Consider the following 131,904-nt stretch of genomic DNA (forward strand, 5'->3'; position numbering starts at 1 on the left):
GCACCCTTGGGACACCCACGGGGAGGTCTATGGAAAAGGGCTGCAGCCCCTCCTGGTCCTTCACCCCATCACCAATGAGCAGAGCCTGGGAGCGAGGAAGGTTGAGCTTGAACTGCCTGCATCAGCAAGCCCAGAGCTGGCGCCAACTCTGCAGAGCCCGGAGAGCCACCTTAGAAAGAGCAGGCTCAATGAGCATGAAGGAGCATCAATGAGCATGAAGGAGCTACAGCAGCCCAGGGATGCTCTGGGGACGCGTGGAGGTGACGTCCAGGTGCAAGCGCCCGTGGGCACGGAGGGGTTAAACCTTCCCCTGGCTGTGGGCAGGGCTGGCTGGGTGAGGACCACGCTGCTGTGCAGGAGCCGTGATCCTGGTGCCAGCTGCTGTGCCGGAGCCCGAGGTCCCCATGCCACCCGAGGTCTCGGTGCCACCCGAGGTCCCGGTGCCGCCCGTGGTCCCGGTGCCCCCCAAGGTCCGGGCGCAGGCTGCCCCCGGCGCCGGGAAGGGTTAAGCGAAGATGAGCGGTGCCGGTGCCAGGCGCGGTGTCCAGGCTCTCCCTGGCGGAGGTCAGCGGTGGTTCATGGGAAAGGAAAAATTGGCAGCTGGGCCGGATGTCCCTGCGTTTCCCCTTTTCCTGCAGCCGCCTGAGCGACGTTCCTTATTTAGCTTTCCTGACGGACAGGAGGAATCCGATGGCGGAAACTGTCACTGCCTGATAACAGCTCAGGGACCCCTTTATGACGGGCGGCACGGCAGGGCCCGAGGCAGCCCGGGCTCTCCGGGAGGGGACACGTCGGGCCGGGCCGCCGGGGCCGCCCTTGGCACCGCAAAATCCGTCACGGTAGGGAGGGAAGGGCCCTTCCCTGTGTGCCCTGCAGGCTGCGGCCCCCTCTGGGCACTAGCACTGGGAAAATGTCCCATCCGGGGCCCAGCTCCCACCCAAGGAAGCTCCAGCCCCGCTGGACCTCGCACAGGGGACATTAGCGCCTGTTTTATTGCCCCCAGCTTTCTCCCCAGAGGTCGGCTCGGAGGTTGGTAAGATGCATCCTCACGTGTGCCCGTGCTGATCAGCCCTGGAACCACAGAAGGTCCAAGAACACAGCCATGTATTTTCATTCATCCACTGATTTTTATCTCGCATCTGTGGAGGCCACAGGGCAGCTCTCGTACCATCGAGAACATTGTTTCCATGGTAATTAATGTGTTTTAAAAAGGCGGAAGCCCCAAGTGAAGCAGCCGGTGCCGTTGCACTGGGCGGCCGCTGGTGCCCTTGGCTGTGCTGGCCCTGCAGCTCAGAGGGTTTCTCGTGCACCAGGGCGATTGAACCACGTGCTCCAAGGCGTGTGATTGACCACGCTGATTTTAGCTCAGCAATATTGATAAACCTCCCTGCGAGGTGAAAGGCGTGGGCAGCATCTTGCAGGGGTTGCTTCTGTGCTCTGAGCAATCCCCTATTGCCAGCAGGTCATCTGCCCAAGCATGTAGCGTTGCAGGACCAAGGTTGAGGTCACCAAGCTCTTCGTTCCCCTCATACCACCGCTCCAAATGCTTCTCGCTTCAGCTAAGTTCAAACTCCGCTTGTATTTGCTCTCCCTGATAGGTGGCACGGAGAATTCCTGCAGAGGGAATTGCTATCGCCAAGGGTGTCCAGGGAAGGCTGGGCTGCAAGTCTGCAGGAATGCACTGACTTGGTGACCTGGGGGGAAGGTGGGGACCTCAGATGGCCATGCTGGAGATGGGGGCTCTGGTCAGCCCTTGGTGCATGGGGCTTTGCATCCCCCTCCGGGCACTCTGAGGCAGAAAAGGAAGCAAAATTCATAGCACAGGTTATTTGTTTAGGACTGTTCATGCACGCTTATGTGGTGACTTCCTGGAGCGAGGCACAGTCACCACGTCGGCGAGATGAGGGGCTTCCTGCGGCACCTTCCTGGTGCAGGAGTCATCTCACCTGACCTTGGCCACCTGGAAGTGCAGCCCTTGGCCCAAGCCGTCTTCCTCCGCAGCCAGCAGAGAGAGGGGCTTATCCAGAGTGGGTCCATCCCATCTTTAATGAGGCCCATGGGGGTCAGCATCAACCCTGTGCGGGCAGCAGATCCGTAGTGATCCATCCTGCTCCTCCTCAGCATCTGCATGAGGGAGTGGACACAGGGTGAGCCAAAATCAGGGCTGCAAGAACCAAAACAAGAGGTGGCCCCGGTCTCAGGAGACACGGCCTCATGGAGCGAGGAGCAGACAAAGGAAGGAAGTTTTTATTGCTGGGCCAAATCCTGAAATCCTTTCATTTTATTTAGGCAGATGCCTCAATGATTTCAGTGGAGCCTGGGCTGAGGATAGTGAGGAAAAGGGCTGCAGGCTCCACTCCCTGGGCAAGAGCATCACGTGGGGGTTCTGGAGCTCCACGAGCTCCTGAGGACTCTCCTCCGGCCTGGGTCGCTGTCACCTTCCTTTCAGGAAGGCAACACTTGTTCTCCCGCTCCTGCAGCCCAGACTCCTGCTGAGGTGGATGTGCGTGGTGACTTCAGAATGTGGCTACCGGCAAAAGTGAGGGCAGAGGCAACAGTTTCCATGGACAACAGTGACTCTGGATATTTACCAAGGCAAGAAGGTCGGCACTGAGTGAGGTTTATATCCACGTTTGGGAACCGACAGCACGTGTGTGTGGCCCTCACCTGGTCGCAGTCCCCAGCAAGGGCAAGTTTGGGGCAAGCATCGTTGTCCCTTCTTGGGGACTCATTCACACCACAAAGGCCCCCCAGACACCGGGCGAGCAGCACAGGGCCCTGGTGCTGGGACAAAGCCTGGAGAAGGCTGATGGCCCATCTACACATGGGTTTGTCCAGTGAGATATTTATAAGGGAATTTAGGTGATGTGGTGTGAACCTGAGGCTGATCACATCTAATGGGACGTGGCAGCTGTTGCTGGACCGTAGGATCCTGCAGCATGCCTGCGGTGCCGGGACAGGGTCCTTCCTCCCGTGTCTCGGCATTGTGGCAGTGTCACGAGTCACCTCGGAGTCAAGAGCTGCGGATGGGTGTTGGTTTTTCCAACCACCGTCCAGCAAAAGCAGTCGTTGCAGACAGCTCTCATGCGTGCACTGCTCACCGGGTGGTGCCCACCTGGCACAGTCCGTCCCTCCAGACGGACCAACCCTCCTGCGGCTCCGTGTCCACCCCGAGGCAGTTCAGACGCGTGCGGATGGGTCGTGATGGCACCTGGACCTCCCAGGCTGAGGAAGGAAGAGGAATCTGCTCGGTGACATCGAACACCCCAGTGTGACGCCCAGCGCCGGGTGCTGCACAGTGGCAGGCCGAGCTCTGCGCTCACCACGCTCGGCGTTTCACCGTGTTTATCACCCCACCTCGCCCTTAGCTGCTTAAACTAATAAAGCCTAATGCTCCCGGAGGCAGTTAATCCCTGCCTCTCCAGCCTCTTAGCAATAACAGGACCTGGGTGGCATTTTGAGGAGCGTGTTATGGGAGAGGGGGAGCACCGGCATCTATCTGTCATCCCGCAGTGGAAACGCAAGCCTGGCCTTGCTGCAGATAAGCGGGGCTGGCCGGGCTCAGCTCCCACGCGGGGTTACAGCTGCGGCGGAGGGCAGGGGGCTCCGTGCGGCACTGGCCCCGCCGTAACCTTTGCTGAAAGAAAAACACCTCCTAGCACAATGGTAGGGTTAAAATAAATAAGAAAATAAACAGGGCCCCATCTGAACTTGGGAAGCCTGTGTGGTCACCCCCGGTGGCGGCGGCCTGCAGCTCTGAGCACCAAGGGTCTTGCCGTAACCGAAAGGGACGGCCAGGGAAGCAGGGCAGCGATTAAACCGCTGCCTTTTTGTGCCTCGAGCCTGATTTGGCAGGGGGACTTCTCCGCAGGAGCATTTCCCCTGCTGCCACCCACCGTTCTCGACAAGGACACCACGGTCCACGGCGTGGAGACACCAGTCACCAAAGCCCGGTGTGTCCTGGGGGACTGTCCCTAGGGAGCAGCCTCCCTGTCCTGCCCCATGGGTCTGGCCGATCCTCTGGCCCCCTGTGGCACCCCAGCGCTCCTCGGCCACCCTTTTGGGCTGGCACCAGCCTGCAAACCACATTTATCTCCCGTGCTTCAGCTCTGGCCATGCAGGGCAGCATCCCCACGTGCCGAGCCGGCCACGCTGCCGCTGCTCGCGGGCTGGTCCTCGCGGCGCTGCTGAAGCCCCGTGTTGTCTCCAAAGCGCCCTTTCCCGCGTGCTCCCAAGGTGGGAGTCATCAGCCTACGTGAACGCTTCCTTCCCCCCGCGTCTGCTTGCGTGCCCCTGGCCGCGCCGCGCCGCAAGGGAAGCGCCTTGCAACGGGAAAACAACAGTCGGCTGCTGAGCATTTGCAGGAAAGTTGCTGCGTGTTTATGAGACTCTGCAGCTCTCTTACAAGCTCTTAAAAAAATAAATTAAAAAAATTAGATGTACGGCTGAGGGGGGGACCTGATCAGTGTCTATAAATACCTCAAGGGAGAGAGTGAGGAGGAGGCGAAGCCTAGCCTCTTTTCAGCGATAGGACTAGAGGAAATGACTACARACTGAAGCAGTGGAAGTTCCACAGGAACTTRAGAAAAARTTTCTTGACAGTGAGGGTGACAGAGCCCTGGAACAGGCTGCCCAGGGAGGTTGTGGAGTCTCCTTCTTTGGAGATCTTTAAAACCCACTTGGATGCAGCCCTGTGCCATATGCTCTAGGTGACCCTGTGTGTGTAGGAAGGTTGGACTAGATGACCTCTGAGGTCCCTTCCAACCTTAAGCATTCTGTGATTCTGTGATTTTAGCTTGCTAGCCTCCAAATAGCGGCAAAGTTCAGTGTTAGAGCTTAGGCTGCATGTTTCACGGTAGGAATCCTGTTGTGATATACAAAGTGTGACATTTCCAGCTCAGTGTTGCGTGGAAGAGAAATAAATGAGTTTCATATCTGCACAAGGGGTGTTATGAGGAGGTGGGGAGAGATATCCATGCAGATGTTGCACAGCCAGCTAATCTCAAACGCTGTGAATGCCTCGGTGGTGCTCTGCGGCTCTTGGAGCTCAGGATCATCTCCGAATGCAGCGGGTCTGGCCCGCGGTCCCCGCTCGGAGCCAAGAGAAACGGCGCCCACCGCTCGCCCCCGGCGCCCCGGGGCCGTCCCGGAGCCTCGTGGCCACGGGGAGCAGGCGGGACGGCTGCCCCGGGGCGAGGAGCGGCGCGCGGGAGGAGCGCCTGGCTGCGCTCCTATCTGGAGCGCGTTCCTCGCGGGGATCCCACGGAGAGCCGACTGCGATGTTTATTAACCACGTGAGCCGAAGCGCCAGGCTTGGCCGGCTCCAGCTGCTTTTAAGGATGGCAAAGAGCCGAGCGGTGCTGTGTTTTCCAAGAGGGCTGAGATTTCCTGCATGCACGTAGGCTGCCGTAGCCGTGCTGGCCCCGGGGAGCTGTGCCGCCCGTCCCGCTCGCGCAGATGCCAGGAGGGCTCTGGGATCTGCAGCGGGCGCCCAGAGCTCTTCCAGCCGCCCGCTTCGCTCGTGCTCGCCTGACCTCTTACCTGAGGTTTCCTTCCTCTGCCGCTACATCTGATGACTAACGGGGCTTTGAAGAGCAGCGCCTGTGATCTTCCTGCCTGCCCTTGCCGCCCGCCGCAGTCGGCAGGAGAGGTCGTGCAGATGGGAGCTGTGCACGTGCGGGCGGGCACGCGAGGAGCGGGGCCGGGAGGAGGCTCCGTCTGCTCCAGCTCCCCAGGCAGCAGTTCCCTCTCGTGCCTCTGGCCACGCTTCCCTTTAGGTTTTTATTTTCAGGTCGGACGTGATGCCTGGAAACCCTGTTTTGCTGATCAGGGAGGTAAAATCCCCCCCCATTCTTTGCTTGCACATCCTACCCTTTGGCTCCTTCCTCACTCTTCTTTGTTCCCTGTTATCTTTTGTTATAAGCAATCAGGATCCCTCCTTTCTTAGTCGAGTTTATTCTGGATTTTTTTTCCCCAAATCTCTTCACCCCAAGGTGTCCAGTTGCTCCTGCTTACCCTGCAAGGCTCAGCAGGGAATGGAGGTGCAGAGAGGCTCTCAGGGAGCCTGCCACAGATGCAGAGCTGGGTCCAGCCTTCCTATGGCCATGATAACCATCTAATTGCAAGGCTCTTTTTCCACTCATCCTCTTGATCAACCTCTCTCCCACCCAGCAGTTGGAGATCAGCTTGAGGACGGGCTATGCTGCAGAGGGGAGCAGGCATTGCCAACTCCAGCTGTTGGTTTGAGGGCTTGGCATTGATTTTAACTTATAGCTGAGCAGCAAATATCTGGATACAAGCTCTAGCACAGAGGAACAGGTCTTTCCCGCTTGGCACGGTGCCTCCCCGTTGGGCTGCAGGGCTCCCAGGCCCTGGGGAAGGAGGACAACGTGGGCAGCCAGGCAGGAGGCAGCAGGTTCTGCCTCTGCATCTCTCACCAAGTTGGATGCCAAGGCCTCGCTTGACCTCAGTATCCGCTGGCAAATCTGCCGTTCATCTCAAAGGGAGTCCAAGAAAGACTACACGAACCAGGTTGTCATTGGGTGGAGCTGGTGATGGCCAACCTGGGATGTGCAGATGCTTTGATCTCCTCTCCATCGTATCTCTGGTCTTCTCTTCCTTTGTGTCCATGTGGAGGGGCCCCAGCACTACCAGCTGGGAATTCCTGCCCTGGATTTTATTTCCAGCTCAAGGCTAGACCGCGTCCTGCCTCAGCAGGGGCACTTAGGGACTCTGGAAGCAGGACGAGGTACAGACAGGCACAGAGGGCCCCTGCCCGCGTGCACCCTCCCTCCTTTGGCAGTGGGTGTTTTGGCGGCTCTAGGTCTGCATGTGTCACCTGCATCCTTGTGTACAGGAGCAGGTGGTGGAGTTGTCCTCCAGGAGCTCATCCCACCCCTTTACGAAACTCTCACTACTTCTTTTTGGCACCCCATCGTGTTGATACCACAGCTTAGAGGAGATGCCATGGAAATGGATGTTGTCAGCTGCCTCATAACTTCATCAGGAACACTGTGCGAGTAAGAAGCAGTGAATATATAATTTCCTTTAGCATTTCACCTTTTGCCATTTTATAAGTTATCATTTCTTGTCAATGTTTGAAGAACTCCAGTTTATTGGTCTTTCCTCCACTTTACCATAATCCTTATTTCATTCACTATGTGTAGCGGCCCAGGGGAGGAGAAACCAGAATGGCAAGTGCTATTGGAAATGATGGCACATCCTGAACCCACACGATAGCACAGTGATAGCAAAGGAGGGGACGACAGAATGGAAATACCAGCCCCACTTCCACCACTGGTGAGCTGGTATTCACAGAGACTCCAGCTCTTCCTGGGCAGATGAAGCCTGTGCAGAGCTTGGCCTAACTTCAATGTCTGAAGTTGGGGTTATTTTCCCCCCACTTTCACTAAGCAGCAGTGTTTCCTTGCTTCACTTTTACTGCTCAATCCCACTTCCTCACCAAGTCCATCCTTTTGTATCTACCTTGTTGTGTTCTTCACTCTCAACCTCTTTGTGCACCCAGCTCACTCTTGCCTTGTCATCTCCAATGGGCCCATGGAAGAAAACCCTGTTCCTAAGTCCTGCCCATCCCTCTGCCAGTCTTCTCCAGCCTGGGGCAATGATACTTCTTCAGCATCCTGCAGGGCTGTATCCATGCTGGCGCATGTACGTCGGCCTGGTAGAGTCCCTAGGGTTATACCTGGGTGGGTAATGGCCAAGGTTGAGCTCTGTATCCTGCAATGTTCACACAACTTCTGTGCAGTCACACATCGGTCAGTCAGAGGATGGTGATGCCTGTCTGCCAGGTATCAGCTTTGGGCCAACACTTGTCCCACATGAACTGTGCACTGTCCCTTGCACCCCTTCAGGTTAGAGCTATGATGATCACTGCTAATTTCTATTACCATTCCCGTGAAGCCATCTGATCCCTCAGCTCTTTACACGCTACGTTAATCACATCCTGCGGGGGCAGAAAATATAAGCAGGGTAAGATTATGACAGGAGTAAATTAAAAGAGGCAGAGAAGCACACTGACGGGTCTTAAGATGTGGGAGGATAACTTTAATTGAGTTTTGCAAGGCTTTAGCCATGCAGTTAACAGGGGCCGCTGGTGGCCGTGCATGCTGCTCCGGGGAGCTCTGCCCTGGGCTCCCATGGGTTGGGATGCCGGTGGGTTGGGAGCTGCCACGGGTGCTTTGGCAGACTTGAGGATTTCTGACCCTTGAGGAGTGAAGAAAACAGATCTTGTTCTTGTGTGAAGGCGCTGGGCTACCCCTGCCCTGCGCGAGCGTCCCACGGAGCCGGCGCTGCGCTCCGAAATGTCCGCAGGGGGAAGCAATCCTTGGCCTGTTAGTTTCTACGGGGAAATAAAGCACACAGATGGCTGGAGCATCCTCTATCTCAAAGGCAGGAAAAGGATTCTCCAGGCGGGAGCGGGTGGCCAACAAATGCCCGGCGATTCAGGGAATGGGGGCGCGAACAAAGCGGCATCTGGCCTGGAGCAGCAAGGCCAGGCCAGCCGGGCGGGAAGCTCGCTCGGATGCGCGGGGAGCATCCCCAAAGAGCGGCTCCCGCGGGGCCCGCCGAGGCTGCTGACAGCACAGATCCTGGAGGAGGTCTGCAGGGTGGCCCCGGCTGACCCGCTGCGCCCGGCCGGACATGCGGCTACCTGACCAGAGCTAACTTTGGCTCAGGACGCAGCCGCTCCGGGAGGATGGAGCAGGGAGCGAGCGGCCCGGGGGGGAGGGAGAGGAAAGACAGCAGGAGACAGAAATGCAAACACGGCCCCACAGCCCTCGGGCAGGGGGAGGGGAGGAGGAAAAAGCAGGGTAAACCTGGCAGGATGGAGCAGGAAACCAGGCTGGAGCAAGGCAGGGCCGCGATGAGATAGTGCTTCCTGCCACAGGGCGGGAGGAGGGCAGGCACCCGAGCCCCCCGGGCTGGCGCTCACGGACGGAGCCCGCGCGGCTCTGCAGGGCCTCGCGCCTGCTCCGCCGCCGGCCCCTGCGCCTCGCTCAGCACGGCCACTGCAGGCCACGGTCCCCAGAGGGGCACGGTGACATCCGTGCAGCAGCGCGCACTGCAGGGTGGGCACAGCTCTCCACCGGCCCCTGCGGCTCACTCAGCACAGCCGCTGCAGGCAATAGTCCCCAGAGGGGCACGGTGACATCTGTGCAGCAGCGCGCACTGCAGAGAGGGCACAGCTCTCCACCGGCCCCTGCGGCTCGCTCAGCACGACCACTGCAGGCCATGGTCCCCAGAGGGGCACGGTGACATCTGTGCAGCAGCACACGCTGCAGGGTGGGCACAGCTCCCCGCTGGCCCTTGCAGCTCACTCAGCATGGCCACTGCAGGCAATAGTCCCCAGAAGGGCACGGTGACATCTGTGCAGCAGCACACGCTGCAGGGTGGGCACAGCTCCCCGCTGGCCCTTGCAGCTCACTCAGCATGGCCACTGCAGGCAATAGTCCCCAGAGGGGCACGGTGACATCCGTGTAGCAGCGCACGCTGCAGGGAGGGCACAGCTCTGTCCCTGCACGGACGGCTCTGTGCACGGTTCTGTCTCTCCAGGCACTGCCTGCTGCCACCTCCGTGTGCGGGAGCGGGCAGCACCGCTCCGCCTTGGCAGGGCACCCGGCGCTGCCGCGTCTGCTCCTCGCGGAGAGCGCGTCGGCGCGCGGCCGACAGCGGATGCCAGGCTTGGCTCCGGCTGCGCGGTGCCGGCACCAGGGCTGGCCGCGCTCCACCGCTTCCAGGCAGCTGCTTGCGCAACGCTCTCATTTAAATCCCTGCCTGGAGGCACCGAGGAGGTACCTGAAGGACACGAGCATGACTTTGCTGCACAGCACAGCTGGGCTTGGCAGCTGGGAAGGCATCGTATGGGCAGAGATCCGCCGTCCTGGCACCGGCTCTCGCGCTGGGCTGTGGTTCTGCCATGGGGATGTGGGACAAACCCACCAACACTGTGGTCAAAAGCAGCCACTGCTTTCATGCTCATCTGCTTCTGCCTGCTTGATGAGGCCACAGGAGTGAAAGGCCAAACGCTAAAGCAGCCCAAAGGGTTGTTCCCCATCAGTGCAGAGCGTTATGAGATTGTTGAACTTTGCTGGGGAGGAACAATTAATTAAAGTCTATGGGAGGCGAGACAGAGCTGCACGGTGCATGGATGGAGATTGGAACAGCCTTCAGCCTTTTGGGCTGAAATCATGTGGCTCTTGGTCCAGGTCAGTGGCTGCTGTGCTGTGTATTGCCCTGGGCCACAGGGAGCTGAGGGCACAGCCAGGGCAGAGCAGAAAGCCCAGCCTGCGGGGCTGCCCAGGGATTTCTGAGGCAGGTCCTAAGAAAACGGCATTTCTAACAGCCCTTGCTGCCCTTTACGCCTCCCTCATACGGGTTTTCTCAGTGGTGCACAACTGGGGCTTCTGTCCTCCATGTGTTGAATTTTCCACGGGTGTCTCAGTTGAAGCTGATGTACTGACCTGTTACAATTTTGGTGTTGGACATTAGGGGCAAGATACCCAATAGTGATGGTTCCTTTTAGGTTTCCTGTGTCTTGGCTGATAATTGCTGATCCCTTGTTCATCCCGAAAGAGGACAGCCCACCCCATTTGAAGCAAGGTGAAGGCTGATGCCTTGGGATTATCTTCACAAAACCATGACAGCAGAGAATCACTTGATTTGATGGCATTTAAGTGCCGAGATCATGGATGGAGATCTCAAGGTCCATAGGAGTAGTGTCTCTCTGTTGACTTTGTCTGCTTTCATCGAGGTCTCAGATAGTGTGTGTGTATAAACAGGACCGGCATCTGTTGGGTTTTTGATGGCCTAGGTTGGCAGAAATCATCCCCTTCTTAACCATCATGCCCCTCTTGACCTCCTGCCTCCACCCTTCCCTTTGCCTAGTCTGGTGGCTTTCACCGGACACAGTGCCCAGGAGGGACAGAAGACCAGGGCTGAGCCCCTGCCATGGGATGTGGGTGGGACAGAGGTGCCAGCTCCTCTCTGCAGACTTCCCTGGGGGACAGGGCACAGCGGGGCTGATTCTGTGCCGGGGAGCAGAGCCCCTATGATTAACCCCTTCTGGGATGGCGGGTGCCTCAAGCTGATGGACCCTGGGGAGCAGGACAGGGACCATCTCTAATGAGCCTCATAAAAGCTGCAGAAGAGACCTGCTTCCTTTGCACCTTATGCAAGTGCATAGTTTTTTTTTCCCTGGGATTTCCTGTTTTCTATTATTGTTAGTAATTTAACCATTCCTTGTTATTCCTTTACTCATTCCACTGCAGTTGCATCTCAGCCTGCTTCCCCCTGCCCGCAGAGCCCATTAGCACAGAGCCTGTCTCCCCCAGCCCCACGGGGAACGCAGGCTGCTCCCACCGCTGCCCTCGCAGCACCCCATGGCACAGGCTGCCAGGCAGATCCTGCTCCATTCCGGTGCAGATTCCCAGCGCGGTCCAGGGCTCACCCTGCCTGCTGTCAGGCTGGAGAGAAAACACCTGGCAGTTCATCCCCGTGACGGCAGCAGCCTGCCAGTCGCCCCGCAGCCTCGTGCCCTGCCAGCTCCCCCAGCCCTCGCGTGACGCTGGCGCCCTGCGCTCTGACCCAAGGCGGGATGCTGTGACGAGGAGGAGTCGCTCCGCGTGGGAACTGCAGCCCAGTACGTGGGAAGCTGGCCCAGCTTCGCCTCTGTCACGCGGACTTCCCGTACGTGCATGGGCTGCTGCCGACCGCGGGTTCCCCCGTGTCCGACCCCTGGGCAGTTATTTATTGCTGCTGCAGGGCAGGTGGGTAAGAGGCAGCTGGAACGGAGGGGGAAAGACTCACCCGTGTGCCCTGGGGCAGGGTGGAGCGGGCACGGGGGCCTTGCTGCAAAATGCCACTGGGCGGACAAGGCAGAGCAAGATGCCCTTCCCGTTGCCCCCATGCCAGCTATTCCCCTCCTCTGCAAGGAGAGAGTCACTCAGTTCCTGTCTCCCCTCTCCCTGGCAGGGAGGATTTTGGGGGTTCCTTCCTAGAGCTTGGGTCTGGGCAATGGGGACTCGGCGGTGAACCTGCCAGAAATCCTGTTTTCACAAAGCATTGTCCACATCTGGAGCTCCCGCCTCAGTTTATAGGCATGCTGGTCAACTAGGGGCTTTTGCCTGAGCTCAGCCTAGCAGAGACAGGGCTGTGGCAGGGTGAGGGCAGCTCTTTACTGGGGAATGAGGGTGCTCTTTCCTCCCTCCAGCCTGCTGTTTGCTGCAGCGCAGCACAGAGATGGACAGAGCAGGTCGTAGGCAGTGCTGGGAGCGCACAGCCTCATCCGAGACCACCCGTGGTAGCACCCACTGTGCAAAGGGGACATGAGGAGCTTTGCAGGGGGACAGGGACAGGCAGGGGAGATAGGGAAGAGGAGCCAGGCCAGCAGGGAGAGCTGGGACAACCAAGGCTGTGGGGTCACGCAGAGCGTGTCCTGGGCAGCAACGCTGGGGCTCAGGAACATATTGCCCCATGCACGTTACTGCATCTCCATCAGCCATTTGGGGGGCAGAATCAGGGCAGGATGGAGCGAGGAAGGCTGGAGAAAAGGGATCAGTCACGGGCAATGAGGAGGAGATCTGCAGCGGTGAGACGAGAGAACCAGACTAGGAAAAGGCCTAGGGGGAAACCTGGAATCCAGCTTCCGCTCCCTCATCCCATCCATCCCGCTCTGTTTATTTTAATATCCCACCCAACTGTTTATTTTAATATCCCACCAGACCCTCTGGAAAGCCACCTTGAGAAACCCCAGTGCAACGAGGTTGCCACATGCCTATGTCATTACAGCAATGCGCTGTCCGTGTGCACACGATTTGGGGCACATAGGGATGTTTGTGCTGCCGTGGCCAACCTTCCTCCTCCTTGGACATTCCTCATGCCCGTGGGAATGCGCTCAGGAAAGCTGGCTCTGCTCAGAGGGCCAAGGAGATAAAGCATCGCCTCAGGTGATGGAGGAGGGACTCAGGGTGCCTCGGAGCTCTTGAGACGTCTCCCTCACACTGAGGTTTGCCGGAGACGCAGATTGTCTGCGTGTTGGTTAGTGGAAATATGAGAGCCACATCCAGCTTCAAGGCTGGAGCAATGGGGCCGGGCCCGGAGTCCACTCACCCTCATACCCGCACAGAGAGGGAGTAAAGGGTTGGCTCCATGGAGCGGGAAGATGGGGGCTGCGTTCCGGCATGCCGGCTGGCTCCGCGGCGGGCACAGGCACGGGCAGGAGCGCACGGGCGTCCCCAGCTCCGCGCCGCCCTTCGGCAGGAGCGCTCGTCCCTCTTCCTGTTGCGCCGGCGGAGGCCGGGGACAGGATGCATCTGCAGGATCCCACAACCTGCATGGCCGGGCTCGCTCTTTCTTCCCCTCCGTGCCCCCACCAGCACTGATGGTGAGCGGCACATGCAGGGAGGCCGGGGGCACTTCTGCAGCCATCCTGGGCCTCCCATTTTTTTTCTAATAAGCACTGCAGCATTTGGGGGGGATTTTACTAAAAACTCATCAGGTTTATTTCCTCAGCCACCAAGTATGGATTTCATGGGACACACACACACCAGTGGCTCTCTCCCGGTGGCTCCAGGAAGCCGGGGTGCTCCTGCTCCCCTCATCCCGTTCCCGCTCCCCCTTTTCCGCCCGCCCGGCGCCACCATCCTTGCGCGCCCGGCGGCTCCGCGCGGGGCTGCGGGCCTGGAGCAGATGACGAAGACCTGTTTGTTTAATTACAGCCCGCTCTATTGTTGTTGACTCATTGTTTACGAGTGGGTGGAAGCGGCCCCGTCTCCAGGAGGGGCCCGCGGCGGCGGCACGACATGGCCGCCATGGCGGCGTGCGGCCTGCACGCCCACACTGGGGCGGCCCCACGGCACCAGCACAAGGGTGGCCACAGTGAGGAAAACCTGGCCGGCAGGGAGAGGAAAAGGGTGGTGGGATGTGAAGGATGTCAGCGGGACAGGGCCACAAGCGGGGAAGGTCTCCCTGGCATGGCTACACTCTGGGAAGGCTCGGAGACCCGCTGCTTTCCAGCCACTGCTGTCAAGGAGAGACATGAATAAGGTGCTTCTCCTGCCAGGTCTTGTGAAGCCTGGGGAAACACAACGTCCTTGAGACCTCACCCTCTCCCACAGATTTTTTTGAAATTGATAAATAGGTTTAAATGTTGTGAAGGAAGGAGACACATGCGTACGCGCTGTGCAGCTGCAAAAAACATACGTAATTCCTTAGAAATATCAAGCTAGGAACATATGTCTGCATTCTTTTCTTCCTTAGCATTTAGCATCTACCTGAGTCACATTTTCACATTTCAGATTTCTTTTTTTCTGTTTCTGGTTACTGTGCTTGCTTGTTTTTGCAGTCACCGTGGCTGCTCATTTTAATTATCTCATGTCTCCAGAAGCTGGAGTTTTGAGATAAAGATCATGCAATAACGCCAGGCAGCAACGCTGCTAATGAAAAACAACGGGTACGTCCCTGAGAGCAACCAGTACTTCGAGATGTTTTGCCCATGAGGATCCCACTTAGAGCACGTCTCGTGCTGGAGATACAGGCACACCAGAAGTGGGACTCTCCCAGACAAAAGCTGGAAGAAGAGATGAATGATAATGTTTTTATCTGGCAGTTTTGTGAGTCTGGGTAGTTTCACTCCAGGCATTCGTGTCCAGCAGCGGTGCGACAGGAAGGGCGTTGCTGTTAGCCCCTAGGGTTGGATCCTCTTTGGGCGACTGTCCGTACCTGAGAGCATCCAACTGTTGGACTCTCAGTCAACATGAGTCTGCTGGCTCCTGAGAGTGTCTCTGCACAAATGCAAGAGTTCTGTGTTTGTGCTACCTGCGCGGATGGATTTTTGTTGTCCTGATTGCAGCAAAACTGTATATGTGCAGAGGAATCTCCAGCCAGACTCTCCCCTGATTGCAGATAAGATCTTCTCAGAGCCGTAGTGCGAATAAGCTCAACCTGAGCCGCTTGGTGAGGAATGGCCGCATCTGGAGTTCCTGATATCTAGTCTTCCACCTTTTTTCTTTTTTTCTCTCCTGGTAGAAAAATATGTACTAGTTCATCCATCTGGCCCCCAGGGCCTGTCTGGCCCCAGCCCCACAATCTATGCTGAAGAGCTGCTTGCTAAAGCCAGAAGGGCTGCAAATGAGTCACTTTTGTCCCAGTGAGTCAGCGTCAAACCAACTTGCAGGAGCAGACTCCTGCAGCACTTTTACAAGATGTTTCCTTCAGCAGGCTTTGCCCTCCTTGGGGCTCGAGGTGCCCAACTAGCTCAGCCCACAACAGTGGGTCCAGACTAGCAGGTGTCGGCATCATCCCCTCTCTTCTTCCTCTCTGCAGATCTGGTGAGCAGCTATTCCATGACCCCCCCTACTCTTAGCATCACCGAGGAGGAGCACATCATCAACTCTGGGGACACGCTAAGCATCACCTGCAGGTAAGGCACCAGCCAGGGTAGCTCTGCCCAAACTGCTTTTACCTGGTAAGTGTTGAAGGACTGGGCAAGGAGAGCCCATCAGGAGAGACCTTGGCTCCAGGACAGCTGCAAATTAGCATGCCTGGCTACAAAACTACCACATTAGCTGAGTGTGGATTCAGCTAATTAATTAATTGGAAAAGAAGCTGGAAAAGTCCCTGAGGAGATGGTGATAACTGCTGCTGAAGTCTTATAGGCAGAAAGAAGAGGAAGAAATACTTGTCTGAGCTGGCAGGTTCCCTGTAAATTTTTTAGGGGTGGTTGGTTCCTTAAGTCTCCTTGTCCTTCTCTTGCACTGTTTGTTCTCACCTCATCAGGGGCTGCTAATGCCACAATTCTGGTTTGTCAATCTGGCTGGTCATTGGGGATGTGGAGAAATAGTGATGAGAGAAGGTAAGGATGCAGGTAGTGTTGGCTGTCAAGGGCTGAGGGGTTTTCTCAGAAGCTGGAATTTAACACTCTGCTTTGTACAAATAGCAGGGAGCTGAAACCTCAGCTAGGTCTGGTCAATAACTCTGTGAGAGCAGCTAGGAATCACCTCCATTTTTGGAGATTGGGGGTCTGAGAAGACAGTGTCTAAACTGATTCGTAAAACCACGTGCCCCACCTGGGATGTGTCCTCTGTGGTACCCCCAATCTCAGAAAGGAAAAAAAAAGCAAACTAGGGAATTGCTTTCCTGATAAATCTAGAGTTTTCCTCCAGAAATTGAAAGTGAATCCATGCCTAGGATCTGAGTTCCAGTATGTAGTTGGGGTGAATACTGCAACAGGCGCCTCAGGTGGCTATTTTTCAGTGTTGTAAATAGCATGAAGTAACAATTGCAAACACTTGGTTGGCACTGGATTTGTATCTTGACCTAAACCTGCTTAGTTTTTCTTGGAATGGATTGCATTGCTCGCACTCTGTGAATCCGTTTGTAGCCAGGGAATAAGAATACAGAAAATGTTGTTGATGGCTGTGCTGAACTGATTTCAATTGGTCTTGGAAGCAAAACAGTTGTGAGCTTGCTCATGTGGCGAAGAGCTATGGTGTGTGCAATGCCCCAAGAAATGCATGAGCCAGAGAACTCTGGTCAGTCCCATAGCTGCTGCAGGAGCACAGAGGAAGAGGAGGATGGAGTTCAGGGACTCCAGGGCTCTGCTGTGGCCATTCCCTCTGCAGAGGGATACAGGATGCTCACTGATAATATCTCGGTAGCAGAGACATTCAGCAGAATTACCCTGAACAGGTTGTCAATCACACCCCAACCTTTCGTAGTAGTGGCTCAAGGGGTGACAAGAGAAGTGGTTTAAAGTGTACAGGAGAGGTCTGTGCTGCCTGTTCCTGCCCTGCACGGGCAGTGGAGGTGCCTGCTTCCCCAGACCACCTGGCAGCAGTTTCCATGTTCCTGCCACAGAGCCACGGTTCATCTTTCAGGTTGTGTAGGTTGGCATCCGTACAGCATGCCAGCATGGATGTGGGAGAGGTGAAGGTGCAACATCTGGACCCAAGACTCCCAGATGCTTTGTAGAGAGAACTTGCCAGCTAACGAACAGCAAGGCTGTCTGTAAACACCCCTACAGCCCCTGAAACCTCCTTGAGGTTGTGGTGCTCTGTCTATGTGCTGTCCACTGTACCCTGCTATCCCAGATGTGCTTCTCTGTAGTTGTCCAGTGTCCTTCGGACCACACACAGCTGGCCAAGTGCCTCTGGAGTGTCTTCTCAGCACCTCTGGCAGGGCTCAGAGGTTTCTCCTTCTCTCTCTATGCTCTGAAGCTTGTGTTTCTCTAATGTATTGAGGAGAGGATTTTGCCCTGGAGACCCTATTACTTCATCTGAACAAAAGTAAATTTTTTTCTGGTCCCTGGATCTCTGATTACACCCAGCTGCATCTCCATCCTCTTCTCTGGACCATGGCCCACCCTGGGAAGACCTGGCTTGAGTTGATGGGAGCTGAAGGGAAAAACATGCAGACCACCAAGAGAAAAGGCATAGGAGAGGTGGTGGGGCAGGGCAGGGCAGATTTGACTGTGAAATCAAATCCAGGGGCTAGGACTCCTTGCTGAGCATCGTGTTGGAGGTGGCTTCAGTTCAACCCTGCTCTTCCCTTGAGAACGATGTCCTCTGGCTGCTCTTCGAGCTGCCCTGGAGCCAGTAGTGCAGAGCTGCTTGAAGCAGAACTGCAGCAGGAAGCTGAGCCCCAACCCCACCACGTGAGACTCCCTGGGGACCTTTCGAGCTTCACTCACCAAGTGTGGGTCTCCCACAGGTGGCTGCCCTTGGGCTCCCCGTCAGCCAGGCCTGGGTCTCCCACATCTGCAGCCCTGCAGCCCCTCTTGCTCTGCTGACCAGCCAGCCTTGTTGGTGACCGGAGCCCAGGCCAGATCATGGGACAGGGGCTGCTTCTGGCACAGGGGAGCTGAGTGTGATGAAGGGAGAGCCAAAGACGTAGCACAGGCACAAGGAGCCACCCAACACTGGCTCTCTTCTCTTGCAACTGGCTGGGCCTCCTGGCATTTTCCTCTGTCATCTGAAATATTGAGCCCTTGAGAGTTCCAGACAGGGACTTATATAAAACATTACCCAAAAGAAGGATCAGGCTGGGGCTGACTGGGAGCCAGAATGATGTTTTGATCCAAGTGTGTAGCAGAAGATTGGGAGGGGGCTGATGCCCCCATGGACAGTGCATCTTTTATTAGCTTCTCTTCCCCAAAAGGAAGGAAAGAATATTGTGAATCTCTGCATTCATGCCCTCGCAGCCTGCACCACAGGGGAAGTGGGAGCTTGTGCTGTTCTGGCTCATGAATATTGGAGCAGAGCCCACATGAGCTGCCTGCAAAACAGCAAAAACCTCTGGAGAGGAGGATGTGGTCCCGGCTGTGCCAGCCAGGCCCCTGTCACCCTGTCCCGCAGGTGCCAGGCACTCAGGTGAAGAGGCAAGCGGCATCCAGCCGTGGCATATGGGAAGGAGAGGGCAAGGTTGTCCTCTGCTGCTTGGTGGCTTGTTAACAGCGCTGATTTGCAGATGCTTGCGGCTGCACAAACCTTGCTCTGGCTGAAAGGAAGTATTTGACCCTGGATCCCTCTTGGCTGCCGAGGAGGAAATGAGTGTCGCAGATTGGCCGAAAGAACTGAAGGACATGGCAATGCCCCCGCACGGCTGCGCCAGGGACACACCACAGTGCCCGCCACGCTTTCCTAGGCCATGTGTGACTCCTCCAAACATCCTTCTGGTCCTGGGGAGGGAGCTGTCGTATCCCAGCAAGCCATAAAGCTAGGGATAGCTTTGCCCATCGTGTTGTGCTTGGGAGCTTCAAAGAGGATAGGAGAAAGGTGGTGCCAGTTGCCCTGTCACCAATAAAGAGCATCCGTCCTGAAAAGCTTTAGGAAAACAGCTGTGCAGAAGCCTACGGTGCATCTGTTTCCATTTGGCATCAGCAGTCTCCACTGCCCAGCAAAACACTACCCCTGAGCTGAAGGAAAACAACTTGGGAACGGATCTCAAAGGTGACAGACATGAGGAAGGGAACCACCCAAAACTGCTGTCTGGACCTTTTCCCAAACCCAGAGGAACGTGGAGTTAAATCCAAGCAAGCCTGGCCTGCTTTCATCCCTGTCCTCTTCTGGTGCCCTTAACACACCCATTGCACTCATTTAGACCCAGCTCTCACTGGGACACCTCCTGTGTCCCGCTGAATTGGGTTGAGCACCGCGTGATGCAGGGAACGCCTTCACTTCGAGCGACCCCGGGGCTGGTCGTCAGGCCTGTTTATGTTGGCCCATCTCTGGGCTGTGTTTATATAAATACGTGTCACTCGGCTCCTGCTAGCCTTGATGCTTAGTAAAACAAGCGGATCTGATAATGCGTGAAAATCCCAGCGGGTAAACAAACAGAAAGCAGAAACGCCGGGGACTTGTGCAGTTACCCTGTTCCACAGGGAACACAGAAGTGCCCGCACGAATGCGAGGGGCTCTGGGGCTCCCCTGTGCCATCGGGGCCCTTGTCTCTGGCAGCAAAGGCTGCACCTACGCAGCGGGGTTGTGGGCACAGCAGGAAAGAGCATGAGTGGGATCAGTCTGGCGGTGAGATTTATTATTCCTTTCCCTGTACATGCACGGGTTGGGAGCAGCGCAAAATCCAAGTCCCATTTTTATTAAAGCTTGTGAGACTCTGATCCTTTGCAGAAGCCCCCTATGACTCATGGAGACAAGCAGCCAGCGCTGCTCTTCCAGCGCTGCCGCGGGCACTGGCGGGGCTCTAGGGGCATGCAGGCATTCGAGCCGGGTCGGAGGGACCGCGTGGCTGTGCCGGGGCACCCCGCACCCCTGCAGAGCCTTTGCAGCCCGTGACACAGTGGCAGCAGTTGCCATGTCCGAGCTCATCTGCACGAGCTTGGAGGGCAGCGAAGCCTGCAGGAAGGCAGATCGTCTGCTGCAGGCAAACAAAGGGGCACGTCCTCCCCCCGCGCTGGGACAGAAATCCTGCGCTCGCTGCCTCCGAGCCCATCTTCCATTGTGCCCTCGGATGGCACCTTATCTCACTTCCTCCCTGCTGTCCCCAGCTATCGGTGACTGCCACGGCCTGGCTGCACTTTAAAGCATCCGCCCGCCGAGCTGCACTGGCAGTTCCCTGCCAGGAATACATGTGGATTCCCTGCTTGCATAAGGGATGAATCCAGAATCTCCCAGAAGAACAAGCAGTGCTGACAAAGGTCCATTTTTGCTCTTAGAGCTGTTTCTTGTGACATTTTTTTTTCCCAATTTTTTTTTCCACATTCTTAAGTGACTTTCAGCTACACTGGCAAACTTTCGAGCATGGACTAGGCCTTTCTCTAAAAAAGGGCTCCGATTTCACAGGGGGAAACTTTCAGGATGAGATAAAAGCTTGTTTTGTTTGTAGTAAACAAATGCAATTATTCCAAGCTATGCTAGAGCACCTGTGTGTGCCTACAGGTGCATAGGCAAGTCTCCATCCCTGGAGACCCTTGGCTGGGTATGAATGCACACGTGCATGTCCTATCTGGGGGGTTCTTGCAGTTCCTGGGCTCTTCTTTTGCTCTTTGGCCCTGCTGCACATGACGTTGGTGACCAGGCTTTGCAGTCACCCTCTGCCAAAGGGCTGCATGCAGCTCAGCAGCGATGGGAGCGTGCGGCAGCCCGGGACAGGTGGATGTTCTGCTGCAGCAGGGAAGGAAATGCAGCTGGACCAAAAGCAGTCAACTTGCACAGCTCCCTCTTGCTTTCTCCTTGCTCTCCTTTGACCCTGTCCTGCTTTTCTCTCTTCTCTCCAGTCCACTCTCATTCTCCATCCCACTCCACTCATCACACCCAGAAGCAGCAGCTGCATGGAGCCAAGGGAATTTGTTGCATCCATGTGCTTGTTTAATAACTACAAACCTCTTTAATAATGAGAGGGAATAGAGAATAAATGGATCCTTTTCCTCTTGGTCATGGGAGTCATGGGAGAGGGAGAGCTGCCCTTGAGCAGAGCGCTGTCTTACAGCCCAGCATTCCCTTGGCTGCAATGGGGATGAGCCCTCTACATGCAGAGCTCGTGGAGGGCCCATCAGCTCCCCAGCATCCCGGGCAGACCATGGCTAACTCTTCCCATTCCTTTGTCTAGAGGCCAGCACCCCTTGGAGTGGTCGTGGCCGGGGGGCAAGGTGGACCCTGCTGGGAAGGAGAAGGAGGCTGAACCCACAGCCCCCGGCGGCGGCCGGGCGATCCGCGAGGACGACTGCGAGGGCACGGGCACGAAGCCCTACTGCAAAGTGCTGGTGCTCACGGAGAGCCAGGCGAATGACACGGGCTCCTACCGCTGCTCCTACAAGTACATTGATGCCAAAATCGAGGGCACCACGGCGGCCAGCGCCTACGTGTTTGTCAGAGGTAAGAGCCAGGTGGTGCTCAGGGCAGCCCAGCACCAGCATAAAGTCGGGAAGATTAAAAATTCCAACGTGCCCCCAGCTTGCCAGGGCAGCAGGGCACGGTCAAGCCGGCAAGGGCCAGCTTTCCATGCTGCAGGGGAATAAATATCCATGTTTTTCTGAGGGATTGCAGCAGCGTCCGTGATTCATTTACCTCCTGGCCTGGGGACATTACTCCAGCCAGGCTGGAATGCAGGAATTTAAGGAGCAAGAGACGGGTTTTGGAGACACTCGACTGCTAAAAAAAAAACACAAGAATTAGTCTCTGGGGCTCTCAGAGGTGCTGGTGGAAGAGTGGAGATAGCGACAAAAATATTCCATAAAGTGCTGGACCGAGAGAGGGGCAGCACTAGGAGCCCTGTTTTTGAGTAAATGGCCTGGCTGCCAGCCCTGCAGCCTGGACCTCGGCTCAGCTGCAGGGGTGATGCTCCATTCCCTGCATCCCGGGGGCTCCTTGTCCACCTTCTCCCCTGCCTGCTGCACAGCTAGAGGTTTGCTGGAGCAAGACAAACGAGCGCTGTCCCCTGGAAGCAGTTGCCTGAGCTATTTCTCTTTCCACTGCCATTTATTGGTGCTGTTGTCACAAGCCAGGCAGGTCATGACATACAAGGCACATTTTTCAGCAGCCCCAGGGCATAGCAGAATTTGCCTCTGCAACTATGCAGAGAAAAATGCAGAGGCAAATCACAAAAAATGGGCAGCTGCTGGCAAAAAATAAGTGGGGTTTGTGGTTGGTTGGGCAATTGCCTCATCTTCCCGTGGACTCTGTTGTCCATCAGTAAACCTGGTCAGAGCTTCCCTGCATGTCAGGCATGTCATGAGGATATGGTCATGCACCCATTGGAGATGGGTGCTCAGACACTGCTCTTGAAAGCTGAATGAGGATGGAGGCAGAGCAGAAAATGAGTGCCACCCACATGCAGGGTGTGCTTTTGGAAGAGACTGATTTGTCTGTGGATGTGGATTTCCTTTTCGTTTATTTATTTAATTTCAGCCTTCAAATCTCCCAGAACAGTGCAATGCAGCAAGCAGTGTTTTCTCTGTCCCCTTGGCCACCTTCTCTCACCCCTGGCCTCATGTGCAGCTCGCTAATGGCTCTGCTGTTTACAATGGCAGGAAGGGCGCACATGCGGTGTAGCTTTTGGGCAATAAATCTCACACTCGCGGGGCGCGTAGCACTCGCAGGGCTTGTGGACAGCGTGTGTGCAACAGATCCAGCCAACACCTCGCAGCACTGCAGTGCACAGGCAGTCTGTGTTCACACTGATTCCAAGCAGGCTGTGCCCTCTTACAGCTATCAAACATCCAGGAAACCACAGGATCCGCCGGGATAGGCTTTACAGGCAAGAGAAGGGAAATATCCAGGGAAACCCGGGCATATGTTAACCATAGCCATTGCAGGACCTCCTGCTAAAGCCCTGCCTGTTCCTGCTGAGCTGCGCTGCAGTGTGAAGCTGTCCCTGGAGAGCTTGGGAGGGCTGATGTAAGTGTCGGGGATGTTCGGAGACAGCCTGATCAGACCACAGATTTAGCCATCAACCTCATTTCTCATGTTAAGAGCTTGGTGGAATTGCCAGGAACAACATATTTGGACTTGGCTGGAAAAATGGGTTCCTCTGTGTTTTACCTGCAGCTCAGCTCTGAGCTGAACTCTCCACTCACATCTTATTTCCTATGTCTGTGGTTAGGTGTGTGTTTTATTACCTCTGCAGACAGCCCTGTAAACACACAGAATGCCTCGTCCGGGAGGAATAGGATATGTACATCCCCCATCTCATAAGTCTTAGCATATATTAATGAAGAAGAAGCTAAATTATTCCCACCCGGCCCATTAAAAGAGCCTTACAGAAAATATTCGCTGTGGTCAGAGCGGGGAGTTAGTGCATGAATCACAAGCTCATTGGCAGCATGACCTGCCCAGTAAATCAGTTAGCTCTTGGCTGCCAGCTGAGCCTGGAGGGGACCTCATGGTCTCTCACCTCTGGCAGTTGTGTCCCCTCCCTTTCACGTGCCCAAGGCTCAGAGAAAGAAAGAGGAATGTGTTTATACTCAGAAACATATTCGCAATTTCAGAGCATAGCAATCCTGTGGCAATGAAAAGCCACAGAAAATAAAGATAAGGCTTCTCTAGGGAGTCCATATTTTCATGGACAGCTGACCAACATGTTCATTATACATGGCTTTTTTCCCACTTAAGCTGTAGAAAAAAAAAGCACTTGGCCCAGGGTAGGTCTTTGCATCGTGACTATGATTGAAGCAACAGCTTTACATAGCAAAAATTGAAGGAATTCTCTTATGCACTTAACACCGTGAGCACTAGGTCACATTGTGTTGAGTCCAAAGTGTTTTGAATAGCAAGATTCCCAAATGGGGATCATTACTACTATTATCTTTAAGTCAGCATCTTAGATAGGCAGCTTTATGGTTTGGGTAGTAGAGGAAAAGACTGGACAACTGTTCCTCCTCCTTCCACAATCCCTTGAAAGCAATAGTTTGACTGTAATCCAGTTGAGTAAAGAACAGCTATTAAGATGCTGGGATCATTAAGATCTCCCCCAGCAGTCCCACATCTCCCAGATGGGGCAGGGGCTCATCACCCTTTTATGGAGCTCCCTCAGCTGGGGACAGTTCCCATAAACGAAGTCAATCACAGCCATATACTGGCTAGATGTTTCTAAGGATGTTCCTATTACTGAGGAAGGAGGCTGGCAGCAGTGGGCATTGGGGACACTAGGGACCAGTCTTGATGTAGAGCACCCATGTGTCCCCACAGAAGTGGGCAAACAGGGCACAGCATTTCTGAAGAAATTGCCTAGCAGTGACGTGCTGCCAGGGAAGCCCACGTGGCCCTGCCATTTGCTGTCTCTTCTTCCAATTTTGTTCCTCGTCCCCATTAGTCAATGTTGGCAGCTGCTCCTTTGTGCCTGGGGGGCTTTCCATGTTCACCTGTGTCCAAGGAGTAGAGGAAAAACCTTGAAACTGAACTGAAATACTAATTTTGAAGAAAAGCATTGCCAAGCAGGCAGGTAAGCTCAGGCCTCAGCAGCAGCTGACACGAGGGGCTTAAAGACAAGCTTCACCCAGCCTGGCTGCTGACCACAAGTGGGGAGAGAAGTAGGTTCTGTGTCTGGCTCTCACCCTTTCAGTGGGAAAATACTTGGAAAGGGTCTCCCTGCTGCCCTGCTAGCTCGGCAGCTCTCTGGGGCCAGCTTATCTCTGTACTTTATCTGAACGGTGCCCAGCATGATGGGTCAGGGCTGTTGGCTCCCCTTGGCTGTGGGGCTCTGTGTCAGTGGGCACAAGCAGAGCAGGATGGGGCAGCTCCTTCTGTGGGCATTGCTTCTGGGGCCTCGCACTGCGTGCCCTGCATGCAGGAGGGGCAGCTCGACGTGGGCACCGGCTGGGCAGGGGCTGAGCTCGAGCTGATCCAGCTCAGCTCCGCTCCTGGCAAGCTCACACTGTGCCGGTGAAAGCCAGGGAGTCTCCTCTTCCAGTTCCTCCCTCATCCCAGTTCTTCTCCTGCCTCTGTTCAGTTGTTCTTTTCTCCGTGTCTCTTCCTCAGATTTCGAACAGCCGTTTATCAACAAGCCGGAGACGCTGCTCATCAGCAAGAAGGAGAGCACCTGGGTGCCATGCCTTGTGTCCGTCCCCAACCTCAACGTCACGCTGATCTCGGTGAGCCTTTGGCTCTGGGCCTAGCTGCCCTGCATTTGTTGTGCATTTTTAATTGCCAGACTGGAAGCAGGACAGACACTGCCAGGAATGGAAAATGCATGGGATACATTTTCCATGGAAAGTACAAGCCACCGGCTTCCTCATTTTATTTGCTGGTTGTCCAGTTCCCTTGGGCAGACCCCGTGGGTTTCCTGCCAGCCTTTCTCCTGTTCCCTGGAGCTCTGTGAAGCAAAACAAGACTTTGTTTTAATCCCATTTCCCCACAGCATCCCCTGTTTGCTCTAGTCTCTGTGATCTGCAAATCCTCTAGGTGGTCAGCATCCCCAGGAGGGAGGAGGCTTCAGCACTGGGACTGATGGCTAAAAACAACTCTATTATCAGCATGCCTTCTTTCTCTTCTTTTTTTCTTTTCTTCCTTTTTCTTATTTTTTTTCTTTTTTTTTTACAATGCAAATACATCCTTCCAGGATGAGTGTTACTATTGTACAAAGGCCTCCAGGGACACCCTGGGGGCCAGGGGCCTTTCCCTTGCCCAGGAAGGACACTATCCAAGGTCAGCACTCGTGCTATTGGGGCTTACGATTGGGACATCAGCACCAGTTTCCTTAGCTATCACTATCAGTTTCCATTCCTGGAAGTCCCTGGCCTGCTCTGCAGACAGTGAGACTCTGTGCGGGACACACAAGAGGCCACGATTCCTAGAAGACAAAATCTGTTGGGAGAGTAGAAGACCAGCATGGCTTAATGCTGCATCTTTCTACCCCACAAAAGGGCTACATTAGTCAGCATGAGGCCAGGAAGGGATGGGTTGGGAATATTGTTACCTTCTCATTTCATTTGGCAAAATGTTGCTTTTTTTTCCAGCAAAATTCTGTTATACATCCTGATGGGAAAAGCACTTTCTGGGACAACAAGAAGGGGGTGCAAGTGCCCACACACCTGATCAGAGATTCCTTGTTTGTCCAGTGTGAGACTGTCATTGACAAGAAGGTCTTCAAATCCAATTTCTTCATCATCCACATAGCAGGTGAGGATTTGGGAATACGCATGGGGACAGTCTGGATGGCTCTGCAGTTCTCCAGCACTGTATCCCCAGGGTGTCTCACATGATTAGCGTGGCCTTGGCTGAGCTCAGCAGACTCTGCATCCTGTCCTGCTGTGCACCAGGCTGAGCTGCACCAAGCATTGTGATTGCACAACACGAGCTGCAGTTCCTGGGTTGTTTAATGCTCTTTGTGCTGCTTTCCAATTCAGATCTAGTCTTAAAGAGTTAATAGGTCACAAGTGTCTCTCTCTTGCCATCTGTGTATCAGGGAGCGAGCTATATGACATCCAGCTGTACCCCAAGAAAGCCATGGAGCTGCTAGTGGGAGAGAAGCTGGTCCTCAACTGCACAGTTTGGGCTGAATTCAACTCCGGTGTCCGCTTCCAATGGACTTATCCTGGTAAACAGGTACAGGCAGACAGAATGCTCACTATGCACAGAACACGTATCTCCAAAGCATGCCCTTCAGGCCTCTTGCTGTTCCTCTCGCCAGCAGCTGTTCTAGCCTCACAGATCTGGCTACCAAGAGCCTGCAAGTGATTCACATCATTCCCTTTCCAACTGAATTTTGCCATATAATAGTGGAAAGCTATTGTGAAGATTTGAGGAGGGAAGTTCTCTGAGGTCATCACTGCATACAGGGCTTTCAGCCTGGTTCCTTGCCTGTGGGTTGGAGCCAAATCTGTGCCGAGCTGCAACTCGGCCTCATGCTGCCAGTTGCAGGGCTCACTGCCTTCCCATCCCTGGGGATGGCAGTCACTGCTAGAGTCACCTGCCTGGGATGCAGGAGGACAGGCACGCACTGGGCAGTGAGAAGCACAAGCCTGGGGAGCCCATCTATATGTCCCATCCCTTCTATATGACCTTCATCCCTTTCCCTCCGCTGTCTCCCATCAGATGCAGCGGGCAGTGATGGAGCCTGAGCGGCGGAGCCTGCAGAGGCACACGGAGCTCTCCAGCATCCTCACCCTGCAGAACGTGAGCCAGCAGGACCTGGGCAAGTACACGTGCACCGCCACCAACGGCGCCCAGATGCTGCACGAGAGCACCGACGTCATCGTGCATGGTACGGCTCCCTCGCAGCCACCGAGCAGAGCTATTCCCGGAGCTCTTGGGAAGCGCTTGGCCCAACACCAGTGGCTCACGATGACAAATCAGAGGGAGCTCTTGAGCTCTCAGCAACCAAACACCCCTGCCTGGCCTGGCCAGAGCTACTGGCCACTGCCTCCATTCCTTCCCATCTGCTCCAGAGGGAGTCTGCTGGGAATAGGGATGTTGAAGAGGGACTGAAGGCCATAAGGGCAGAGGGGAGAAGAGGGGTCTTCAGATATTTTGACTTCATTGTTGCTGTGGCAAAAGTCAGTTTTGTCTGTGCTGCTGTGGCACCTGAACTGGCCTTGGCCCTCACTGTCTGGTCCTGTGGGGAGCAGCAGAGCTTGGTGATAACGTGTCCCTTTGTGCTTTCCTCTTCTCAATGCTTGGCTCGGCTTTTGCAGAAAAGCCTTTCATCAACGTGGAGTGGAGGAAAGGCCCAGTGATAGAAGCCACCGCAGGAGATGAAACCGTGAAGCTGCCGGTGAAAGTCGTGGCTTATCCCCCGCCAGACTTCCAGTGGTAACGCACCTTTCTTAGCCTGAGCCACCCCCTGTCTTCCATTCTGCTGCCAAAGAGGGAAGTTTAGCCTAGCCTTCCTGCTAAGTCCCGTTTGGGCCAAGGTCATCCCAAATGTTGCCTTCTCCTCTTTGTGGGGGGGTTACCCATGTTCCCAGGATGTTTCCCCGGTGGCTCTCCCCAGCCCACCTTAGGATGTGGGGAAGTGAAGTCTGGGAGAGAAGCTACAAAGGTCCCAGTTGGGTTTGCAGCAATGAGCTGTGGGGAGAGGTTGACCAGAGCTCCCACAGGAGCCTCCCTCTAGCACCCCTACAGCAGGGCTCATGGAAGGAGAGCCCTGGGCTGTGCACCATGCCATGCTGCGTGCCCACATCTGAGAGCCCTTGGCTCCCTTGCACCACAGCAAGTGCTCAGGCAGAGACACAACCTCCCTGCGCCAGGGCCACAGCATACAGATCCATAGCATGTGTCCAGGAAGGTGCAGGAGTCCCTCCAGAGAGGTCCACAGGGCTGTCACAGGGTGCCCTGACTGCTCTGGCAGGGGCCATCAAGTCCCTGCGCCGCTGCCCTGGGGACACTTCCTCCCCATGGCTGCATCTTCTCTCTGCCTCCCCGCAGGTACAAGGACGGGAAGCTAATTCCCAAGCAATCTCAATCTTCAATGCAGATCAAGGATGTGTCGGAGCAGCACGCCGGGATGTACACGCTGGTTCTGCGGAACAGGCTGGCGGGGCTGGAGAAGCGCATCAGCCTCCAGTTAATCGTCAATGGTAAGAGAAGGGCTGGGGGGAATCCTGGCCTTCGGGCTGCTCCAAGACCAGAGCCCCCCTATACTGTCCTAAAGCAGTTGATACCTACATCTTCTTCACCACCATTGCTTAGGGATGCTCCAGTTACATCTAGGCTGGTTCTTTGTGGCCTAGGTACTAGGCCATAGGGCTGGGCTGAGGACACTGAAGTTTTTGTTCCTCCTTTGGGCAGGCAATGCCCTTGCTCAGCGGCTGTTTCCCAGCTGTAGTCAGGGCTGTTGCTGAGCCTGATGCTGACTGATGGCGTCTTGAGGATGGGGAAGCAACAATGTGCATGGAGTCTGGAGCTGGAGCAGTCTTCTGGGTGCCCACCAGCTTCTAGCGAGTTTTCCCTGGTGGAAACCAGTCCCTGTCAAATGGGATCCAGTTGCCAGCTCAAGGAGAGGTGGAAGGGCTGCGCTGCTTGGGGATTTGTCCCTGCTGGCCCTGCAGCCGTGAGCTGGGGGCTGCCAGGCAGTGCTTTGAGTGGCACAACATCCAGACAGTGACATCCTGCAGAGGAAGGAGAAACGACATCACTTGGATCTGCCTGAGTGTCACCTCCTAAGTATAACCTGCTCTGCCTCGTGTGCCTGAGCTCTGCAGGAGCTGCCCTGGGAGCCGTGCTGCTTTCGTGACTGCTCTGTCTGCAGATGGGCCCAGGGAGGGCTGTGCCTGGCCTGGGGAGGCGCAGCAGCCAAGCTGGTCATGGACACTGTTGCTCTGATGCTTGCAGTTCCTCCACGCATCCATGAGAAGGAAGCTTCTTCCCCGAGCATCTACTCCCGGAGGAGCCCCCAGGCCCTCACCTGCACCGTCTATGGCGTCCCGGCGCCGGAGGTGATCCAGTGGCAGTGGAGGCCGTGGATGCCCTGCCGGATGTTCTCCCGACGCAGTCTGTAAGTGTCACTGTTCCCCCTGCCACATGGAGAAAGGCCATGGGCATCTGTGCTCTCCAGAGCACCAGGTACCCTCCAAGCTCAGGGCCTGCAGGGCAGTTTCTGGTGACTGAGGGCAAAACTTGGAGCCTCCTCAGGCTGCCTTTGGGGCTCATGGTCATTGTTACTGTGCTAGTGGGGAAGCTGAAGCGATTGCAAAGGAAGGTATGGAGCTCCTTGGCCAGCATCCTCCCCATTTCTGCCCTGAGATCCCGCTGGTTTTTGATTCTTCCCTTTCTACTGGGTGACAGTGGAAGGGGAGCTGCTGCATGCAGGGAAGAGGTAGCAACCCAGGAGGTCCGTGCCTGCTGCCAGCACCCTGGCCGCTCTCTGCAGCCTGCGGAGCACCAGGCAGGGCTGTGGGGCCTTTTAGCCAGGCTCTTGCAGGGAGAGGGAAGAAGATTCCACAGGGTTGTGCTGGCATGGTGCCCAAGAGCAGCTCGTGCAGCCCTGGCCGAGCTGAGGCCACCAGCGCATTCCTTGTCGCACGCGAGCACCACGGCCCTGCCAGGAAGCAGCGGGGCCATGAATTATGAGCACTGTCTCCCAAGGCCACCGTGTTGCTGCCTTGTGTAGCTCAGAGGATACAGGAGGCTGCTTTCGGGCTTCCTGTTGTTTTCACAGCTCGCCGGCGTGCTGGCCGTGCCGAGCGCTCAGCGCGGCTGCCGGCCCTCTGCTCCCTGCTCCGGCAGCTCTGCTCCCTCTGCAGCTCCCAGCCGATATCCCAGGCAGCCCGTTCGTTGGATCCGTGGGTTCCGTGTGATCTGACCCAAAGAGCCAAATCCGTGGATTTGGCTCTTCTGTCTGCTCACCTGGCTCAGCCCTGAAGATGTGGAGACCCCTGAGCATCTCCACTTAGCAAGGCCAAGAGAGCCCTGGCTCATGGTTCTGATGTGGATTTAAGGCATCACTGCTGAGCAAACCAGCACTGAGAATTGCCCTGGCCACAAGAGTGGTTTTCACTTCTGCTTTTCTCCATCCTTATCAGGGAAGGATGAAACCACAGGCATGGGGCTAAAGACACTGCCTGGGACACCAAAAACCATATTCTGCCTCAGTTTCCGTATCTAAAGATAAACACTTTCCCTTTTGGCATAGGAGCACTTGGGCTCACTGGTGTTTACAGAGCACCCTTACAAAGCATCATAGGACCATGTAACCAGGAGACCCAGGAAATTTTGCAGGGTTGGAGAACAGAGGTATTAGTTCTGAGACACAGAAGTTATTTTTTGCTGGCTTGCTTCCCAGCTGACCCTCACTCCATCTCTCTCCTCCTTCTCCTTTTCCCTGCCTGATGGATCAGCAATAGGCACCGGGCCGCGAGGCGCCATCAGCGGGACCGCATGCCTGAATGCAAGGACTGGAAAGACGTGTCGCAGCAGGACGCAGTGAATCCCATCGAGAGCATTGACACCTGGGTGGAGTTTGTGGAGGGACGGAACAAGGTGAGCCCGCGTCCCCGTGGCTGTCTGGGAGCAGGGAGCTGGATACTGGAGCTCTTGGTGGGATCCATCACAATCCGTCAGCAAAAGCAGCCAGGAAACCAGCCCAGCGAGACAGATTGGGGAAGGGCTTCACATCCCAGCTTAAAAGTAAAGCAGGGCCTGGCCATTGCCAACCCCAGGACATCACAGTGCCAGGCAGTACGAGCCCCAAGGCAAGGGAGAGCTGTTATCTTTGAGAAATTGCCATGCGTGCAGAGAGGCTCCTGCTGGTGCTGACTGGGGAGGAGGGCTCGTGCTGATCCGACTGTCCCAGTCCCTGCTGGACGTGGGGCACCAAGCTGGGGAAGAGGCAGGGAACACTCATGCTCCGCTCTGGGGCTCCCGTGGCCCTTCCCGAGCGACTTCAGAGAGCCCAGTCACCCTGCAGGGCCACTCAGAAAGGAGCAACAGGAGCCACAGGCTGCTCAGGAAATCTCTGGCCACAGGAACACGCCTGGCTGTGCTAGGACACTTCATGTAGCTGCCCGTGTCCCGGCTGGGCGAGGGTCGGTGGAAAAGCTGCAGGGATGCGAGCGCGGGCCTGGCCCGCCGGCCCTGCGCTTCCTCTCCGGAAGGGACATCTCTGCCTCGTCCCAGCGTGTGACCCGCGGACACCCCGGCACCGCTCGCTGCCTGTTTCTCCCTGCTAGCCCCGGGCGTCAGCTCTGCGCCCTCCGCCACGCAGGGTTCCTGTTCCTGCCTCGTGTCAGGCACCGGCCGCTCGCAGGGGGATGCAGAGCAAACAAACGGCCCCCCGTTTCCTAAAGTCAGTTCCTGTTTTCCTACACACCTCCAAAGTCACTTCCCGTTACATGGCCCCGGCCGGGAGTTCGTTGCTATGCCGAAAGGGTGGCAGGAGCCGCTGCTGCTGCTTCCAGAGCAGCTGGAGAGGGAAGCAGGGATCAGAGCTGGGGAGGTGAGCAGGGTTTGGAGAGCTCACTGCCCTGTGCTGCCCTCCCATCTGTCCCAAGATCTCCCATCTTCTCCCCATTCTTCTCTTGAGTTCCTCAGCTTTGTCCTTCTCGCTCCCTGTGTGCGTGGGGGTAACTGCTGCAGTCCAGCTTGGGCTGTGCAGCCCAAGATTATTCCAGAGCTTGGGGAGAAGAGAGTTCTTCTGCTTGCAGTGAGACACTATGTTCTCCAATCTCTTTTCTTCCTGTCTTACCTTATGAGTCTCTGGTTTTATTCTGGAAAGGTCACAAGGAGCCACAGTGGTGCACCACGGACAGCAGGATGATGTCAAATGTAGAACCCCCAACTTGGACATAGCAGGGCTGATCCGAGTGAAAATCCCCAAGAAACAGGAAAGGCAGCAAGCAAAAGTGCCAGTGGGGTCAGTTCAGCTATATTGAATATGAACTGAATAAACGACTGCTCTTTCTGATTAACGCAACTTAATACATTTCTGCTTGGAACTGAAATGCATCCCGAAGTGCAGGGGATGAATAGCAAGTACTTCCTTTGTAGGAATTGCATTTTTTTTTTGCGTTTTAAACATCTTCGCTAGAGGAAATTTTGCACGTAACTGTCTTGTCATTTGAAGTGGGCAGCAGGAGAAGAAGCCTGTGCCTCCCGCCGCAGCTCTCCGCCCAGGGGAGCGCTGCAGCACCGCGCCGGGCAGGACGGAGCCTGCACCCCGACGCCTTTCCCAGCGCAGCCAGAGGTGCCACCTCCCGCGCTGCAATCCCAGACAGCGGCCCTGCTCTGCCCTCAGCTTAGCCGTGTCTTGCTGATGAAGGAGAGAGAAGGGCGCTTTTAGGACTTTGCCTATGTGCCCTTAGAATATAAACGGGGAAGGTGCTGATGGTGGAATGGTGAAGACTGGGATGCATTTTCAGGTGTGATTTGCAGTTATACACAGAAGTGGTAACACATCGCTAAGCCCCTGTGAACCCTACTGAGCTCTGGGGGACATGGAGCAGTCACCTGGCACTGCTCTGCAAGGTGGCAAGGGGCTGCCCTTGCACGTGACACATGTCAGGGCAGGAGGAGGGAGAGGCAGGCTGTGATTGCGGGTGCTGTGGGCAGAGCAGAGGGCTCAGAGAGTCCAGCCCTCTACATCCTTTCCCTTTCTCCGGCCGATTCTGAAGCTTGGCAGGAGCTTAGCTGTCCCCTCAGCCCTGGATCATGTCCATGCACCCCTTGCCCTGCTCATGGACTGGCGGGGCTTAGCAAGCAGGTTGCTCCAGAAGTCCCACAGAGAGGATCCACGCTGGCTGAGATCTGTGGAAGGAGCAAAAATCACAAACATAACATAACCACGTTGCTGTTCCTGGAGCCAGCAGATGAGGTTTGAAATGCTCATGGGGACATGGTGAATAAGGTCACAGGCTTTCCTCCCTGCAGCTGCCCTCTGGGGCAGGGCTTGCTGTGTGCTTTGCAGTCAGAGTGCAGCGAAAGTTCCTGCTTCTCTTCCTTCTCACTCTCCTTAACTCATTCTGATGCTCTTGCCCCATCAGACAGTCAGCAAACTGGCCATCCAGGAGGCCAACGTCTCCGCCATGTACAAGTGCATCGCCTCTAACAAAGTGGGTCGAGACGAGCGGCTCATCTACTTCTATGTGACCAGTAAGTACCCCAGAGACCCCCTCCCTCTTCCTCTGCCTAAACACATCCGTCGTATCGTGCATTTTAAGCCTGGCTTAGGGAGGCAGCAGGAAAGCAGAGCCGCCCCTGAGCTCTGCTGAGCTGCAGAACCCTGGAGTCCTGCGCAGGCAGGGCCTGGCAGGCAGGACTCATGCGAGCCCAGGCTGCCTGGACTCTGGAGATCCCTAACAGAGTCCTGCTGGTCCAGGTAACGCCAGGGCTGGGGATGAGCCTAGTCCAAGAGCATCCTCTAGTGGCACTGCCTGACTCCTTCCCAGGCAGCATCCTGATGGCCCCAGGCATCCCCTTCCCCACTGGGTCCCCAGGAGATTTTGGAAGGATGCCTGATTTGTGGAAGCTGGAGCCCTGCAGCGTTGCCTGGAGTCACAGACCATATGGGGCTGTGCACAAGTTTCTGACACCAGGAGCTGCCCTGATGGGAGCCCACCATTCCCTGAGGACGGAGAGCCTAGCAGGGACACTGCAGTCTGCTTAGAGTCTGAGATACCTGAGGGCAGAGCCTTATCCTCATGCAAAGGCCTCAGCATCCTGGGCTCCTTATCCAGGTGATGGGTAATATCCCTGCTGCCTTGTGGGGGCCCTTGTGGAGGAAGATGAGCACCCACAATTGCTGCTCCAGTAACGCTCTGCATGTGCAGTTGTCCACCTCAGCTCTGGGACTGCCTGTACGTGCAAATGTGGGTAGAGCTACTGATGGAAGAAACCCAGAACCCTGTGTGAACTAAGAACAAGAAACAGCCAAATTCAGGCCTTCTTTCCTTGGTTCATTTGTGATTCTATCTTAATTTGACACCAGGACTTTAGCACATCCCCTAGCACCCCACTGAGAGTGAGCTGTCAGTTGCTGGCAATTTCCGTGGGACAGTTCTGCTCTAGGATGGTTTTCTTTGCTTTGGCTGAAAATAGGGGGTCTCGGGGAAGCTCGAGAACTGGGCTTGAGGGGAAAATTTCATTCTGTCTGGCAGCTGAGCTAAGAAATCTCATCCAAATCCATTTTCTTCCTGAAAGCCATTCCAGACGGGTTTGAGATTGAATCCCAGCCCTCAGAAGAGCCCATAGAAGGGCAGGACCTACAGCTGAGCTGCAACGCAGACAACTACACTTACGAGAACCTGCAGTGGTATCGTCTGAACCTCTCCAAGCTCCATGACGAGGAGGGCAACCCCTTGGTGCTGGACTGCAAGAACGTCCACCACTACGCCACCAAGATGCAGGGGGAGCTGCGTTTCCGGCCGGACTCCAACGATGCGACCTTGCTGCTCACGATCCCCAACATCTCCCTGGGCGAGGAGGGCGACTACGTGTGCGAGGTGCAGAACAGGAAGACCCGGGAGAAGCACTGCCACAAGAAATACATCTCTGTGCAAGGTGAGGAGGGTGCCCAGGGGTGATAGACAAGAGAGGGTTGCTGCTTCCCAGGCCATCTTTGAGGGAAGCCATACAAGCAAGCTAAAGGTGGTAAAGGCAGGGCACCCACTTCCCAAGACACCTGCTAGCTGGTTAGACACCAAAACTCCCTAGAAGCACAACTGTTCATCCAATGAATCAGTTTCCATTTTCTCTTTCTCCTCTCTTCCTTGCTGCTCCAGCCCTGGAGATCCCCCGCCTCAAGCAGAACCTGACAGACATTTGGGTGAATGTCAGCGACTCCATAGAGATGCGCTGCAAGGTGGACGGCAACCACATTCCTGACATCAGCTGGTACAAAGACGAGAAGCTGGTGGAAGAAGTGTCAGGTACAGTGGGCTGGAGGGTGAATCAAAGACAGAGCTGCACATCCAGAGGACAGAGAGGTGGATGCTGCTGGGTTCTGGGAGCTGCTGTGCCCTAGCAAAGGCACCCATTCTCTGAACTGGTTGAAGTCACAGAATTCACAGAATATTTAAGGTTGGAAGGGACCTCTACAGATCATCTAGTCCAACCTTCCTGCTCAAGCAGGCACACCTAGAGCATGTGGCACAGGGTGGCATCCAGGCGGGTTTTGAAGACCTCCAGAGTAGGAGACTCCACATCCTTCCTGGGCAGCCTGTTCCACTGCTCTGTCACCCTAACAGTAAAGAAGTTGCTCCTCACCTGGAGACGGAACTTCTTATGCTTCAGCTTGTGGCCATTACCCCTCGTCCTATCGCTGGCCACCAGTGAAAACAGCTTGTCCCCTTCCTCCCTGCATTCTCCCTTCCTGAACTTATACATATTAATCATATCCCCTCTGAGCCGTCTCTTCTCCGTCAGTCATGTTCTGCCCTGGTTTGTTGCACTCTCCCTGGCAGAGTCCATGCCCTAGGGGCTGGCTCAGCACTATCTGTGCAGTCAGCTGGAGAGCAGAAAGATGCACCATTCATCCTGGCACTCTTGCCCGGCATCTCTGCTAGAGCCAGATCCCATGACAGGAGCATGGGAAGGATCCCAAGGCATTACAGAGGGGAAGAAGCAGGTCTTGGAGCTGAAGCAGAGCTTGTTCACCATCTGGATGACCTGAGCACAGTCCCTCATCCAGCATCCTGTGAGGGGGATCCCTCGGTCCATGTACTGCCTGGGGAAGGTCCCTCCAGGGGGAGGGTCTGGGACCATCAGGCCACAGAGGAGATTCTCTACCAGCTGGTGCAATTTCATTCCAGGCTTCCCATAACCCAAAATCAACCAACCAAACAAATAAGAGCTTTGTTTTAAGCCTAAACATGCCCAACATAGTAATGGCCTGTCTCCCTGTGAGACCCCTCACGCTGAATCTCTGTGCCTTACAGGGATTGACCTGGCAGACTTCAACCAGAAGCTGAGCATTCAGAGGGTGCGGGAGGAGGACGCTGGCCTCTACCTCTGCAGCGTCTGCAACGCTAAGGGCTGCGTGAACTCCTCAGCCAGCGTCTCTGTGGAAGGTACCAGCAACACCCTGGGGAGAAGCCCTTTTGAGCAGGAGTGCAATCAAGGTCCCGCACTCTTCCCTCTGACATAAGGCAGTGGGAGGGCAGCGACAGCCCCCGGGCCTCACTGGTGGCACAGTGCTGTCACAGGAGGCTCTGAGGATAGTCTAGGGCACATCTGGCTCTGGCAGTACCCCTAACTCCGCTTTCTTCAGAGAGAGCCAGCTTTGCAGTAGCCAGTAGAAGGGCAGAGGTACCTCGCTGGTGTCCCCACACATGGGTGAGGGCTGAGCTGGGGCAGGGAACACACATCTCTCTGGGGCTGCAGTTTCCCTCCTGTCCCACAGGCTCTGATGACAAGACCAACGTGGAAATTGTGATCTTGATTGGGACTGGGGTCATCGCTGTTTTCTTCTGGATCCTCCTCATCCTCATATTCTGTAACATCAAAAGGGTATGTAGCTGCTTTTGCCCTGGGGGCCTAGAGCACCTTTGCCTCAGTGGCCTCCCAGGGGCTGTGTGGGAGCATCCACCAAGGGGAGGTTGTTGAGTGCTGCTCCAAGTGACCTCACTGCCAAGGACAGGGTCACAAGGGGGACAGGGGAAGCAGGTTAGGGCAGGTAAAAGAACCCAATGGGAGTCTGCACCCGGTGCAAGGGAAGTGTCTCTTCACCCTCTGTGCTTGCTGATTCCTGCAGCCTGCCCACGCGGACATCAAGACTGGCTACCTCTCCATCATCATGGATCCCGGCGAGGTGCCACTGGAGGACCAGTGCGAATATCTGCCCTACGATTCCAGCAAGTGGGAATTCCCACGAGACCGCCTGCGCCTAGGTGAGCTGGGGCCTCATCCCTGCTCTGTGTGCACTGCAGCCAGGGCTTCCCACCCTCCAAACTCACCTTCAGGTTTCTCACATCCCTCTGTGCTTCAGGCTTCTTCCTCAGACTGTCCCTGAAGCTCAGCTGTGCTTGGGTCTGAGCCTGACTACTCTGCCTGGTAAATGCAAGTCGGAGGCAGCTGTAAATCCAGACTCTCTGGGCATATGCATGTAGGTAGCACTGGGGTCAGAAGACTTCTGGGCATGTGTTAAAACCCATCCTTGTGCTTTCTGTCAGTCTGGACTGGGCAGATGAGCTCAGCCCACAGCAGGTACCCCATGTTCAGCAGCTGACCTCCAGAGGTGAGGATCGGGAATGAATTTGCTACCCACTTTGTTCCAAGACACCAACCTGCCCCCGCTGCCCTCTGGGAGGGTTCAGAGGGCTGTGGGCTACCTCGAGGCCTGGAGAAGTGGCGCTAGCCCTGGCTGTCCTGGTGCAAGGTGTCACCCTTACCCTTCTCGCACGCTCTGCTCGAAGGCAACAAACAGCCCCTCACCTCTGCAGACCATTTCCTTCCTCTGCTTTGTCCATGCCAGCTCTGTCCCAGTTCCTCCCCTTGGCTTTTCTCCTATTCTCACCAGCAGAGCAAGCAGCCACCTGGGAAGGGCACATGCTCCATTCCTTCCTCTTCCTTTATGATTCTTTTTCTTTCTTCTCTCCATGGTTTCCTGTTGGCATTTTTGTTTTTGTCCCATTCTCCTTGTGCTGCACCTGCCTGCCTTCACACTGCCTCTCTCCTTGTCCATAGGTAAGGTCCTGGGTCACGGTGCCTTTGGGAAGGTGGTAGAAGCATCAGCGTTTGGGATCAACAAAAGTAACAGCTGCGAGACTGTAGCAGTCAAAATGCTGAAAGGTGAGTGGACGTGGAGGCAGGACACGCCTGCTTCGTGTAGGAGAGGAGTTAGAGGATGATCTTCTGGAGCTGATGGGAAATACCTCCTATCTTCAGTCATAATCCTAAGATTCAGATGCCTTTTGTTTCTGATTTTCCTTCAAATGTTTATGGTTTTATGGCTAGTGATTTTATGGTTAATTTTTTCTGTCTGGAGGCCAAAAGGCCAGAGATTCAAACACGTGCAGCTGTATGTAAGCTTTAGGTGAGCTTTTCTATGCACAACTGCCACAAGCAAAAGTTTCTTGGACTCACTGTGTTTTCCTTTGCTGCAGCTCCCTGCAGCCACAGGGAGCATGCCACACATCACAGTTAGGGATCTAAGGAACTCCAGTCAAGGCCCTGACATTTCATAGGGATATATGTAATAAATAGCAAAGGATTCAGGGTCACAGCGAGAACTGCATTAGCACCACTATGGTGTGCGCCAGGAGCAGGGTGGTGACAGCGGGTAGAAAGGCTGTGAGGAGGAGTCATGGCCTGCTCTGTGTGTTTCCAGAGGGAGCTACTGCGAGCGAGCACAAGGCACTGATGTCAGAGCTGAAGATCCTCATTCACATTGGGAATCACCTCAACGTGGTGAATTTGCTGGGCGCCTGCACCAAACCCAATGGTAAATAACCCAGGGCAAGGGGCTGTGTCTGCTTGTGAAGATTAGCGCTCTGGGTGGATGGCTCAGCAGGGCTGCATGAAACATAAGCTGTGTCAGCTTCTGACCACCCCAAGACCTTACCACTTCCTTTGATCCTTGTTTTCAGGACCATTAATGGTTATCGTTGAGTTCTGCAAGTATGGAAACCTCTCTAACTACCTGCGAACCAAGAGGGAAGGATTCAGTCCTTATAGGGTAGGTTGTCTCCTTTGCCCCTAGGAACCTGCCCCATGGTTGGGGAAGGAAGATGGTGTGTGGCTCAGAACATTATCTGTAAGTGGGACAAAGAAATCCTCTGTCTAGCAGCAGGTCAGCTCCAAACAGTGATGTTTTTTCATCTGCAGCATCAGGAAAGAAATTTATTTCTGCAGTGAGTGATAGGTGGTTCTAGGCGAGGATTACAGGCAAAGAGCTGGATAAGACTGTTTAGCTCATGGAACCTGCTGAGGTGTCTGTTTTGGACTCCTTGCCAGGAGAAGTCAGCCAGGCTGCGCATCCAGGTTCAGTCCATCGTGGAGGCAGTGAGGGCAGACAGGAGGAGCCGTTCCGGGACCAGTGACAGCGCTATCTTCAACCGCCTGCTGATGCACAAGAGCCACCCAGCGCAGCCCATCCAGGAAGGTAAAGCCCTGGCCTCAGCTCCCCTCATCCTGCCCAACAGCTGCCAGGCTCAGCAAACCCCAGGGACTGAGCAGGGCAGGAATCTCAGCACTGATGGCTCCACAGTTGTGCAGCAGCTCCCTCAACAGGGCTGTTGTATTCAACTGGTGTCTCTTATAGACTCAGAGTCTGTTCTCCGGGGGTGGCACAGATCTTTTATTACAGCATGTCCTGCATACGCAGAGGTCTAATATGACAGTCCCCAGGTGCATCACACCAGCCCATACACAGTCTTCATGAATATGGTCCCTTCAGAAACCTTCCTTTCATCTCTTAGTTGTGGGTGCCAGGGCTGGGTACATCCTTTGAGAGGATGGAAACCAGCTAGTGAAAGCAGTGCTAGGTCTAGAAGGATCATGAGAGATCTGGAAATCCTAGAAAGAAGGATTAAACTACTGTGGATTTTTTAGCCTAAAGGGAGCAGGGATAAGGAATGGATCTTCCCTACAACAAAAAGTGCATGAGCTGATCTTAAAACCTTTTCCAGCCTAGCTCCCCACAGCTCTGTCTGACTGCGAGGTATTGTAGAGGCTGGAGTTGTTCTCCTCTCACATGGGCAGCTTTTTGTGTTCTGTCAGAACAGCCCTGCTTAGCACTTATCCTGGACAGCACCAGGGAGTAGCTGTATCCCACCAAGGGCCTAGTCCTGTCCTGCAGTCCTCAAGGGAGGCAAGGAGGACAAAAGACAATTTGCTGTTTAACAACTTTCTTTTCTTGTGCTCCTGGACAGTGGATGATTTGTGGCAAAGCCCCTTGACTATGGAAGACCTGATTTGCTACAGCTTCCAGGTGGCGCGTGGCATGGAGTTCCTGGCATCCCGAAAGGTGAGTGCACCCTTTTCCCTTGCTCATTTCCCTGTGTGCCCGCCTGAGCAGAAGAAGCTTGGAGTAGACTGTTGGTGTAGCCGCAGAGCCCTGGAGCACACACGTCCACACGTACCTATGTACAGACACACAGAGTAGCCAGTCCCTCTGCCTACTGTTTGCCATCTCTAGTATTGCTATGTGTTCTTCATGGCTACTGATTATTGCCACAAAACCCTGCACACAAGAAAGATGCTTATGGCTAGTTTAGAGAGGACACAGAGAGATTCAGTGATCTCACTGAAGAGATCACATCTCTCAGGAAGATGAGAATGTGACATCACTCAGGAAGTCTGTGGCAAGAAAAGGGCAGGAACTGTGTTCTCCTGCTTTTCATCTCCTTTTTAATTATCTCCTGTTTGATTTTTGTCTTTAGCTCCTTCCCTCCTCCATCATTCCCCCACTACAGTTAAGGTTTACAAGGGGAGGAGAGAACTCTGCATTTTCTCATAGTCATTCCTGTCCCTCTGATGTTGTCCCTGTCCTCTCTCTGTGCCCACAGTGCATCCACAGAGATCTAGCAGCCCGCAATATCCTGCTGTCAGAGAACAACGTGGTAAAGATCTGTGATTTTGGCCTGGCCCGGGACATCTACAAGGACCCTGACTATGTCAGGAAAGGCAGTGTGAGTGCCATCTCCTCAAACCTTGCATAGACTAGGCCTCCGATAAGCGTTTGTGAACTATCCTGGGACTGGAATAATCAAAGAAAAAGAAAATGGGAAGCGATGGGTGTAACCACTGCGTGGTTGGGACCAGGGTCTGTTGGCACAGATGTGCAGTCCTCCTCCAGGACCTGGCTTCTGTCTCCTTCCTGTCACTCCTCAGCGCATCATTAGCTCACTTCCTTATTCTCTTTCTTCTTTTTTCCCTTGTTCATCTCTATTCCTTCCCTTTCAGTGACCAGCCCTTAGCATCTCAGACTCTCTCACTGGCCTAACCAAACATCTTTCCCTACATGGAGGGAGGAGCGGAGCAGGGTTTCCAGGTTTACCTCCTTGCCTCCCTCCCATGGATCCCAGTGGCTCTGCCCCAGGCCATGTCCCCTCACCAAACACCATGTCTTACCTCTTCCTCCTGCAGGCTCGTCTCCCGCTGAAGTGGATGGCCCCAGAGAGCATCTTTGACAAGGTCTACACCACCCAGAGCGATGTCTGGTCCTTTGGAGTGCTCCTCTGGGAAATATTCTCGCTAGGTGAGTGCTAACAAAGTCCACAGGCTGCCAGGGAAGGCAAAGCTGCTATTCCCATGTAGCAGCTCAGTCAGTGTGCAGGAGACACGGTTATGGGCTAAAACAGGTGAGGGGAGCCAGGCAGGTGGGGTGGTCTCCTGGCTGTGGCAGAGGGGCCTGTCTCCAGCAGCACCCAGGCTGCATCTCCCAGCATTTGGGCAGTCTCAGGGAGAGACTGGTTTTTGATGGTGCACCTAATCCTCCTGTCCCCTTCAACCCTTCTGGACCTTCTTTAGGGGCATCTCCATACCCTGGAGTCCAGATCAATGAGGAGTTCTGCCAGAGACTCAAGGATGGTACCAGGATGAGAGCCCCAGAGTACGCCACAGCAGAAATGTGAGTCCAAAAGCGCCTGAGTCCCTGTGTAAGTTAGAGCAAGCCCCACTGTTGGATAGCAAGGCTTTTCAGACGGTGTTGGGAAAGGGCAACACTTCCTTGCTTCCTTTTTCTCCTGCCTGCAGGAGAAGTTAAATAGGTTCAAATCCAGGCCCAGAGCTATCTAGAAACATGGCCAGTGCTGGGTGCCCAGGTTTCCTTCCCAGCAGAGCAACACTCTGTCTCTTCTTGCCAGTTACCGGATCATGCTGAGCTGTTGGCATGGGGATCCCAAGGAGCGACCAACCTTCTCTGACCTGGTGGAGATCCTGGGAAACCTGCTTCAAGAAAACGTCCAGCAGGTGAAAACCTCTCTGTACCCCCTGCTCAGCTTCAGACAGCTCTTCCTTCCCGCACTGGTAGCTCCCCTTGGTGTAGACCAGGGGATAATACAAGATTTCAGGGAACAAAAAATGTCTGTGCCCCAGTGGTACTGGAAAGACCATTTCTGCAAGAGCCCTTTTACTGCATCCTGATATAGCTCCACTGCTTGCAGGGCGGGTGCCGCCTCAGTTGTCACTCCAGTATTTCCATCCTAATCCCCTGATGATTATCTGATTTTTTTTTTCAGCTGACTCAAGGCCCTGGCACTTCTGCCTCCCTTGCAACAACATTACGAAAACCAGGACTTCACCAGGCTTGCTAAAACTCTATCATCAGATCTAAATGTCAGGGCCATGTGAACCAAACAACTGCTCTGTTACAGGCAGCCAGATGCACAGATTTCTCTGAAAATGTTACTAATTACTGTCATGTGGTAACTGACCAGCCCTTTTAACAGCAGTGAGCGTGCTGCTCTGATTTTGACCTTTTTTTTTTTTAACGTTCTGTCTCAGAACATGACAGCTAAATGCTTAAATACCAGTAGTGTCCCACGCATTCCTCTGCTTTTAACAGCAGCACAGGCACAGCCAAGCCACAGTGATGAGCCTCCGGAGCACAGTGCTCCGTCTGTGTATTGGGACACCAACGCACAGGTCAGCTGGGCAAGCTGGGAGAACTGCAGGTGCTGCAGGGTTGGCTGCCTTCCTGTTCACACACCCCACACACCTGCAGCACTTGCAGCCTCTTAATGCAAAGGGCACTGAAATCTCCAGGTAGATATTTTGTCCCAGAGAAATAGAAGACATATAATAGGAATATTCCTCCTCATTTCTGGCAGCTTGTGTTCGCAGAGCCCTGTCCCGTGGGTAAGGTCTCCCCTTCTTGTAAAGCCACTCTCTCTTCCTCCTACCAGGAAGGAAAAGACTACATCCCGCTGAACGACTCCCACAGCTCAGAAGATGATGGTTTCTCCCAGGTGCCTTCCTCTGTCCAGCAGAACTCAGATGAAGAGGACTTTGACATGAGGATACGCTGCCACAGTCTAGCAGCAAGGTGAATCCTCTCTGGAAAGGGCAGAGGGCCCTGCAGGCAGCCAGGAGGGCTGCCTGAGGGACATGGGAACAAACCAGTAGTGAGAACTTGGACAAATCCTAGGTGATGAGGTCTAAGTCAAACATTTATGCCACAGCTTATTGCTTTTATGCACTTTAACGATGAGCAGGAGTCCCTGATGTCTGAGCCTATGATGGTCCTCCTGCCTCCAGCTGCACTGCCTGAGCATCACATCCCAGGAAAGCTTTGCAGCCCATTAGGCAGATGAGGAAAGAACGTGTCAGCTGAGCCTCTGCTAGAGCAAGGACTTTGCCTCGTCTGTTCCTAAACAACCTGAACAACTAGGCCTAGGCTTCCAGGCCCCTGGGATCTGTGACACAGTGTGATGCTTGGGATCTGTACGACACTACTTACCTTTGCAGTTTGGGTAACTGGATGTCAGCAGTACAGCAGATTTCTTGCTCTACACTTATTCTGATTGTCCAGGAGTAAAAGACAGACTCAATTGGGAAATTTGTTTGGGTACTTCCCATACAGAAGGAGTATGGGTGCCAAATGCCTCAAGTGAGCCCGTTGTGCTCCCCAAACCCATCTTGTGGGTCACACACATCCCTGCACACACTGGTTACTGTGAGGGAAGGCAGGTTTGAGCTCCTGTGTGCGCCACACTCTAGAAACTGCCTCTGTTGGTTTTACTGAATACAGTGCATTTCTGTTGGTAGATACTACAACTGCGTCTCGTTCCCTGGTTGCTTGACGGGAGGAAACCAGATCAGGTGTCCGTCCAGGATAAAGACATTTGAAGAGTTTCCCATGACACACACAATGTACAAGGCACACCCGGTGAGTAGCGGTCGAGTGGGACTGAGTAGGGGACAAAGAAACGTTCCCTTGTTTCCTGGCACCTTGCTGTTAAGGTTGTGGAAGGAATATCACCCCTATCAAATGTCAGTCTGTCCATGTCATTCCTCTTCAGTCCTGTGCACATTCATTTCTCCACCTGGCTTATAAGAGTTTCTCTATAGCACAACTTGTACTGAGTGTGAAATGGGGAGGTTAGATCTGCAAGCAAGGCCTAAAAAGGACCTCAGTGAAGAGGATGCTCATCACCCTTCTCACATATGTAAACACAGAGTGCTTAAGCCTACTTAATCCACATAGAACTAGGTAAAACCAGAGTGCTTGCCTGCAGCTGGAGCTCCCTTGTCCTGACCCACATGGCAGTGGTGAGAGAGCCCTCCGAGCCTCTGTGAACTAGGCTGGTATTTGCATCTCTGCCAGTGGCAAAACCATAGTATCAGGAAAATCTTACCTCTCACGTAACACTTCTTCAAGTGGGGATCATTTCTTTTCCCCCAAAGTAACACTGAGGTGAATGCACAAATCCTACCTTGGTATGTGCTGCTTTTGAGAAGGCATGTAAGAAAACCAGTTCCAGCAAGACTCTGGAGCATGCTGGCGAAATGCCCTTATGTCCTTTTCCCACCTCAGACATGCATGATCTAGTCTCCTGAATGATTCCATTGCTTTGAATGAATGATTCAACCTCCCTACCCAGTCTCATCAGTTGACAGGGATGTTACTGATAACTCCTGTTGCTTCCTTCCAGGACAATCAGACAGACAGTGGGATGGTTCTGGCATCTGAGGAATTTGAGAGGATAGAAAACCGACACAGAAAAGAAGGTGGATTCAGGTACTCAAGTCTGGCCCCTCAGACCTCCCTGCTGCCAAGGGCAGTGACGCTGGGAAGCAGCTCTTGGTGTTTTCCTTTAGGTCGTGCCTCACAGGCTCTCAGCAGCTGGGCTGTAGATCCTGAGCCAGGGCATATTAACAAGAGGCAAAACAAATCACAGCTGGACTTGCCTGCACTGCTTCCTAGGCTTTCAAAACAAAAACTGTGCCCATTCAACAGACCAGAACATGTTCCTTATGGAACATGTACATTAAGGCATACTGGAGCTGTGGTGTTAATAAGGTTTTTGTTACTTACTGTCTTCCTCCAGTGAAGTGTATTAGGGCTTGTTCACAGGTAATAGGTGGAACGAATGAAGCCATGTGGCTGCCACCTCCCTGGGGTTCCCCCAGCCCTGTCAGTTTGGCTCCAGCCCTGATTCACCTTGCACAGGGCCCAGACATGGCACGAGAGGGGTGGTCCAGAACTGAGGACCTGCTGTGCACTGGGACTGTGCCCAGCAGGTTGCTCTGACAGCACCCAGGAGCTGAGAGTGTTAAGCACCATGGTTTGAAGCCTCTGTAATAACCTGTTCACCTCATCTCTGCTTGGTGCCAGAGCAGGCTGGAACCTCATCCCTGTGACAGCGGGCTGAGAGAGCTGTGCCAGCTCATGAGCAGACACAGCCAGTCGTTACCTGGGGTCCCGAGCCTCTTCCTCACCTTCTCTTTCCCACAGTGTTCAAACTGGTCTTTGTCTTTGCCCATGTCTGCTGTTGCATCAATCCACGACCTGCTTCTTGCCCTTTCCTCCCTAAGGCACCTTCCTGTTGTGTCCTACGCTGGGGCCACCCAGCATCATGTTTCCCAGCAAACACTGATCCTCTTAAACCTCTCCTTGAATGTACCCTTGTTGCCACTCCTGTGGCTTCCTGCCGAGCAGCTGGTGTTGGCAGGCACTGCAAGAGAGTCACAGCTTTCCTTCCATAACCTCCCATCATCTTCCTTCATTGGCTTTCCCTCATGTGGCCTGTGGGTCTGTGTCTTCTTCGGTTACTCCTGCCAGATACCAGGTCTAGGAGCAATTCAGGTGATGGCTGTAGTTGCTTCTTGTTCATTGGTTTCCCAGCCCCTCACCAGGCTTCTCAGGGGCATCCAAAGGAGCTGACATATCTCCAGTGCAGGGCTATGTACAGATTTTTCATGACATATGTGGGTTGTGCTTAGTTACTTAAGTTAAACTTGTGCTGTGCTTTGATGTGGAGGTGTAGGCTCATTCGTGACCCTGTCTCTGCTGTGAGCAGATGATGTTTCCTGAAGCTGGGACCCTTCTAGGCCAGGCAGAAACTTTGCAGGCCTCAGGCTTGACCTTCTGCATCTCTCTCCCTTACAGCAGTAAAGGGCCCAGCCGGACTGCGGAGCTGTCAGGGGAACAGTCGGACCTGCGGGGCAGGGGTCAGCCGTCGTACAGCTCCCAGGTCGGAGGCCAGACTTTTTACAACAGTGAATACGGGGAGCTGTCAGAACACTCTGAGGACGGCAGCTGCACCCCGCCCGGCGAGGGCATCAGTCCCTCTGCTCTCCACGCTTCCTTCTTCTCCGAGCAGTACTGATGGCGTCAGGCCCTGCGGTGCCCTGAGACACCCCCTCTCACCCTCCAGGCGTGTCGCAAGGGCCACCCAGAGCTTCCCCTTCATCTCCAGCGAGGAACCCACCCCGAACGCACAGGGAGCACCCATCTCCGTGGGACTGCAGCACAAGGGCCTGTGAAGCATCTCCAGCTGCCGCTTCTCCGTGCCTGGAGCGAGCACCACGCTCATTCCTCGGGTTTCCTTCATCCTTGCAGCTCAGACACGCGTTGTGCCAGCCAGTGGGTGCCCGTGCTCAGCACTACAGCACCTCCTGCCCTGCATCCAGCCTCCATGCAGATCAGCTTCCCATTCAGAAAGCCCCTTTCAGGTCAGATATAAATAGATGAGTCTTAGTCAAGCTTCCTCCCGGTGTGCGGCCTCAGTGTTTTTCCTTGGATTGCTTCCTCCTGCCGCACTCATGATGTCAGCTGCTGAGCTGGAGAGCAGAATCAAAGGGAAGAAATCCCTAGTGGCACCAGCAGCCAGAGCAGGACATTTCGAGGAGGTGTATGCAGAGATCCCAAGGGATCGTTGTATGTGTTTGCACACGCTGTTCCTCCTGGGCAGGCGCCAGCGAACACCCAGCCTCCCCCCTCCTCTGTGAGTAACACCCACACCCCGTCATCTCTCCCAGGCGCCCTACCACTCCGCCTCATCGCCGAGGTTATTTTAGCCATTTCAACACAGTTAGCACCACGTAGGTCATCGCTGCTGCCTACAGTCCTCCCAGTGAGGCAAATAAAGAGCAACTCTTTTTATAGGCCCTGTGCAAAATAGGGTTTTATATGCTCAGCCCTGGGAGCAGGTTCCTCATAAGTCTTCTGCTCTCACCTTCCCTTTCTCCCATAATAGTGTTGAGATCATTTGTTGCTCAAGTGAGAAATTAAAGCAAAGCTGTTAATTTCAGCTGGCTTCCAAACACGGAGCAAAAATGGGTCCTTTGCTGAAAGGAAAAGGATCAAAGTGCTAGGGAGTGAAATGTTTGTTTTCAAGTTGCTGCAAAGGTCTTGCAAACAATGGAAGGAACAAGGCTGCAGCACTGAGGTCCCCGCGCTGCGTCCCCTTGGGTGCTGGCACTGCCGTGCACACAGTCGAGGGCAGCATCTGGCCCGCGGCACAAGCCCCAGGTCTCTTGGATGGACATGTCCACACCACGACCTTCCTGCTTCCCTGGTAGCCCCTGGCTCCGAGGAGCCAGTCACTGCACTACAGGCAGCTCCAGTTTCTGTTCCAGGGCTACCTGCACAGCGTATCTGTCTGTGAGGGACTGAGAAACGCATATTTGCCAGGGACCTTGGCCTTTTTGTTTCTGGAGGATATCACAGGAATGGAGAGCTTCGGGGAACCGCCGCAGCCTCTCTGAACAGCCTTCAGCGCTATGGCCTCACCGCTCTCCTCCTCCGGCTCTCCATCCCGCTCCAAACCCAGGCTCCTCTCAACAACCTGTTGTCTTCTCCCATGACTGGGAGGCTGGCAGAGCTCCTTGCACCAGGGCATCTCCACACCAGCGAGCTCTGCTCACCGGCCACACCGCTGTGCTCAGAGCTGCCCTTTGGGCTTAGGCTTTGCTGTGTTTCACAGTGCTCATCATGTTTTCCCAAATTATATTTCTCTTCTGGCAGAGGGTTCTAGGTATTTCCTAATGTGTGAGGCCTGTGAGACTTTCCCAAGTCTTAATTATAGTTCTCTGCACATGTGTAATGGAGGAGATTTGTTTAACATATAGGAAAAGCCAGGCTGTCACAGTACCTGTGCCTGTTCAGAGCACAGAACCAGAGGGCCAGTAGTCCCCTTCCTGTTTGTGTCAGCAGGATGGCATGGCTGTGATTTACATGGCAAAAAGAGGCACAAAACTGGATCAGCTTCAGCCAAGCTGGCTCAGGGATGTGGAATTGAAAACTGCACATAACAAGCAATTCCCTGGTTCCTGGCATACCTTCAGTTGCCTGGAGTCTGAGCATCTTGAAGTAGGTGTCAGGACTCAGGGAAGCAGGACAGACAACAGGGTGCAGGTCAGGCCCAATTCCCCTGTCCTCACCCTGCTCTGCTTTTCAGATGTGTTACTCCCTTGACAGAAGGAGGGCTACGTGTGCTCGGTGCTGCTAGGGTTCCTGCCTGGATTCTCCATGTGGAATGTGACAGACAGCAGAGCAAAATTCAGGCTGTTCTCTGGGCAATATGTATCTTTAGGACCCAGATTCTCTCATTCCCTCTGCTTCACAGACAGTTTTCTGCCTAGAAACACAGCTCCAACTGAGAAAAGGCCTAAAAAAGATGTTTACAGATTAAGTAACAGATGAAAATCAGAATTCCAAAATGGCTACACATCCTTGTCCACTTTAGAATTCCTCAAGAGCACAGGGACAGAGGCACCCAAGTGCTCTGGCTGGCAGGCACGGCTCACAGTCAGGACAGCTGCACTTTGTCTTTAGGTTCAGCTGTAAATCACTGTGAGCATCACCGTGAAGAAGGGTGACTTCGTTACAGCTGCTGTTCAAACTACCCAGCTTCCTTCAGGGGGAAGCACTGGATTGATGCCTGGTTTGGAACCCTGGAATCATTCAGCTCCATGAAAATGTGTTTTATTTTCTCTCTTCTGTACTATCTTACCATGGGGGGAATCTGTTCCCATTGTATACGCATCAACAGCATCGCATGAACGTTACAGACATAATACGAGCAAATGCTGACTCCTCTTCAGACCCCAGCTGTAGTGTGGGGTAGTGGAGAGTTGGACTCTCACTCCTTTAAAAGTCTAGTAAGATTAGACTGTACAAACCTGATGCTCTTTCCCGTGTTATTGCTGCCATCTGTGATTACTGAAACTATCAAAGCTTCAAAGTAATCACACTTTACATTATTTCTGTCACTTTTATACATTTTTAAGATAAGTCTGAGCATGAAATGAAGCTGGTATGCTTTGGGTTTGAGATGCAAGGCAATGCTGTTGTCTGTCCCTCCACAGCGACAGGAGTATTTCAACTTTCAAAACCCAGGGTTCGATATTTGTGCCTGTTCCGTTCACAACGTACTCGCTGTTTTATCTGGGCTTTTTACTGGAACTCAGCATTGAAACTAAGCTATTTATCATCATTCTCTTTTAGAATGACTGTTCCCACTCTACCCACAGACTCATTTTTCCTTACCATTTATTACTGAGGTCATTCCTCTCACCTGACAGCCAAGTGCTTGAGCAACATTGGTCCCCTACTTGCAAACACACCTACCCACACATTTCTGAACAAAAAGCCTGTGTGTCAAGTAACACTTCATTTATATTGCAATATTTTAACCTGGTACCTGTTGTTGCTACAGCACCACTCGGTGTTTCGGTGGGCTGCCTTTGATGCAAGTAGGTTACTATGGGTTGTGCGTGAATCCAAAGTATGGTTTGTGTGCGTGTGGGTGAGTGTTTTGTGGGTGAGAATTTTGGGGTGTTTGCATGTGCGAGTTTCTCTTACCGATGTGTGTATGTGAGTTTTTATAACTCGCCTTGAGTCTTGCCCCTGGAAGTTGACAGTTATATATCAAGCCAGTTAGAACACTGCTTTCTTTCCTCTCCTTCTATAGTACTTGTTACCCTTTAAGAGTTTTGTTGTAATATCTAAATGTGAAAATGAATAAAGTCATAACTTGCACTGGCTCTCTTGTGTCTGGAGGCAGACACTGTCCTGCACCAAGGCAGTCCGTCTCCAACCCACTTCCAGGGCCAATTTCAAGCAATTAGCATGTTTGGGTTTTATTACATTTATTTTTGTGCCCCAAATCCTCCAGGAAACAGCTGGGCTTTGGGGCATTTCCATCCAGGATGAAGCTCAACCCGTTCTCATGGTGGCGACGATACCGTGGGCTCAGCTCGCTGACAGGAGCCGTCGGCCCCATGTCCAGGCCCATGGTCCTGCAGCCTCCGGGCTGCTCCTCTCCCTCCCTGGGGACTCCGGGACCGCTTTCTGGCCACCCAAAGGCCATGGGGATGACTCCTCACACCACTGTCACCTCTTCCCCGTGTCCCTTTACCCTTCACCCTTTCCCTGTGCCCCTCTCTCCTTCCATCCCCCCAAAGGGCTCCCTGCCCCCCACCCCCCATTGCCCCTCTCACCCTCCGACCCCTCAAACGTCTCCCCTCGCCCCTCTCACCCTGCGTCCCCCCCCAAGGAGCCCCCCGGGCAGTTCGGGGCCGCCCCGTCCCCTCCCTCTCCGCCGTCCCCCCTAGGTGGCGCCCTCGGCGCGGCCACCGCGCGCGGGAAGATGGCGGCGGGGCCGAGGGCGGGCGGGGGCGAAGGGGACGGTGGAAGCGGTGAACGCTGCGGGGGCGCTGAGGGAAACGTGCTGCCCCAGGCCGCAGGGAGCGCGGGCCGCGAGATGGGAGTAGATAGACGGGCATTTTACAGAAAAAGAAAATAGGAAAAAGGAGCCAGGTGACCGTTTTGTGGGGACCCGTTGAAGCCCCAGTGCTCTGCATGGGCTGCACCAGCACAGTGGCACTGTCGCTTCCACGGGGGCCTCCGGGAACGTCCCGGCCCTGGCACAGCCGAGGAGGCTGGTGAAGGGCAGGAGCGGGGGCTCCTACGGGAGCAGAGCCACGGGGTGAGGCAGCGGAGCCAGCCCTGCCGAGCCGGCCTCGCTCGTCCTGCCTCGGCGCGCGCAGGGACGCACCCGGCCCTTCCTGCACATCGGTCCGCTCCGGCCCGTGACCGGGCATGGAGACAGCGCCCAACACGGGTCCTTGCAATCAGACTCGGGTCTGCACCGTGGGAGCGGCAGCTCCGAAACGCAGCCTGTGCAGGGCAGCGTCAGGCTCTTTGCCTTGATCGTGCCCTCCAGGTGTCCCCAAGTGGATGGTGAAAGGTTTGGTGACATGCTGAGGAGCTGTGAGTGACACGGGGCTCCTAACCCAGTATTTGCCAAGAAAAGAAAAAGAAAGAAAAAAAAGGAAAAAAAAAATGGAGACATAACATTCAGATCCTGCTTCACAGGCATTTCTTGGATCATACAAGCTTTTTCTACAGAGTGTTTCATCAACAGCATCTCGGAGGATTTTACACTGCCACAAATTGCTTTGCATTAGCAAGGCCCTGTGGGCCAATTCTGCTCGCAGATAAAGGTTTGCAAAGTACACGGGTTTGCGTTCCTTGGAAATTACATGGATACCTCCAAGGGCAGGATTAGACCTGCTACTTGCAGGTAAATGAGATAAACCAAATGTGCTTTTACACCGTTATCTCGCACGCATATGTGACCAGGTGCATCAAAAGCAGATAAGCTACAAAGCCTCCCAAAAGAGGACAGTTTAGTAAGAGGCAGAGGTTAAACACCATGCTTATCACAGGGCCTTCCTCAACAGCTGCTGAATTCACCAGGGAGACCGTATCGCAGAGGAACAACGGCACCGCGATTTGTTTCTGAATTTAGAAAGCATCCTAGAACACAGCCATGAAGGACTTGCTCTCTTTGCCATGAATAAATTTGCAGGTGGCTTTCCTTCAAGCTTGGGGGAGGCCTTTACATTGTTTCATTGCTGCTGTGGTCATGAAGAGGACGAAAAATCTTAAATTGTGGCGTTGGTTAAAGAGACAGCAATTTGATGTCATGGGATGAGTATTTATTCAGAGCAGTTGAGTGTGGTGTTGATAGTCCTGCTTCACTGCTGCAAAAATATTAACTCCAAAACAGGCAGCAGGGCTCGGATCTCAGCGTGGCAGCTGGGCTGCTCCCAGAACCCCCATGGCACAGCTGGGGTGCACACAGGTCACCTCTTTTTCGGGCATTCTGCACTTTTCCCCCATTTCCCCCGCGCTTCCTCACACCTTCGCGCCTCCACCCACGCACTGTCATGGCGGCCCGCCTCAGCCCTCGCCCCGCCCACCATTACGTCATCGCAGGCAAGCCCCGCCCCTGGTAGCCCCGCCCTTCCGCGGGCGCCGCCTCTCGCCCTCGTGGCGCGGGGCGGGGCGCGTGCGCGGGGCGGGGGCGCGGGCGGCGGGAGCGGAGCATGAGGCGGCGGCGCGGGGCGCTGCGCAGCGGAGCGCGCTGCCCGCCGCACTGAGGCCGCGCGGGGCGAGGCGGAGCGGAGCGGAGCGAGCTCTCGGGGCGGCCGCGCCGCCATGAGCGCGGCGGCCTGAGCGGCGCGGAGCGGCCTGGCCCCTCCCATGGCATGAGCCGCCGCTCGCCGCCTCCCGCCGCCCGCGCTGCGGGGCTCTCGGCTGGGCGCAGCCGGCGGCGCGCGGCGCTGAAGATGAGCCCGGCGCGGCGGGGCGGGCGCCGCTGGGGCCGCCGCTCCTCCGCGCTGCTCCTGGCGCTCTGGCACTGCTGGCTGTGGCCGGCGGGCGCCGACAACGCGAGCCAGGCGTATTACACGGCGCTCGTGAACGTGACCGTGCTGCACCCCGAGCGGCCCGCGCCCACGCTGCTGCGCCTCGACCGCGGCCGCTACGGGCAGGACTCGCCCAAGGTGGAGGTCAAGGGGCTGCTGCTGGCGCCCGTGCCCATTAACGGAGGTAACGGCGGCGCCGCGGCGGGGGGCGGGTTGACGTGGTGCCCCTGCAGCCCTGGGGACCCCCGCGGGGAGCTGCGGGCGGGGGCTGACATGCCCGTGGGCCCCGTGCTCGCCGGGCTCCCCCGGGCACGGAGGGGTCGTTCCCGACCTGCCTGGGCTGCAGGTGCCTTGGTCGCCCAGAGCCCGAGTGTCAGAGCAGCCCTCCCGTCGCCGGGAGGTGGCCTGGAGCTCTTGCTGCTGCCTAAACCTGTGGTTTTTGGTGCGCATTTCCTAAAAATGCGCCCTTTTTCTGCACTTTCCATCAGCACTCGGAGCAATGGAAGCTCTCGGGCGGCTGCTTTCGTGTGTCCGTCGCAAAGCACGCCCAGCTCCGAGATGCTAAACACCATGTAGCTTCCAAACGGGCGCTTCATTTTTACCACAGCAAAGCTGTTGTCCAACGATCTCTTCCTGATAAACGCCTGCCTTGGGTTTTACAGACAGCACTAATTCAGAGCAAGTGAGAATGTCATCCTCATTCTTCCTTTTCTAAAATGAAACCAGATGCTTCAGTCATAGTGATGTGGCTCCAGTCACCTCTTCCTTGTTTTGGAAACCTTCCTCAGATCGTCTAAAGCGCTGTCCTTAACAAATGGATCACCTGATGGAGCATAGTGGTCCCTGCCTCTGTTCTGGGCAATAAACCTCTGAAGAGAGCATTAAGTGAAATAATGCGCTCTGTTAAACCTAGACTCTTAAGTGGTGCGAGTACTTAAGAGTTTTTAAAGGACTTAACACAACTACTGTATTATTAAAAGCTTTTGAGGATTTACCAAATCCTATAGACCAGGAAAATACTTTATTGCTTTTTCAGAACAAAACAGATCCTGCCAGGGAGTCTGCTCTGAGCTTTTAGTAAATAAGAGGCAGACTGTGGCTCAGCACATGCTTGTGGATACCATTGAAGCTCCCTTCCATTGGCTTTAGGAATTGTTAATTAGGACATGTTAAAACAGCATGTTTTATTGAGGAGGGAAAAAATCTTTCAGCAAGACAACTATAAAGCTTATACATCATATCCTATGCTTAACCATTCTGTTTTTCAGAAGTTCAGCTATTGACAGATACACTCAATCTATCATTTTTTACCCTGCTTTCTGGTGCTCTCCAGCTTATCTGACTTAACACCCTAAAACCTTATATGAAATCAAGAGGACATCCTAAAAGTGAGACATACAACCAGCATTGTTTCAATAAGTGACATTTCTGAAGGCTTTTGGAACTGCTGCCTTTTAATATATGAAATATATCACTTGACTCCTTTAGTCAAGAAGATTTATTTATCAAGAAGAAGATTTGGAATTAGTTACTTTTTAATCTGCTTTTATAACTTTTTCTGATCTCTCCCACTGTGGTCCTCACTGAAGAGTAATTAAAACACAGAGAGACTGAGAGGATTTCCCTGGAAGCTGAACATTAGCTATCAGCAATCCATAGACAGGACCTTAATGCATTACTGCCAAAATGTAATGTGTTGAATAATTACAGTGAGAAAGACCAGTTAAAAATCATGACATTGCAGGTCTCTGGATTATTGTAGTTTTGGTATGCAGTCATCTTGCAAACTTTGCCATCAGTTGTTGAGGTTGTTCAGTTTGTCATCAGAAGACTGTTAAAACAAACACTGCAGCATCTTCCTTTAAAATTCTTCTGAATTCTTCTATGTATGTTGTGATACAGTGTTTGTTTTGTTTTCATTTTTGCCAAAATGCTTCATGAGGTTCAAAAATTTCATGTGGTAGGAAAGATGGGAATATTCTGTGCTTTTATTTAAGGTGTCCTTTTCCACTTAGCAATCTTATGTTTGTATTCTGCTTTTTCATTCCTGGGCTGCACAAGGAACTGTGCGTTCTTGCTGTTGGTCACTGGTGCCTTTTTATCAGCTTGGTCATCCTGCTATAGGGCTGGTTTAGAAGGTGCATGGGTTTTGAAAGCTCTTCAACTCCAGTAGCAAGCAGAAACTTAGCTGTTAGATCAGTAAATGGTGTGTCTGTTCCCATGCTGTAATATATGCTAAAAAGAAAAGACCTCTGTATCTCTTGGCACTTATCTTGGTAGATATTTTAGTGCTGAAGCTGTTTTGTTGTCAGATATTCATGTGTGGATGGGGCATTCCTTGGAATTTCTGGGGAATATTGGTGAGCGGTCAGCTGAGCAGTCTGGAGCATCCTTGCACTAAAATGTCCTTAGTGACACACTCTGTCATGCTGCTCTAAGATCCCTTACTCAGGGGATCAAATGCCTTAAATATTTAAGGGCTCAGGGTCAATTTGCTGTTGAACCCAGAGCATTTACAATAGCGTAAGTTGTGATGAGCTTCATAGGGTTGTCCGTCTGCTTGCTTGAATGTCTAGTATTTTCCATACAAGTTGCTAGAGTCCCATGTAATAGGCCATCCAATAAACTATTGGATATAAATAAACAAACTAATGAATAGTTTAATGGATAAACTAAATATCTTTCCTGTTTATTTAGCAGAATTCTTTTACGTAATTTCGGGCTCGTTGTCATCTAATACAGTTTTTAGAAGCGCTATTTCCATGTTCTTTTTATAGAACCCGGTATGAAATTGATACAAGGCTTCAAAAGCTATGTTCTTCTGGAAGTGACACGGTAGTAGTTCACATGACCATGTGTGAACATTAGTTATGAAAATGTAGCTTGAGTGATCTGTCGTTTGGCCCCGGATGTATTTATAAAGCATCTGCCTACACATATCTCTTCCAAGTGCATTAAATATACAGCAGCTGCAGTTCCCCTGATCTCTTCCCTTCTTCTGTTTCTAGGTCCTTATTTCCTCTAGCTTTTAGTATTTTTTCATGAGTTCAAAATAATTTCGTGCTAGAATGCAATTTTAAGCTGCTTCTAGGTATGGATGCTTACGGATGCTGTGCGATACTCCTTTTTAATACAAGTTTTCTGGTAGCATAGTTCAGGTTTATATAATCTCTTAATAACGTTATCCAGCATTTCTCCTTTCAACCTCCATTTGGTTGTTTTATGACTTTGTGAAGCCTGCAGTTTCAGTCAGAGAGTTTCACTCTGGCTCCGTGCATATTTGTGAAAGTGCATGTACAGGTACAGTGTAAATCTTCTACACTAGTGACCTCTGCTTTTAATAAACTTTAATATCTTCAGCATTTGGAGATAGGTCCAGACTGAAGCCATAGCCCTGACTTTATTTGTCAGAGATATTCTTGTTAGCACAAGCCAAGCTACAAGTCACTGAAAAATCACTTTAACGAACCTTGATGGAAACTGCACAGAGCTTTGAGGATTAGTTTCCTCAAAAATGTTCCTGGCAGTGAACAGGACTCGGCAGTAGCTGTTGATTATGGGTTATTTCAGATCATTCTGTGTTCGGTGCAAATTTGAGCTCGAGGAAACTCGATCCAGCTTGTTCTTAATGATTCCTTTAGAGATGGTGCAGGAAACAAGCTGGATTGGGTAGCAGGGGAGTAGACAGGATGGCTGGGGCTGGAGGCGGGACTGAGAGGAAGGGAAATAACAGCAGCCTTGGATCCAAATGTGAGAGCATTAAGACTCACTGAGCTGATAGATTAGGAGCGAGCGGGTAGGCAGGGACGGGAGCAGACTGGACTGTGAAGGTGACAGTTGTGGGGAAGCGGAGTTGGATAAAGAACAGGCAGAAAGGGGAAAACTGAGCTAAAGGAGATAGTGGGGCTGTGGGGACAAGGAGACAGAATTTTGGAGAGGAAAATAAATGAACAAAAAAGTGGAAGTGGGGAAGAAGCAGTACTGGCACAACACTGGGAATGGAAGCAGACACTGTGCACAGTAGTGTAACTGGAGCACCTTCTAGCACCTGACAGTTTAAAAACATATTATGTGAACAAATTATAGCTTTGGAAGGTTTAAGATGACAGTTTTCTGGTAACTGCAAAGCTTTTGTTAATATCTTGACAGTTCTGTGTTTGTGTCTGGCCTGGAATCTGCAGCAGCAAGCTTTAAGAAAATGCAACAAGCAAATGCACTAAAAAATGGAGAGCAATGGCAGGAAAACCTTGTGCCATGTGTATCTTCTTTACCGTTGCCTCAGTATCCAGCTTAAACTGTAGTCCTTAAGTGGTGCTTAAAGTATATGGGAGTTTCTAGGGGTAATTGAAGTGTACTTGCTGGGCTACAAGGATTAAATCATAACCATTACAGGATTCTTAGGAGCTACATCGATTTCTTTTCTTGTCCCCTGGAATAAGATTATTTCTTGTTCAAAGGGTTTCTCTTAGTGTTAGAGCGAACTTTAGTGAGAGAGCTAGATACCTAAAATAGTTGCTGAAATTAAAATGTTGTCTTATGTAACTCATAGCCACAGCTTTTAAAAAGCAGAAATTATAAACGGCTTGAATAAAGACTGTGTTACTAATAGAAATATTGTAGTGAAAGAAAACATTAATCCTGATTGGATAGCACATATCACTAATAGGAAAAGCATCAGTGCTGCTGTGTTATTTGTATAAATAGCCCAGTTAAATTCATCTTCTAGAAGTGTTAGCAGCATAGAATATCAGTGTTGTGCAAGTCTCTATTTTGCCAATCAGATCTGATGTAGTACCTGCCTGGGCGGCATCAGGGTGAGTGAGATGTGATCATTGCAGGACTTGTCTTGGGCAGCTTCTCTGTCTTCCCATGTGCTGCTTTTCCCAACAGTGAGTCCTTTGCCTCCCATTCCACGTCTTCCTCCCACTCCTATCCCCCTGTTATTGATGGGCTCTCTCCATCTATTGTATTACAGTGGTTGAAGGTCACACTTGAAGATGATTTCCCTATAGGTATCTGAGCCAGACCAGCTCTGGCAATTGGTGGTGGCCTAGGAAAATAGAATATTAGCTGAGAGGCAACTAATGAAAAGATCTGACCTTTTTTTAAAAAAAAATGAAGGCATGAAAATAATGCCTAGAATGGGATTATTCTAGGCATTCTAGATCATTGCACTGATCCTTTTTGTGAAAAGTGGACAAAGTCTTGATAAAAGGCAACACCACAACCTTGGTTGAGTTGTTTGACTGAACTGGGACATCATCTCGACAGCTGCACAGCCCTGTTGTGAGCGGGGTAAGAGCAACATAAACGGGCAGTGTATGAAGGAAAACAAACCTAGTCTTGGTTTAGAAGCAGAAAGTCTACGTTTTGGCAGGTGTGTACTTATTTCTGGCAAAGCATATATTACCCTTGACAATTGACCTATTAATTTCCTCTGCAACCATGGTTTCTTTCTTGCAGGAGGAAGGCTAAAGGCCCTGGTCAAGTAATAGCAAAAAGATCAGAAGGGAAAGTACCGATACTATTCTAACCTCCAAGTCTGCCCAACTTCAGTAGTTGACAGAACCAGGTTGAGTCTATTGTAGTATTCGGTAGTTCTTCCACGTGACTATCTAAAATGCTGTCACAAGCTTTAGTTCTTCAGCAGGAATTGCACACTCCTGAATTTCAAAGATGCTTAGAGACAAACGGTTGTACCCAGGCTGAATCTTCTGCGTGTTCTGCGAGGGGAAGCTGGAGTTCTCTTGAAGCTCAGGACAAACATGCAACATAATTTGCAGATGCCTAAATCACAGTCGATCTTTGTTCTGAAAGGAGACTGCTCTGTGCTTTAGGAGCTCATGATAGGAAGGCAGAAGTCATTTAAAACAAAATTGTGTAGAGCTGCCCTTTAATCCTGCAGACAGCTTCTATTAAATCTCTTCTAACAGAGGTAGAATTGATGTTTACATTAAAATATCAAGCCTTGCTGCTTTTTTCTTCTGTATTATGCCATGTTCAGAATCATTTTGACGTGCTTTCAGATCAGTTTCTGTGCAATTTGGTTTTGAAAAGTGAAATCGGAGGCGAGAAGCAGCAGGAAGTAATTTACTTCGCTTCCCCTGCTAGCCCTAGGCCTAGCCCTAGCTACGGACAGGGCATTTTCAAAAGACCCAGGTGTTTCCTCAAGTAGGTAAGCTTGCCATTCTGCCCAAATGAAATCCAAACACGAACTGCTGGTAGAGCTGCTTTTTTGCTGATGTTTTATTTATTCTCTTATTTGGGATGAGCAGAAAACAAGCAGACCTGCTAACTCTTATCTGTGATAAGTGCCTCTAGTTCTCCATGTTTGTTCTTTTTTTGAGGTGCGGGGGAGAGGAAGGAAGAGGTTTCACAGAAGCTGAACTGTAACCCAGCCTGAGACTTAGTATGCCGGCAACACTCAGATTATTACATATTTTATAAAAAATGTAGACTTTTACAAGAATAGAAACTAAATAAATGAGACTAACTCTTCTAAAGGGCAAGTAACTTTATGAAACTTAAGTCAGATTTTTTTTCCTTTTATTTTTTGGCAATGAATAATGCCTTTTTGTTTACTTGCAATAAAACTAGTAATGCATAATACTATTTTTGTTAGATTAAACCAGCTATGAAGAAGGTGTGTTCCATCTGATTAAAATAGGTTTTTATCTCTGACATTGACTCTGTCACATTTCTGATGAAAAAGACCACCTTTCAGTATAAAAAGTACAATTTCCATTGTACCCAACCACACATGGAGAAAAGAGAGATGGAGTAAAATAACCTGCCCTTCAAATTACATGAGCAGTAGCCTACCTGTAGAAATGCATACTCAGATGTCCTCCTGTATCTTATTTTCTGCAAGTATTAAGTAATCTAAGTGACTTCTGATTGTATATTTTTTTTTTCCTGTACAAGTGATCTGTATTAGAATAATTTTAAATTAATGTGAAGTTGCTTTTCATTCTGGCATGGACATCATCCAGGTAATACTTAAATTCTAGTCTCTTAGATCTTAAGTGGACTTTGGACAACAGAGCATTGATGGCGTGGTGATGGAGAGCTATTGATGATGGTTCTTGCTGACTTTGTTCATTTATTGATGTCCTTTATGATGCCAATTCTCTGTCTGGGTCGTTAGGTATATAATAGTTGGGTTTTAGCCAACTCGCTATGCTAGAAGAGTACTCACAATTAGAAGAATGTCACTTGTTTTGAAGCGTAATCAACCTATCAAAACCCAGACAAACCCAGACTTTCCAATATCATGCCTGCATTTGCTTATGTTAAAAGTAGCAGGATCATTTAGCATTTGTGCAGTGTAAATAGGACATTAAAGGGAGTTGTGATTTTTATATTAAATCTCAAGTGGCTTGTGGTCGCTGAGATTTATTTAAAGCTACCAGGTTTTGTATTAGTTATTTAACTAATAACAAGCATTATTTAATGCTGAAGTGCTCTTGTAAGATGTTGAACAACTCTTGATCAGGAGATACTGGATCACCTAATCTGGATAGCATGCTGTATGCTTGTTTGCAGTGCTCTTTAGCCTGTGTCTAGAAAGTCTGCATCTCTTACTGTTGTTTCCAGTCTTGTTAATTTACCCAGGTCCACAGCTACAAGACAATTCAATCTCTACGACTCTTAACTTTTTTTTACTATTTCCTTTTTAATTAATAATCCTTTATTTTATTGCTGTTATACCTTCAACTCAGTATTTTAGATTTGAACATGCTTGCACTGAAACTATACAAAATCCTTAGGATTACTGTTCTTCCAGCTTATACTCTTATTTTGATAATTTCCATGTAGACTGTAGTGTTCCTCTTCTGAAAAATAGTTGCAGCAGTTTGGGGGAGTTCTGTGACATTTCCCTCCTTACTGAGTGGTAGTTTTACACCCAAGATTCTCAAATTTGACTTCACTGGAGAAGGAAATTATTTTAACTTTCAAAACTTAAGAAACTTCTTGTTCTAGCCTACTGGCTGGTGTCTTTGCCTGTCCCTTTTTTTTTAAGTGGAAGTGTTCTGCACATGTGGGAAAAGTACGTTTAAAAGCAAACTTCTTTTATCTTTAGCAGAGTCTGTCAAGGTGGCCTGTTTGCACATCTGCCATGTGATGGTTTTGCAAAAAGAACCACAGTTCTTCTTTTCTAAAAGAAGCCATTCTCTTCTTAAAATTATAATGATAAGCTGCAAAAGTACAGCTGAAAGGGTACTCCTATGATAATTGCTACACATGATGGCCATCACCAGTACTCCAGAAATGCTTCTGTGTGGAGCACTGATAGTTAGCAACATCTGTAGGGATTAAAATAATACCAGTATGATGGAAGAAAATACTCTTTAAAATTCTACTTTAAGCCACTTGTATTTCAGATTTTCTCTGAAGTCTGTATGAAACATGCAAATATAAAAACACAGAAAATAGGTCTTTTTTTCTGAAATGCCTTAGTACAGCCTTGCAAATCAGCTGTGAAAAAACACACTTACTTGTAACTGAACTATTTCCCCTCCTTCCAGTGGGACAGGAGAAGGATTTCTCACTCAAGCTGAGAGAACTGATTTCTTGTAAGATGGTTATGATGTAGATTCATCTACACTGATAGTCTTTGGGTGAAGAGCAGATTTTTTTTTTTCTTTCCCTCTTCTTACAGTATTCTGCACATAACAGATAACTGCTCTGAAATCTTGTTTTTCCAGCATCCTTTGTTCAGCACTGCAGTCATCTCTGACTGCATTAGAAAGAAAAAAAATGTTGCACTACCCAAAAGGGGTGATGAAACAACTGCTTGTTAAATGCCTATAGCGTATGAACCATATTCAAATGGTTTTCAGCCTGTAGGCAGGTATTGATTCAAATGTTAATTCACTGTTCTAGCTGCTCTAATGTTAAAAATAGCTATGCTGGTGAGCCTAATTCTTGGGCATGTATTCATGGCTTTTGGTGTGTAAGGTGATTTTATAAAGAAGACTTTGTTACAGATGCAGTTAGCCTTAGGCTTTATTAGCCAGAGAATACTGCATTGCCAGTTAAATAATTCAGCCAAACTTGCTGTTACATTTTTTTTTCTCCTTATTGAAACAAACTGCCATTTGTGTCACTGTCTCTCCAATTTCAGTTGCAGATCGCCTGGGCTGTGACCCTCGAACACGTTTCCAGGTTCCCCCGAACACCAAGCAATGGATCGCTCTGCTCCAGCGAGGAAACTGTACGTTCAGAGAGAAAATCCTGCGAGCAGCTTCCCACAACGCCACAGCTGTGGTCATTTACAACAATATATCCAGTGAAGAACCAGTCACTATGACTCATCAAGGTAAATAAAACAGTCTTTCACTTTTATTCCTTTTTCCCAATGACTCTTTTGCTGTACAGACTGTATCTAAGGTGCTGTTAGCACTGTGCAAATAGTGCTATTTGAAGCAGCCTGTTCTCTATATGATGCTTGTGTGTACATTGAAGTCAGTCCATAGTTCAGGAAGAAATCTTTTCTTCTAGAGTATTTTTAACCAGTGAGGAACATACTCCTCTGCAGAGAGGTTGCAGATGCATTGAGGTTGGGGATTAAATTTCTGTAAGGTCTTAGGTGTCCTGTGTTTCAAGCCTTGCCAAAGTCAAAAAGTTAACAGTTTGTATCATAATATCTAGCATTTTACACAGCATTTTTACCTGAAGAACTTTTATAGTAGTGTGTTGGTTATAGCAGCATGTTTTATAACTACTTGTGATGGAGTCTCTCAAAGGTTAACAATTGCACCAAATTGGAGCTGATGTGCTTTTCTGTGACATCTTACAGAGGGTTTGGTTTTTTGCAGTGTATCTTTCTGGATGCTGTGGGGTAATCAACAGACCTTGGTGATTCAGAGCATGGTTGCCTCTCTAAATTGTCTAGAATTACACTATTTCTAGTCTGAAATGATGCTGAAAGTTGGATTTCGACAGACCTCTATATTTTTAGGACTATTCACATCTAAAATCTTACCGTTATTAGTGAATGAGTTTAGCTGGTGGGAGTCTCATACTGAAGAATTTTTCCTTTGCTACAAATAACTTCCACATTTTAATAACTGTAAGGCTTTCACTTTCCCAGGTTTTATCATTTTGAATTTATTTAGCTTAATCCCAAAAGGCCTGTTTCTCTATTTGATAGATGAACTAGAGAATCTTCTAAAATATTTTTGATCTTTTTTTCTTTAGGCATAGAGGGGGTTGCTTGGAAACCGCATTTTCCTACTTATTGCTGTGCATATAGTCACATAATTGGAGTTGGATTCTTCTACTATAAAAGCCCAATGTCAGTTGTAGCTCTTATGTTGTGATCTGAGCAAACCTCATGCAAGGGAAATGTCCTGTGGCTTGTTCTAGTTCAGTGGGTTTTGACCTTCCCAGTTTTGCTACCACAGGAATTTTCCAGGGAGATGTGGGCTTCTGTGTAACAATCCGAAGCCTGTTGACATTTATTTTCCTTAGTCACCTTCCTTGGACACTTTTGCATTTAATCTGCAGGCAGAAAGCCCCATGTTCTAGTGAAATGTTCCATAGAATGTTGCTTTTTTGGTCCTTCATCACTTCTCTCTGCTTATATGGCATCCCCCTACACCAAAGTCTTCAACTCTGTCTCCTTGACATACCTGTTAGATTGTAAAGCCTTTTATTGTAAATTCTTTTTTAGCAATATTTTTTGACTCCTCGTATAGTTTGGAACATGTTTTTGTGAGAGAAGGACCACCAGGAAAAACACAGGTCTATTACTGCTTTTTCGAATATGTGCTAAAACATATTACAGATTTAATTGCAAATTAAAAATTCTTTTTCTCTTAATGAAGTTACATTTAGCAGTTGATTTGAGAGCAATTGGATGGTGTCTGTCTTCTACTAAGAAGTGCATTGTGTTCACTGAGTGTTAGAGCTATGAAGAGCAGTGTGGTGCCTCTGCAACCAATAGATATAGATATAGATAGATATAATCAATAGATATAGATAAGTTCAGGTAGCTTGAAATAATCTCTCAAATTCTAAGACCCAAGCTGTGCTGTGGAGAAATTGTATCTTGCAAACTGTAAAAGATGACAGAACACCAGATGCTTGGAAAAAATAATAAATCCATCTTTATATTGATTGCAAAATATTCATTCTTTGAAAAGAGTATATAATTACTGGATATAATGCATGTCTTCCTTGCAAGTCTTTTGAGAAACTATTTTTAACTGTATGCACCCAGTCCCTTGGTATACTAGAATCTGTCACTGATCTGTGCATGTGAAATAGAGGTATCTTACATGTGTTTGTAAATGCCCTCTATCATCCAAGTGAAGGGCGTCGTTCCCAGCATGTAGGATATGCTAGACTATGATATCACTGGCAGGAAGGCAGTTTTATGAGTGGTTTTGCTTGCTACTTCTGTTAAAGCAGAGCAAGTATTGTCTGATGTAGAAAGCCTGTGTGGTGGAGAAAATATTTAGTAGCTGTCTCCTTTATAATCAATTATGGGAATAGGAAGGAAGTGCAGGGAAAATAACATTTTAATTCTTTTTATGTGGTTAAAACAGTCCTATTAAATACATATTACTTATTGAACTGATCTAGTAAAAAAATCTAGGTTTTTATATTATTTATCCATGCTGAAGACACTGAAGTATTTACACATTATATCTTGTTCAGAGAATTTTGCTGAACAGATTAAATCTCTTGGTCTTTGGAACAAGTTGCAGACATTATGTCTTGCTGCATCTTCACTGCACTTCTGAGGAAACAGCGTATTCTCCTTTCAGGAAGTTCCTCTATTCAGTGCTGTGCCCAGGAGGAGACTTTCTGCTGTCCTACCGGAGGAGACGTTTTTTAGGATCTATGTCCTTCCACCCAATAGTGGCCCCAGGGGGAAAAAACTGTTCAAGGCAGAAATTTCTGTTCCTCATACATTCCCTTGCAGAAGAACATGGGCACCAGAAGCAACACTTGGGTTTGTTTTGAACAGGGAGGATAAAATTGTGAGTTTAGTTGTGTGTGGATTATTTTAGGTCACTAGGTCAGAGGCAGGAGGCCCAGAATAAATTGGAGTTGTTGCCATCTAATGGCTATTCCGTGTTCCAAGCTGGTGTAGATGGAATTAGACTCAGTAGCTCTGGAGTGGGTCTGCTGCTGGGCTGGGTTGTGCTGCTCCTGCTGCACGCAGCAAGTAGAATCTTCTGCTACTTCCCTCTTTTCCTCAGCTGTGGCTTTAGGTAACTGTAGGCTAAAATGATGCATAAAAACTAAAGCAGAATGCTCTGTAGATTATTCTGTCCAACTGTGGTTTGGAATATAACTGAAATATTCATCAAATCCATCGTAAAACTGTCCCTGCATTACTGAGACCTACTTTGAATTCACAACCCAGGGAATTCGTGTGTGGCTTGTTCAGCTCCTGAGAATATCAAACACAGTAATTTAGATGGTGTAGTCCTAAAGGTATTATCTAATGTCAGTTGTCACCAAATTCTTCTGCTTTGAAGCAGTTATTCAGTATTAATGTAGCCCGAAGGACTGGCAAAGGTGATGCCCTCTAACCTGGCATGTTGGCGAGAAGAAGAAATGAGTCATTGCACATTAAGCTTTTGGAAAAGGAAGAAACAAATCTTCAGTAGCGTAAACATAGTTAACACATCTTTGATTATGTTACAATGGTAATTATTATATTGTTTATAATTCCTAATTGAAAATGTGTGGAGCAAGTATAAATTTAATTCCGCTTCCCACCGCCTTTCTTGGAGATAAATTCATGAGGAAAATCCATCTTACAGTAGATGGAGTTGTCTGACAGTTAACGAGCCTCCAAGCGGAGTGTCTGGAGCAGAGGCTGCGGGACACAGGGAAGCAGTTGCCTGTTCTGGACTTGCCAAAGCTGACAGAGTTTTCCTGAGCCTGTTCCTGGCGGCAGCTTTGCACGGTGTGGGCTTCATCCCCAGCTGCAGTATCGGCCGTTGGGTTCACTTTTCTGTAGCCAGCTGAGAGGGTAATTAGTTCTGTGACCGTGAAAAAGTCCACGGGATCGTTAGTGATTGTAAGTAATTACACTCCTTTTTTAAAGACGGAGATCCAAGCTTCAGCAGCAGAGTAATTCCCAAATCTATGGATTTTTTGTGGAATCAAATCTGATCCAAATCTATGGATTTGTTATTCCTAAACACCACAGTTGTGGTGTCTTTCAGTAAGATTCTCTTACCACTTCTTTTTTTGGAATTACCTGAATGTGTTTGGAATGACAATCTAGATTGATGGTTCTGACTTGAAGTTGCCTGTAGCTAAAATAAAATATTCAACCACATTAAGCTGCCCTTAGTACAAATCCCTATTTTGGGGCTTCAAGATCTGCTAGCCAGAATGGGAGCTACTATTCAGATAACAGCAAAATGAAAGCCACCTACTAATGCTTATTCATCTTACAATATACAAGACTATCTAGAGTTTGTTATCAAAATCTAAGCAAATATTATTTTTTTAGAAGTACAAATCAGGTCTACATGAGGTTAGTATTTGTGATTAATGAAAAAATCACAGGCACTGTAATGAGCCTTCGGATGTTAAAAGTAGATCTAAGGTATCACTTTCAAGACTTTGTTCCAGAAGAAGTATTTGCAAAGATAAATAGTTTTCAAATAAACTGTAATTAGCCTCTGACAATAAGGCTCCTTCTGTGTTTTATAAATATGTGAAACTGGTTAATGAGGAAACACTGAGAGCTGACTGATTTTAGTTTGCGTTTACCCAGTGACAGTATTACACAATTTCTTGGGTGAAAGATTTTTTTTTTTTGTTAGTATACTCTTATTTCAACAGTAAATGTTAAGTAGTTGTGTAAATGCAGTTTGTCCACTTTGCTTCATAGTTAAATGTCAGTAAAGTGCTGAACAAAAGCCAAAATGTATGCATAAATAATGGAATGATAGCCGGAATTTAAAATGATGAATTCCTTTATGTCATGACTTCTTGATTCTTCTAGGATTATTTAAGTGGAATATTTGTTTCCTTTTCAAAGTTCATGGTGCAGGTAGATTAAAAGAAGCATTGTTACAAGAGAAGAATACAGTGTGAAGTGTCTGTAGAAACATTACATTTTATCTGCTCTTTTTCTAGGCTTGTTTTTTTCTAGATGTTTAAAATAAAATAAAAAAATGGCTAAGTTGTGTGCATTAAAAACATGTTTCCCAGAAACAAAGATGTTCCTCGTCGTAGAGGAGATATCAAAGTGTCTTCAAGCTTTCCTGGAGAGTTTTAGTTCTTTTCACAGTGCTTAATATCCTGTGTCCTGCCATAGAAGACAAGGAGCCCTCTCTTTGAGTAAGGGTGATGGAGAGGAAAAGGCCAGTAACACAATTTAAGGCCTCGTTACTACATCCTTGTATCTCTGTAGGACTGGAAGTGTAGTTTTCTCCATTGGGATTCACAGTGGGTATCACGAAGAGATAGATGGACCTAAGAGCTTGTTGACCTTGAGGAAAAGCAAGAGCAGAGCTCCACCATCACGAGTGTATCTGCATGGGTTGGCCCTGGGAAGAAGCAGGGTGAATGACACAGGATTGTTTAGCTGTTACTGCCTCTTCAGACTGTAGGCAGATTTTTCATTGAGAAATATCTCAGAGTAGAGCAATTGGATTATGAAATAATGTGTTAGTAGTTGAATTCTAAACATGGCAAAAAGGCCTGAAGAAACTTTTGGATGACTTAGCTCTCCCTTCCATAAGCTCTTGGCCTTCCTAGGCCCCAAAGCTGATCTACAGGTATGATGCTGAGGGCATGATGTTGAAGCACCATCACCAATTTAATACAAGGGCATTAGAAAAAGCTTTATTTACAAGATTATTGCAAGCACAGGTCATGCATAACACTAATTTAGTGTGTTCCAGGTTAGTGTAACCAGAAGCTGACCAGGCTTCAGTGCTTGTTGTGCAGTTAATTCTGTCCCACCCAGCTTAGCAGCAGCGAGAGCAGCTTTCCAGCTTTTCTGGCTCTCAATTGCATCCCTGTTTTTAAAGGAGCAGAACTTGAGTGGGCTTTTGTCATATATCTGTTAGCAGGACTGTAATGCACGATATACTTCAAAATACTGAAGTGGGGGTATTTGAGTGACAGCCCTATGCCTTGGGTTGAATGGAGATGGTAGAATAAAATGTGTTAAAGCTTCTGTTGCTGCATTCAAAGGGGAATTTTGACAGATGCAACTTAATTTGTATTTCACTTGCAAGTCACAGAAGCCTGGTCTGCCCTAAATTTTGAGTGTCTACTTGTTTGTCCTCTTAAGTAGACAAAGTCCACCTTCTAACCTTGGTAGCAAATGGGTGTTTTTTTTTTTTTTTTTTTTTTTTTTACAGATGGGGGTGTGGGGGGCAGGGAAGGAAAAAAACTTTCTAATAAGTTTTAAAGAGTTTTCTAGGATTAAAGTCAGTGGTTTGAACTTGCCTGAAGTGACTGTTTTTATTCCGGTAGTAAAGACACTTGTGGCCTCTGCAAATACTTACCCCATATTTTGGGATAGCTGCTTGTTCTAGTAGTTAACTGATGTATCCGTGTGAAAGCCTGACTTTTAAGTCACATACTTCATATACTGCTGCTATTTTTTTTCCTGAAGTATTGCAACATCTGTTCTAATGTCTGGCACTACATTATATAGACATCTCAAGGTAAACGTTTACCTACCAGACAAATATTCAGCGTTGTCTGTGTTGCAAATGCAACAGAAAGCAGAACAGTTTTAAAAAACTATTCAGTCTCATTTTAAAATATATGCATTTTTGCATGTGTGTGTTTGGATATCTTGCTTTAGAACTAAATAACAGGCCTCTTATTGTTTGTTTTGGAAGTATTTGATTTGGGACATCTCAAAAAACATATTCTACCCTTGAGATTGCACTCGTGTGTTGACAGCTTGGATGTGCTCTTGTTTACTTTCTGATTAGATCAAAACAAAAATATGTGCAGCTAGACCTGTTTTAATCTGAAGAAATGCCAAGACTATTCCTTTGCTGTCTGCTTTTATGAAAGTTGGTTTTTAGAATGACTTAAATTCTTAAGAGTGAATTACTTTAAAATTTTAATCTGAAATAAAATGAAGAATCTGATGATTTTTTCCCCAATGTCACTAATCATCATAGAATTTATATCTTAAAGCATGTGCTCTGAGTCCACTTCTTTCAGTATAGCTGTGCTGTTAGCTTTCATTTTGATAAAATTGTTATTCTAACGCTGGTAATAGCAGGAACTCGGAAACATCAGCCATAAATAACCATGGAGATCTGTGAATATTATCACATCCCCTTTTGTCTCAACTTTTTATTTTATTTCTGTCTTGCTCTGGTTTTCAACTTCTTTTTCCCTGACTTGTACTTGAATTCCTTGTTTCTGCTTTTCATTAATTTTACGTCTCTATTCTTTCATTTCCAACAGTGTAAGACACTCTTCATGCTCCACCCTTTCCATGTACATCTTGTTTTTCTAGTGCAGCTTCTGTTCTCTCCAACCTACTCTAATTATTATCAGTGTGGAGAGAGATATGTTGCTTTCTCTTCTTGCCTTTCTTTTTTTCTCTGACTTAAAAAGACCTAAGGATTTTTCTTTCTCTTATCTTCTTGCTACATTGGTTTTATGAATTCTGCCCTTTCTCTTTGGCTTCCACCATTCTTGCTTCCACCTCTGCCCCCTTTCAACTCAGCCTTGTTCTGATATTTTCCTATAACTCCAAATAAGACTTTCAAAACTTGATATATAACAATAGGACTTCCTTTGTGCTTTCCTGTTTTCTTAACTGATGTTTTATGGGCTTCTAAATTCTGTCTGCAGTGGCCACACTTGCATTAACTTCCCCAATTAGTATATTTTTTCCATTTATGCAAATGGAGCTTCTGAAATAACCCCTCAATGTGACTAATCATATTTTGATACCTGATCAGAAAAGGATCAAACCTCCTTCAAGCCACTAAACTGTTTTGAAGGAGCATTTCTCCTAGTTGGGAGGGGAGGAGAGATTATAGTCTTCCTTTGTTTATAAGTTCCTGAATTTGTGCTTGCATCCGCAAGGTCATTGCACAGGAAGGTCTGCAAACCATTTATCAGCTTGTCGTACTAGCCAAGAACTAGAATATAGATACAGTTGTCTATATGGCTGAAGTGGACAGGAGACTTAAAGGGCTTAGATCTTTATTCACATTTAAGCGTGAGTTTATTTTGCATGTGTAAAATATCAAGAAAGGCTGTTACAGCTCTGCAATTGCAGCTGTTTGCAGTGCTCCTTTCCCTTAGCAGAAGGGTGGTTTTGTTTTGGGAGCTCCCCTGAAATTGCTACCAGCGAAATTCAGCTGAATATGTTAAGCTTGGAGTGCTCCAAATGAAGCCGTGAAAGGCCTCAGCTATAACTTAAATGTTGTCTGCTATTTTAAGAGAGCAATATTCTTTTGCAAGTGTGAGATGACTGCAGTTTGTCTTCATGCTGTGTCTGCAGCAAGCATCAGCACGCACAAAGGCTTATGAAATTATGGGGGTTTTAGCTGAAAACGTCGCCATTAGAAAGCTGCTAAGCTTTGCTACAAGAACCTGACTTAATTCCCAGTTCGCTTCCAGTGTTGTCCTACCAGTTCCGAAGAGTTCGGTGCCTCTCATGGGTGGTCTGGGACCAGCCTCGCTCCAAATAGGATTCAGATTTGGGTCTGTGGGGGCAGAAGCCGAATCACAGCAGCGGCAGCTCCCGCTCTGCACCGGGCTCCTCGGGATGCCCACCAGGACTGGTCTCGCCCTCCCTTCTCCTCCAGGATGGACCAAGCAGCTGCTGTTTCTGTTTACAAGTTCAGGAGGGAAAAAAAACAGCTCTTTAGCAATTACATTTTACTGGGCAGCTGCTGCCTGTGTGCTCCAAAGGAAAGGCAGTAGCTGGGTGGGAGGTGTCCGAGGTCTCTGTTTTGAGCAGTTGTCTGTATTTGGAGCTTGAGAGATTTTTAGCCAGCCATTAACAAAAATGTATACAATTATTTGCTAGTGATGAGACTAATCATTTCTTAGAAGCAACTTTCTGTAAATATTCTTTGAGAATTGCCAGGTATGGGTAGACTAGTGAGCTGGCAAAGCAGTTGTGTTAGCTCTACAGAAGGCTGTTCTGGATGATACTATTTTTCTCTGATCTGTTTTTAGTGTCTCTGCAGCTGTTAAGTCCTCCTCTCCTCTCCCACTGTAATACTATACAGAATTAGTGATCAATTGCTACTTCCTCTTCCTACAGAGGCTTGCATAGCTATCCTAATTAAGCACTCACGTAGTAAAATTGCAGCTAGAAAGCTGTCAAGGTTGGGATGATGGCACTTGAACGACTTGTAACGTTTACAGATGTTCATATTTATCTTGGGCCTGCTGTCTGTCCCGTCTGTGGTGCAGCGTGCAGCTGGTTGGCATTCCAGCTCGCCGCTTTTCTCGGGACACTGTGTTCTTGGCCACAGAAAGTGTTGCTTTTCATAAGGTTACATAGCAGGGCCACATTCTAGCATCTTGCTGTATTCACTTTTTTTTTTTTTTTTTTTTTTGTTCACGGCCCACCTGATTTCTTATTACTTCACCTGCAGATCTTTACATCTCCCATCACAGAGGCCCAATGAGCGACTGATTGCTTTGCAGATTTAAAAGCATTTTTTTTTTTTTTTTTTTTTTTGTTACTTATGCCTTAGAATTGCAAAGTTTTGAGGTGCTTAAAATAAATGAGTCAAAGTTTCCTTCTGCCCCAAATTCTTCTCAAGCAGAGAGTTCTTCCTCTAAGTATTTGGGGTGATGCCCCTGACAAAAGCAAAGCTATGAACCAAGTCCCAGTTTGCAGTGAGCTCAAGGATGTTAAACAGGCACTGGTTTTCTTTCCTGCAGTTCTGGCTTCTCGCAGGTCAGAAGCAGCAGTAGCGCTTTGGCTGTTCCCGGCTGAGTCATTTGGCATGCGAGTCGCTCTGCAGTAATGCCAGAGGTTCCCTTTGTGCTAGGCCTTGGATAAAGCACAGGACAGACTCTCAGCTTCCTCACCTTCCCTGGGAAGAGGTAGAGACCAGAGCTTTTGCTTTGGATCAAGCTGGACTAGGATCGTAAGATCAGATTTGCTTTGCAGATACCCAGCACAAATCATGTTAATACTGGCGTAATTCCACAGTGCAAATTAATACCTAGTGGGGAAGCATCACAGAATGCTCCAGGGAAAACCATCCCTCCTCTCTCTTTCCTACCAGAACTAGGCATGAAAAACAGAAATGAAGCGTAGAGAAAAGACCAAGCAATGTAAATTACATGTTTCTGATCACTCTTGTGTCTGAGTGTTGGGATTAAGGGAGTACATCTGCATCTACAAGCAGAAGTCTTCAGCTGTAGGGAAGATAGCTGCTGTCCTGTAACTGCTGCAGGTCTGGACAAAGACATTGCTTAGCATCTCTTTCTAATAGGAAGTATGGGAATCCAAGCAATGTTCCTTGATAATAAAGCACGTGGTGGATAATCACTGTTGCTGAGCTTTGCTGCTCACTGAATATCTTAGGTAGCTTGCATGGTACTGGAGACGTCTCTGGAGACCTGGTCTGCAGTGGACTTTGTGTGAATCTGTGGTGTACTGCCGATTTAATAAGCAGTATCCATAAATTATGCTGATTTCTGGTTACTATTTAAAGCTTTTGAGTTGCTGTTACATGTTTTTAAAATACCCAGGCGGAAACACTGACCGTTCTTTTCCTGCTTACATCCATGTTACTGGGACGCAGCAGGAATTCTTGACTATGCCTTTAGACTTACAATTTTAATGAAATGTTAAGATTTAACGGGGAGGCCAATTTAGGGACTGCAAGTTATTTTCAAGGAATTGTGTAAATGCGAATTTATGAGAGTATCAGTTCTTATTTTTGAGTATTTCTATCAGCTTTGTCCCAAATGTTAGAAAACTCTGAAACTGAGGCTAGTGACTATAAATGTGACTCCTTGGCTTTGCTCATGCAAAGCTGTAGTACAGACCCCTCTTGGAAAATTATGTGGCTTTTGGGGCCTTTCATGTGACTTAGCAACTGAGCTAAGGTTTCAGAAATGCTCTTTTGAGTCTTCCTACACCATTTTCAGGGTAGAGTAACTTCTTAAAAATAGAATTTTGATTAAGACTTTCATTTCCTTGCATGGAAATAGGACCTCACATTCTGTCTGAGCTGTTGCATTAAATCTCTATAACTTAAATTCACTTAAATTCTGTAACTTCAATCTACTCTAAATCCACAGTCTCCATGCTGAAGTCGCACACGTTTTACAGTTCCTCTTTCAGAGAATGTGAATTGGAGCAAACAGATGGAGCAACGAGATGAGCAGATTTTCAAGGATTTTGAAAATAGACCTTGAAAGGGCTTTAGTGTAGGAAGTAAATAGATCTAGATGGGCAAGAATGGCACACATTAGATGTGTGATTAGTTTTTTTTTTTTTTACTTTTTTTTTCTGCCTTTTTCCCTATAAATTTTACTTTGATCTTTGAATAAGATGAGAATTCTCCTGAGTTAGATACTCCAGTGTGTGTAAGAGGCTTCATTTTTTAACATGTAGGTGCTCTCTGCCCTGAAGGTGATTTCACTCTTTTGCCACAAGAGTTGAGCGATTCTCTTGGTGTCTCGGTGCCTCCTGTCCCAAAGGAAAAATTCTAGGCAACCTGGAGGAAAGACACTTAAATAAAATAACAAGAGAGATACGTGTTCAAAGTGGAGTTGAGAAACTCCATGGTATCCTATTGAACATATCTTTGTTCAGATGATAAAATCAGCACTCAAACTTCTGCTAAACTTGCTTTTGTCTGAATTGATCTAGGTAGAAGCAACTTACACTCGGCTCTGGACTGTGACTGCCCTAGCAACATCAGTGTACTCCTTTTCTAAAGCTTTCCTTCCATGAGCTGTCTGTTTAAATACTCTCAATTTCAAATATAGAGCACTTTTTAAAGCTAGTTCAAAGTCCCCACAGTAGTTGTAATCAAGAAGCACTGTTTAACTGTCACTGGAGATGTGTTGCTATGTGTGGAGCTACCAAGTGTTTGAATGTTAACGCCCTAATTTGAAAATCAACGTTTGAAAGACAAGCTATGAGTGCCAAGAAGTGCATTTCTTACGCCACGCATGGCTGAGATTAGCTTCTTCAAGTTGTCAAATGGTTTTATATTTGGAAAATGTTGTGAGCAGTTTGGCATGTAAATGTTGAGTGGAAATTAAATATGTTTTTCTTTCCTCATAGGAACTGGAGACATTGTTGCTGTCATGATTACAGAATCAAAGGTTAAGGAGATCCTGAATTATTTGGAAAAGAATATCTCTGTCTTGATGGCAATAGCAGTGGGATCCCGTGTTCCTCCAAAAAACTTCAGCCGAGGCTCTCTAGTCTTTGTGTCAATATCATTCATCGTTTTGATGATAATTTCTTCAGCGTGGTTAATATTTTACTTCATCCAGAAGATCAGGTACACAAGTGCACGTGACAGGAATCAGGTAAGGGAACTCCCTTGCTTATCTAAACTACAGAAATGATTTCCTATGTACAGTAGTTCATGGAGAGCAAATAATCTCTTAGGACTATCCATCAAGCCAGTATTCAAAAATAGCTTTGTCCAGCAGCATACTTTGCCTCTGAACAGGGATTTTGTGTAGCAAATTCTTGCTTTCTTGAGTAGCACCAATGCAAGTTCTTACTAAATGCAACAGGAAAGAGTAGAATTGAAGCAGAATATTTTAAAATAGGTTAATAACTGTGGGTCAAAGGGGAAGAGGGAATGTTTGTTGGCTGTTACGTGCTGTATAGCGTGTTGCTTAGGGCATTGGGAATGAGTAGGAGAGTTAAACTGTGAATGAACGTGTGTAGTGGAACGCAGAGCTAATGTTTTGGGTCTTTTTTTTTTTTTTTGTGGAGGGGAAACGTTAACTGCAGTGAAACGGATTAGTTAATTCCCCTTAAGTCCTTATTCCTTATAAATTCTATCCATGCTATAAAGGATAGCTTTAGCAATAGGTAGAGTAATACACATATTGTACTGAGGCCTTATCAGACTACACTATCCTGAAGGTTACATTAAGAAAACTAAGGAATAGTGTTTGGTGGTTTCTCAGTAACATGCACCTGTTTAAGATGATGCAAGATTTGGACTGTATAATTCTACTGCTCCTGTAACTTAAGCAATTATCATGTCTGAAATGCCCTTCTTATATTCTTTGTCACCTCCAATTTAAGAATTTGTGTGTTTGAGCTAAAGAAGGTCATCCTCAGATGTCCAGAATAAAACAAGTCTTCAAATACAGAATGAACTCTGGAAGTAATTATTTCATGTTGTGTTAGTGTGGCCATAGTGAGTCATTGCCTCCATACCGTGCCTTGTCTTTTCTTGGGAAGGAGCAGTAGATCCTGGGAAATCTGTGTTCTCCTTGCCTCTGCATCTCTGCAACCTGTAGTCACTGATTCTCTTCCTCTGAGTTAAGATATGAAATGGAGGGTCCCACTGCAAGGCACAGCTTGGGATATCTTCTATTCAAGACTACTTGTAATTATTGAAAGCTTTTAAATATTCCACTAAATATTACTTGGTCAAGCCTAAACCAAATGCCAACTTAGAAAGCCTCAGCTGTGACAGAGGATTTCCTTCCTAGTTTCTGGAAATAATGTCTGACGCTCCAGATCCCATGGGCATTTTGTCGACTTTCCTAAGAATATCATTCTCAAATGACCACATTGTAACTGGTGCTTAGTGAGGTCCCCTGGGATGGTGAAAGTTTAAATATAACTGTTACTCCATGGATGTCGGTGGAATTCTAAATTGTTCCTGCTGCCTCCCCTGCGTGGTTCTAGGCTTCTTCAGAAGGCCTGTGCTTCAAAACAGCTGCTCCATGGGGAAAGGGCTTTAATGACCTTTTTTCTTGCTGTAGATTTTTGCAAAGGTCAGGAGAAACTTGATAAAAATTTTATGTGGTTTAAAAAGCTGGGCTTATTAAAGTTTAATAAGAAGGTGGCGACAGCTACAGCTCTTTCTTGAAGAGCTTTCACAGAGAAAACGCTGCACTGTTAGTGATAACCCGTTTTAAGCTGCACTGTTTTTCAGTTATGTGTACGGGCATGTTTCCTTTTATTTTTTTTCTCCCCTTCAGAAAATATCAAAAACATGCTGTGTTTTGTAGATGGTGCGAGTAGATACTGGTTTTCACATGGTTGCTCTTGTGCACTTCCTCCAGAGCAGTTATAAAGCTGCTTTGCCTGTCGTGGTGGCCTTTTCCATCAAGACACTTGTGCGTTATAAAAGCAGGTTTCCTGTATCCTGGTCCCCTAACCATCAAAAGAGCAAATCCCCATCATTTCCAGTGTTAGCTAACAAGTATTTGTTAAAGTTTGAAGATTTTGCAGTGGCAAGAGTGCACTGCTTAAAGTCAGTAGCAAAAATGCTTTTCATTGATGTGGGATGTGACTAGCATCAGCGATACATACTGATAACGGGCTAGACCCCTTCCTCACAAGATACCAATTTTACGAGTTTTCAAGCAAATAAATTCCTGTGAAGACTAACCTGAAAACCTAGTGTGCTTCCCATGCAGCTCTAAAAGGGAGACAATGAAAGTTATTTAGTGTATTAATTTACATAAGAGAATGTATACGTTTTTGGAAGTTTTTTTTAATGAATTAGTAATGCTTTCAATAGGAAGATAGTATCTTAGGTAAGATTTCTTTTTTTGCACTGCAGATGCAAACTTATGCAGTATAGATAAATATAAATACAACCCATAGTTATTTAGGTGTTAATGTCAACCATTTAAGTTAAATGCCTCACCATATCTTTCCAGTTTTGCTCCTTTTGGTTGTGCAAGGATAATCTGTTGCAGTGAAACAGCAGTGTGACAACATTTTCTGCGGCATTAAGTACATAAACCCATAGGTCCATTGCAGGACACGTGATGTAGACTTGCTTAGATTGAGCAGTGTTTGCATGTAGAAACAATGGGATGGGATTTCTGATGTCAAGAGGTATATAATGCCTTCGTCCCCAGCTGTTCCTAGTGCTCTGCTTCCTGCTTTAGTAATTGGATCCTAGTATTTTTTTATTCATATCCCAACAAATGAAAGAGCCATTCTTCTATGGAAAACATCAAAAAATACTGTGCTTCTGTACAGATTATGGTTATGGCGGTATGGTTAATGGTCTTAACACAATATATACATTTGTGGTGGCCTTCTGAGATCTTGTCTGTTTTTCACATCAGAGCAGCCCTGTTGGTTTCACCTTGTATTCAGAGAAAGTGTGACACAAAGGAGAGAAAAGTAACTTAAGCTTGAAAATTAACTCCTTCCTATAGAGGATGTGGGCACAGAAAATGTGCATCATGCTCAGTGCTGGATGGGAGTTTCATTTTGCAGTTCACATACACAGAGCACAGGATGAGAACCCTGCCTTATTTTCAAAGGTGAAATGTTTAGTGCAAGATTGCGATGAGGGAGGAAATAAATGAACTTCCTTATTCCAGCTGGGGTAAACCCCATCTTGCTTCTCTGGTTACTAAAACAAGGAAATAGGAGCTTTGTTAGCTAGGTGCCCTGGCCCTGGGGCCCAGTGAATCAGCTGCCATTCTTAACTGGCTGCCAAGTGGGACATTGCAGCAAGAATTGGTACTTCAAGCACAGAGGTAGCACCTTCCCTCAATCCACCAGAGCTGGTAATTAAAAAAATAAAATACCTTTTGCAATCAGAATAAGGTATGTTAATCTTCAAACCAGTATTAATTTCAGCTTTAGTCCAGTCTTGGCTGAGTTACTTAGATTTCATAACCCATAAGCGTTTTCTTTGTGAAATACTGGTGGTTTGAGGTTATAGTGAGGATGAAATTGGGTAGCTCTGAGTATCTCTTACGTCTCAGAGTAAGGTCAGCCTACTTAGGAAGGAAAAACAAATTTTAAGCTTAAGAGAACAGGAATATATTAGTGTTTTGCACAAAAAAGCAAACTGAACAGAATAGAAATGAAAGGGGAGAAATGTTTCATTTTTCCCCTGCTGTTAGTTTTGTTGCACAGGGTTTGGGCCATTTCTGTAGACTGTTTTATGCAGTCCACGGGGTTTATGCCCACACACATTGAGTGCATTTGTGGGCTCTGCAGCTGGATTTTTCCTTCCTGACAAATCCAGCTGTGACTCTGCTGTGTGCCCTTTGGGTTTTATGTGGGACTACTGTCAGAGTGTATGGCATTGTAAGTATCTAGCCTGAATAAGTCATTGTAAGGTATAGAAATACAGTCTGATTATCAGGGTTTAATTTATACTCTTTTCTTTACCCCTCTATTAGCGTCGTCTTGGAGATGCTGCCAAGAAAGCCATTGGTAAATTGACAACCAGGACAGTAAAGAAAGGTGATAAGGTACAATAATATTTCAACGTAATAGTCTTGAACCTCATGTTTAACTTTTGTCAGCGGAGACAATTTTATGCTTGTTTTTTTTTTTTTTCCATTCCTCTTCAATTTTTGATCTTAGATTTCTTGTTGGGAGATCATCTTGTGGTGCAGTATTTAATGGGTCTTGTGGTATTTATGTATGCTGTAAGTCTGTGCCTTTCAAAGAAGTTTTCCTTGCTTAAGGACTTGTTGCACTGTAGCTGGCAACTGCAATTGAGAGTGGGTTTGAGTGCTCTCTGAGTAGGGTTTTTTGCTGGTGTTTGTGAAACTCTGAGCTTAGAATCATTTTCAGCTCTGCCTGTGAAAAATGATATTGCTGAAAGTGAGAAGTGGTCAAAACACAGGACTAGTCTTGGCTACAAAAGGAAATCCCAGCATAAAAACTTAACCGAGCTTGTATAAAATATATATTTTTGCTCCAAACTGAAGTAAATCCTCAAGGAAGATTGCTACTGTATTTTCTGGTGAATCAGCTGACTATTCATTCTTCCAGTTGGTTACCAGCTCAAAATGAGGGGAATGACCTTTTAGGTATGAGAGTAAAGGACAATTTGGAAGTAAATGGGATGTTTCCAAGTTATGTTGGAACATAACCCAGTCATTGTTTAGCCCCTTCCTAGTAATAGCCACGTTGTTGCAATGCAATTCACATTCTAATCGAAACTGCATTTACCTTAATTGTAGCCTAACCTCTTGACTTGAATTTCTGTTCTCTTCGTTTTAGGAAACCGACCCAGACTTTGATCATTGTGCTGTCTGCATTGAGAGTTACAAGCAGAACGATGTTGTCCGTATTTTACCATGCAAGTAAGCTAGTAAAGTTGCTTTGTATAGAAACAATTTTCTTTCTGCTTCTCTGCTTCATTTTGTGCAAAATCTGCATTGCAATTTACAGACATGTTTGTTAGATGCTTCCAGCCCTAATATTAGTCATTTATCTTGCACTGTCTATAATACCAGAAGGTGTGAAGGTGGTTGCTGGCACAGTTATGGACAGCAAAGGGTTTTTTTTTCTTCATTTAAAAAAGAGAATCTTCAAAAACTGGCCTTTTTGGCATATGAACAGTGGGAAGCTATTACGATTGTAATGAGGGGAGATTTAAAGACTGAATAGTGGCCAGACACAATAAACATAATTGTAATGAATTAGATAATAGCTACAACCTTCTGCACAGTGGATCTGCAGCGTCTTGTTAGACTGTTTCAGAAACCCACAGCCAAAGAAATGTGATGCTGCCAGCCCTCACACCTCCTCTGACATCAACCACTGGGTCCTCAATGTTTGGTTTCTCCAGTGCCCTGTGTTCTTGGCCTATGCCTGCATATCCTGCATTGGTGCTTAAAATGTAACAGCTTTTTCCTTGCTCTGCACCATTCTCTTGACACAGGCTTTTGCTTTGTTTCCATTTCACTTCATCCTAGAGTTTTCTGTGATGCTGAGTTTTTTTGGATGCTCCTTTGAGTGGTTTTCTACCTGATGATTTTTGGGGGGAAGTGAGTAATTCTTAGCAGTTATATGCATTACCCAGCACTTCTCATCCTTTTATTCTGAAGTGCAAAACTTTCTTACATCCATATACAAACAAGTTCTGTTGCGCACATGTGTGTGTGTATATACACATAGCCAAGATCCAGTAACTTGGCCGGTGTTTAGTATATAAAGAGTTTGTGTGTGATACTCTAGAGGCACCTAAGTCACAGTGTTGGAGTCGAAATATGATGCATCAGGTAAGTATTCTACTATTGAAGCTAGGCAGTTGATTCCAATTACTTTTCTATATTTTCTTTACACCTTGGGCAGTGGGAAGCAATGAACTGTTTTAGATGCTCAGTCTTGTGCTTGATTAATATAACCTGCAAATGTTTGCTTAGAAGTATTTGAAAAAGAGCTATAAAGATTTATAAGACTTTGACCAAACAGATATAGGTCCATTTTTTTTAACAGTTGAGTTGTTTTTACTCATTCAAAGATGACGTTATCTTGCCCCATAAAAATATTACTCCAAAGACAAAATACATTTCAGTGTTATGTTGTATTATTAGGTAAAGCTACTGTGTGAATTCAAGCTCTACTCTTTGGTTTATTAATATTATCTGGAAATTGAGAAACTTCTGGAACAGTAATTTTGAACCATGAAGCTGACTGATCAAAAGCTTCAGTTCTGTAATTCAGGGTGACACTAAATTTCAGTGCATGAAATGGATGTTCAGAAATCCTCTTCCTCTGTGCCTTTCTGAATCCCTCTCAATCTTTTCATTCCACCTCAGTCACCCTATTATTTATTATACTGGTTTATTGCAAGGTGAGGTAGGGTTCAAAAACCAGCTGTAGCAAAGCCCTAGCTGGGTGATGACCATCTGGATACTGGTTAGCAATCCCTGGAAGGATTGCTCTCTGCAGAAGTCCTAAGCAGATACTGCTGCAGGTGAGAAAGCTGTGTGCAAGAGAACCCCTGACCCCCCAAAAAACTCTGTTTTTGAATACTTTGTGCAGTACTGTTTAACATGTTGTGAGCCACAGTCCTGCAGCTTGGGGGACAGGTACAGCCGCCTCATGGAGCTGGATGAAGGTTCACCTGACTGCTAGCTCAACACAGCATCCTCCAGTTCAGCCTCGCCACATATGGAAAAAACAAAGCACTTATGTAGATGCTTTCTGTTCTACTTTTTACAAAAATATAAGGTCATCAAAGGCTCAGATTACATTCTTGCCAAAGGTTGTTTGAAGACTGTTGTGTTCACGTTCTACTTCTCCTTTTGAAATCCCACTCTTTGTTGCAGTTCAGTTTTGTGTTGAGAGCAGAAACGTTTTGGTTAGACAGGAACTGTGAGACAGGTAGTTTCCACAGGACCTCATACTTGTAGCATGGGCCACTGGGCCAGGCAGTCCCTGCAGAGATGAACCCAGTAAATTTTAGATTGCCTGTAAAACTGTTCAGTCTGCTGAGAGGCATCTCTTCTAATCTTGTTTTGGAGATTTGCTCCCTTTCTGCTTCCTGACTTTCCAACCTTCCATTCAAGTGCAACATGCAAAACTAGTGACAATGACATCTGCAAGACAGCCTCGAAGACAGATTTGAGAAAATCGATTGCAAGAAACTATGGGGAAAATGGCTTGACCAAGAGGAGGCAAATGAAAGGCTAGGAGTGTGTCTAACTGGGATTTTGGAAGAAGTTATCATTAGACAGAAGGAATCGCTGACAGACAGGATCCCTGCTGATTTCTTCAATGTGAAAGTAGCATTTCCCTCTGCTGGCTCCCAGAATTGTTAGGCCCGGTTGATAGTCTGGCACTGTGTGCTTTTGTAGAGAGGAGTCTGGCTCGCACAGGCATACGGGGCCATCCGGATAATTTGCACCTAAATTCTGTATCCAGATATCATATTTGTGATGGGGAATGTTTTACCAAGTGGAAAATTGAGACAAATTTAAAAAAAGACAAGCAGTGCAGTTAAGCCTGTATCCTTCATATTGTACCACAGATGTAGAAGTATGTTCAGTACTACAACCTCCGGGCAACATCTACGTGTTGCTTTTAGTACACAGGAGGCATAAGTCCTCTCTATTCCCAGCCCACCTCCGTGCAGGCAGAAGGGGTCATTTTCATACGTAAGAGCCTGAGAAACACTTTTTTACGTGTGAATGTCATAGAATAAGTGTTTAAAAATAAGAAGCATAAGCAAATGTCAGAAGGATGCTAACAAAAGACAAGGCTCATGGATAATTTTATTCATTCAGAGGGAGTTTTTTCTTTTTCTCCATTTACTTCATCTCCCTGCAGTGGAGATGAATGGGCACCGTGTGAAAAGTGATCAGGGAAGATGGTGTGTAGGAAAGATGATAACCGAGAGAAAAGGGAGGGGGAGAGCCAAGTGACAGGAGAAAAGCGTGGGGAATGACATTGGAAGGGCAGCAGGCTGGCCTGGGAAGGAGGAAATCCATGAGGCAGAAAGAATTAAAGGAGTAGCAGACATTTGAGAAAGGAAAGGAAGAATCAATTGGGCAGTGAAGACGGATGTAAAAGGGCATTGTGCAGGGCTAAACTATGTTATATATGTTCCGAGCCAAATGTTTATATTCTCTAGCAGTGGGCAAAAGGGGGCAAATTCTCTAGCAGTGGGCAAATAGTGAAAGTGACTGAAGCCACCTTTTTACCAGCTTTAAACAGCAGCTTGTTTTATATTTTTCAAAAAAGAGCTGATTAACCCTCGGTTTCAGAGCTGGCACCTGCCCTCTCTGCAGTGCCTCTGCACCCCGTGGTGGACGGCAGCAGCTCCCTGTCCCGGCGGTAGTTTTGGCAGGAGGAAGGGAAGCTGCTGTGCCCTGGCATTCGTGCCCGGAGGCAGAGGGCACCTTCCTCGCGGCCGGCCGGGCGTTGCTGCTCGGATTTGCTGGCCACAAAGGACCATAAGTGCCCACGTGTCCCCCCAGCCATGAGGGCTGTCCCTGCAGCCTCAAGGATGCTGCTCCGCAAGGCAACACGATGCTCAGGTCTCCTTAGACTGCTGCCCTGGGAAAGAGCAGATAAGGTAGCGAGTTCTAGAGAAACAGCGCTTGTAAACGCGTCTGAACCCTTCCCCTTCTGCTCTGTGCTGTTTGGAGCTGTTGCACCACCACAGGGCTGAGCTGAGCTCCCTCTCCGTCGAGCGCTGCAGAGAAGTTGTCCCGCGCGGCGCTCGCGGTTGCGGTGTTGGCTACGGGCTGCAGGCCCTAGCCCTGAGCATGCTGACAGAGTGGAAAAACACGTGCAGGTCACCTGCCTGGCACTGTGCCCATGCTGGGGGCTCCTGCGGGGCCACCGGGCTCTCTGCTGGCCTTGGTTCCTCCTGCCCTCGGAGGCCAGAGCCACAAAAGCTGCATCCCGCTGGCCTCCCTGGTGCCTCCTTCCCCAGGGAGCGTAGTTGACTGCTGAGCCCTAAAGCAACTCCCCGGGCGCTCATCAGATTTACAGTTTTAGAAAGCTTATTATTGAACAAATGACAGAAATATGACAGTGGAGAACGTTTACAACAGCATAAAATGCAAGGGCTTGCTTTGGCAGCCTGAGTTTTAAAAGTAATTCGTGTGTTTATCACCGTCATTGCTTTAAACTGCTGCTTTACTCTTGGAAACAGAAATCCAGACAGAGCCTGAGCCCTGCTGATGGTATCAGCAAGCGTTTTAAGGAGCAGATAAACAGCATAAATAGTACAGAGCCATGCTGATTTAAATCAATGCATAACCTTTGGGGGACTGTACTTTTTAAAGCACATCACCAAACATCCATGGAGGTTTAGGAATTGAAAGCAAAGAACGATGAGGTCAAAAAAATAGTTGAGCTGTTCTGGTGCATTTGGACTGTATAAAACTGCTAACGACTCTTTAAGATAATCCATAATATTTAGCTGATACATGTAGGAATCCGTATCAATAGGCTGCTTCACTTGACTCGAGTGCTTTTATAGTGCTGAGCACTGATGAGCTGATAAGGATGTATTAAAGCTGTTCTCATGCTTCTTTGGAGTCTTCATGTCTGCTGTTTCACAAAATATTAGATTTTCAGGTTTGACCTACTCTAAACAGATCTCAGAATCTTAAAAGGAAATGTAAGCAACTGAAAGCCATAATTTGCCTAATAGAACAATAGCATTGTTATTACCGATCAGTAGATTTCAAACATTTTTTATCACCAGAGGACTTTTAAATGTTGTTTTCTGTAGCTTTGTGAGCAATGAGTGCGATAAGAATCAACAGTAGAAATAGGTCTGCATTTTGTACACTTATTTCAGCAGTAAGCAGTGTACATATCTTATTTTTCATCACTTGTTACCCTGTTGCTAAAGCATACTGTCCAGCAAAGTGACTAAATGAGATATTTAAATTTGCTTAACAAAGCGGTCTGGTGCTCAGCTTTGCACTGTGTAGTACAGAGAGCTTTGCTTTCTGTACTACATAGCAGGCCAACCATGAACGTGGAAGTAACACTGTTTTCTTCTGAAAAGTGGCAGTAGAAACACATTAAATCCTGTTATGCTGCTCTGTGATTACAGCTTCAGCTTCTTGGCCAATAACACATACAGTTTTCCAAGTTTCCATTCCTGCAAATTCTGTGTGGAATACAGATAAGGAAAGTTCCTTCCCTCCCTGTACATGTTCTGTTGCCTGCACTGTGCTCTTTCAGACTTGGTAGCCATAGACAAAAAATAACTGTATTATTTCATTGCATGTTTATTCACAATTTTAGGAGCTTCGTAGGTGACTTTCTGGAGATCTAAAAGCAAATTATCTAGTAACATGCCTTGTTCAGTCTCTGCTCTTAAAGTCATGTGTGAGAGAGAGGAAGGAGGTCCCAGACTCTGTGATGAGTTTATTGAGGCAGAGCAGCACATGTAACCTGGGACAGGAGGGGAGATAGAGCTCTAGAGATTTGTGCTGTCTAAGGGATGTGCATAACCTCTTGCAGACTGTGCTGCTGATGCCTCAGGTAGGTTAAAAACACCTTGTTCTGCCACAGCCCTTTCGCCTGTTCATATTAGAGCAAAGCTGCTTGCAGGCTAAGCAGCCCTTCGGCTTGTTGGTCTTTGTCATGATCCCTGTTTGTGGTATGCAGGTAAAGCTGCTCTTGACTTTTGTCTCCCAAGAGGTTCTATAACCATTGCTGCTGGAAGTGCAAGATCTATATTCCTCCCATAGGCAGTCAGTCAGATTTGGTTATTTTGCCAATTCTCTAACACATAGAAAGTCTAGTGAGAACTTTCTGCCCTGAAAATAAATGCTTTAAATTGGTTCTTTGCCTGAAAAGGCAGGAGAACAAATCTGTTCCTTTAGTTTAGATATGTTGTTATAGTCGCTGCATACTCTTTTCTTGTTATTTTGATTTGTATCAATTCAACACTGTTAGATTTGTATTCACGTGACTAAAAGGTTTTGTAAGCCATGTAGGTGGCAATTCAAGCTGTTCACCAGCACAGAGTTCCCCACTGAGAAAGTAGAAGCCTATTTTGCTTTTTCATCTCTGAAAGGGTTTTGCTTTTCTGCAACCATCATATGATGATAGACATGTTTTCTTTCCAGATATTAAGAAATACTGTACAAAAAGCCTTTTAAAATACTGTTTCTTCTTTTCATTCAGACGTGCTTATTTTAAAGGCCCTTGCAAAATCAAACACAGGATTATCCAATTTACCTTTAAAATTTGTAAATAGGCTGATTTTCAATAGAATTAATTTCTGATGAATCTGTGGGATACCTACCTGATTTATGATCAGCTTCTTAGCAGTAATTGAGGCAAGGCTTTACATGAGGTTATGATGGGGAATTTACATTGCCCTTTTTATGCTGTCCATGTGCCTACTCATATCCACAAAAAAAGGCAAAAAAAAAAAATCCCAATGTGGATTATTAGTAACTTTGTCTTTATTGCAGGCAGCATGAAACACTGACAATTCTCAAATTCATTCACCTAGTTAAAAAAGCAACCATTTACAAGCTTGTTGAAATAGTTCTTATGTGATTTGCCACTCTGCATTATTTAATATGTGTCACGGCTGTTCTTCTAGGCACGTTTTCCACAAAGCTTGTGTGGATCCATGGCTTAGTGAGCACTGTACGTGTCCCATGTGTAAACTGAACATCTTGAAGGCCCTGGGAATTGTGGTGAGTTACGCTGTAATGAAGAAAGAATGCTTACTTGGTTGCTTTTTCTTTCTAAATCTCTTGTTGTGGTCTCCTCTAGATGTTCTCAGATCTGTTTATACAGTAAATGCTGTGTCCAAAGCTGCACAAAGTGCATTAGTTGCATTTTCCTTGTGTAGAGCAGCTCATGGCTTAGGGGTCGTCTTGGCGCTGGTTTTGTTGATGGGTTCACAAGGGGATAGATGGGCCTCAAAGATGATTTTACTGTTTTTCCCATGTGAGAAGCTCTGAGCATGGGCATGATGCTGCTCTTGAAAGAAGGAAATAAGGGAGAAAAAGGAGGGCATGTGAAGATATTTATTCGTGGCAACTGGAGAGTTTTGCCCTGACTAAAGCACCTTTTGAATCGAGCACAGTGAGAGAATTAATATTCAGGTCTCTATTTCTGGCTGTGTCAATTGAAAAATTGCACAGTTTCATATTGTGGCTAAGCTATTTTTGCAGTTAAAACCATACCATGAAATTTTAGAGAAGGAGACAGTAGATGTTAGTGCATGTTATGCAAGACCTTCCTGCTGTGGAAATAGAGCTCAAAGAGAGGAAACTTGATAATTGCTCACAGGAGTAAACGATACAGGCTTGCACTGGCTATCATGCAAGCGTGCTTGAGTGCCTTTACTGAATCTTAACTTCATTGTAAAGGTAGAAGAAATAGGATCAACTTGACTGAAGAGAGAACTTTGTGATGTATTTTTCTCCCTCTATGATCTGAGGAGTCTCAACATCTGAATAAAACGTGCATGTGTGGTTGTATTCAGTTCATATGCTTCCTACATGTTGACTGCTTGCCCTTTTAATGAGGGAATCGCTTGCTTTTCCAGCCAAACGTGCCGTGTACAGATAACGTAGCCTTCGACATGGAAAGGCTCACGAGGGGCCAGCCAGCAGCCAGGCGCTCGGCTCTTGGTGACTTTGCCAACGACAGCTCCCTCAGCCTGGAGCCCCTGCGCACCTCGGGGATGTCGCCGCTCCCCCAGGACGGGGAGCTGACTCCAAGGTCAGGAGAGATCAACATTGCTGTGACAAGTAAGTTTTCACTGGCTTCCCTTACAGTTCTCTGGGTTTTTTGGTATGTGGCACTTGCTTTGGTTTTGTGCCACAGGGCAGTGGTAAAAGATGTTCTTGCAGAGATGAAGGTGACCTCAGTGTCTCTGTAGGAAGCGTATGCTCCACTTTGAAACTGATAACTCTAGGTACAACAGTGCCAGCAGTTCCATTATTAATGGTATATCCATTTAGATTTCTGTACAAAGAACACTGGGTGAAATTAAAAAAAAAAAAAAGTACAAAACAAACCTCCTGAATTTGGTAACCAGCATGAGAAGCTGAATCGTCACAAACAATACTCTTCTAGAATATTTTATGTGCAATAACTTATGCATGCATAAATATTTTAGCTGGTTAATATTTCTGCAAGTATTTTCCCCCTGAGATTGTTACTACTGGAATTGTGGTGTCCCTCAGCAGACAATTTTTCTCTTTCAAAATTTGTGAATGTAAAAAGTATCTGATGTACCAACAGTTCTGAGTTTTTCCAGGTGTTTTATGAGATCAGAAATTTGTTCCTGCGCTGTTTTCAAGCTCTTATCCAAAAAAGCAGCATGGGAAATCTCCACAGCATAGATTTTTACCTGAGATTTTTAATGTATAAGAAGTCCTATAGCGAATACAGTATGTATGGAATTTCATTGTATTTCTAAATGTTGTAGGCACTCAATTTGATGCATGAATGGTTGGGTTTTTTTCTGGCTGAAATACAGAAATAGAATTCATGCAGCATAGCAGTTTAATTTTCTCCTTGTATTTTTGTTGTGTATCCATAATCTAAATTTGAAATCTATCACTGTCACCTAATATATATATTATATATACACACAGTGTTAACGATATAGTCCATTACACAGTGTTTATTTATGCACAGGAAGAAAACAAACATATCATTCAAACAAGCAGGAAACACTTTTCCTATGGACATGGACATTTTGTTAGTGTCCTGGTTTGAGGTGGAAAAATCCAAGCACAGAATCTAGATCCTTTGCAAAACCAGGGAGTCGCTGTCATCACTGATGGTTCCAGTGCCATTAAGGAGAGAGCAAATCTGCTGGTTCTTGGATGCATATGATGTAAACCAAAGGCCATATTTTGCAAAAGTGTATTTGTATTCCAACATATTACTACATGTCAAATTGATCCTAAAGGTGTAACACTTTAAACAGTGAACATTCTTTAATACCATTAGTTTTGTTTCTTCTTTATTTTTAAGTGTCTGTATATATGCACTAACGCTGAAATGATTTTTTCCATGTCGTATTTCTGTCTATAAAGCAGAAAACTTTAATTATGCTTTGCTCTTGACCAAGTGGTCCTATTTTTTGTTGCAGAATAGCACTGTCGCATTTGTTCAGGGAGTTAGGGGGCAAAGACGCAAACAAATCTGAAATGAAAATACGTTGGATGTGAAAAGACACATCCCAGCAAACCCAAAGCAACCGTGACAGTCGTCTTTCTGACTTGGGGCCAGGCTGAATTCTCGTGATATTTTCCCTCATTTCTGCATTTCACTTTCCAATGTTTAGCAGCCTGTCTTTATCGCTAACCGTTGGGCTCAGCCAGGAAATGCTGTTTTGCCACGTGTTTTTTCTGCACCCCTTTCCACTTCTTCTTTGCTAGCCTCCTCCAGGCAGTAACCCTGTGGCTAACCTCCTTCTGCTTCACTTCCTGGTGCCAGCCATGGCTTAGAAACCTCCCGTCTTCCGCCCGTGGTGTTTGAGGGGAAAGTTGGCATCGCTTTGACATGAGCCTTCTCCCACGAGTGATTTCCTCCCTTTCCTTTGTCAACAGAAGAATGGTTTATTATTGCCAGTTTTGGCCTCCTCAGTGCCCTCACACTCTGCTACATGATCATCAAAGCCACAGCTAGCTTGAATGCTAACGAGTAAGTAAATATTCAGATGTTTCTATATATTTCCGGGGTGTGTGTCATAGTGTTAGGAAGAAATACTGAGCAAACAGAGGGAAAAAATGCAGTTTTTCTGCTTTTCTCAAGTGTTAATATTTCACTAATAACAGTAGGCTCTAGGGTAACACTGGAATGCCTCTTAATTTCAATGTAGTTGGGTTGTATACGGTAATCTCCCCACAAAAGGGAAGAGTGAAAGGGGGAAGAATGACAATATTCATACCCATTTTTGATCAGTGATCTCAGTGGAAGTTAGGTTTATGCATTAATCCTCATGAAGTTCACTTGGTGGAGTCAGAAGTCACTACTCCTGCCTTTGACAGTTTCCACCTCAGTTTCTCAGTCAAGTTTTTCTTAAACTAAAAAAGGCATTTAAATAGAAAACGAGCATTTTACTGTCAGAGATGGAGAGAGACAAACAGCAGCTGTGCTGCTGCTGCTCCTAAGTGGGTAGAGCAGACCAGTCTCCTGACCTTTCATTTGGATGTGCTGTAAGAATTGCAGTCAGAAGAATACTTAAAGACATTTCCGTGTTCTTAATTTTGATGGACTGTTTCCCTTCCCTGCCTCCTCACAGACAGGCTGGGCAAGAAATGACTCCAGCACATGCCTCTCAGTCCTCTCTTTATAGTTACGTGATCTGTTTTGCAGATGGATTAACTAGGTACATCCAGTTGCTTTCAGATTAGATGTACAGAATATCTGGGATAATGATATATATTCAGTCCTGACTTATTTGGAGAGGGGAAGTGTCAACGTTTTTCTTTCTCTGAGTATCTTGACACAGCTGAGGTAGCATTAACTGTGCTGGTCTCTTACCAGAAATGAGGTGAGATTCAAAGGCAGTCTCTGCTGAGACTTTCTAGGCATTTCCACATCCTTAGGAAGAAGGTGAAGGAACTGGAGTCCGTGCAGTATCATCCAGTTTGGGTCTGCAGAGCACTTGTATTTCTACACTTTCCATGGCAACTCTTCCTGTTGTCTTGGTGTTGCTCAATTGGCTCTGGCTCTATTTTTATGGAAAGGGCAAATTTCTTCTCATTGGCAGAGATTTAGGGCCTCCAGGGAAGGATTTTCAGAAAGACATTCCCTTAGGAACATACTGACAGGACACACTGATTTATTGTGAGCTACTCTGACCAGTGACAGCACTGAAAATTTGAGCGTATACAAATGTGCACTCGGAGGCAGGCTGAAGTAGATGAGCAGTGGCAGCAACCTGAGCTGTCCAAAATTGCTGCTTTAGGTACCTGAGGTGCCCAGCTCTCTCTTTTACCTGCCCTGGCTTTTCAACTGAATCCATTGGAAGCAAAGCAGCCTCCACCACTGTTGCTCACTTAGACTACTTGTTTTAGATAGCTTAAAATGTATGTTAAGCCACCAGTTCTCGGATTTATTGTTTCATTGACACCCTATGTTTCCAAATGCAAGATGAGGAATTTTCTGTGCAGATTATCATGCAGAACCCAAGGCAGCACTCCCTCTCTGTGACTTTCATTAAATATCACTAAAACCTGCTTCATATGCTGTCCTCCTCCATATAAAAGCAATGCTGATTTATGCTACATTTCATACCATAGTGTTTCAAGAGGAAGCTGAGGTTTTCTTTTCTTGTTTTCCCATATCAGAAGACAAAAGCAGTACGAATGAGGCTGCGTAGTGTACAGGTGCAAGGGAAAGGTGCCAAATAACCTGCAATAAAACTCTCCTCAGAACATGCCCTGATGCTTTTTTTTCCTTGTTTGCTCTTCCCGCAGCTTAAACACATTTGTTTAGAGTAATAGTTCTGCAGTTGTGCTTACGCGTGTACAAAAATACCTACTTTTAAACAAAGCCTGATAAAAATTAAGCATAGTCTAACAGATTAGAAAACAAGGTGCTCATACTCATAATATCCAGGGCTCGGCGGTCAGAACTGTTTTACCTGGAGTACTGTGTTCAGTTCTGGGCACCCCAGTATAGGAGGGACGTGGAGCTTCTGGAGAGGGTCCAGAGAAGGGCAACCAGGATGATTAAGGGAATGGAACATCTCTCATATGAAGAGAGGCTGAGTGAGCTGGGCCTGTTTTCTCTGGAGAAGAGACGGCTCAGAGGGGATATGATTAATATGTATAAGTTCAGGAAGGGAGAATGCAGGGAGGAAGGGGACAGGCTGTTCTCACTGGTGGCCAGCGATAGGACGAGGGGTAATGGCCACAAGCTGAAACGCAAGAAGTTCCGTCTCCAGGTGAGGAGCAACTTCTTTACTGTTAGGGTGACAGAGCAGTGGAACAGGCTGCCCAGGGAGGTTGTGGAGTCTCCTACTCTGGAGGTCTTCAAAACCCGCCTGGATGCCACCCTGTGCCACATGCTGTAGGTGTGCCTGCTTGAGCAGGAAGGTTGGACTAGATGATCTGTAGAGGTCCCTTCCAACCTTAAATATTCTGTGAATTCTGTGAACTGTTCTGACATCACAGCTCCTCTACCACTGAATAATTTAGGTCTGGATTTAAATATACTTTTTAAAAAGCCCAAGGGGGTTTTTAGGGAATGACCACGTCCAAAAAAACCCAGACGTTGGAGATATCACTGCTTAGATATTTTTTTCAGTAGCAGCTGGATTTTCCTCAAAAAAAGCCCTCCAACTTCTGGCAATCTCGTCTGTTTTACTCATTCTTTAAGAATGTAGGGAGTGTAGAATGTAGGATGCAAGGAGTCCAGGCCTCTTTCACTGCCCTAGCCCTGTATAGTCCTTTTTCACTAATTTACTTTGTACAGGATTTTTATTTGAGTATTAGCAGTTTTAACTTTGTAAACATTTTGTCCCTTTTCTTCTGCCCCACAGAGCAGAATGGTATTGAAGAAACGCTTTCTGACCGATTGCCGTGGAGGGAGACACCTATTTTTATGCATCATTTATCGATCATGCAGCACAAGCATTATTTAGTACGTTCTATTTTTCATAAATTTTGCTGATGCCAAAGCTTTGTACTAAAGAAAAAGTGAAGAAATAAAAACTTCGATTATGAAATGTTGTTCTATGAGAGTTTCGTTTTTTTCTGTATTAGTCTTTAAGCCTGACAGTGGTTTTGCAAATCTAACAAGGTGTTTTATTTCCTTGAAGTGATCGCATCTTTGCAGCTCTCCTGCTTTCCTTTTGGAGCACATATAAGCCAACAAGTGGAAATCTCACATGGTGCCATTTACGATGCCACCCAGCACTGGCATGACTAATGAGTGTTATTAGCAATTATTTCATAGCAGCTTGTTAGGCAGATAGGTGAGCCAAACATTTTGCTATATAATGGGCTTGCTTTGACACTTCCTCAAAACTAATTTACAGTAATGTTCCCACCAGTTCTCCTCCTGTAATCCTTCTGTGTTGCTCTAGGAGGATTGCAGTGAGGTTTTTGCTGGCAGGTCAATGATTGCTGGGGTTTGCAGTACTGTTTTGCCTCTTCTGCCTTCCCTTTCCACCCCACCCATTTTTCTGCTAAGAGCAAAGCTAATCTGAAACCACTTCTTCCTTCCTAATACAAGTGAGAAGGAAGCATTTCCTTCCAGTGTCATCTGTGGAACCTCTCTTTGCATTACTGAGAAGGGGAGCTCATTTTTGTTCATGTTTAGATCACGGAGGACTGATAATGGTCTTTAAGGTAATATAGAAAATCTATACGATCAGATCCCTTCTTGCTGCATGTGGTTTGGTTTTGTTTTTTTACTGTTTTTACAGAGGAAAAAAATCTCTTATCTGCTATACTCATTTAGGCTGTTTTGCACAAGTTTGCTTATGCAAGCAGTGTGTGAGTAATTTCACAACAATCAGTTACAAAATGTAGATTTGATTCACGGCCAACTACTGCAGTTTGAATTAATGAGCTGGGTAGGTGAAGGTAACAAATTGGGAAGGAAAATAATTACAATTGATAGATGTTAAAATCTGGTCTGAGTTTGTGTTGTTGTTGTATCTGGAATGTAATACATTCTAATTAATTAAATCAACAGAAAGAACCAATTTTACTGTAAGATTTGAATTTTATTAGTGTACTGGGAAATAGAAATTTAAATTTTATTTTTATATATAGTGATTTTGGACTTTCGGAACACAGCCAGCGTCTGCATTAAAATAGTTACTTAATTCTTATCTATCCAATGGGCTTCAGCTGAGAAGGCAGCTTTTATAATTAGAAATGAAGTATGTGGTAGCTTTGGTGCAGTTAATAGAATTATTTTTCATTGTGTCCTTGTGAAGTTTTGCAAGAAGCATGAACACAATGAATAGAGCAGCAAACACTTAGAAAGGATGGAAAACCTCTCTTGGACTTTTTCATGAATAGCAAACATCAAACATACTGATTTTTAAGGGTGTCTCCTTGTAAAATTTAGTGTTTATCACCAAATGTTGTTGCCAAAATGGGTGAATGAGGTTAGAGCATGGCTTTAGGAAACGGTCTGTGAAGTAAAAGGCTTTTTTAGCATCTGCTTCCATATTAATAAACAAGCAGGTGGTGGTTTATGGGTTAATCGCAAATCAGGCTAACAATACAGGTTCATCTTGCTGATGAATATATTCAGAGGTGGACTTTGGGCTATCCCACGAAAGTCGATAGCTTTTTGACTCTGGATCAAAGCAAAAAGGAAATTCACAGGTTATTTTGGGTACTTGCAGCATAATCCTTGTAACAAACAGAGAGGAAAATGTCTGGTCCCTTTTTCCAGATGTTACAAAAATAGCAGGTATAATACGGTGCAGTTCAAGAGGGAGCAGCAGTGCCCTGCGGAGCAGCTCGCCTCAAGGACAGGATGCTTTAGAAAATAATCCCGCTCTGTTCTTTAGCCCAGAAGGTGCAGAGAGCAGAGCTGCAGCGCCCAGATCACGTTCCCACGTTAGGAAGCCGAGCTGCTGGAGAAACTGCAGCTTGGGCAGCAGGATGCCCTGAATAGCAGCTCTGGGTACGTTCAGATGCTTTCGGGTAGAAAGGAAACATCTGGTGGTATCTGCTACCAATGCACCTGCAGAAATGCTCTGTCTGTTTAATTTTTGGCCTTTATTTTGTGCCCATTTCTGTAGCATCCCAAGACAGCTATAAGGATAAATCCCAGGTTAGTAGGTTTGCTTTCAAACTCCATGCAGTTTATCTGGAAAGTTCACCATAAGTGCATAATGGAAAGGAGTGGCAGCGAGGACTGAAGTATTAATTTTGATTTATTAAAGCTGACAGCAAATTTCCTATTTGTTTTCTATACCTAAGGGATAAATCTTGCTCTTTCTTGGCAGCTGCAGAAGGTTCATAAGCAGAATTTAGAGCTGTAAATGTTTCTGCTGCTTCTTAAAAGACATTTTATTCAGTGGATTTATAAACCAGACTGATGCCATAGTTTCAAACAAGCACTAGCGGTTTTCTGCATTCAAAGAAGAAAATAAAACATTCTGGGTAAGATGCCAGTGACTCCTTCAAGTATTTAAAGTAGCCAGAGGTTCTTGCAGAGAGGAGGGGGCCTGAGCTCTCTTTTTTAAGCTCTGGGGTGTTCCAGGCTGATAGCAGAGACTGGTAATTTGGGCTCTCAGTGTGGTCGCTACTGGAGGTCTCTTCCAGACTCTGGCTCTAAGACGGGAGCAGCAGGGTCACTTTGCCCGACTGACTCTGTTTCACTATCTACAAAATATGGATAATGATCCCAACCTGGTTATTTGAGCAGCTAAGATCGAGTGATGAAAGCACTGAATAACAGCTGGATTTTTAGTTTCAAGTGGACTGTGTTGAATCGTTGCCTTGACACGTGAGCTCACAGGGGTTTCTAGTCTGCCTCTCTCGGTGTCCTCGTGAGGCTCCTTTAGACTCCTGTGCTCAGGGATGGGGTGTTGCACGGAAACAGGGTGCCGTTCACAGGGGATTAGTAAAATACTGGGCTTTTCAGTGGGGGTTGGCAAAATCTGCCTGAACTTGTTTAAAAAAAAAAAAAGCTCTGATTTATCGAACTGAGGAAAGTGTTCTTTTCTGGTGTCTTGTCATTCTTTCATCTTGGAAAAAGAAGTAGATTTTTTTTTTTAATGTCTTTAGAGTGTGGTCTAGTATGCAGGAATAATCTGGGGGAAAAAAGGCTGCTTGATCCAGGTGCATTAAAAAAAAAAACAAGGGCATGAATGATTTGCCCCAGAAATGGTGGGAATGCAAAGGGGTTTGCATAAAAACATGCAGCTTCCCTGGAAATGTGTGTGTTTTGTGTTTTATAAAGAAAACAAGAAAACACCACATGCAATGCTATTGGACATACAGTGCATGCTTTTGGGCTGATTTAAGAAGTTATTTGCCAGATGAACTGTCTGCCTGTTCGTGAAATCTCTCCCTTGAGTCTACTGGAGTGGAAGTTTTCATGCGCACAGAGGAAATGACCGCCAGGAAATGGCCGCCTAGGCCGTCTACTTCCTAATCCCCTGTTTGGTTTTTGTGCAATAAAAACAAATAAAAGCCGCACTGAGCTTTTCGAATCCGTTTTGCTTTGCTTCTATGGTGGTTGTTCAGTGTGCAACATTGCAGCAGGCGGAGAGAAGGGAGAGGAAACGTTTGGCAGGCTGAGACGTGGTCATCACAAATGCAATCACATTCAAATGCACAAATGCAATCACATGCATCGCAAATGCAAGAAAAATCTTGAAGTTTATTCTATCCCTTTCAGTTCCACGGTAGATAAACTGAGTGTGGAGTTGCATTTGATTGAAGGCAGATTATAATTTGTCTGAAGTCATAATTCCAAGTAATTAACTTCCAAAAACATTTTTTAAAAAATGTCTTTTTATCTTGGGCTTTTTGTATATGATACATGAGCAGAATGGGTCGGTATATTCCAAGACGGGCAGTTTCATCCTTATATCTGGCTCTGTGCAACCAGCAGAGTGAGCAGCTCGCTCCTGTGCAAGGTCACTGCGCGTTTCACTGTGTGTTCCAGCGTTCTGCAGGATCATAAATGAAATTGTTTTATTGCTGAGAAGCCTCCCCCTTTGCAGCGAGCTTGGCAGCGTGAGTTTGTGTTCCTGCTTCTGGTGCTAAAGGCAGAGGTCTGGGGCAGGAGCCCGGCATCGGTGAGGCCCATGATAAAGGCAAAATTCATCCTTGTTGTAGCTCTTACGGCACCTCCCTGCATTTGATTGCAATGTTTGCTTTTTACTTCTGAGGGTGGTTTTTCAAGCCTGTGTCTCTTGGGTGAGTGGGGAAGAGTCTAAGTGTTCAGTGTAATAGCAGCTGAATTGGTCCTCTCATAAGCTCTTTATTTAGAACGCCATAGGCTGGACTCAAAACTTGGCAAATAAGGAGGATTTAAGCACCTAAATGGTGCCAAGACTAAAACTGCAATCCCCTAAGTGTCTCGCTCTACTGATGCCTGAAACTGGAGACTCCTCAGTTTATCGAGTGTCGTCTTGATGAACTTGGAAGCTTTTCAGTTGCCTGGAATTTGGCTTCTGTGGCTGCCCGATGTAATCTAAGCAGCCTTGCAGCTAATCCCTGCTGGGATCGAGATACTGAGCAATGAAGCATATTGGCCGAGGGCCTTGATCTGATAGATACTTTCAGAGAGAACCTTTTATGCAGCAGCAGGCCTGGGCTCCCTGTGAAACATCTGCCGAGCTGAAGGACCATGGCAAGGTCAGCTTGAACTGCGCCCAGGTGGAGAACTGAGCCTCTCTTTCCCCCTCCTGAGACCATCTCTGGGCTGTTGTTTCATGACAGACATCACTGCCACCACCAGTGTCAAAAAAGGATCGTCTTTTACAATAAGAGGTCAAGGTGCCTTTTTCCAGAAGATGATTCTGGGAGGATGGAGGTGGTAGAGCTCTGGAGGGGGCTCAGCAGTGTCCGTCACCTAATTTTAGGTAATTTCCATGCTCAATTGACTTGTGCTTTGCAAGCCTGTCGTGGATCTGCTGTATTTCTCATACTTGGCACAGGAAACTGGGCATCTACCAAAGGTTTCTGGGTTGTCCTGAGGATGCACGTGCACATTTTATATGTTTGATAGACTTTAATAGTAAGTGTGAAGTGTGATGCTCATCCCTGCCCCAGCTGTGCTGCGACTTGACCTATTTTATCTGAAGCAATCATTTGAAGTGGGTTTGTTCCTGCATATGTAAAGCACTGCTTTGAAGCACCAGAGTCATAAATGAGTGGCTGTGAATCCTTGCAACACCTCTTGGCGGGTATCTGAAATATTAATTCCACGTTATAAAAACAGGAAGGAAGGTACCTGCAGCACAGGGGAGGCTGAGATTGAGGGACCCCACAACCCTGTGCCCAGACCTTCAGAGTGACTCGGTGGGTGAAGCATGTATTTGATCTGATGATCAGTCTTTCTGAGAAGATGTTTGGCTTAGGGAAGCTCTTTCTCCTCGTGTTGGGTATACGCAGGTAGGTAACAGGAGGAGAGCAGCAGGGCTGCAAGCAGTAGCATCGTCCAGTGACTGGTGGTACCATTAAAAAAAGTTATTTTCAAGATGCTCCTTCCTGCACAAAACTAAGACTGTGAAAGTTATGATCTTTCCCCCTTAGCTTTTCTCCACGAGCTGTGTATGTGGCTGCTGTTTGCATTAAAAGAGCGGCAGTTTTTCCCATGTGGGGAGAACCCAGGCCGGGGACTGCTGCGCTCGGGTCTCACGTTGTTTGCTCTTTCCTAACAAGGCTTTGCTCTCTCTCTTCTAGGCAGCCATTTCTTCCATCGTAATTCTCTGTCTCCCCGAAGCCTGGTCTACGAGAGCGAGTTCTCCACGATGGAGCCTGCTTTGGACATGTATGACGAGAACAAGACCTGAAGGGAATCCGTGCTCCTTCTTGGCCCTTTTTGCGTTTTTTTCATTTCTCATTCCTATCGTTGTGTACTCTTTCCATGGATCTCCTTTGTCCGAAGAAGAGCTGCTTTTTCCAGAACACAAACCCGTCTTCTAGATGGCCAAGATGAAGACCAGCAGCGGTGGTTTCGGAGGGTGGCGTCTTTGAGCTGACGAGGCGTGCGCAAGCAAGCCTGTCGGATGGAAATTGCTGAGTAGCAGCATGGGGAGCTGCGTCGGTCCAGCCGAGGACACGGCGAGGCAGAGGAGGAGGCTTTACGGTGGGTTGTGCTGCACATACGTCTCTTACATAGGCTGCTTCCAATGTGATCAGTTGCCCGGGTGTTTGGGCATCGTCGGAAAGGGAATACGTTGCAGAGGAGATGGCAAGTGACTGGTCAAAGCACTCGATATCTCTCACTTAATCCATAACCTTACTGTGAAATATCCCCTTTGGAAAGGGACCTTTATAAGTGCGTTGAGTTTCCTACAGCCCATTTAACGCAGGCAGTAGCAAGCCAGTCTCATGTTCAAGCTGCGGAGAGGACCTGCATTTGCAGAAGGATTTCAAGGAAATTGAAGCTTCATTTCTTTCTCCATTTCCATGGAAGCAGGTGAGAAATGGCCTACACAGCAAATATCCTTGATCCATCCTTGTTCTCCAGACAAGCGAATCTCTTGCCATAGAGATGCTGCCTCCTTTACAGGACCAGCACTTGATCTCCCTTAAAATCATTAGACTCTCTGAAATATGCAAGAACCTAATTAGCTCTCTTTCTTGCTTTGCTTTTTTTTCTTAAACCACCAAATTTTTCACAGCGGTTTTTTCAAAGCCAGCATGTTGGCGTTACACAGAGAAGAAAAAAGGTAAGAAGCTTCTTGCCCCGTTCTCCCGTCGAGATCTGCAACACTTAAATAACCAACACGTTCCCTACGCCGTGTCCTTTCCCACTGACATCAATAACGTGAATGCAGAAAGCAGAAGAATAAAGGAAAGCAGCGACCGCTTTGACACTCAGCAGGGAAAATCAATTTTTACCGGCGTGTGACAAAAGCAGCAGGGAAACGAATATTTCGTTCAAGCTTTTGCAAGAGCAGCACTGGGATGGAAGGCAAGAGGGAGGACCTCAAGTATTCTTTTGGGAAGTCCACAGTGTTCCTCCCAATCAGCAGATGTGGAAAAGTGAGTGCTTTCTGCTCCACCTTTTCCTGCTGGACAGTGCATCGTTGTTTAATGAATGTTAAGATTTTCTCCATTGCAGTCTGAGTTACTGTAGATGTAGAAACGCATTTGTGTCCTTGTAATGTGAAACTGAACTTCAATCTCTATATAGAAATCTTGAGAAATCAGTAAGCCAAAAAAAGGAAGGTAAGACAGACTTTGCCATGTTTTATTTTGGATGGCTTTTGCTGCGAGTGGGGGAACTTCCCTTTGCTTTTCTTTTCTTTACATCATATAGCAGTTGTCTTGATGTGTGTAGCCTTTCCTGAAGTGTGTGGTTCAGCTGTGTCTTTAACACACAGATGTTTAAGATGTTTAAGAGGAAAAAAAAAAGAAACAAAGAAAAAAAAAAAAGAAACAACTCTGTAAAATGATGAGGAAATGATCCTCTTAGCAAAGCATGCTTTGACTTCTGTTGCTGCGCGTCGGCTTTATTTAATCCGATAATTCGGGAAGGGGTGGTGTGATGTGCAGAGAGGCTTCTCTCCTCGTGCCCGTGTTTACACTCACCAAATGCACTTTTTACTGCGATTCAGCTAACTCCAGAAAGCCGAGTTTCTAGAGCAAACCGAGACCCGGACTTTTCCAGAGCACGGTCTGAGCGCCGTGGTTTCTCCTGCAGAGCGCCGCGGATGCGAGACATCCCCACCGCGGATGGGAGCGGGACTGTTGGTGCCGTCGTTGCCCTTCCCGCAGCCCTGCGGCCCGGGGAGCTGCTGCACGGGGAGGCTCCGAGCGGGACCCGGCTCCATGCAGAGCCCGGACACGGCCCAAGCGCTGCCGGAGCCACCCTGCTTTTCCTGCAGCATCGCAGCATGTGGCCGCATGGGCTCCAAAAACGGGTAGACGCCCTGGAGAGAAATGATGGAGCTCAGCAGCTCTGCAGCGGGGCATCGCAGCAGCATCCCGCTCGGCAAAACCTCTCGCCAGTGTCTCCCATAAATCTCATTTGTGCCCCTGGGACCAGATACTCCCACGACATCACGTTTTATTCGGTTGCTTCTTTAACAGATCTGGGTTTCTTAGCTCTAGCTGGGCGCGCTTGCACCAGCAGCATATGGAGGTTGCAGAGAAAAGCTAGAAAACTAGTGGAAGGTAAGATATTAATAAGAGCCAAAACCCAAACCGATAAAATAATGAATAATGCCATTTATATGTTGTTAAATCTCCTGGTTTCCAACCTGACAGCCTGATTTTAAAACGGAGCAGGGGAGGCAGGTTTGCCTGTGACTTTCATGATAAGGATTTGGCACAGTCGCATGAAACCGGATTAATACATTGAATAAGCGAGCAGGGAGGCTCGCAGGGAGCCAACGCCGGCAGCTGACGCTTGGGATTTGGAAAATCCGGCAATGCTGGAAAAGTGGGAAGCTCGTTCCAACGGTGGGGCGCCGCGCGTGCCAGGACGAGCTCGCTCCTGGCGCGGATTTTCGGGGCTGTGCTGGTAAGGGGGAGCCTTCCCTTTTAAATATGCAGCAGGTATAAAACCGGGCAAAAAGGGTAAAAGCCCCATGAGCTTCGTTGCCGTTCGGCTGCGGTGAGGCCCTCGTGGCTGAGTCACTTCATAGACATAAAATCTACCGCGATCCCCCAAGAGCTGGAAGTGCCAGCAACCTGGGAAATCATTTTTAAGGTAAAAAAGATAATAATAATAAAGTGGTTTTACTAGAAAACATTGATTTTATGAACTCTACATACAAAAAAAAAAAAAAAAAAGCTTTTATCACAGTGTTTCCTTGTACTATTGAAACCCTGTCCTCCCACTTCTTTCCCCACCCTGAAGCTCCTATTTTATGAAAGTTTTGCATGTTCCTGTAAGACGTTTGTAAAAATCAAGGTTTGCTTGTTTTCTTAGAGGATAATCGCCAGTAAAAAAAACACACACACAAAAAAAAAAAAGCGGGCTTTATGTGTGCTTTATTAGCTGTGTCCCTGACATCATCGGTGTTAAATCTGACGCCCGTTGAGCCCCCCCCGAGGCCGCGCAGGTTGTTCTGTGCGGCGAGGTGGCAGCCTTGTCCCCTTGCTAAAATCTCATGGATGCTTTTGCCTGGGGCTGCGGAACCCCCCTTTCATTGCACCCGGAGCCAGGTGCTCCCAGTTGTTGGGCCACGCACATCTTATCCCCATCATTCCATAATCCCGCTGCTTCCCATGCAGCCGCAGCGCCCAGGCAGGTGCTCACCATCGTCTCCCATTGAACTTCATGGGTGAAACCTGAGCTTATTTTTTGCCCCTGTTTTTTAGCATCCATCCAGGGCCTGATTTTCTAACCCTGGCCACGCGGGGCAAGCGACATGCTATGACATCTCACACATGCATGATGCAGTTAAAATAGCCCCATGGTTTTTTGTTTGTTTATTTATTTATTTGCAGTTTGTGCCCTGCAATCCCCAGAGCGACTGCGCTTGCAAGGACTGCTCCCGTGCCGAGACGTGCCGGATTGCGCAGCATCCTGCGCCCGTCGTGTGCTTCCCGAGCGCCGGGCCGGTGCCGCACGCTGCGCACTGACACCTAGCGGGAAGGGTCCCGCAAATCCCTCCCGCTCCAGCCTGGAGCTGCTGCTGCTTCCCTGAGGCTGCTGCTTCCTCGCAGCCCAGGCAGCGGGTCCTTGCAGCAGCCGCTGTGCTCAGGTCCGTGGGATGGGAGCGAATCCTGCGAGCATCCCGATGCACGGCCCTCCTCGTGCACCCCTGCCTGAAAACTGCCCCTTCCCCCGGGAGTTTGGTACGAGCACGTTCTGCTGAGTGAAAATTGCATTTGCTTTTCCTTGCAATTTGGGGCTCCCTGGTTCCTGGGAGCACTGCTGCGTTCCCGGTGCTGCAGCACATGCAGGCAGCACCGCAGCCTCTCGCCGAGCCCACCCTTGCAGCCTGGGTATACCTCAGAATAAATGCATTCAACACCATATTGCAGGTAGGTGGTATAGGCCAGTGCATTAAGGTTTGCTAAGGTGATTACATCCATCAAAAGGAATTAAAAAGCGCACCGCGCGAGCACAGCCGCAACGTGAGCAAAGGCGAACAGCTCCCGGACCATCCGGGCGGCGGCCTCGAACCCGCGTCCACCGGGAGCCGAGAGGCGTCCGGGCCGCCAGGGGGCGCCGTGGCGGCGGCTCCGCGGCCCCGTGACCGTCGGTGCGCGGCGCGGCCCGGCCCGGTCGCTCCCCCCGCTTCCCTGCGCCGGCCTCGCCTGGGGGACGCCCGGCCGGGCCTGGGCTCCGCGCCGCCCGCCGCCGCCATGTGGCTGGGGCCCGAGGAGGTGCTGCTGGCCGGCGCGCTCTGGGTCACGGAGCGCGCCAACCCCTTCTTCCTGCTGCAGCGCCGGCGGGGACACGGCAAAGGGGGCGGCCTCAGCGGTGAGGGGCGCCCGCGGCGGGGACGGCGGGAAGGCGGCGGCGGGTCCCGGGCAGGCGGCGCAGGCCCCGCGCGGGGACCAGGCCGCGGCGAGGCCGCTCGGGACCGGCGGCCATGGCGCCTGAACGCCGCCGTTCGCGGTGCTCGCGCCGCGGCCCTGGGCACCCGAATCGCCTCGCAAACACCCGTGGCGCGGCTCTCCTCCTCGCGGTGCTCGGGGAGGCTTCGCTCGTTCGCGACGCTCTGTTTTACACGAGAACTCGCTGGAGTTTTTGTGCGTGGGAGCGCGCGGAACATCCCCGAAACATCCCTGGAAGCGGGGGCACCTGATGCTCTTCCCGAGGATCAAACCTTTAAACCCACCTGTGTTTAAGGGGCTGGAGCTTTGAGCCCGTGAGAAACGTCTCGCTCCAAGCCCACGCTGTCCAGGGAGCCCCGGCGTGTTGGTGGCCTCGTGTCCTCCCCGGGGAGCTCCGTGGCCACGCGTTGATGTTTGGAGTTGGCGTTTGGTCAGCGTTTGAGAGGCAGGAGAACGCGTGTCAAAAGGGGACACGCGAGATACCGCCCTGGGAAGCATCCAGGACAACGTGTAGCCTGTTCTCCGCCTGCAGCCGCGCGCAGGAAACCCGCGGCCGGAGCCGAGGCCGCTGCGCAGGACGCGCGTGTGGCCGAAGCCCGTGAGGGCTCCGAGCGGCCTGTGCACCAACACGGTGCTCCTCTGGAAGCGCCGATATCACCCGGCCGTTAGCACAGGCTGGCAGCCGGGAGAGGGAACGGGAGGAGACCCCAGGTTTCCTTCGAGTGGTGAAGGGGCTGCAGGGGACAATTGGCCTGGGCTTAACCAAAACCAAAACGTAGGCAGGAGAGCAAGATGGGAATTGGGCCTGGTCTCCTGAGCACCGGCCCGTGCTCCCTCCCCGAGCTCTCCTGTTAGAAAGCATTAAAAACGTCAGGGCGTTGCAAAATACACTTGTGCTACCGGTGTAATGCGTTATCTGGAGTGGCAGAGCAAGTATCATCCTAAATATTTGGATTAGCTAGTAAATAGACTTCACCGTAGAAATATATGGATTTGCTCTACAGAGTCTGGTGGCTGTCATTAGGCAGCTCTGGATGTACCCACCTTTTTAGTTAAGACTATAACTTCTTTTTTTTTTTTTATATAGCTTCACTTCTGCATTGTCAAGTTTTGGTTCTCTGCTTTCCTTCAGTCTTTAAAATCACTTTTAATAAGAGAAGGATGAAAACTCTAGAGACTTCATGTTACAGTTGTTTAGCTTTAGTGATGAAAGACCCTACAGTCTTATGGGAATATTGTCCATGCTGGGGACAAAGCTCTGATCTAAAGAACATTTTTTATGGTTTTCAGATAAAGTTAATTTGAAAGCTTCCCACTTTAGCTGCATCTTCAATGCACCCAGACCCTCCCATAGAAAAAATGCATTTTACTTCTATTATAGAACTCTTCTAGGAAGGCAGTGGGCTATAATGACATTTAGAAGACATTTAACTGCAATCTAAGCTTCATCAACAGCAGGATTGACTATCCCTAGTTTAAAGGTAGTTTTATCACCATGACTCCGTTTTCCAGAGCAGGGCACCTAATGCACCCTCAACATTTTCCCTTGTGTCGATATGGTATTTTTGCTTAACCCAGCTCCTTGATTTGCTATTGCATTGTATTAATTTCTGTACTTTTGCTTCCTAGGCCTCCTTGTGGGAACGCTGGACGTGGTTTTGGATTCCAGTGCCAGAGTTGCCCCGTACCGTATTCTGCACCAGACTCAGGACTCCCAAGTGTATTGGGCGGTGGCATGTGGTAGGTCTGGATGTGCCTGTCGTCAGGGTCTGCATTTGTGTTACCATAATGTCTGTTGTCTTCTAATTAGCACTTATCCCACTTAGAGATGTTCTGTGACTGCTCAGGAAACTTCCCAGGGCTTTTGGAGAGGCAAGTGTCTTGCTTCAGTGTTTGGTTGGGACAGCCCACGTGCCAAAAATGACAGAACTTCTCCAAAGTGTTCAAACTGGAGACTAGGAACCTTAGACCCTCCAAGAGCTTACATTTCCGTTACAAATTCTTTCTTCCAAGGAATATATGTTTGCAGGGTCAAAGTGAGATAAATCAGAGGCTAAACGTGGGATGACAGAGACTGCTGTGTTGTTGTGCACCCTTCTGATATCTGGTAGTGAATTTTGACTAAGGCTCTAGGTCTTACTGGTTGCTGAGGTATCTGCAGGCATTATTTATTATTTGGTATATATAAGAATCTCTGCTTCTCACTTTGTGGTTGGAAAGTAAAACCTGAACATGAAGTAATCATTTCCTAAACCCACAGATGTTGATGTCTTGTTTTCCCTGTTCCCATCTTGTCCCCAGGCAACCAACATAATATTCTGCCTTGCAGAGCTACTTACCTTCCGCAGGAGAGAAGTTCAGAAACTGCTCTGTGTTTCACAGAAACTCATTTTTCCTTTTGAGGAGAGAGGAGACAGAGAGGACAAAAGCAGGAAAATAAAATGGCAGGCAAGAAACCAAACAGAAGGAAGCAGAATGCTCAGTGGCTGTGTGTGATACAAATTTGAAGTTTTGTAATATCTGATGTTCAAGGAATGTGGTATATGTTTAGAATTTCAACGTATCCTCTATGTTTCAGTTACTTTTAAGTAGTTCAGTATGGATGGGACATACAGCAACTTTATGGAGTTCTGTACATTCTTAGACTAAAATATATATCTTTATATTCATCCAAAATATTTTTAACCATGTGCTCATCTGCTTTTAAAAGCAAAATATTGGTAAATTTGAAGTGATAAAAGCGTATATGGTTCTGCAGTTGAAAAATGCATAAAATGTATTTGAAGTTCATAGGTGTTCACAGGAAGTCTTCAATTGCTGAAGCTTGCCTTCTTTTAGACCAGTTTGTCTCCTGTCTCTCAGCAGAAAGTACAGCTCATGAAACCAACCAGAAAAGAGGGTTTATCCCCCTGCAACTGCTGCTGGACCTGTGCAATTAAGGCCAGAGCATCCTCTGGTACTCCAGTGCCCCTAAAAGAAGCCATTTAACATTATTCAAAATCATTTGTGCTTCCAAACATTGGCAAGTGGCTAGATTAGGCTTCAAATAAGCTTATACACAGAGGCCAAGGAAAAAATATTTGTTGTCTAATTCATTGACCAGTGCAGAATCTCAAATCCGTAGCCCTCTGAGAGGAGCAAACTCTTCTCTAGTTTTTGATCTAAGTCCTGAAGTTATTTTTTGCTTATGAAACCACAGAAGGGTTGTCTTTTTGTGTGTGGTTAGGTGTCCAACTGCAACTATGTGATGGCTGTGTCTTTGCTGAAGCTGCTGCTTAAGAAGGCCAGGTAGAATATGAGCTTTAGGGAACTGTTGGTGTAACATGATGCTGTTTTGTTTTCCTCATTAGCCACTCTGAAGGGTCTAATGTTCTCGCAGAGAAACCGAGTAATGGGAGGGATGCTGCTGCTAACTGGAAGTACTCCAGTTAACATTTTCAGATGTTCCATTGCTGTAATATGAAAATTCAGAAATTGAATACTGAAATTTGACAGAGTAAAAAACTTGCAAACGTCTTGAACTTGCATTTGAACAGTTTGACTTCTTTTGTTTCCGTTTAATGATATTCATTATCTTACTTAGAAAATTCTTTTTTTTTTTTCTTCCCCGTTTTTTTTCTGCCTTCAAGAGAATACAATGACAGCCTTTGGTAGAGAAAAAGAAGTCTTTTGTTCAAATTACTTCAGAAATCTGTATTTACTACAAGTCATTAGCTGAGACAACTTTCTATAGCTAAGTTCCTTAAATGGGTTGTACTGTGAAGCTTTTCCTTTGTTTCCTCTTGTGGGCTGCGTGGTTGAAGAAGACTTGAGTATAAAGTTTTGCTGAGATGTTTCTTTTTAAGAAGGCAAACAACATAGCCCCTGACATGTGACTGATTTGTTTTCTTTTTATTTTGAAACTGTCTACTTTCTGCTGACAGTTGCACATAGAAAATGGAACTTCTCCATAGGTATAAAAGAATTTTAGTTAGTCTGAAATTTCAAAGTTCTTCTAAGTTCATTATATTTATTCTAGAATACTGAGAAATTAAAAGAATGCTTCTTATCTGGAAGATAAGAATGCCTGTTGTCTGGAAAGAAAAAAATGTGCTGCATCCTGGCAAGTAGGATGATTTGTTGGTTGTAAGTTGATAATTTTCAGTGCCAATGGAGACATTTCATTAAAATTATAGTGTCAGGGTAAATAAAATATCCTTTACATTTGGTGTTTTTGTGTCCTGATTAACATTTTTCTATTTATTAGTTTCCTGCTGTGAACCCAGAGGGAGAAGAAGAAGAAAAGAAAAGCTTGTTCTAATTTCCTTTTTATTTGTTCTCCCCTTCCTTTTTCATCCCCTCAATTAGGATCATCTCGTAAAGAGATCACAAAGCATTGGGAATGGCTGGAGAATAACTTACTTCAGACTCTCTCCATCTTTGATAACGAAGAAGATATCACCACATTCGTGAAGGGCAAGATACATGTAAGGGACATGTTTCTCCGAAGGACTTCCAGATCCTGAAAAAGAATGGGGAGGTGATATTGAGGCTTTTCTTACCCTTGGGAGGGAGGGAGCAAGAGCTCCATAGCAGAACTTCGCTCTGCTCCCTTTTGAGGTGTATTTTCGTTGGGGGTTCATGTCTCATTATGGCCATCACACAGAGCAAATGATTATCAAAGAGCAGCCTGCGTAGACTGGTAATGCTTTGAAATGTGCTGCTTCTCTAAAATCCTTGCGGATTATACCCTTGAGGCAGAGAAAACGTTACATTTGGGTTGATCTAGCAACACATCTGAGAGCCAATTCTACAGTGTAAGCAATATATTGGTGCTGCTGTGCTCATGTAGAAGCCATCTAGGATGTAAAGGAATCGTGTTGAATTCAGATCCAGACAAGCATTTCTGCTTCTTGTACAGTTAGCTTGTACACTTCAGAATCACAGCCCACAGATTCTCCAGGGTAGAAACCTTTATCTACTGTTTTTTTTTTTTTTTAATGAAACAGTAACAGTTTGGGGCTGCAGTTCTTCATATACATTTGTTTGCAAAACCAATATATTCAGTGCACAAAGTAACCTGGATTTGAAAACTGTTTCAGGCCATTTGGGTCTTTCTCTAGAGAGATACATAATGTGGGCAGCTTGAAAAGAAAGGCCTCGGTTTGTGTACTGGTCTGGTCATGAATACAACCAGGCAGGTTCTTTTTTTTTCTGCATATTATTTGTTTAAATTGCCTCTTTAAGAAAATGGGAATGAGAATAAAACTTTACTGGTAAGAACTATACAATTGTCAATGTTTTGCTATGAACTCTGTTCTTATCGGAGATGTGTAACCAGAAGACCTCTGCAAGTGTTCATATTAAAAATTGCAGCTGCCTTCCTCCTCTGAGCTCCATACTGTTGCTGGGGAACTGAACAGTAACCGTTTTTTCCCCTCCCCGGGGTCTAGAACACCACAAATTGAGTGACTAGTTAACATAATACAGAGAAAAAGTAAGGTCAGTCGTGCATGTGACTCTGAGAAGTTTTCCCTTCCCAATACTCCTATCAGATTCTGTGCGTGTGTGTGCATGCTGGTGTGTGGGAGGGAAACGGAGATATTATGGTCATTTGTTTTTCCTTCTGGCCAGTCAAGATCTGACAGACTGCAGAGTTCCTGGCAGATGATCCTCTTCCTGTTGAAGCCTAGTCACAAGTGAGAGGAGACTCCAGATTTCCCTTCAGGGCACACAGAGTGTTACTAGGCCTGCTGTGAGAAACTCAGTTAATTGTTAAACATGAGCACTAGCTGCTTGTGTTCAGGAGCAGACCCACCAGCAGCCACCCAGACCCTCTCACTGCCCTTTCTAGATGTCTTCACAGTTTCTTTAACTTGACAGAAGAAATGATAACTGCTATGACACATTTCTTCTTTTTCTCTTCAGGTTTGCATCTGTGACCTTTTCCTGTGTATTTTTTCTGTCAACAGACGTGTTCCCTTCCATTTCCTCTCTCTCACGTTCTTACAGGGAATTATCGCCGAAGAGAACAAGAATCAGCAGCCTCAGAGTGAAGAGGATCCAGGTAAATTCAAAGAGGCTGAACTGAAGATGCGGAAGCAGTTTGGGATGCCTGAGGTGGAGAAGTTGGTCAATTACTATTCTTGCAGCTACTGGAAGGGACGTGTACCCAGGCAGGGCTGGCTGTACCTCACTGTCAATCACCTCTGTTTCTACTCCTTCCTGCTAGGCAAAGAGGGTGAGTTAACAGCCACTTTCACGCATCTATTTGATGTGGTTGATCTTTCATGTGAACTTTTAAGCTATTTGTTTTCTTCCCCTTGAGGAATCCTTTGAGCTCCAGTGTATAATCCATAGATCAATCATTGCACTCCTTATTTAGCTTCCTTGAGATTCTTTGAAAAATCTTGAAAAGCACTTATGTTACTTGCAAGTCAAAGCTGTCTCTTCAGATTTTGATACTCAAGGCACTTCAGTGAAACTTAGACTAAATGTCTGAGTTATTTTTGAAAATGTGGCTGAGAAACACAAGTTATGCATGTACACCTGAAAGTTTTACTTCTCCTACATTAAAGAATGAAGCAATGTTCTGGTTTCAGTGTTTGTTTGGGACACACTTTCCTAGTACTTTCAAAACCTGGGCTGTTTGGTCCAAAGTTAACTTGCTGGAAAGATGGAATAAAAATTTGGGTCAGTGTAGCTGGAAGCATCTACTAGCTGGGAGATATTCCATTTGGATCTGCATTATTTCTAGCCTAGTTAGTCCAAAGATTGTTTCCAAGTATTTCTGGAGAGCCCAGTAAAAGTATGAAGAAAATAATTGTTCTTGTGTGAGAGGGAAAAATAGTGCTACTTTACTTACTGTTTGGGCTTCTGTTATGATCGCTTTTTTTTTTTTTTTTTTGCCTCAAATTTAGTGGCATTTTCTTTATACTTTTTTTCCAGTGACTTTGGTGATCCAGTGGGTGGATGTAACCCAGCTAGAAAAAAATGCTACACTGTTGTTCCCTGAGTGCATTAAAGTGAGCACAAGAGACAGTGAGCTATATTTTTCCATGTTCCTCAATATCAACGAGACCTTCAAGCTGATGGAGCAGCTGGCAAACATTGCTATGCGGCAGCTGTTGGATAACGAGAGCTTCCTAGAGGACAAGTCCCTCCCGAAGCCCAGGAAGCCTCTGAAGAACATCTCTGCACTAAAAAGGTGTGTGTCTCAAGCAGTGAAACAGATGAGTGAGAAGAAAGGGTGTTAATAATCAATCTGCATTATTATGTAATGTTTACATAATTCCCAGTTGTCCCCTCAACATTGGGGCTCACAGGGTTTGCATAGCTTATTTCAATCATTAATCCTCTGCCTATTTTTTTTTTTTTCTTTTTTTCCAAAGTGGTATTTAATTCACGTATGCCCTCTTGTCTAGCTCATGCATGATGATGTGCCCTGAGATGCCCAAGGGTATTTTCAGGCAGAAACTCTTGAAAATCTTGTAAAAAAAAGTCAGATTCAAGTCAGAATTAAACTGCCTGTGGGGTCTGCTCTTTATCTTTGCCAGGGACCTAGATGCTCGGGCCAAAAATGAATGCTACCGTGCCACCTTCCGGCTGCCCAAGGATGAGTGCCTAGATGGACACACAGACTGTACCTTGTGGACACCATTCAACAAGATGCACATTCCTGGCCAGATGTTCGTTTCCAACAACTACATCTGCTTTGCCAGTAAGGCAGAGGAGGCCTGTCATCTCATCATTCCTCTCAGAGAGGTGGGGATCTCTTAGCTCTGTACTGAGACCACAGTCCTTTCTTATCTTTTATGTGTTTCTAGCCTTTGTGTGTTACTTTACCAAGGATGGAGAATCTGCTAGGTATTAATGGCCTTGTATCTGTCTTCTAGGTGACAATTGTTGAGAAAGCAGATAGTTCCAGTGTCTTGCCAAGCCCACTGTCCATCAGCACCAGAAGTAAAATGACTTTCTTCTTTGCCAATCTGAGGGACCGAGATTTCTTGGTGCAGAGAATCTCTGATTTCTTGCAGAGAACACCATCCAAGAAACCCTGTGGCAGCGACAGGGAATGGAAGTGGAATTTCGGTGATCCTGGTTGTGAGGTACTAAGAAAAGAGCTAGGAGGAGCATTTGGCCCTTTCTCAAAACTGTGCTCCTTACAGTGTGTGTGCCGGCAAATGATGTCTCTTTGATGGACCGTTAACAGAGGATGGAGACTGGCAGAGCCTGTTCGCTTTGTGTCTCGTTCTGTTACTCATTAGCTCAGTTGCTTTGCCATTCTTCCCTAGAGGGTAGTTTGCATAGTGAAATCATTGCTTAAGTTTGCCTACAGCCTTGAACTGGCTTGGTTCACTGCTAATAGTAGCATAAGTTGTCTTGAAAGTCAGTGAAAGATTTAAGCACTAATTCTTGAATGATATGAATAAAAAAAAAATCAAGGAAGAGCCAAAATTGTTGCTATCTCTCCTCTACTAACTGCATCCAACCTGGCTTTTGGGGGATATGTTCTGTATGATTAATTGTGCAACTCTAGCAATGCGTTACATTTTTTATCACAGTAAATATCTGTGTCCTCCAGGAAGTGCCAGAGCTGCCTTCCAGCAGCCCGCTTGCCCTTAGCCCTTCGTCTGCTCTCAACAGTCGGCCCGTCAACTTCTGTGCAGGGGAAGTGCCAACAGCCTCCCAGGGGCTACTCAAACTCTTCAGAAGAAATTCCGAGGAGCTCTTGGGACCCAAGGGGGTAAGTAATAGTTTAACTTAAAGCAATTAATGATAATAGTTTGAAATAGGTAGCAGACTTCCTGCCTTACTCTAAGGCTCTTAAAATGCATTTTCCTAATGGCTCCTTTCACTCCTGTAGTATCACTGCTGTGTCTGGCACAGTGAGAGAGCTGTGTAGGTGTAACCTGAACATCAGCTTACTCTATCAGCAAAGGGATACCTGAGATAGTTGAGCTGAGAAATTTGTATTGCTGTTCTTCTGGGATGTAAATTCATGTCTGTGAAGAACTGCTTTTCTTTATCAAAGAAAGGAACTAGTATCTCTTCATCCTTAGATAAAAATCATTTGAGACTATGGTTCTGCTTGTATTTATGAAGAGATTGGTGAAGTGTGATGTCATTGCACAGTCCATGTTACCCTTTAAAACTTAAACTGGTGTAGATTAGCATACATCCTTTTATGCAGTAGGAAGCAAAAAGCCCTTACATGTCACAGTGCATTTCTTTCTAAGAATAGGCCAGAGTACTCTGAAACCACCTGTCCTACAAACATAAAAATATTTTAATCTCCTAAAATATATTTATTCCTGTGAAGGCAAAGGAGAAGATGAAGGAAGAGTCTTGGAACATTCATTTCTTTGAATATGGGCGAGGGATGTGTATGTATCGCACAGCCAAGACTAGGGAGCTGGTGCAAAAAGGAATCCCAGAGAACCTTCGTGGAGAGCTGTGGCTGCTTTTCTCAGGTGGGATATTGCACTGGATACTTCAGCAGCTAAAACTATTAAGCTTTCTGCACTTCTCAGGGGAGAAGATATAAAGCAGAGCATATTTCAGAAGAGAAAGTTAATTCAGTCTGAATGTGCTTCAAGGAACTTATACACAAAAGTGCAGTGATCATTTTTCTGAGATGACCTATTTATGAGAGCAGCTATTTGGCCTTCCTTGCCTGGATTTCTGTACTTGGGACCTACACTGTAACCTGATGATTTAACAGTGATTTTGTTCCTACACTTTCATATCTCCTTGTAATTGTTGAGTTTGTATAGTGCTTCCTGACTGCCTCTTTGGTGAAACTGGGCAGAAAGTCTGCATTCTGTTGCTCAAGAAGTGAAACTGTATTTGTCATCACAGGTGCTTGGAATGAGATGGTCACACATCCCGGATATTATGCAGATCTTGTGGAAAAGTCAATGGGAAAATACAATCTTGCTACGGAGGAAATTGAGAGAGATCTGCACCGTTCCATGCCAGAACATCCTGCATTCCAGAATGAGCTGGGAATTGCTGCTCTCCGGAGAGTCTTAACAGCTTATGCATTCAGAAATCCAACAATTGGGTACTGCCAGGTGAGAAAGTAATCTTAGACTGGTAAGTTCTACACTGCAGCTGTGCTTAACTTGGACCTTTTCAGCGTTTTTTTGCTGAGTTTAAGCTTTTCCTCCATGCTGCCCATATGACATAAGAGTCTGAAAGAGGTGACATTGTGAGATCTTAATATATCTTTAAATATATCTTGCATGTTTCTGTTAGGAGTCATGGCACAATCCTGTGCTGATTTTCTTTGTTATTGCTTCCCTAGTTTAACAAAAAAAAAAACCCACTTTTTTTTTAAATATGAACAAGCAAATTGAATATATTATGATACACACAGTCAATATATTGAAATGAATCCAGTTATGGACTTGTGAGACAACTCAGTAGAAATTCAGATTTGTTTTCTGTATTCTGCTATTAAACATTCTCATTCTGTTTTTCCATTATGATGAAATTATTGCACAGCTTTTTATGAAAACACTGAAAATAAATATAATCAGATTAATGAAAGTGCTTGACCAGAGGTAGTCATGTTATTTACTGTCTGCTCAAACTGAGGAACAGAAAGAGGAAGGTGGACTGACTCAAGGTCACCAAGTGACTCATATACCAGTAACAGCTGGAAATAGATCTGCCTGTCACTCCCAGAGGAATATAGAGTTGTATTCGTGCTTTTTAAGTTTAGCAGTTATAAAATGTGAGGACTTTCATATTTCTCTCCTCCATCTGCATATTGAACTCTGCTGGCTCGTAGGCCATGAACATTGTTACGTCGGTGCTGTTGCTGTACTGCAATGAGGAAGAGGCTTTCTGGCTCCTAGTGGCTTTATGTGAGAGGATGTTGCCAGATTACTACAACACAAGAGTAGTGGGTGAGTCTGTGTCCAGTTCTTTCTGGAGCCTGAATTTTCAACTGCAGTTCCACCAGCATCTCTTAGGAATGTTTTGTTTCCTCAGAATAAATTAAATGTGATGCATGATTTATTTGGGTACCACAGTACCACGGTACCAAGAAATCTGAGCTCTCCCCCTGTTGTTGTTTCTTCTTCCAGGTGCATTAGTGGACCAAGGCATCTTTGAAGAACTTACACGGGAGCATCTCCCACAGCTGTCAGAAAAGATGCAGGACCTGGGAGTGATTTCCACCATATCTCTTTCCTGGTTTCTCACTCTCTTTCTCAGTGTCATGCCCTTTGAGAGTGCAGTGGTCATTGTTGACTGTTTTTTCTATGAGGGCATCAAGTTTATCTTGCAAGTGTCTCTGGCCATCCTTGATGCCAACATGGAGAAGCTGCTGCAGTGTTGTGATGAAGGTGAAGCCATGACTATTCTGGGCAGGTACCATTCATTGCTCTTACTTATAAGTAACTAAATGATAATGACGATAATGACACCCTTTTTAATTGTCCTTTTTTTCCACCTAATAAAAGAGACTCTCTCAGTGTTTTCCAATTTCCATTACATAGCAGATCATAGGTATCATTTTAGGAGGAAATGCTTTTTTTGTTATTAAGCACTTTTTTTTTCACCTGTGTAGATTAATAGTGGAAAGGAATTGGGAATGCTTAGGATGTTCTTTTCCTTGACACTAACCCCAGAGTCCTGTGTCTGTTCTTTTCACTGCAGGTATCTGGACAACGTGGTTAACAAACAGAGCGTCTCTCCACCTATTCCCCACTTGCACGCCTTGCTGACCAGTGGGGATGATCCACCACTTGAAATAGACATCTTTGAGCTCATCAAAACCTCCTATGAGGTCAGGTTCTGGCTTAGTTTTTAGTGTTTTTTGCCTCATAAGGCCCAGTTTTGTCCTCCTCGTGCAGTCAGGACAGGGGTGAATGGGAAATAGGGCACAACTTTTATTCTCGTGTTTTTCCCACTGAAAAAAGATTTCAGGTGGATTTAGATCATCTCCGAGAGGACATTGCACTTGCTAAAGAGCGTGTGTTTGAATAGTGGATGTTCTATCTATAGCCGATGGTGCTGACCTGGTCTCCTCCTTTTCTTGTAGAAATTTAGCAATCTGAAGGCAGATGACATTGAACAAATGCGTTTTAAACAAAGATTGAAAGTGATCCAGTCTCTGGAGGATACAGCCAAGAAGAGTGTGGTATGTGACTCCCAGATTAAATGAACTGCCAAATGGCATATTAAATATAACATGTTTTGCTATAAGCATTTAGGAAGATTGCCCTGTAGCAAAGCGAGTTTAGAAGTGATTTAAAGAATTGCAGATAATGTGAAAAATGGATTCATGGATTTTCAGTTTTCTTCTTAATGTAATTCTTGTTAATCTAATAAAATGGATCAAAGTGATAGGGCATGAATAAATGAGGTATTTGGCATGGAAGAAAATAAAAATTGCTTGCAAGCTTTGCAATATTCTGTATTTCTGGCAGTCTGTTTTACTGCTCACCTGCAGTCTTTGGCGGATAATTACTTTCCTCCCATTTAGAGAGTTTTCTGCAATATTGAGGTATTTTGTAGGTGGGACTGGGGCCAAAGAAGCCTATCAACATCTATTATAACTATCTCATATCCTAAGTGGAGAACCTCATCTAACTGTTTCTTTCACTCCCATTTTTCAATGCATCTGCAAAGATAAAAATAAAAAGGTGGGCCAACATATTGTTCTTATGCCTGCAAAAACAGGAAATAAGCTCAGTAATTTTTATTAGCTGTTCTAAATGTCAGCAGTTTCTGCTTGACCAGAAACTGTCTTCCTGACCTATAATCCATAGCAACTGGAGGTATCAGAATGCCTGCATTTTCTCTCTTCTCCTGTGTCACATCTGTTTGCATTTGTTTTTTTCTCTGCTATGTTACAGTGGTTTTTCAGTAAGCCATATTTAATTTGTCAGGCTTTGGAATAAATTGTTCACTCTAATTTTCTCCCGAACTACAGGTCCGAGCTGTGTCCAGTGACATTGGCTTCTCTATGGAGGAATTAGAAGAGCTGTATGTAGTGTTCAAGGTAAGAAGCTAGAGCTGGTTAAGATGCATTCTGACACAAAGAGAACAAATACCAGAATGTGACAAAAAGGAAATAATGACTCTGTTTCAGTTCGTAATTCAGTGGATCAAAACCAAATGTAGGTCTGTGCTACATGTGATATAAATGAGATTAACTCTAGTATCTGATTTTTATTTTTGGCAAAGATGACCAAAACGTGGTCACAGCTTTTGAATGATGCTTGTTTAGGAAAAGATCCTGGAGATAGTGGAAAGGAATGCGTAGCACTTAGAATGAGAAGCTAGGATCAAACACACTTTAGTTTTTATTTTTAAGTTTGCTGCTGACTTGTTCTGTAATTATGACAAAAATACTTAAGACTTTTGCCTCTATTTCCCAGCAGAGGTTTTTTAAAAAGATATTACTAAGCAGCTTTTACCAAAGTCACTGTAAACTCAGTTGCATTGTGCTGTAGAATCAGCGAGAGGAGTTTAGTTCCAAACCTTGCACATACCTTTTGCAGTAAAGCTTCTGAGTTTCATTTTGCTGAGATCCAGTATTTTTGTATTTTTCCCATAAAGTTATTTTTTCATGATTTCTGTGAAATCCCTCTCTCTCTCTTCATTTCATATTATTTTGTAGTGAAGTAACACTATTAATACTGTAGAGATAAACAGTGTGTCCTGAAATGTTTTCTCTCTGCCTGCTCTGTTTTTGGAGGAGTTACAACAAAGGCTCTGCTCTTGGAGGTTGTTGTGCTATATCTATAATATAATGTGCTAACCTGACCTATTAACCCTTTCCCTCCAAAGGCCAAGTATCTGATGAGCTGTTACTGGGGAAATAATCGTGCTGCAGCTGCCCGTCGAGATCAGAGCCTGCCCTACCTGGAGCAGTATCGCATAGACATGGAGCAGTTCAAAGACCTGTTCATCAGTTTGACGCCCTGGTCCTGTGGCACACATACACCAGTATTAGGAGGGCGAATGTTCCGGCTTCTGGATGAAAACAGGGATTCTCTCATCAACTTCAAGGAATTTGTGACAGGGATGAGTAAGTGGTGTTTCTGGAGATAGTGGAATATCGCAATGCATGTTTCTGTCCTTTTCCAAAGACAGAACAATGCAGTTTTGCTGTGGATTTCCTTACTGCTTCTGCACAGATCTGTGTGCAGTTAGTGTTTCCTCACAGTGTGGAAACTCAGTCTGTTTTAAGCCCGTGGGCAGAGGGTGATTCTTTATCTTAGGTGCTGTTTTTCTTATCCTTTTGTTTCTTGCTCATAGGTGGGATGTATCATGGTGACCTCACTGAAAAACTCAAAGTACTTTACAAACTGCATCTGCCTCCCGGTGAGTGACTGATTCTGGCTTCTGCTACAACTGATCCTGGTCTGTGCTGGCATGCAATTAAAAAGGGATGCTTTATGAATTTTGCTAATGAAGTTGGTGATGCTGCAGTTCAGTTAACTCAGAGACCTCTCATCTCTTTCTCTGTACGTACAGCTCTGAGTCCAGAGGAGACCGAATCTGCTTTGGAGGCCACAAGTTACTTCACAGAGGATGTTACAACAGAAGGTAATACAGCACTTGCTGCCCCTACCTCTCAGTTTAGGGAGCAGCTGCAGCACAAATCCGTGTGCTTTGAAGGGTCATGTCACTAGGCATGATCTCCTGTTCGCTGCATGTGAAGATTTGCCATTTTGTTTGGGTTGGCCTTTTTCATTGCACGATGGGAGAGAAGTTTGGAGGTGAAGCTACTCAGCATGTCTTTGATGCAGCACACAGCATGCTCTGAAGCACAGTCACAGGCTGCTGAGGAGGAGCAGTGTGTGCTGTGTCTGCTTTTATCAGCCCCATCCCCATCTTGATTTGGGGTTTTCATGCAAGTCTCATTGTCTCTTTTCTTGTTTTTGTTTCCTCCTTTGTGTCTGTCTCTATATCACCCTTTCTTCTGTTCTGTCTGGGATATTGTCCCCTCAGCCCCCTTTTCTGCTGCTCCGGTATCTCCTTTTGTCTCAGAGCTGGATTTCTGCCTGCACTGTGAGTCTCAAGGTCAGTCTCTAGTTATGTGCACACACTGAGCTCTGCCATAAGGCTGATACTATCTGCCAGCACCAATGCACTATTGAAATTACTGTGAATTAATTGCCACTGCTCCTATCTCCTAATACTCCCTCTGTAAGCAAAACACAATAAGCAATTAAACATCTTTCAGTGCGGGGTTTATTCTACCTACTATGTTTTAACCTTGGTATAAATAGGTTTTGTCCAGCCTCCCTTAGGAGGAGTCACACAAGGGACTGGAAAAACTGTGCTCAGAGCAGAGTGTGCAAGAATTTAGGCTCGCTGGTCCAGGCAGATGGTTGTCGTGTTATCATTATGCCTCCTCCACAGTCTTCTAATTGAACAAAGCAAAAGTAAACAAAACATGCTATTCCTCTGTAAAAATGTCAGTAGACTTTAATATACTACATTTGTTAAAATATGTTCTTAGATTTGTCAAATAGCAGAAGGTCAAAATGTCATTTGTGCTAAATGTGTGGTCAAATTAGGTTAATGTTCCCAAAACCTGTGTGAATAAACATGGGGGATACTTGCTCTGTTTGATGCTAGATTGTGAAATTAGCAGTCTGAGATGAGCCAAGACTTCATATAATCAAGTGGCAATATAGGGAGTCTGAATTGAAATTCCTAAAGTTAGAGACTGCAGATAGCTCCCAAAATGTCAGCTCAGTTGAAGAATAATGATGAGCACAGATATTTGTTGGCTATCCTTGTGTCACAGGCCTGACTTGGTGCAATGCCAAACCTCGTGGGGTTTTTTTTTTTTTTTTGCTTTGTTATTTTTAATTTTTATCTCATTTTCGGCTTGCTGATCTCTGTGTTCAAGTGATCACATTGTTTAGTTGTCTTTTATGTCTGTGCTTCAACCTTTCTCTTAAGTGTTGTGCCTTCTGCCAACTTTTATTTCACCCACCTGTTCAGATTGGCTCTTTCTAGTTTAGTCTCTTGCTTCCATCAGTCTCTTGCTTCCATCCTGTCCCATTCTTTTCTCCAAACATAATGAGGGAGTGTGAGACTAGCTTCTGTTTAATATATTCAGAAGTTTTTCTTTGGGCCTGAATTGTCTTATGTTCTCAATGTGTTTTATTGCTGAAAACTGAATATTAAAGTTTCTGCTATAATTCCTTCTTTTCTTTTAGAAACACAGGAAGACAAAGGAAGGAAGAATGACAGCTGCCAAGAAAAAGGTAATTTCATAATCATATATAGATGTGGCTTTTTTCAACACATTTTAGTCTTGTCTCTCTCATCACATCAATTCATTGGCCCTCTCTATATCTAAGAAATCTTTGAAAGTTTCCCTCGTGAACAAAGATACAGGGGATGTCAGCTAGGAAAAGGGTCTCTCTCATACCTTTACAGCTCTGTCTCTTTCACATACCAAAGCATTAACTTGCCAAACATGATTTTCAAATGTTACCAACTAAGAGATTTCATTTATGAGAAGCTGAGCTGATGTAGTAGTGTAAAAAAAGAAATTCACAACTGAATCATACCAGATAAATTAGCAGAAAGCAACACAGCCTTCTTCACAGATCTTCTCCTAAATTGTCATTAAAGCTTGCTTCCAGGACTATGCTTTTTTCTAACATGGGATTCACATTTTAATACTGAAACCACTAACCACCTAATTGGCCTTATCTTGCAGAAGAGAAAGGTACTAGTCCACAGGACTATCGGTACTACCTAAGAATGTGGGCCAAAGAAAAGGAGTCCAGGAAAGAAACCATCAAAGATCTTCCCAAAATGAGCCAGGTAAGAAGTGAAAGATTTCCAGCTAGACGACTTAGAGCTTACTGGAGAACTCAGTAGTGTGTAGCCACCATTGCACCTGCACGCTCAGTCCTTGCCAGGCATCTCCCCTGCTGTACTGGTTTGGTGAGTTTTAGTAGTGTCTGGTTCCACACTTCTGTGTTGTATTCCTCAGTGGATGTGTATCTGGCTGTCAAACTGCATTGTTTCTACTAGACAAATTCTCTGCCTCCCAGACTACCTTTTCCTGAAAGAACTGTGATCTACGTTTTCCCTCGGGAGCAGTGTTTTAAATATCCCATCAGTGCTGTAAAGTTGCCCGGCTTTTTTGTTTGTGCATTGTCTCCAGTTACAGTTATCTTGTGAAGAGGGAACAATGTGGTTACAGATCACATGGGTGACTAGTGCTGTCTTTTCTGTTTCTAATTTCTGCTTTGGGTGCTCATTATCCCAGCTTGGCCGTGCTTAGAAGCTGGACAGAGCAGCAGGACAGAAGTTAAGCTGTGTGATTTTGCAGATGTGAATCTGTTAGTGTTCTGGGTGTCAGTCAGAACAAAAAAACAACAACCACTCCAGTATCACATTGCCATCTGGGTCTCAATTTACCTTCTGCCATAGAATTTGAACTGTTCTGACTCGGTAAAATAAGTTGCTGCTTGGTGGGGAGGCAAAGTTGTTGAGGAGGCAAATAAACAAGGAGCTGGCCAAGATACGCGTGTTGCTTCATCCACTGCTGTAACTTTGTTGTGCAGCCTGAAGTTTGATTTTTGCTCTTTGCCTTTCAAAGGAACAGTTCATAGAGTTATGCAAGACTCTCTACAACATGTTCAGCGAGGACCCGGTGGAGCAAGAGCTGTACCATGCAATTGCCACTGTAGCCAGTCTCCTCCTGCGCATCGGGGAGGTTGGAAAAAAATTCTCCAACCGGCCCGTGAAGAAGTCTGAAGAGAACAAAACTCACAATAGCCAAGATCCTGTGAGTGAAGAGGAGTCACCAACATCTGAACAAAGCCAGAATTCAGCAGTGGAGCAGCAACCCCAAGCTGACTGTGAGGACAAAACCCCTGGCGATGCTCAACCTGGAAAAACTCAGCAGGAAAACCAAACTCTGGGAGATGGGGCAGGGGAAGGACAAGGCTCTCCCTTACAGCTGCTATCAGATGATGAAACCAAAGATGATATGTCCATGTCTTCCTACTCCATGGTCAGCACAGGCTCCTTGCAGTGTGAAGACATTGCCGATGACACAGTCCTGGTGGGTTGCGAAGGCGGAGGGTCAGCTGCCAGGTATGGCAGTACCATTGATACAGACTGGTCCATCTCCTTCGAGCAGATCTTAGCATCCATGCTGACAGAGACAGCCCTTGTAAACTACTTTGAGAAAAAGGTTGATATTCTCCAGAAGATCAAAGATCAAAAGAGAGTGGAGAGGCAGTTCAGTTCCTCCAGCGACTATGAACTGTCCTCTGTGACAGGGTGAGCTCCAGTTAACAGGAATTGTCTTGTGAGATAAAGCAGGGAGGTAACATGGCAGATGGCAGGTTTGATGGACTGGTATTTTGTGATATTTTTTTGTTGTTTAATCAGAGACCAGTAACTACACAATTACAATAGATTCCAGTGGATAAGGGGCTTGCGACAGTGACTGTTTTGTGTAGGTGCTTTTTTGGCTACTCTGGCTGAAAGCATTAGGTTACCTTCTCAAGAGCTGTTAGAACCTAATAGCCCCTGACATATAGAATTACCACCATGAATTATGCATGTCTGCCTTTTGCTGTCTTTCTTTTTAATGAAGTTTTATTTCAGACAGTGACTGTTCCTTGCCTGCCCTTGTTTGCTGTAGGTTCCTGCAGAGCAGATGCAGCCTGGCTTGAAACCATATTCCCTTTTGGCTGCTGCTCTGCGAGCTCACGCAGCGTGTGCGAGTGCTGTAGGACCCTGGCCCATGACTGGTCTGGTTCAGTTCCTCAGTGCTGTTCTGTGACTCAGCAGCTACAGTGCAGATGTGCCCCCCTGGTCCCCACAACGTGACATCCAAACACAGGAGTGTCGCAGATCTGCAGGTTTCTTGCACATACGGTTCAGCATTGTCATAGTCTGCGAGCACTTTTTTTCTCTGCCAACATTCAGGAGAGTTTTCAGGCACACCTTGTTTTATAGCTTTTGCTTTTCTAACTCTTTGGAAGCTGTTTTTTTTTTTTTTTTTTTTTTTAACAGTTTGTTTGTTTGTCAGGGAAGCCACAAGCTCCTTGACTCCAGAAGTAACATGAGGTCAATCCATATGGGGAGTAATGAGGGGTGCAGTTTTGAGGCAGACCTCTAAGAATGCTCTGATCAGTCAGATACCAATATACATAGTCAGATACCAATGTATGTATCTAGATCTCCAGAGCCCTCAGCAGTCAACCCAGGCAGTGTTTGGGGCAGCAGGGTTTTTGCAGGTGTGTTGTGCCGCCTGTTGAGCGTTTCCCAATGCCCTTGTACAAAGCGTCTGGCAACGGACATTATCTTGGAAGCTCCTACACCGCGGTGGGTATTGACACCTCCAGAGGAAGAACTCAAAGCAGCCTCTGCCGTCAGCCCGTTGTGGAAAACCTGGGCAGACCAGACCTCTCTCCAGTGCTTCCTCCCAAGAGATGCAACAACTGGGAGCGACTCCTGGCCAGCCCAAGCCCAGGAGCGGCCGCGCGGGGGCCGGTGCTGCCGGGGGCCGCCGCGAGGGCCCGGGGACGGCAGCGGGGCCGGGGGCCGCCCGCCACCCTTCCCACATAACACTATCCGTGTGCTGCTCCGCGTTAACCCCGCTCCGTGCCCGCCTCTCCGCGTGTTCACCGCTGGCTGCGTGTTCCTTACTCCCCTGCCTCCGCTGCCGCCTGTCGCTGGAGAGCAGCCCTCGGTAAAACTGCTTTTACTAACTGACGCGGTAATTTATTGTAATTTTTTTAAAGTACAAATAATACATGTGATTTTACACTGTCTGTCGGATCTGTCATGTATTCAATAAACGAACCCCAGTCCTCTAGGCAGCCGCGCCTGGCCGTTATTTCCCCGAGCGCTCGTGTCCCCCGCTCCCTGTCCCTGGTTCCCGCTCCCTGTCCCTGCCGTTATTGAGGAGCCCCCAGGGTGTCCCCAGGCTCCCTTGTCCCCCTGTGCTCCCTCACGAGGGCAGGGCAGGCCTCAAGAGCTTCTCCTCCTGCCGAAAGGCGGCTTTTACCCCTATTAATAAAGATTTAAGCCACCGCTCGAGCCTTTTTAATGTCATTTTTTATCTATGTTTAATGGCGGGSGGGGGGGGGGGGGGGGGGGGTGTCAGTGGGTCACGCCCGGAGGCGGCGCGGGGCGCGGCTCCCTGCGCACGCGCGCGCGGGCGGGAGGGTCACGTGGCCGGAAGGCGCGCGTTGCCATGGGAACATGGCGCCGCGGTTCTGGGTGCTGCGGTGCTGCGGCTGCCGCCTCTTCCAGGTGCAGCAGGTCCGTGTGGGCCGGGACCGCGGCCTAGGCCTGAGCCTGAGCCGGGCCTAACGCTCCGCGCGCTCTCCCTTAGGCCAAGCGGAGCGGGAAGTGGAGCTGCGCCGTGTGCGGGCAGAAGCAGGCGGTGCAGAAGGTGAGCGGGCCTTCCCCCGCCACGCTCGGCCGGCGGCGAGGGCCGGGGCGGCGGGCCGGGGTCCTGGGAAGCCCTGCGTGGCGGTGGCGGCTGTGGGGGGCCCTGGTGGCGGCTGTGGGAGCTGTGGTGGCGGTGGGAGCCCCGCTGGCAGCCCTGGGTTGCCCTCTGCAGGGTCCTTCACAGCCCCGGCGGGCGGCCCTGCGTGCTGGGAGCCCCACACAGTGGCCCTGGGGACCCCTGTGCCCCCCCACCCACTGAGCACCCCGTTCAGCAGCCTCCTGGGCCGGGTGCTCCCCGCTCGGGGCAGGTTGGCAGCAGCCCCGCCACACGCACGAGTTCAGTTCTCATCAGCACGGGAATGTTCCCCAGGTGGGGAGGGCGCCGCCTCGCTCCACGCTGTTCGCTCCCACCGGCTCCCTGGGCTCCGTTTTCGTTATTTTTGCAGGTTTATGGGGACGGGTCTGCGGTGGACTGCAGGCTCCACGTCCAGAAGCTGAACTTACTGCAGGGTGAGGCGGAGGAAGCCCAGAGCTGGACACCTCGGTAGAGTCCGCCTGTTTGTCCCGTTTGCTCTGCTGCAATTAGCCTGTACACACGTGTGCTGAGAGCCTGTTACGTAAGCTGAGCTCACGGGGCGGCTTTTCTGTGCCCCTGTACAACCATGGAACGTGCCGGTCTTGTCACCAATGCTTAGCAGCTAATTATTGGTTGGGTTTAGTTGGGTTTAGTGTCCTTGCATGTTTCTTCTCACTAGCTTTTTTTTTTCAGGTAACTTTAGTTGATTAATAGTGTATATTGATTAGACCTTTACCCATTACAGGGTTTGTCTTTTTTTTTAATTGTCTCTTGTTTGCTACTTGGAGAGCTGACCCTGGAAGTGTCCATCTCACAGGGTGACAAGCAATACGGGTGGGCACCTCAGCATCCGCAGAGAAAATACAACCTCAGCTGGTGTTAGAGGTGTTAAATGTTGGCGTCCAGGGGGTTTCACATTGGGAATCTGCGAGGAATTCCCCCTATTTTTGATAAAGGACTTATCTTACTGCAAACATTGAGGTGTAATGCTGTCTGGACAGGAAATTCTAGGTAGTGTTTCCCTGTTTATTTCAGTCCTGAGTCTGTTTACAAAGCACCTAATCTGGAACTGCTCTGATTGTCTCTACAGCTTCTTTTTACTCAAGGTTATTGTTCAGAAATCAGTCCAAACTGGTCAGATAACCTAGTTGTATAGAAGGAGTGCTTCAGAGTTAAACCTTGTGTGTGAAGTTAAACCTTGTGTGGGAAAACCCAAAACTTGGGTTTTGTTCCCTTGTAAAATAGAGTCTCTGCTGCCATTCTCAAGGCATTCTGAAAATATTTTCCCATTTCCTGATGATCAGGATGTAATTAGTAACTTTCAGCTGTTGTCCTAAAAGCTGTGCCTTGTGATTTAATGATCAGCAGCTTTACATCACAGTTACTACTCTGTGTATAGGAGGAAAGAGGACTGCCCTCCAACTACCCACATTTTTGTGAAGCATTTGGGTAATGTATTTTGCAAATTTTTCATTTGACACCTGTTTTCGTAAAGATCCTTTTTTTCTGACATATTTTCTATCCAAGGTCATTTCCTTTGTATAGTGACTAGGTAATATGAAAAGAAATTACACTGATGAAAGTGTGTTCTAGAAGCTTCTTTTAAACATCTGTTTTAGGTTTGTAGAAGACTCTGTAGATGCCAATAAGAATACAGCAGTCGAAAGCGAAGGCAGAAGTTTGGTCCAGCAGGTAGGTTACCTACAAAGCTGAAGCAAATATTAACACCTGACAAACCAGGTGGATCAGAGTGAAATCCTTGACCCATTTATATTGGTCCAGGGGGCTGAGATAACATGTGTAGCCAGAGAGGCTCGAGCAGAGAGGGCACGAGATGTGTGCAGAAGCTCTGTCTTCCCCTGGGATGTCAAACCTAGGAATGTGATACAGGAATCCATGCTCAACAGCTTTGAGGCATCCACCACTTCGGTTAAAACCTCTGAAACAAGAGCACTGTGTGTTGGTTCCTCTTCTTCAGTAGTTCTCCAATGTTGTAGGAAGGAAAGGCAGAAGTCAGTCGCTGGAGTAAATATCTGGACGAGAGTAATGAAACTCAGGAGGATGATGAGGAATCAGGAGAAAGGCAACAGTTTTGCTCCTGGAGGATGAACACTGCGGAAGGACAAAGGTACAGGAAAAAATCGCTTTTTCTGTGGGGTGTGGGAGGTCATGCAGGTCTGAAAGCTGAAGAAAGTACAGGCTGCAATGAGCAATCTGACCTGCCCTAAGCAGGAGTTCAGTAAGTGAGGCAAAGCATTTCATTTATTGGTAGAGCCATTCTTTTTATGAACATCTTTGGTGATTTGCTAGTGACAAATTTCTAGTGGAGCGTAGGAAGGCACTTAGAAGAAACTCTGAGTGGGTACACAGGACCAGCCATATAAGAAGGTTAACAGAGCACATAGCTCGTTTAACAAAGCACATTTAAAAGAGGCATGTTTAACAAAGCACACAGCTCTGTCTCTAAGGTGGCCTTGAGGAGAGAAAAACAAGAAGTCTATTTGAGGAAGTGAGCCAAGCAGAGAGGGATGCAAGGGGGGAGCACCGAGATGTGAGCTGACCAACCAAGAACCGAGCAAGAATGCGTGCTGTCCTTGGAATCAGAGAATTGTCCTATCAAGGAGTGCGCACCCCATTTAGGGACAGAATAATTGTATATAAGGGTTAGTTATCTGCAATAAAACGGCTTCTTCCTATGATTCATATTGAACCGTTTGAAGCCCATTTTGTCCTGCAGTGGAGCTAACCTGTCTGTTTTGTGAATGGTTCTCTTGACCAGGAAACACCAGAACAGCTTCCCCCCTACACTGATGTCCAGGAATTGTCAGAGGAAAATGGAGCTTTGCCGATTGCAAACCAAGCCAAAAAGGTTAAAATCTCTGAGGTATTTACAAACCTATCCTTCTGGCCTCTTTTTTTTTTTTTTTGTCATGGTAATATTCAAATTTTCTGGTAATCTCTTCTTGTGTTCTTCTATTTGAATTGTGGGGGAGGAGAAGAAAATTGTGTCATGAGTTCATCTCTGAAAGACTTTAGGCAAAAACAATGCCTCCTTGTGCAAGCGAAGTGGTTGAGCCAGATTGCTGCATCCATACAGGTGCTGCTTGTTCTTCCTGGCCTCCCTGAGCAGCACCTTTGTAGCCCGTAGTTATTAAGGTCACTGGGATTACAGGCCCTGCCCCTGAAGTTGGCCTTGGTCTTCACAGCCCCAAGTTTGTGGGCCTGTCCAGAGCATCAGTCTCTGCCCTGCCTCAGGATGGGGGTGAAAACTCAGGTGCATTTGAAGGACAAGGATGCTGTTTCTGTGCCTGCCTCGGTGCAGGGTGGATTTGTAACTGAGCTCTCCTCCTTTTTATAGCGCAAGCCACGTTCACTAGCAGTGCCACAACAAGGTGATGGAGCAGCTGGCTGTGGAGACAGGATGATTCCTGCTGCGTGTGAGTCTGCAGTGCCTGAGGGGAGCACACAAATCCCAGCTGTTCCCATCAAGCCCTCAAAGTGGGAAAAATTTCTCTCTTTTTCTGAGAACTGTGGGGAAACCCCTGCCAAGGTCACCTTGCCACCACAGGAGGGCAGTAGAAAGATGGGGCCACCCCCCACTGCAGCAGACATCTTTATGGCCAGTAACTATTCTAGGCAGGCTGGAAATTTTCTACCTCGAGGCCTAGATGACACTGAGTTTAAGAAGTGCCTTTCTAGTACTGAGCACCTGGCCTCAGAAGTGCCAGGCACCACCCTGCCTGGCACTTGCTCTGAGCAAGTGTTGCTCAAAGAACCTCAAGGCCCTTCGATAGGGCCAGCGAGATCTGCTGCCGTAGAGAGCATTGCAGGAAGGGGCCCTGGCGCTCACACTGCATTGCCCATGTGCCCTCCTCCACCTACCCTCATTCTCTCCCCTCCCAGGAACACTTCACATAAATCCCTCTTCTGCACTGGTGAGGAGTTCGATGATAATCTATGAGAAGCTCTGGCATCTTGCTCCTTGATTTTAAGTGACAGCTTTACAGTTTATTTTCTAATGTTGAGTACTGAGAGTGGGTTTTGAAGGGAGGTATCATTTTAATGCAATCCTTTCAAAAGGGCAGTATTAAAGTTGTTAGTTTGTTCTATTGTTGTGTCTGGGGAAAGTATATGAGGATGGGGAAGACTAGACTTTCTGTAGTAACCATTGGATTTATGCACTGCAATCCTGCTATGGAAACAAACAGAGAATAGGCCAGCTTGGGTGGGACCTTCTGTTAGCCAACTATCTGTCTAGTCCACTTCCCCACATACACTCTACCCCTTTTCTCTGCATCTCCCCTTAACAACTCTATCTTTCAGGGCTGCAAAGCAGCCTTCAACTTGAACAGAAAGAAAGCAGTTTCTTTCAGCAGAAAGCCTAAGACTAAGGAGCTGAGGCTCAGTCTCATTAAAAAAAAGAAAAAAAAGTAGTAACAGCAGAGCTCTGTTCCACCTACTTGCAAAGCACAGGTAGAAATGCAGGCCTACAGTCCTGAATTGCCTCCTTTGCCCTGAGGTGCTTGACTCTTTCAATCTCTCTCTCTCTCTCTCTCTCTTGTCTTCTAGGCTATAATGCAGTGAACAGAGCAAGACAGTAATGCTGCTTAAATACACAGACTCATGTAGTGAGAGGCAGGAAGTCGTATTTATTGTTTTCATCCAACTCTACAAGCACTTAGGAACATGAGACAGAAACCCTTAGGAGGAAGAAGGACAAACTGCCAGAGTTGTTGTACTGCTGCTTTCAGTTAGGAAGCAAGTGCCCTTGTTACAGAGACTACTACAAGTGAGGTGGGTGCTTGGAGTACTGGATGGCATCTAACGCTGCCCCGATGTCGCAGTTCTTTGTCTGCAGCAGGCGAGTGAGCCATCCACCCTCATCAGAGAAGCCCATGGAGAGCATCTGGGACAGTGATTCGATGAGGCGAGGGTCAGCTTCTGTTAAGAGAAGAACAGTTCACAGGGTAGAACACCTCAAATATACTTGACAGGCCAGGGAAGGCTCCCCTAGCACAGAGTAGGCAGGCTGGCCCAAAAGAACTCTACAATCATTGGTAACTGTTGAAGACAACCTCTCCTTTATGTTCTGGAAAGGAAAGATTTAGACACATACACACACACAAAAGTGTAACCTGCTAAGGTAGCTGCTGAGTCAGCCTTGTCACAGGACTTTGGCTAAGGGGCTTAGCATGCTCTTACTAGCTCCCACCAGGAGGAAAAAGAAACTCTTAAGTCATAGGATGGTCTAATGTGTCCTTTTAGGTGCTCTCCTTTACAGCATCCAGCATGATTTAGGATACTGGTTTTTTCATGCTGATCGAGTGGAGCAGAGTACCAGTCTAAGCAGTCAGAAGTATGTCAAGACTTAGCTGACCTTGTTACAGGGGAAGATCACCCTATATAAAAGTCAGGCCACATCCTGGCCTGATTGCAAGATTATGGGCAAGTTTAGCTGTAACTTGTATGAGCTTGACTTTTAATACCTCTAAGCAGCTCATTCTTAGGCTGGGCAAGCTGACAACTCCCGAGTTGAAGCTGCTCAGCTGTGAAGCCTGCATGCATCTCCGTACCTGGTGGGAGATGCGGGTAGAGCGCAGCCTCTCGCAACCCTGTAGGTCCTGTTTGGGCAGGACCCTGAGATGGGTCCAGGGAGCTGGGGCCCTCTGTCTCTGGCATTTGTAGAGACTGCAGTTCACCTGTGGAGGGATCCACTTCTTTGGAAGACAAGTGGGTCCAGTCCTCATCACCACCTGACGAACTGCTAGACTCACTGTGTTCCTGAAATGGCAAGAAAAAGATCCAAGTGTTTCAGCATTTTCCAGGTAGGATGCATGTTTCTACTATTTGTCTTTAAACAGTTACACCCACAAGAAGTCCCAACACAAACAGTTAAATACTCTAAAGCTACTGTCAGTCACTAACTGTAACAGTAACTGTAAAGTAACTGTCAGTCACTTAATAGGCTGAGATCTTCATATTCCATCTCACAGTCCACAACGTATTCCTGTAATAATAGTTCTTGTACCTGGGACTGGAGGCTGCCTTCTTCCATTTGTGTGGGCAGAGGATCTATCACCATGTCTTGTATCTGCTCTGCAACAGTATTTACTTCTGTAGCAGGATCTGTGCTATTCCAGTCTGATTTGGTCTCCGTGTCCTGGTTAACAGTAGTGCTGCTGGTCTCAGTACTGTTCTCTTGCTGGGAAGAAGCAGGAGTCACCTTGCTTCTCTGTCCTCCATGTTCCACATCAATATCAACTTCAATACCTAAAAAGCATTTGAGATGAATATTGCCAATTTTTTTTCCTGAGCAGAACACCCTGAAAGAGCCTTTGTTAATCCTAGTCTAGACTTATTAATGTTTCTGTAAGCCTCTGTTTATGGAACATGCAGGAATTAAGTGTGAAGCAAATTTAAAAAAAAAAAAAAAAGAAGTGTTAGCTACCAATCTCCTTTTCCTCAAGACAGGTACCCCACACAGAGGGTAGGCTGTGCCCTTCTAAGCAGAAGCTATGCACATTCATATGAGGTAAACAAAACCCCAAGTCATCATGGACTTATTAGTCATAACAGGTTAAGTATTTCCTCATTTTCTTCCAAATGGGGACTCTGGAAGGGTGTTCAGTGGGTGTTCTCACCCTAGATATTTTTAGTACAGGGAGTAAACTACAGCTTTCACGCTTGGTAGCATGAGGTGGTTCAGGTAACAGCCACAACAGGTCATTGCTCCTGTTAATAGGAGCTACACAGAGCCAGTCTCAGGGATGGGAATGGACAAACCAGAAGTCACTTACCCAGGGGGCTCAGAAAAGCTGCAACACTCTCCCCAACATTCTTTAAGAAGGTGACATTGGGGTCCTGAGGCTGGCTGTTAGTAGAAGCTTCTAGAAAAACAATTTCTGTTAGCACCCAGCAACTCAGCAGGGAGACAGCAGCTACAGAGTGTTGGAGGGAGATACACTCTACAGATGCTATCCAGAGAGATATGGGTATATATTTTCTATTGTTTATCTACTGCACAGAAAGGCAGTATAGAGACCTTAACCAACCCTGAACTAGCTCAGGAACGCAGGACCAGTGACACTAGCATTGTTAAGGCTCACTAGCCATGCTGTGAGAGGCACATTTAGAGCAGACAGTGAGCAACTTCATCTAGCATGGCCCCCCTAATTTCAGTACTGTCTCTGTATCCTCATATCACATGGGCCTGAGCAAGCCTTAACACATGAAAGTGTTGATTATTTTAAGGTAATTAGATTAGTTTCAGTGTTTTTTTTTCCACTGAAACTTCCTAATTCCACACCATGCTCCAGAAGCCTCTGCTACTCTGGCTTTGCCACCAGCACCTTTTTTACCAGAGCATCCTCTTACCTTGCTCAGTAGGTGCAGTGGAGGCTGCAGCACTGGCCCGAGCTTGCTCTGAGTTTTGACATGGAGCTGGAATGACAGGATATCCCCAGCGGTGCATCCATGGGAAGGGTGGAACACCATGCCTCATCTTACGGAGCCAACGTCCTCGGGGCACCCACTGGAAAGAAGTTATGTTCATGTGACTGTGCTCGAACAAACAGTTTTGGGCAACTGAAACTCAAGGTGTGGATTTTGTTTAGCAGCTTTCATGGAAAATCCTGTTTTAATCTCCCTCCCTCCACCGCAGGGGGATTTGGCTCACCTCAAATGGATTCAGCAGTGGGCTCTGAAACATCACCATGTTGTGCTCCCTGTGGATGCCCTTATTCTCACAGGTGCTGCACAAGTCATAGTCTGGGCAGACAGTGCACTTGAACCTCGCACCCACGACAGGTCCGTCGCAGCCGTCGCAGATCACGTTGGGATGCACCATGTCCCGGGGAGGCTCCTGGCTGCACTGCGCGCGATGCTCCCGCTTGCACTCCTTTTTCTCTATTAAGGAAAGGAAACCGTGTCTGGAACCAGGTTTCTATTTAAAGGCTGGTAATCGGGCAGGGGCGAGGGGAACAAACAGCACTTGTTACCGCAGTATTGACTTACTAGGTCAGTTTATTTTTACGCTGGCTGCCAAACTCAAGCTGGGGATACGTAAGAGAACCTGAACCGAGTGCAAAGTGGCTTCCCCAGGCTACCTGCTCCTCGTGCCGAGCATGCCTCGTCCTCAACGGATTCTTTTTCCATGCTTATGTTAGATTAATAGCACACTGCCCCATTTGACTTCTTGCCTATGCAGTGCCCAGGAACGCAGGACCAAAAGCTCCCAAGAGGGAGCTAAGAGGTGCCAGGAGGCTTAGCTGATGTGAACGGGGACAGGGGCAGTGGCTGCTGTGACTCACAGGGCTGCAGATGAAGCTTGGTGGGTATCTGAAGCTGCACAGAGCAGCAGGCAGGAACTGAGCACTGAGAAACAGACTGAAATCTGGGCTTCTTACCACATCTTTGGAAATAGCAGAGATCAGTCACGTGTTGTCAGGGAGGCAGCATGAATAAAACAGCATTTTTTGGTGAGCTGGGGCTACACAGCTAGGTAAAACATGGTAAACTTGCCCCTCTGCCTCGGCAGGGTGCCCTTTCCCCGGTCGGGGCATGCCCCCTCGGCCTCACCTTTGATGTAGACGCGCAGGACACCGTCCTGGACGTAGGGCAGGGCCAGCTCCAGCTCCTCGTCGCTGGAGAAGGCGATCAGGTCGCCGTCCTCATCTGGGGGACACCGAGAGCCGCAGTGAGCCCCGCGCCCGCGCGGGGAGCCCCGTCGGGCGGCGGCCGCCCCCTCCCCGGCCCGCTCACCCTTGTAGTGCATGCGGAAGGCGGGCGGCGGCCCGGCCCGCAGCAGCCCCTGGAAGAGCTCGGCGACGCGGTCGTGGATGGCCTGGTAGCGGGCGGGCGGCGGCAGGGAGAAGCGGCGGATCTCGCGCGTCGCCTCCTCCTTGCCCAGCAGGTAGGCTTTGACGGTGAGCGCCGCCATGGCTGTGGCGCAGCAGGAATTGCCGGCGCGGCGGCGATGGG

The 131,904-nt window shown here is 47.8% G+C and overlaps 5 protein-coding genes across 7 annotated transcripts; 4 read left to right on the forward strand and 1 right to left on the reverse strand.

Annotated features, from left to right (window-relative positions):
- Nucleotides 1-13,829: 13,829 nt before the first annotated feature.
- Nucleotides 13,830-47,120, forward strand: FLT4 (fms related tyrosine kinase 4). Its single transcript, XM_026047542.1, has 30 exons — nt 13,830-13,896; nt 15,343-15,439; nt 21,082-21,347; nt 24,948-25,060; nt 25,925-26,087; nt 26,374-26,513; nt 27,003-27,171; nt 27,602-27,719; nt 28,335-28,486; nt 29,241-29,403; nt 30,746-30,887; nt 33,386-33,494; nt 34,542-34,901; nt 35,123-35,269; nt 36,278-36,409; nt 36,742-36,848; nt 37,093-37,228; nt 38,025-38,129; nt 38,668-38,781; nt 38,927-39,015; nt 39,294-39,441; nt 40,211-40,305; nt 40,847-40,969; nt 41,427-41,538; nt 41,811-41,910; nt 42,146-42,251; nt 43,187-43,326; nt 44,049-44,169; nt 44,936-45,021; nt 46,393-47,120. The coding sequence occupies exons 1-30, from the start codon at nt 13,830-13,832 to the stop codon at nt 46,610-46,612; spliced, it is 4,140 nt and encodes a 1,379-aa protein (XP_025903327.1). The 3' UTR covers nt 46,613-47,120.
- Nucleotides 47,121-52,858: 5,738 nt separating this feature from the next.
- On the forward strand, nt 52,859-99,547 carry RNF130 (ring finger protein 130). 2 transcript variants are annotated; one of them, XM_026047445.1, is made up of 9 exons: nt 52,859-53,127; nt 62,071-62,265; nt 74,188-74,438; nt 78,261-78,332; nt 79,093-79,175; nt 85,907-86,003; nt 86,864-87,068; nt 88,884-88,977; nt 91,826-91,924. In XM_026047445.1, the coding sequence occupies exons 1-9, from the start codon at nt 52,866-52,868 to the stop codon at nt 91,839-91,841; spliced, it is 1,275 nt and encodes a 424-aa protein (XP_025903230.1). In that variant the 5' UTR covers nt 52,859-52,865; the 3' UTR covers nt 91,842-91,924. The 2 variants fall into 2 exon arrangements, with proteins under 2 accessions (XP_025903230.1, XP_025903229.1); XM_026047444.1 differs by lacking the exons at nt 88,884-88,977; nt 91,826-91,924 and adding an exon at nt 97,674-99,547.
- Nucleotides 99,548-102,255: 2,708 nt separating this feature from the next.
- Nucleotides 102,256-121,251, forward strand: TBC1D9B (TBC1 domain family member 9B). Its single transcript, XM_026047432.1, has 22 exons — nt 102,256-102,378; nt 104,085-104,195; nt 106,803-106,921; nt 108,447-108,675; nt 109,383-109,641; nt 109,991-110,198; nt 110,330-110,542; nt 111,019-111,180; nt 111,757-111,907; nt 112,296-112,510; nt 113,233-113,350; nt 113,531-113,816; nt 114,105-114,234; nt 114,490-114,588; nt 115,384-115,452; nt 116,244-116,484; nt 116,715-116,780; nt 116,934-117,005; nt 117,411-117,482; nt 118,634-118,681; nt 119,143-119,249; nt 120,034-121,251. Exons 1-22 carry the CDS (start codon nt 102,261-102,263, stop codon nt 120,724-120,726), a joined length of 3,786 nt encoding a protein of 1,261 aa, XP_025903217.1. The 5' UTR covers nt 102,256-102,260; the 3' UTR covers nt 120,727-121,251.
- A 1,406-nt stretch (nt 121,252-122,657) lies between these two features.
- On the forward strand, nt 122,658-127,663 carry MRNIP (MRN complex interacting protein). The gene is made up of 8 exons (XM_026047543.1): nt 122,658-122,717; nt 122,791-122,850; nt 123,296-123,393; nt 124,545-124,617; nt 124,923-125,053; nt 125,705-125,809; nt 126,284-126,362; nt 127,495-127,663. The coding sequence occupies exons 1-7, from the start codon at nt 122,658-122,660 to the stop codon at nt 126,300-126,302; spliced, it is 546 nt and encodes a 181-aa protein (XP_025903328.1). The 3' UTR covers nt 126,303-126,362; nt 127,495-127,663.
- SQSTM1 (sequestosome 1) lies at nt 127,595-131,896 on the reverse strand. 2 transcript variants are annotated; one of them, XM_026047454.1, is made up of 8 exons: nt 131,686-131,896; nt 131,503-131,598; nt 130,601-130,830; nt 130,300-130,456; nt 129,723-129,812; nt 128,954-129,195; nt 128,499-128,706; nt 127,595-127,866 (listed from the first exon to the last, which is right to left on the reverse strand). In XM_026047454.1, the coding sequence occupies exons 1-8, from the start codon at nt 131,861-131,863 to the stop codon at nt 127,709-127,711; spliced, it is 1,359 nt and encodes a 452-aa protein (XP_025903239.1). In that variant the 5' UTR covers nt 131,864-131,896; the 3' UTR covers nt 127,595-127,708. The 2 variants fall into 2 exon arrangements, with proteins under 2 accessions (XP_025903239.1, XP_025903240.1); XM_026047455.1 differs by lacking the exon at nt 129,723-129,812.
- Nucleotides 131,897-131,904: the final 8 nt, after the last annotated feature.

The sequence above is a fragment of the Nothoprocta perdicaria genome, unplaced genomic scaffold, assembly GCF_003342845.1.
Source record: "Nothoprocta perdicaria isolate Ctin4 unplaced genomic scaffold, notPer1 scaffold_5, whole genome shotgun sequence".
Taxonomy (NCBI): domain Eukaryota; kingdom Metazoa; phylum Chordata; class Aves; order Tinamiformes; family Tinamidae; genus Nothoprocta; species Nothoprocta perdicaria.

Excerpts from the sequence above, each read along its gene's own strand:
- FLT4 (XM_026047542.1), top strand. The coding sequence starts at position 13,830 with ATGGCGGCGTGCGGCCTGCACGCCCACACTGGGGCGGCCCCACGGCAC. Across the intron at positions 36,410-36,741 it reads AGCCAGCGTCTCTGTGGAAG|GCTCTGATGACAAGACCAAC; the intron begins GTACCAGCAACA and ends CCTGTCCCACAG. Across the intron at positions 40,970-41,426 it reads ACTATGTCAGGAAAGGCAGT|GCTCGTCTCCCGCTGAAGTG; the intron begins GTGAGTGCCATC and ends TTCCTCCTGCAG.
- RNF130 (XM_026047444.1), top strand. The coding sequence starts at position 52,866 with ATGAGCCCGGCGCGGCGGGGCGGGCGCCGCTGGGGCCGCCGCTCCTCC. Across the intron at positions 78,333-79,092 it reads CAGTAAAGAAAGGTGATAAG|GAAACCGACCCAGACTTTGA; the intron begins GTACAATAATAT and ends TCTTCGTTTTAG. Across the intron at positions 79,176-85,906 it reads GTCCGTATTTTACCATGCAA|GCACGTTTTCCACAAAGCTT; the intron begins GTAAGCTAGTAA and ends CTGTTCTTCTAG.
- TBC1D9B (XM_026047432.1), top strand. The coding sequence starts at position 102,261 with ATGTGGCTGGGGCCCGAGGAGGTGCTGCTGGCCGGCGCGCTCTGGGTC. Across the intron at positions 102,379-104,084 it reads CAAAGGGGGCGGCCTCAGCG|GCCTCCTTGTGGGAACGCTG; the intron begins GTGAGGGGCGCC and ends TTTGCTTCCTAG. Across the intron at positions 110,199-110,329 it reads TCATCATTCCTCTCAGAGAG|GTGACAATTGTTGAGAAAGC; the intron begins GTGGGGATCTCT and ends TCTGTCTTCTAG.
- MRNIP (XM_026047543.1), top strand. The coding sequence starts at position 122,658 with ATGGCGCCGCGGTTCTGGGTGCTGCGGTGCTGCGGCTGCCGCCTCTTC. Across the intron at positions 122,718-122,790 it reads GCCTCTTCCAGGTGCAGCAG|GCCAAGCGGAGCGGGAAGTG; the intron begins GTCCGTGTGGGC and ends GCTCTCCCTTAG. Across the intron at positions 122,851-123,295 it reads AGAAGCAGGCGGTGCAGAAG|GTTTATGGGGACGGGTCTGC; the intron begins GTGAGCGGGCCT and ends TTATTTTTGCAG.
- SQSTM1 (XM_026047454.1), bottom strand. The coding sequence starts at position 131,863 with ATGGCGGCGCTCACCGTCAAAGCCTACCTGCTGGGCAAGGAGGAGGCG. Across the intron at positions 130,831-131,502 it reads CCTGCGCGTCTACATCAAAG|AGAAAAAGGAGTGCAAGCGG; the intron begins GTGAGGCCGAGG and ends TTTCCTTAATAG. Across the intron at positions 129,196-129,722 it reads AGCTTTTCTGAGCCCCCTGG|GTATTGAAGTTGATATTGAT; the intron begins GTAAGTGACTTC and ends AATGCTTTTTAG.